Genomic DNA, 144,179 nt, shown 5'->3' with positions numbered 1-144,179 from the left:
ATGCTGAGATGCTGGAATAAGCGGCTCTGGACCACAGTATCTGGCCAGCTGGGCAAGACCATTTTCTCACGTATCAAGTCATGCATGTTTCGTGGGATTTATTAGTTATCAGAATGCTAGTATGAGACAATGGTGTAACCGCTGGTAACGGTGATCACCTCTAAAGCTGTTTTCAACCACACAATTCCTACTTTGTGCCGTTCATTGGATAAAGGGCCTTCTAGGTTGCATTACCAGTGCAGTAGAGGTCCACGTAAGCGACTTCAGCGGTAAATCGTCAACGCAGCGAGAGTAATCTTGTCAAAACAAGTAGTAGCTGGCTATGTCACTATATGAAAGGAGCTAACGGCTGGCACAGTCGTGTTTGTTGGGTCACGCGGTGATTTGAGAGTTATTTGTGTCAGAGTCCTTTTGTGGTCGCGACAAAGTCCCTTGCCAGACTTAATCATGTTAAGTCATAAAACTGTCGGACACTAGCCTATTACAAGAGTTAGGGCAATGCCTGTTTCCTGAGGAAGTCATCTGAGATGTCGGACAACATGTGGTAGTCACTATCGTCCTTTTATGATACGATGTAGCCCCCTGGCAGATCTTAAGCTGGCTATTCAGAAAACTGTCAGAAAGTACCTGAGCTCTGGTTTGTCGCTCCAGTGTAAAAGACGTTGTCAAAAAGTAACGGATATGCGGTAGAGCTACTGTAAAAGTTTCCCCAACGGTTAGACAGCTAACACGGCGAGAGCAATCATACCATCATGAGTATGAATGTATTCATTGGATCAATTGGCTAAGATCTCTTGGGGGAACTTCGGTTTAATTGGGCTAAATCCTGTCGAGCCCATGGGAAAGTGGGTTCCACAATGGGCATGTCTGGTCCCCTATCTTCTGCAGCCTTCCATGGGCTACAGTTCGTCACGATGCTCACTGTATGGGTACAGAAGCTGAGATACATACATGCTATGGCACAATGAGGCTTGGACTTGGCTCTCCACGGTGGGTCCATTTGAGCGATGACCACTGGTGTACGATTGGCAGTAGATTCGAAAATGCGTTCGTATGATTAGAGCGTCCGTCCCTATTTTCTACATGCAGTTCTCCTTCGCACAAGTACCAGTTGGCGGGCGGTAAAGCTGGTAGCAGATTTTAGCATGGACCAAACATTCAGCCAGATAGCACTAAAATATAGACACATACATTTGCGAATACTGGGTTTGTTTATGAAACGGACACGGACTCATACGCGCAGTGACGCTACATATGTCCCCTAACGGATTCTTGTCTTGCTGCAATCAAGCCCAAGGTATGTGAAGTAGCTGTACGATGCTGCACGGCAGACCGAACAATATGTATGTCTGCTCGGGTGCTAGTCACGTAGAACGGCTGAATTCCTGTATGGCATTGATTACGAACCTGATGAAACAATATACTGCATATTCGCCCGACGAACGTGAGCAACACCGTTGCTGAATGGTAAGTCAGTCTTGGTACACCACGACCCTGCCGCTGCCGAATCCCGTCACGTGGTGACAGACGTTACTCTTCCTTAAACTAGACATAACCAGATATTCTCACAAACAACCAGCACTGAATGCGGTTTATGAGTTAGAACTCCGCTGCGTAATCTTTCCTCATTTACAGAATGTAGATTACGTTACTCTTACCTACTGTGTATAGTTGCGCTGAAATATTAATCGTTTGAATACAGAGTGAAAAGTATTTAAACCGACAAACTCTGGGAGATTGTAGGTGACATCAAAACAAATATTTTTCCCTAATGTCAATTTTTCCTGAGGATTATTTAAACCGATGGAGGCCGTATTACGATCTTCAGTTGTTAGAGGGCGTATTACGCTGTTCAGTTGTAGGCAACTGCTGTCCACCAGTGTAGTAGTGCACTGTCTCTGTTTACTAATGGAGCGATACACCTGGAATGAGTACACTGATATGGTTGGTGCGTACTACGTAGCGCACCACAATGGACGAGCTGCACAGCTGGTTTATCAACAACAATATCCTAATCGCCGTATCCCGCATCATACGACCTTTGCTGCTGTGTACAAACGTCTGCGTGAGACCGGGTCATTTAGCAGATTACCTGGACAGGGACGCCGTCACACGGTAAGAACGCTGCAATTTGAGAAAGCTGTCTTGCAGCATGTGGAGCGGGATCCTTCAATCTGCACTCGTGCAATTGCACGTAACATGGGGACGAATCAGACGAGTGTAAGAACAGTCCTTCGAGAGCAATTGTTACGTCCATTTCACTTACTGCGTGTCCACAACCTGGAACCTGTTGATTATCCACCCAGAACACAGTTTTCGCAGTGGTACCTGGAGCAGTGCAAAATGCATCATACATTTCCATCCTGTGTGTTCTTTACCGATGAAGCAACGTTCGGGCTTGATGGAGTCTTCAACATGCACAATTCGCATGTTTGGAGTGAGGATAACCCACATGCCATAGTTACTAGCGCTCATCAAGTGCGGTTTTTCGCTAATGTCTGTGTCGATGTTGTTGGGGACTGTTTAACTGGGCCGTATCTGTTACCTAGGCCATTAAGTGGCAGGCACTATTACAATTTTCTCGCCAGAGCATTGTCAGAATTGCTGGAAGACGTCCCGCTCCCTACAAGACAACGCACATGGTTCCAACATGAAGAGGCGCCGGCACATTTCAGTCGTCGTGTGCGTCGATTCCTGCACCGACGGTTCCAAGAAATGTAGATTGGCAGACGTGGTCCTGTACCATGGCCTGCTCGATCCCCAGATATGTTCCCTCTTGACTTTTTTGCCGGCCGGAGTGGCCGAGTGGTTCTAGGCGCTACAATCTGAACCGCGCGACCGCTACGGCCGCAGGTTCGAATCCTGCCTCGGGCATGGATGTGGGTGATATCCTTAGGTTAGTTAGGTTTAAGTAGTTCTAAGTTCTAGGGAACTGATGACCTCAGATGTTAAGTCCCATAGTGCTCAGAGCCACTGACTTTTTTGTGTGGGGAGAGACGCGCAACCTTGTTTACGCAACTCCCGTTGCATCAGAAGAGGATCTGGTTGCCCGTATAGAAGCAGCAGCAGGAACAATTCAGGATACTCCTGGGGTTTTTGCCCGTGTCAGACAGAACATGATCTGACGGTGTAAACTTTGTTTACGTGTCAATGGAGGAATTTTTGAAAATCTACTGCAATTGAAATTGGATTGTGTTAATGTCTTGTCTCTTAGTCATAAAAAATGGGAAAGTATTTGCTGGTTTAATTAATTTGCCGCCAGAGAAATCTTCCTCTGCCGGTTTAAATACTCCTCATAGGAAAAAATGACATTAGGGAAAAATATTTGTTTTTATGTCACCTACAACCTCCCAGAGTTTGTCGATTTAAATACTTTTCACCCTGTATATGAATGTTGCATTCCTTATGTACTCGTTACTGAGTAACGAGTATTCTTACAGACACGACCTATCGTTTCGAGACTGTCTAAAACTTTTCGTTACTCGCATATTTTCTTTCCGGCATGCAGTTATTGCCCAAGTCGGTAGTTTCCGTATTCCCTCAGCTGACTTCGAATAAAGGAAGCGTCTCGTTACTCGCCTGGCTTCTTTCCCATAAGTCCATGTCGACTCGATAGCTATTCCATTCCTCAAATTTCTTGTTGTAAGATGAGCAAGACGTTAGTGACACGGAGTTCCGGATATATTTTGTCACTCACCATTTTCTCTTTCTCGCATGTAATTCGTACCCGACTTGGACGGAGGCGTAATATTCGTAATCCTCCAATCCATTCGTTTTACACATCACGATTCCCACAATACGGCAAATCGATGGCTTTTCAATAGCCCACAGCGTTAAAAGGGGGTTTTAACAGAGCTACTGCATGTGGCCGGTACAACTACTACCCACCGGCGAGCGGAGGTATGTGGCCGACCCTTGCCACTGCAGAGGCCAGCTGCTGCGTCTACCTACGTCAGGCACTCGCTTGGTCGTTCGATTTGCAATTATTTTGATGTGAGAACCAATTCAGCCCTTGCAATTTCGGAAGTTACCATTAATGTCGGTACAACCATGGTCTTGGTTCATCAATACGTAGAAAAGTCCGTTCAGGAAACAGAACTCACTCAAACGGTGTATTCATTAGCACGGTTATGACAACAGCTTGCGACCTGTAGGTGGCAAAAAATTAGCTACGTGTAATATCCACATCAGTAATGATGTTCGGTAACGAAAGTAGCGACTAAAGAATACTCCGTAAAGGATATATATAGTATGAAATTCAGTTTATACTTCTACACCTTTTTTTTTATCCAAGCTTGGAATATACTTGTGTAATAACACGCAAAAGACTGGATACTTCCCCGTGTCGAGTATTGTCAAGGTGATTCCAATGGTTTTTTTACTCGATCCGCCTCAATGCGTGCGTCTGCTTATATCAGCACTTTGTAGTAGGTACCGTATAGAATGATTCTAGTAATGATTTGTCACGTTTTTATTATTTATCCAAAATTTTGTCCACATGACTGAGTTCCAAAACAACAACTGAACCCACGAATAAAAAATGGTTCAAATGGCTCTGAGCACTATGGGACTCAACTTCTGAGGTCATTAGTCCCCTAGAACGTAGAACTAGTTAAACCTAACTAACCTAAGGACATCACGCACATCCATGCCCGAGGCAGGATTCGAACCTGCGACCGTAGCGGTCTTGCGGCTCTAGACTGCGGCGCCTAGAACCGCATGGCCACTTCGGCCGGCGAACCCACGAATAATAACAGGCTAATAACTGCACTATCAACGTGCGTGTGGGCGACAGTCAGTGTATGCAAACACTTACGATACTTCGCCAATCTTGACAACAATTGATTTGCACCTCAGTTACTTGGAAGCCCTTGTTTTCTCGATTCGACTTACTTGTCTGTCTCTACTGTTTTTAAAGCTGTTTAAGTGCAAGAATTAGTGAATCAGCAGACAGAATGGCGCGTACCAAAGGGAAACTCAGCAGTGTTTCAATGAACTGGATAATAATAAAATGAGCTGGAAAATCTTTTTCAAAAATTAGAAATCTCCGTGAAATATCTCAAACATAACAAAGCATTTATGTTAATACCCTACCACAACAGCAAGTTGCTATTTAGCTTCTTTCTGAAAATCCGTTCCGTAATTTCATATTTCATGTTCCATTTTTTAAAAAATCACACTATATAATGAAAATAAAAATTCTGCTTGATTCAATGTTTTCACTGTATTATTTAAAACATGTGAAAATTTTCCATATGTTCTTCTTCTTTGTTTTGGCCAACTGAGGACCGCCCTAACTCGGGTCAGCTTCATTTCTTCTGGTCTGTATCCTTTTCCTGTATTCTTTCATTTTCATACTTTTCAACCTTCTTCGCTCTCCTGTCCATGATTATTTTGCTCTGGATTTAGTTCCATCCTGGAAATCTATGACAGCCTGAAATTTTTATTTAAAATCACCCTATGGGAAATCTTTGTTCCTTTTATTCCCGTTTCTTCCATATGCCCTTCTACTTCTTGGGTCCAGCGTACTTCCGTTCTCTCGTTCATTAGTTCACTAGAAACTGTATTATTTTACCTGTCGAGGACGTGTCCGAAGAGAATCATCCTACTTTCCTTGATGCTGTCCGAGAGTCTGTTTGGGTAAACACTCTCTCTCTCTCTCTCTCTCTCTCTCTCTCTCTCTCTCCCTCTCTCCCTCTCTCCCTCTCTCTCTCTATTAACGCCAGTCTTTTTAAAAATAGATATGGAGATAGGGGAGACGATAGAGAGTACCTAATTTATCCTTTGTATCAATCTCACGTATCTATACAGTTCGTTAGCTACCACGTCCCTACACGAAATGTCAATTCGATGGTTGTTACATGCCGTTCATGATGTTGTAGTTCCAATGGTTAGCAATGTGGATGACAGTGTGACTGTGGAACTAAAATCCAATCAAAGTATAGAACAGATTTAAATGTTATCATTTTCAGTTGTACTTTAACTGACTGTGATATCGAATGAAACAACAGGTCTGCAGCGAAGTGTGCTCTGATATGAAACTTCCTCGTGGATCAAAACTGTGTGCTGGCCCGAGACTCGAACTCGGGACCTTTGCCTTTTGCGGGAAAGTGCACTACTAACTGAGCTACCCAAGCACGACTCATGACCCGTCTTCACAACCCCCAGGTTATGGCTAAGCCTTGCTCCTCAATACCCTTTCTTTCAGCAGTGCTAGTTCCACAAGTGAGCTTCTGTGAAGTTCGCATGGTAGGAGAAGAGGTACTGGCGGAGGTAAGGCTGTGAGGATGGGTTGTAACTCGTGCTTGGGTAACTCAGTTAGTAGAGCATTTGCCCGCGAAAGGCAAAGGTGCCGAGATCGAGTCCCGGTGCGGCACCCACTTTTGATCTACAAGGAAGTTTCAACAAATTTATTGTCACTAGTCTCAGTTTAATTATTTTCACGACGTGCTTCGAAGATCATGAGGTGGATTTATGTGGATACACCCCAATCTCCCAAACTCTTAGCACAACACAACACGTACACTGTCTGATGAAAACTATATGGACAGTTATTAGTGAACAAGGATGGATTTTTTCTTTAAAGGCTGTGTCTAGACAACTAGGGCCCACCGTCTGATAAGTTTTGCGCGGGCCGTAGTGCTCCAGTCAGTCCACTTATCCGGCCCCCATGGCCCCGACCGCGCAACAAAATTTCGCTACCCATCTGAGGCCGTGGGGACCGTTGCCCATGCAGCACCACGCGAAGGTGGGGCTGCGTGGAGGTCGTTTGTCCTTTTTCGTTGTGACATACAGCTATGATTACTTGCTGCATTTATAATACATCAAATTAGCAAGTGGAAAATGATAAAATATTAATTTTTAAGAGGAAAAAAAAAAAGACAGGGAAGATTAGTGTTGGAGAAATTTGTCCCTTCACCAGCACTGCTTAGGGAGGTGGTCTTGGAAAGTGTCCTCGAGCCCGACGTCCCTGGGCAGTGCGCCACGTTGTTGTATTGTTACACGAGATAATTCACGTAGCGGATGTCAGGATGCGATCCATCTCTCACATAACTGTTCCAATATGTTCCTTTTGTCAGTGTTTCTGTACTGTATGTGCCGGCCGCTGGTGGCCGAGCGGTTCTGGCGCTATAGTCTGGAACCGCGCGACCGCTACGGTCGCAGGTTCGAATCCTGCCTCGGGCATGGATGTGTGTGTTGTCCTTAGGTTAGTTAGGTTTAAGTAGTTCTAAGTTCTAGGGGACTTATGACCTCAGCAGTTGAGTCCCATAGTGCTCAGAGCCATTCTGTACTGTATGTGTGTTGATTAGCTAGATTACTTGCTTTACAATTTTTCTATGTTGATGTAGCCTAATTATAGGTTTAACATGGCACCTGGTACGATAACTGGCCACGAGCTATCCTACTTAATCTAGTGACAGATTTCGCTTCTACTTTATCTGTGTGTTACTATCTCTACATTTAGTGTCGTTAGTTTTTAGGGGACCCAGCGAGGTGAAGCAGCGGTTAGCACACTGGACTCGCATGCAGGAGGAAAAAGCTTTAAATCCGTTTCTGGCCATCCCAATTTAAATTTTCTGTGAACTGTTCAAAAAAATGGTTCAAATGGCTCTGAGCACTATGGGACTCAACTGCTGTGGTCATCAGTCCCCTAGAACTTAGAACTACTTAAACTTAACTAACCTAAGGACATCACACACATCCATGCCCGAGGCAGGATTCGAACCTGCGACCGTAGCAGTCGCACGGTTCCTGACTGCGCGCCTAGAACCGCGAGACCACCGCGGCCGGCTCTGTGAACTGTCTAAATCGCTCGGGACAAATGCCGGGATGGTTTCTTTGGAAGAGTAAGACTGATTTCCTTCCCCATCATTGAAGCAATCCGAGCTTGTGTTCCGTCCCTCATGACATCGATGTCGACGGGACGTTAAACACCAATCTTCCTTCCTTAGTTTCATGTGGGATGTGTCCACACTTCACATTTACGAAACCTTGAACTGTGCCGGAAACATCTTCAATTAGGTGCCTGAACGTATGCGTATGGACGGCAGCCCATTCTTCCTCAAGAGCAGAACAAGAGAAGATTATGTTGTTGGACGTTGGGGTCTGGAGCGAAGGCGAAGTTGTAATTCATCCCAATGGTCTTCCGTTGGATTCAGGTCGGACTCACGACAGGAAAGCCTGTTGCAAGAATGTTACTGCCCACGAACCATTGTCTCACAGGTGCTGCTTTACAGCTATGTGCATTGTCACGCTGATGCAGTCAGTCATCGTCTCCGAGCTGTTCCTCCAGTGTACGCAGTATACAAAGTTGCAAAATGTATTTATTTCCTTCCGAATTTAGCGTTTTCTTAAGCGCATTGAGGGGACCACGTCCTAACCACGAAAAACAGCCCCCTACCGTACCACCACCTCTTCCGTACTTCGCTGTCGGCACCACACATGATGGCAGGTAACGCTCTCCAGGCATTCGCCAAACACAGATTCTTCCTTCGAATTTTCACAGGGATATAGCGTTGTACATCACACTAAACGACTGACTTCCAGTCTCACACTGTGCAGTGGCTTAGCACGTTACGCCACCCAAAACGTCGCTCAGAACTGTAGAAATGTGTGGCTTGTTAGGAGCCTCTTCACCATTGTACGCCTTTTACTTCCTATGCACAGTCATTGTGCTGGTTGGCCTGCTGGTAGCATTCTGGAACTCACGAGTGATTCTTTAGCCGATTTCATGCGATTTTTTAATAAAAATACTCCACATTACTCGACGGTTCCTGTCCCTCAGCACATCACGTCTGCCTGGTCTGGTTTGGTTGTTCCTTTGCGAATCCATTTCACAGTCACATCATCAACAGTCGCCTTGGACGGCTTTAGGATTGAAATGTCCATGATGGATCTGTTAAATGGTTCAAATGGCTCTGAGCACTATGGGACTCAACTTCTGAGGTCATTAGTCCCCTAGAAATTAGAATTAGTCAAACCTGACTAACCTAAGGACATCACACACATCCATGCCCGAGGCAGGATTCGAACCTGCGACCGTAGTGGTCTCGCGGTTCCAGACTGCACCGCCTAGAACCGCACGGCCACTTCGGCCGGCGATGGATCTGTTACTCAGTTGACAACCAATGACTGGTCCATGGTCGAAGTCACCGAGCTCTCCTCATCTACCTATCCTGCTGTTGCTTTGGGGTACAAGGACCGTTCCGTAAGTAATGCAATATATTTTTTTCGGCCAGTTTCGGTAGAAGAAATGCGGAATTAGTTTTGGGACAGGGTGGAATCTTGCCTCTTCTGGTCATATACTTTCATTAAGTTCCGATAGGTGGTGACTCCATACGTAGCTTTCGAAGTGGCGTCTGTAACGGAGGTGTGTTCGAAGCGGAGAGCTTTCACGGAAGTTTTTTTTTTTTTTTTTTTTTTGCCTAAAAACCAGAGCATTGCAGATATTCATATGTGCTTTCAGTATATCTGTGAAGACGTGGTAGTGAACAAAAGCACGACAAGTCGTTGGTCGAGGCGTCTGTCATCATCGCAACAACTTTGCGCAAATCTCCCGGATCTCCCGCATTTCGGCCCGCTGGTCGCACAGCATCTGTGACTCCTGCGATGTTGGAACGTGCGGACATTCTAGGTGACCGATGGATCACATTCAGACACCTCGCTGCTCAACTGGACGTCTCTTTCGGTAATGCTGACACGCTCTACCACCAGTTGGGGTACTCAATGGTGTGTGCCAGCTGGGTTCCTCGCCGCATAACAGAAGACCATATAGAGAAACGGAGTGCCATCTGTGCCTTGCACGTTACGAGCCTGATAATGACAATTGTTTGTCAAACATCGCCATAGCCGACTGAACATGGGTTCGTCACTTCGAACCAGAAACAAAACGGCAATCCATGGAGTGATGCCACACGACCTCTCCTCCAAAGAAAAAGTTCACAGCTGCACCCTCAGACTCTAAAGTCATGGTGACGGTTTTCTGACTTCTGTGTGATGTCCTCCCTCGAAGTGCAATGAGCAACTCTGAAGTGTATTGTGCTATCATCAGGAAATTGAAGAAACGACTTCAGAGTGTTCGTCGTCACAAAGGTGCAAACGAGCTTCTCGTTCACCAGGACAATGTAAAGCGTCACACAAATCTGCGCTCGCGATAGCTCACAGAACTTCATTGGACTGTTCTTCTTCAGACATCCCACATCCCGGATTTCGCACGTTCCGACTTCCATCTGTTTGGCCCAATGAAGGATGCAGTTCGCGGGAAGCAGTGCGTGGATTGTGGGGAGGTTACTGAGCAGTCAAGACGTTGGCTCCAGCGTCGACCAGCAGAGTGGTACCATGCGGACATACAAGCCCTTCCAGTAAGCTGGCGTAAGACCATCGTATTCGACGGAGATTAGGTTGAAAAGTAGGATTTTGTAGCCAAAATGGTGGAGAATAGAATCCCGATTTAAGCCAACATGCTTCAGAAAGAAAAGTGTTACAAACCGCTCTCGTATATCGCAATGTCGTCACAGAACCCATATGTTGTTGTTGTCGTCTTCAGTCCAGAGACTGGTTTGATGTAGCTCTCCATGCTACTCTATCCTGTGCAAGGTTCATCGTCTCCCAGTACCTACTGCAACCTACATCCATCTGAATCTGTTTAGTGTATTCATCTCTTGGCATCCATCTGCGATTTTTACCCTCCACGCTGCCCTCCAGTACTAAATTGGTGATCCCTTGATGCCTCAGAATATGCCCTACCAACCGATCCCTTCTTCTAGTCAAGTTGTGCCACAAATTTCTCTTCTCTCCAATTCTATTCAATACCTCCTCATTAGTTACGTGATCTACCCACCTTATCTTCAGCATTCTTCTGTAGCACCACATTTCGAATGCTTCCATTCTCTTCTTGTCTAAACTATTTATCGCCCATGTTTCACTTCCACACATGGCTACACTCCATGCAACTACTTTCAGAAACGAATTCCTGACACTTAAATCTATACTCGATGTTAACAAATTTCTCTTCTTCAGAAACACTTTCCTTGCCATTGCCAGTCTACATTTTATATCCTCTCTACTTCGACCATCATCAGTTATTTTGCTCCCCAAATAGCAGAACTCATTTACTACTTTAAGCGTCTCATTTCCTGATCTAATTCCCTCAGCATCACCTGATTTAATTAGACTACATTCCATTATTATAATATTGCTTTTGTTGATGTTCATCTTATATCCTCCTTTCAAGACCATGTCCATTCCGTTCAGCTGCTCTTCCTGGTCCATTGCTGTCTCTGACAGAATTACAATGTCATCGGTGAACCTCAAAGTTTTTATTTCTTCTCCATGGATTTTAATTCCTATTCCAAATTTTTCATTTGTTTCCTTTACTGCTTGCTCAATATACAGACTGAATATCGGGGAGAGGCTACAACATTGTCTCAGTCCCTTCCCAACCGTTGCTTCCCTTTCATGCCCCTCGACTCTTATAACTGCCATCTGGTTTCAGTATAAATTGTAAATAGCCTTTCGCTCCCTGTATTTTACCCCTGCCACCTTCAGAATTTGAGAGAGAGTGTTCCGGTCAACATTGTCAAAAGCTTTCTCTAAGTCTACAAAAGCTAGAAATGTAGGTTTGCCTTTTCTTAATCTATTTTGTAAAATACGTCGTAGGGGCAGTATTGCCTCACGTGTTCCAACATTTCTACGGAATCCAAACTTATCTTCCCCGATGTCGGGTTCTACCAGTTCTTCATTCGTCTGTAAAGAATTCGCGTTAGTATTTTGCAGCCGTGACTTATTAAACTAATAGTTCGGTAATTTTCACATCTGTCAACACCTGCTTTCTTTGGGATTGGAATTATTATATTCTTCTTGAAGGCTGAGGGTATTTCGCCTGTCTCATACATCTTGCTCACCAGATGGTAGAGTTTTGTTAGGCCTGGCTCTCCCAAGGCTGTCAGTAGTTCTAATGGAATATTGTCTACTCCCGGGGCCTTGTTTCGACTTAGGTCTTTCAGTGCTCTGTGAAACTCTTCACGCAGTATCATATCTCCAATTTCATCTTCATCTACATCCTCTTCCATTTCTATAATATTGTTCTCAAGAACATATGTGCCACATTAATCCATATAAATCCACCTGATGCTGGACTTTTGAAACGCGTCGTGGAAATAATTAAGTTGTGACTATGGAGTATAAACTTGTCGTTTCATTCGATAAAGAGTAGGCGCCTTCGCGCGGTGATACAGCGAGACCGTCTAATGGGCGCGAGGCGGGCGGCCCGCCGGCCGTGTGGCAGCCCCACATACCAGCGCGCGGACAGCAGGAGTGCCGGCAAAAAGCGGCCGCGGCCAGTCGTGCGAGGCGCAACGGCCACCCCTCAAGACCGAATCAATAGCGTGCACCGCCGCACTCGCCGCGCTGCAGCCGCCCGCTGCCCTCCACGTCTTCGCGCCCAGCCGGCCCCACATTCCAGCCCCCTCCGGCCAGGCCCGCAAACCGGCCGGCGGCGGCACGGAAGGCGGCAGTACCTCCAGCGGGCATATCAGAACTGCGCTCACTCAAATTTGTGCGCGTACGAAAATGTGTAAAATTTGCGCTCAGTGTTTGTGGAAACTACCCGCTCACGAGGTTAAGGCACTGCACCCTAAAGGTCATCGTCCACCAGAAAAGCCGCGCGGGGTAGCATCTCGGTCTAGGGAGCCTTGCCACGGTTCGCGCGGCTCTCCACGTCGGAGGTTCGAGTCCTCCCTCGGGCATGTGTGTGTGTGTGTGTGTGTGTGTGTGTGTGTGTGTGTGTGTGTGTGTTGTCCTTGGCGTAAGTTACTTTAAGTTAGATTAAGTAGTGTGTAAGCCTAGGGACCGATGACCTTAGGAGTTTGGTCCCATAGGAAATCACCACAAATTTCCACGGGGAAACGCTCCGTATGTCCGCAGTCAGATGCTATGCCGCCCCGTGAGAATCGCGTCGACGCTGCCATGCAGATGACCAGCAATGTAAACACCCTGCTACGGCAGAAGAGCGCCACCTATGCTCCAAAAAAATGTGTTAATCTTGTGGGACTTAACTGCTAAGGTCATCAGTCCCTAAGCTTACACACTGCTTAACCTAAATTATCCTAAGGACAAACACACACACCCATGCCCGAGGGAGGACTCGAACCTGCGCCGGGACCAGCCGCACAGCCCATGACTGCAGCGCCTTAGACCACCTATGCTCCACACAAAGTTCTACGATATGCTCTGTTACATACTCTTACTGCACTGGTTCTAATTGGCTGGTTCAAATGGCTCTGAGCACTATGGGATTTAACATCTTAGGACATCAGTCCCCTAGACTTAGAACTACTTAAACCTAACTAACCTAAGGACATCACACACATACATGCCCGAGGCGGAATTCGAAACTGCGACCGCAGCGGTCGCGCTGTTCCAGACTGTAGCGCCTAGAACCGCTCGGCCACACCGGTCGGCACTGGTTCTAATTGTTTTAGCATTTAAATTCTACTTTTCCATATTTTGTGATGCATACAATGTGCTACTGATAAGAATAATCGTGTTGTGTATTACTTTTTTGTTATGTAAGTTATTCTGTGATGCATATTCTGTTCTTTTAACGTGTATCTTACTTGATATACAATTTTATAATGCTAACACTTGGCAATTACGGTAATGATGCGTAGAATTAAAATTGAAAGAAGAATATTTTTATGTTTCGAACTCATATATAAAGAGCGCGTTGCTGACTCCTGTTCATTTAGTTGGTATGACAACGCATCTTACGTACATTACACACACCATTTTCAGATCCACGGGTACGGATCATATTTTATTTTATATTTGTTTCAAAGTAGGCATAGTTGAGTGGAAGATATACAATTTTTAAGTTCCATGTATGTAATTTAGTTTCTATGTTTTCCCTTGAAATTGCGAGAGATCCGGTCACAAGTGAAAGTTTTGCGCGTGTGCCCGGTAGGAAGTAAAATAAATTATGGTTACTTCCGACTGTAAAAAAGAATTGGCATTACTGTTTTTGTTCGAGCATCTGTAGTCCTCTTCACCAGTTGTCCTTATAAAGTGAAACACAACACAAGAACCTTCGGTTCTTCTACCTGCCGGATAAATTGGAAATTTATGGCAAGGTCTTAAGGAACCAAGCTAGTGAAGTCATTGGTCGCTAACCTTACACACTACTTAATCTAACTTAAACTAACTTACGCTAAGGACGACACACACACACACACACACACACACACACACACACACACACACACACACACACACACACACACACACACACACACACGCGCGCGCGCCAGAGAGAGGACTCGAACCTCCGACGAGGAGGGGGGGGGGGGGGAGTAGCTGCGCGGACCGTAACAAGACGCCTTAGACCACGCGTCCCTGCCGGATAAGTTACAGAGTTCGGGAATAAGTGGACCAGGTTTACAGGACACCTCTCCACCAGTTGAGACATTGCGAAATGTCATTACAAGACAGTGTCTCTTAAAAACCGGTTTCTGTTCAGGTGGTAACTGCAAGGTTGGTTCTGTATTGGATAGAATTTCTGTTGGGTGTGATCAGTGACCGTTTGTTCTACTTGCTGTAAATGTAAGTTAATACAGATCACTTTGGGGAAAAATCATGTGATGTCCGAATATAGTATTAGTAGCGTGCTGCTTGAGTCACGTCGATTAAATATCAGCCGTAACGTTGCAAAGTGATATGAAATGGATAGAGCACTTAAGGACGGTAGTTGTGAAGTCGAATGATCGACTTCGGTTTAATGGGAGACTTCTAGAAAAGTGTTGCTCATCTGTAAATAACACGGTGTACAGAGCACTTGTGCGACCCATTCTTGAGTATTGTTCGAGTGTTGGGGATCCCCAACAGGTCGGATTAAACGAAAGCATCGAGAAATTAAGAGTTGTGCCGCTGGATTTATCCGTAAGTTCAATCGACATTTATTGTGGAATTGCTTGCTGAACTCAAAAGCGAATGCCTGGAGGAAAGACGATGCTCTTCTCCTGACGCACTATTGAGAAAAGTCATAAACCTGGCATCTGCGATAGACTACAGAGCGTTTCTACTATCACCATCGTACATCTTACTTAAGGACCACCAAGACAAAACACTCGTTTTTCCCTCACTACATTTTACAGTGAACAGGAAAGGGAATTACTAGCAGTGGTAAACGGTACCCTCCGACGTGCGCTATATGGTGGCTCGCGGCTAAGATATGCGGACGTAGATGCAGATTTTGGTAGTTTACCGCTGTGACTGTCTGGCTCTTACGAGCATAAGCTATTACAGTCACACTATGGCAATACGAAAAATAGACTCAGGCTCACCTTTCCGGTTGATGAATTCTTCACTAATGGCACATTTCAAACGCTTCTATTATCTTCTTATCTGAAATGTTTCTCGTCCATGTTTCACTTCACCCTCAGTACAATTTCTTTCAAAAAATCCTTCCGAACAGTTCTATTCGGTCCGCAGCTCGTGGTCGTGCGGTAGCGTTCTCGCTTCCCGCGCCCGGGTTCCTGGGTTCGATTCCCGGCGGGGTCAGGGATTTTCTCTGACTGGGCGTTGTGTGATGTCCTTTAGGTTAGTTAGGTTTAAGTAGTTCAAAGGTCTAGGGGACTGATGACCATAGATGTTAAGTCCCATAGTGCTCAGAGCCATTTGAACTACTTTGAAGTTCTATTCCATTCATGTTAACATATTTATCTGTTTCAGAAAACATTTCATCAATGTTTGAAATCCGTATGTCCTAATCTCTAATTCTGCCTTCATCAGCTTTTTACTGTCCATATAGCAAAACTCACCTGCTTTTTAGCGTCTGTTTTCATAATCTGATTCCCACAGTATCACCTGAATTAATGCGATTACACTCCATTCTCGCGTTTTTCTTTTCTTGATGTTCGTCTTGTAATATGTTCTCAAGACACTGTCTATACCGTTCACCTGCTCTTTCAAATCCTTATTTGTCTCTGACAGAACCGGGATGATCGTCGCCGTAAAAGGTAAAGCTTCCATCCACCCGAAGACTGGTTCGAAGAACACACTGCTTTAATAGCCACGGTGCTGTTGCATGTGGGATTCTCTTGTTTTCCTTAGATGTCTGAAATGACCAACCAGTTAAAAAATGTGTGAAATCTTGTGGGACTTAACTGCTAAGGTCATCAGTCCCTAAGCTACACACTACTTAACCTAAATTATCCTAAGGACAAACACACACACACACACACACACACACACACACACACACACACACACACATGCCCGAGGGAGAACTCGAACCTCCGCCGGGACCAGCCGCACAGTCCATGACTGAAGCGCCTCTGACCGCCCGGCTAATCCCGCGCGGCCCAACCAGTTACAGGGGATCCTACAGTTTGACGTAGGATCAGGATTACTGTCCATCTCGGCATTTTTCACATCAACAAACACTGCCGGATGTTAAAGGAGTTATAAAATTTTGATTTCTCCTTCCTTTTCCTAATTTATTCTTAGTTTCCATTTCGATTTGCTCTAGACACACATTGGATGTCATAGGAAATGGGCCGGCCGCTGTGACCGAGCGGTTCAAGGCGCTTCAGTCCGGAACCACAAGGCTGCTACGGTCGCAGGTTCGAATCCTGCCTCGGGCATGGATGTGTGTGATGTCTTTAGGTTAGTTACGTTTAATTAGTTCTTAGTCTAGGGGACTGACGACCTCTGCTGTTAAGTCCCATAGTGCTTAGAGCCATTTGAACCATCATAGGGAATTGTGTGTTATCCTGTTTCACTTCCTTCTCCACCATTGCTTTCCTTTCCTGCCCTTCGTCTCCTATAACCGCAGTCTGTTTCTGTACAAGTTGTAGATAACTTTTCGTTCCCTGTATTCTACCCCTGCTAGTTTCTGAAAATCAAATAGTGTATTCCATTTGACTTTGTCAAAAGTCTTTTCTAGATCTGCATATGTTATAATATCAATTTATCTTTCTTAAACCTGTCATCTAAGATACGTCAAAGAGTCAGCATTGCCTCGCATGTTCCTGTATTTCTCCTGAACCCTTGCTGATCCTTTCCCACATGGGTTTCTAGCCACCCTTTCGCTTATGACTTAATAAACTGATGATTCGGTGGTAATGGTACTGTCAGCACCTACCTTCGGTAGCACTGGAATTAATAAATGCATCTTGATATCTTAAAATATTTCGTATGTCGTCTCAAATATCCAGCTAACCAGGTGTATCTTTTTTGTCATGATTGGTCGTTGAAAGTATCTTCATAATTCTTAGAGAATGTCCTTCTGCTCGCAGTATCGCACTATACATTCAGTATGGCCTGTACACGCTTCCGTCTGAAATAAATGATAACAGCCATTCTTGGAATTGGGTCTTGTGAGCACGACATGCCAGTTTTAGCCTTGCGGTTGCAGGTTTCCGTCCGAAGGCATCGGTGCTTCGATCTGGCACGCACTGCTAACCTGCGACCTTTAGATCCACGACGAAGCGGCAGCTCCCCCCTCTCACGCCGTCTGCGCATTTCCATTTGCGCGACACTCAGACGCCTCAAGCGCTCCTGCCAAACCGAGATATTTGTTGTCGAAGGACTGCGCTACTTTTCAGACGTAAGAAAGCACAGCGACAGCAAGTTAAATGAGATCACTCGGGAGCAAAGGAAGAGCAGCTTACGAATAATACTCAAACAAGTTAAAGTCTCTCACTACAATAATGGAATCATTGCGTCGAAACGATTTGATCGTGTGAGAGAAAAGCACTTACAAGCCCCATTCGACCATCCTAATCGATTTTGGCAAATGCCGGAACGGTGCGTTTGGATGAGAAACGGACAAGTTCCTTAGTTATTCTTGTCCCGTCCGAACTTGCGTCCCATCCACAGAGACATCATCTTGCTAAGGTTGTAAGGTCCTGCTCTCTTTCTTTCGTCTTTACGAATTAAATTTGGTTTTTAGAAAATTTCCTCTGCAAACCGCAACTTTTTATATATTTTTTTTTTCAGCCATACATTCTCAACACCTACGTTCCATCTTCCGTGAGACCTGGTTCCATTTCTGTAAAATATAACAGAAATTTTTGCAAGTTTTCTATATCAGATTTAAAACTACAAGATATGTGCTTACTTCGTCGAGATAACTCACCTTTAGTAAAAATAATTTAAAGGTACGATAATACAGGATTATTCATAAATATATCCAGGGTGTAATATTTCTACAGGAATATTGGTATGCTGAGATCGGGTGCTAATAGTAGAATAAAAGCGGGTTAAAAGCCGTGCGCTGTCTGGGGAGGTTAACCGTGCGTTTACTGGGCACACTGTTTCAGCAGGTAACTAGTCTAGGTTTACCACATTACCAATCAGACTAACATTGATTATAATCTTTTACAGTCATACAACAACCGGTAATATATATTTATAAAAGGGAGAATTTAAATAAAAAGAAAGAATTCAGTTTATATTTGCAAATTTATTTTAAAGATTGTTCATTGAAATTTCAGCATATTATACGTGAGTTATAACTGAGCAGGTGCCTTATTTACGATTGTGAAAATGTGAGATTGGAATCTTACTGAACACATAAAATATGGAGTCAAGATTGGGAGACTGGATACAACAATGCATTCATAAAACAACACACAAAGAACATTGAAACACATGCAAGAGAAAGTTAACCACAACCAACAGATTCAAATTTTCAGTCAAAGAAATAATGTTCGTAGCACAATCCTGTCCGTCATGTAATTACCACACACTGGTATACTAAATTCATATTAACTCTTTGTGAAATCTTCCCAAGAAGAATAGCTGAGGGCTACTTTGATGATTACACCACATGCTTCACGTGGTCAACTTGGTTTACAGAAAGCGTATAACTCCACAATAATTTAGATAATAAAAATAAATTAGATCGAAAAGCAAATTACAAAAGAAAAACCTCGAACTGGTTACTAACGTCTTACTGTTAACCTGACGGGTCAAACAGTTATATAAGCACGTGGTACTGGTCTCACAAAGTACACGCCACGTGGGTTGAACATAAAGAAAAGTTGCTATATTCAAAATATTCTCAAGACGAGACGTTATAATCACACAAGCATTCGCATTTAAGATTGATCTTAGTTAGAGTTACTGACCAACACGTGGTTCCACTTTACTCATAAAGTAGTGACAAAGCAACTACCGGAAAATAATATGAACCTCACACGAGAATTACACTACGCTGCAATTTAAGATAACCTTAGATATCTTAGAGCTAAACCCGAAATAAAAGTGATTAAATCCTCAGTTAGGCTGAACTTAACAAATCCATTGTCCTACGGACTCAGCAGACACGCGCTTAGCCGGAGATCTTACCACTTCAGACGCTCGCTACCGCCAGACTGCAACTGCCTACCGCCAGACTGCTACTCTCCAACTGAACTACCACAGAGCGTGCTTCCCTGAGGGTCGCTCACAAAGACAAACGGAAGGGACCAGAGGGGCAGCTTCCTATACCAACCTGACAAGGGACGGACCGGACCATACTAAGATTAGAAACCTCTTTGCTTTTAGGAACCGTAGCTACCTGTTCCAACGTTGGTCCTACTGTTCTCTAGCAGACAGCCTTGTCTGTTACCCTCAAGCATGCAACTACAAAGACATTTGATCATTCATCCTCTCACACAGAAGGGAAGGGGGATGACAGTATCTTATCATATGCAGTATATAAAAGAAAGCGGATGTAGGTTCCGTATGAGACTGTGTGACATGAATTACATATAAGAATTACGTATAAACTGTGCTTTAAAGTGTAGTAGTGTGACAGATCGTTCTTGTTTACGTGTAAAAGTAACACGTTCCACTACTCAGTCTCCTCCCAGATAGTCAGAAACGCCACAGTAATTTTGGAGAGGAATTTATTCCATAAAAGACAACAAATTTGAGAAATTAAACATGAAAGGAATCCAACAGAGACCTTTCAAGGGTTTCAGAATAAGCGTATAGATGAATTGCAAGACGTAAATAAAAATGACACATGTCAGTAGATAGTGCATCTTTCAAGGTTCGATTCGTAATAAACAGCGTGGAGTAGTAGCACTATCGGGCAGACGTGTCAGAATACGTACACAAATAATCCGCTCCGTATTGTCGCATCGAATTGGTCCGCACCTGAAGATACGCAAGCCAGTGAACGTATTTCCAAAGGGGGCCGCTGTCACGACTTTCCAGGAAGCAAGCAGCAGTGACTACAGTGGACTGCACGCACGTACCGTCTGGCTGCAGTTAAACTTTCGCTACTTGCGAGAAGCCCCTCATCAAAACCAAATGATCTTGGAAGAATGAAACCTGTTAGACACGTTTTTAAGGACATGCGGAAGATAAATAACGAAAAGCCATTGGATGCTGTCAACCAACTTTAGGCTCAATCTTTAGTGCTGTCAGTCATCTTTAAACGTAAGGCACCATACTGGAGATAGAATACGTAATTTACATAATATCAGTATCTCCGTATTATCTCACTTTGTATCTTTTAAAGCGTACTTTCTGATGAAGCTCTTCTTCATTTGAAGAGAGAATTCGATAAGTAAAAAAAAAAAAAGAAAACTAAGTGTGACTTGTGGCTGTTTCCAAAGTTTAGGTTAACATTTGTAAATTGCGTACCATGTTTACGTTCTAGGCTATAAAGGTTGTTTAATGTGACGGCCATCTACATCCACGACAGCCTAAAACCGCATTTCACAATTGTTCCCAGCACTTTTTCAACGGAGAATCATGGGCAGTTTAGCTGTCGTGATAAAGCTCGTGCACTGCTTGAAGTTTGCAGATAGCGTTCAGTATTCTCAAACATGGCTTCAACAATTTGTGGCGCAATTGGCCGTCGTCGGCCTGTCCCAGGAGCAATTCCAAAATAACCAGTTAATCCGAACTTTCGAATCATGTTGTTCAACCCCGGTGCGGAAATAGGAGCTCTCTGTATTCATTTAATGCTTCGACACTCGCGAAGGGCACCAGTTCTGCTGCTGTTAATTCGTTAAAACAGCTTCACCTGTTCTAGACTCGTGTTGACTTTCTTCAGCTGTAATACACACAGATGCTTGCGTTTCAACCCTACGTCTTGTAACAGTACTGGTGCCTAATGGCAAGTCATCACACTAACACTGCTAACAGCGCTAATCCTGCAGTGCACAGTCTGAAAATCATTCCCATAAACGTGGATACTCATATAGTAAATAGTTTTCCGTCTATACCGCCTCAAGTAGTGAAAGTTCAATTATAACCACGCTGTATTTTCTTTTGCCGCTTCACAATCGGTGCCTATATTGAGTACATGTAATGTGAATTAATAACTTGGAGAGGTACTCTGTCCACTGATGTGTGTCGTTTTTGTGAATATCTTGAAGTTTCCTCGCAACTGTCTTCTGAAACAACAGAAATATTTATGAATAACACTATATGTTGTCAAGTGTCTGCTTCCATCCATGATGATGATATCTGGTTTGTGCGGCGCTCAAATGCGTGTTTATCAGCCCCCTTACAAATTCCCAATCTTTTCACTGTCCAGTCTCGCCACTTTGCCGAATGATTATGAATTGAGGACAACACAAACTCCCAGTCCCTGGACGGAGAAAATCCCCGATCCGTCCAGGAATCGAACCCAGGCAGCTACTCTAACCACTAGACCACGAGCTGCGGACCCAGCAGCGTTGAGCTGAAAGCTAAACGTCACTGCCCTTCCTAATATGGCTAGCAAGAACAGGGCCTTACGTCACTTTGCTCCTTCCTAGGGGGTGGAAACTACTCTCTCGCTATCGGGGACGCCTGTTTCAGCATTTTTACTCATTTCTCGTAATACTCTAACATGCGTGAATCCACTGAATTTGCTGTTCTCAGGAGCAAGTTTCATGCTTGTTGCATATGGTAGCTGCTGAGGCATCTCCACATGCTTCATTTTTGCCAGAAGAGTCTCCAGGTTGTAACATCTTTGCGTACACAACGAACAGTGAACGCTACGTACAGATGTCCCAACCCCATCCCTGAAGACCTACTACAGCACAAATAATGCTATGGCTCATTCAGTCAACAACATCACGACTTTTTGAGATCAGTGTTTTCATGGACGCGTGAATGAGAAATTATTGAGGTCCCCTCTATCTTGGGTTCAGCGCCTTCCCACCTTTATCTTGTGATGATACCTTAAATATGCTGCTTTCAAGTGTCATCACTCTCACTATTTTCTATGAAATCGAACGATATGTTGCTGCAACTTGTCAACAAATGTTACAATATGTGTCAGTTTCAATTTCTGTGAATCATTTAATTGAGGCCACTTTTAACAGCTTTTGTAATTTTATGATTTTTACCACAGGCTTGTGTTACGTTTTGAACACCCGATTTACTTTCACTGTATGAGACTCTGTAAAGAACAACCTACAAGCATTGCCGCATGATTCGGAAATCAGAAACGTTATACCATTACCTCTACTGGCCGTCTCGACCATATACTTTCCTATAGGTTGCCCATGGTTTCGCCAAATGCCATAAAGTTATTACGGGAATGGTTCACCTGAAAATGCCTCTCTCGATTCAACGTCCATCCTTATCCAAACCGAAATAGTGCTATGTCTCTGATGGACTGATCGTTACCTGGACTCTGTGCCCTAATCCTCTCCCGCTTCTTCCTTCCCTCAAAAAAAGTAAGCTGACCAGACGAAAAATTGCTCACCCCGGTATACACGCACAGATGAAACGTTAAGCCTATACGAATGGCCCAGTGATAGTCACGTGATCAACCGCACGCGCACTGCTCTACGTGAGCGTAAGGCAGTAGTGAGATATTTATGTTTCAAGCGGACATTTATGTTTCAAGCGGACATTTTACGTGAATACTGGTAAATGTAAGGACGTGACAGAGTGGCCAAAAGGGACACTCGTGTTTGGCCATGCCTATGGCTGTACGGAGTGTTAAGTTTTTGGTATTGTCGGTTTTTCACGGCGGATTGTTGAATGTGTCTACAGTCAGTGGTGTAACACACGTGGGCACGAAACACGACGTCAGAATTATGGTCGGAAAGAGATCCTGACAGAGAGGGACCTGAGACACGTTGCACGGCTTGTGAATTAAAATCTGCTCCAAACCCGACAGGAATTGCTGCAGGTAGTGAATGAAGGTCTATCTCAACCAGCAGGCGAGAGAACATCGCAATGTGAATTGCGTGCAAGGAACGTTCAGAGTCGGTCAACACTCAAGATGCTATTGCTCACACACACACACACGCTCACGCTCACACGCGATCGCGCGCGCGCTCACACTTTCACACACACACACACACACACACACACACATATCAAGATGACGACAGCAAAGATCATGCTGCATGAATATGTGACTGGTTTCTGAAAACTCCCTACCCTATTACATCTCGAATGGCCTGTAAAATCACTTCACCTGAAGCACACAGAAAATCTGTGGAACGTGGTGGAATAGCGCGCAAAACGGTGACATCAGCATCCCCGCAATTTTGTGGAATTGCGCGATCAAATCCTCAGTTAGTAGCTTAATCTGGGTGTGACGCATCTGCGTACACTTCCTAATTGTTTCCAGGCAGTTACCAAGTCCAGAGGCGGAATTACACGGTATTAAATGATGCTTGTCATGATTTCTCTAGGGCTGTCTAATTTTTGGTCCGGTAAGCTTAAACTGTGTGGCGCAAGTCCGTGCCCGGGCTAATGGCCTGACAGCAGGTAGAGTACAGCCCGGTCACTTCTCACCCCCTAGAAAGAATCCCGGTACTCTTACATATCAGAGTGAGTACATCTGTGGCAGTCTTGGAGGGCCGGAAACAACGACAATCCCTGCTCCTACACACGACTGAACGCGAGTCCTCCAGGACTGGATCCTAGCGCTCTGCCCGCTATACCATCAAGTACACATTCTCCTCCTCCGCCGGATGGATGCGAAACAATAAAGAAAAATTATTAACTATGTAGAGAATATTTTATTAGAGAGTAAACAGCGCGTGTTAAGGACAATCAAGGCGTACTGTAAATTAGTTCTGCCGAAGCAAAAAAAATGGTTCAAATGCCTCTGAGCACTATGGGACTTAACATCTTAGGTCATCAGTTCCCTAGAACTTAGAACTAATTAAACCTAACTAACCTAAGGACATCACACACATCCATGCCCGAGGCAGGATTCGAACCTGCGACCGTAGCAGTCGCGCTACCGAAGCAGCCAGTAACGTAATAATTAATATAATCAGTGTTATAAGAAGACTTCGCGTACCCGTAACAGATTGCAAACGTCAATTAAATTTATAAATGACAAAAACGTATTGAAAAGTGCGAAATAAGAATCCCGATGCTGTACCTAATTAATTCAAGGCATAATTTGGGGGATGGAAACTGTAGAGACGCAACTTCTCAACATCAAGCGCACTGGAGAACGCGTATCCTGTCTCTTTATAAAAGTACATTGAATCACCTAATTATGTGGCATGAGTTACGGCATTAGCTACCTTAATAAGCTATTAATAAAGGACTGCTGCGTTATTTGATATTGATTTACAGGATTGCATTTTGATTGCATCTCGTCTGGCGTCATTTAATTTTGAAATGCAGAACAGTTTCAGATAGAAAAACCGCTGAAAAATGAATATATCGAGACGCGCTCATGCACCGCACGTGATTAACGTACTAACGAAACTAAATATACAGGAGGTCGCCGTCAGTAGTGGACACCCACGGTTCCAGTAATACCGCGTGTCAGTTTGTATGCATTCTAGGCATTTTTCCATCCTCATTTACGGGCAAGAAAAATGCGTAGCATCTTTTTATTATGTAATATGTGTGTTTTTGTGTGAGAGAGAATAATTTTTGCGAAAATGTTGTGGTGTTCAAAAAACGTACCGTTTGTCATGAATATGACAATCAGCGAAGATCACGAGTTAGGTAGTGCGTAGTTACTAAATAATTGCATTAATGCAATCCTCTGGCTGAATTTAAAAAAAGGTAGTGTAGCAGATAACGACATTCGTCCCATGTTTTTTATTGGCGGAAGGGATACAGAATACGAAAGAAAAATATGTAACTACACAGAATTTTACAGAAACAAACGTAAGTGAAAATATGTCAGTGGTATTTGAATTCCAGTGCTAAATATTTTTCAGAAGCTAAATCCAGCTTATGTGAGGATTGCTTGGAGTGCATTTGTGTCTGTGTGTTCAGTTACCTATTTCCAGACCGTCCAGCAGTGTCACGAACACTCGACTCTCACTTACTTCTCACTGAATGCTTCACTGGCAATGACAACGCTACTTACAACCAAAGATCAAATTGCTTGTACTCAGAACCTCTGTGGCGTAACATATCGACTATTGAAACTTCCGTAAAAAAATTATCCATTGTACAGATATGAAGTATGACACATCAAATAAAAAGAGAGCTCACAGTAGTTTCATTTAATACAAAAAGTAAGCTAGGAACTTTACAACCTACAGAGCCCGAGCCTTTACGAAACTGTGTCGGAGATATTCCTGGAAATTAAATAATACTCTGTGGAAGGACGAGATGATGATCGCACGAAACGCTGCTGGTAAAAGTTTGAAAACCGACATTCGAGAAAGACTGCGATAATTCTACTTCCACCGTCGTGTATCTCACGTAGAGATCACACGCAAAGAGAATGGAGATTAAAGTGCGTCCAGAAGCGCATACACAATAATTTCCCTCCCACTCCGTACACCAATGGACTAGGATTGAAAGTGCTATAATATTGGTAAGATTCTATCATTCACTTGGCTTCGGAGTTCTTATGTCGATGTATCAGGGCCGTTTAATAAATAATAAAGCACTCCGTCTTCAGGCCACAAGTGGCCCATCGGGACCATACGACCGCCGTGTCATCCTCAGCTGAGGATGAGGATAGGAGGGGCGTGTGGTTAGCACACCGCTCTCCCGGTCGTTATGATGGTTTTCCTTGACCGGAGCCGCTACTATTCGGTCGAGTAGCTCCTCAATTGGCATCACGAGGCTGAATGCACCCCGAAAAATGGGAACAGCGCATGGCGGCCGGGATGGTCACTCATCCAAGTGCCGGCCACGCCCGACAGCGCTTAACTTCGGTGATCTCATGGGATCCGGTGTATCCATTGCAGGAAGACCCTTACCTCGTTTAATAAATAATTCTACAGTTTACTTTTTTATACTTTGTATTTTTACAGACGTTAATGTATATAGGACAACACCCTTACAGATTCTTCAAAATTGCTGTTGCTTCCCACGTCTGTGAAGTTTGGAACAATTCCGACACATCGTAGAGTAGTAGCGAACCATCAAAATGGCATCTACGTAAGACACGCGTTGCAGACAACGGGCTGTATTTGAATACTTGGCTGCGTAAGAACAAACCCTAGTGAACATCGCCGGCCGTGGTGGCCGAGCAGTTCTAGGCGCTTCAGTCCGCAACCACGAGGCTGCTACGGTCGCAGGTTCGAATCCTGCCTCGGGTATGGATGTGTGTGATGTCCTTAGGTTAGTTAGGTTTAAGTAGTTCTAAGTTCTAGGGGACTTATGACCACAGCAGTTCAGTCCCATAGTGCTCAGAGCCATTTGAACCATTTTTTTTTACGTCGTTTGAAACCTGCCTACTATATTCATCTCTTGGTTCGACATACAATTTTTACCCCAACACTTCCCTCCAATACTATACCGCTGATGCCTTGATGTGTCATAATGCGTCCTGTCAACTGATCATTTCTTTTGGCCAAGCTCTGCCACAAATTTCTTTTCTCCCCAATTCTATTCAGTACTTCCTCATTAGTTACATGACATGCCTTCTTCTATAGCACCATATTTCAGAAGGTCCATTCTACCCTTGTCTGAACTGTTTGTCAACGTTTCACTTCCATGCAAGACAACTCTCCAGACAATTACCTAGAAAAAAAAAATCCTAAAACGTAACTCTAAATTCGATGTTAACAGATATCTCTTATTCAGTATAACTTTTCTTGTGTTTGCCAGTCTACATCTTTTATCCTCTCTACTTCAGCTATCATGATTTTTGCTATAAACCCAGGTTTGCCCTACCTTAACCTGTCTTCTAAGAGATAAATGTTAGGGTCAATATTGCCTCACGTGTTCTTACATTTCTTCGGAATCCAAAAAACTGATCTTCCGCGTAGTCAGCTTCTGTCAGTTTTTCCCTACTTCTGTAAAGAATTCGTATTAATATTTTGCAGCCATGACTTATTAAGCTAGTAGTTCCGCAATATTCGCGCCTGTCAACATCTGCTTTCTTTTGGACAGCTAAAATTACATTTTTCTTGATGTCCGACGGTATTTCGCCTGTCTCATACATCTTGCACACCAGATGGAACAGTGTTGTCATTGCTGGCTCTAGTAAGGATGTTAGTAGCTCTGGCGGAATGTCTTCGACTCCAGGTGGATTGTTTAGACTTAAGTCTTACACTACTCTGTCAAATTCTTTTGGAAAAATTATATTTCCTACCTCATCTTCATCTATATCCTCTTCCATTTGTACAATATTGTCTTCAAAAGCATGTCCCTTATAGGCTATAGTCTTTCTACATACTTTTTCGACTGATGACCACGCAGTTCAATCCCTTTAATCTCCAAACAACCAACCATACTCCTTCTACCTTTCTACTGTTTTTCCATCAGAGCTTATATATAGACTATTCCCTTGTTATCTATACTTCTATATCCTTAAATTTGTCCTCTAGCATTCCTGCTTAACCATTCCCCACTTTCTGTCACACTCATTTTTAGACGTTTTTATTCCCTTTCCCTTGCTTCTCTTGCTGGATCATTCCTTCTTTCATCAGTTAAATTCAATATCTTCAGTGATATCAGGGAGTTTCTCCTAGGCCTTGACTTTTTATTTACCTGATTCTCTGCTGCCTTCACTATTTCAGCTCTTAAAGTTGGTCATTTGTCTTGCACTGTATTTTCCCCCGTTTCAGTCAGTTGCTGCGTAATGCTCCATTTGAAACTCAACAGTTTCTGTTTCTTTCAACTTATCCAGGTCCCATCTCCTTTATTTCTTAGCTTTCTTTAATTTTACAGTTCATAACCAATAAATAATGGTCCTAGTCCATGTCTGTACCAGGAAATATCTTAAAGTTTAAAGTCTGGTTCCGAAATATCTGCCTTACTATCAAATAATCAATATGAAACCTTCCGGTATCGCCAGGTCTCTTCCACACATACAACGTTCTTTCATGATATTTAAACCAAGTGTTAGCAATTATTAAATTATGCTCTGTGTAAAATTCTAGCAGGCGGCTTCCTCTTTCATTCCCATTCCCCAGTCCATATTCACGTAGTATTTTCCTTTCTCTTCCTTTCGCTAGTATCGAATTCTAGTTCCCCACCACAAGTAAATTTTCCTCTCCCTTAACTATCTGAGTAATTACTTTTATCTCACCACATACTTTTTTTTTCATTTTCTTCATCATCCGCGCTGCTAGCTGGCATATAAACTTGTACTATCGAGGCGGGTGTTGGCTTTGTGTGTGTCTTGGCTACGATGATGTGTTCACTATGATGTTCACAGTAGCTTACACAAGTTACTGTTTTATTATTCATTATTAGGCCTACTCCCGTAATACCCCTGTTTCATTTTGAATTTATAACCATGCACCCAGCTGACCAGAAGTCCTGTTCCTCCTGCCACCGAACTTGACTTATTCCCACTACACATAATTACAGCCTATCCATTTCCTTTCTTTAAATTTTTTATCTTATATGCCCGATTAAAGGAACTAACATTCCACTCTTGGACCCGTATAATGTCGGTTTTGTCTGTTCTGATGACGACATCCTTCTGAGTAGGCCACTCCCGGAGACCAGAATGGGGAACTATTTTACCTTCATAATATTTTACTCAAGAGGATGCCATCATCGTTTAACCGAATAGTACACACGCATGCGCTCGGGAAAAATAACGGCTGTGGTTTCCCCTTGCTTTTAGCCGTTCGCAGTACCACCATAGTAAGGCCAAGATGGCTGCTGTTAAAAAGGCCAGTTCAGTCAATCATGCACACTGATGCCCCAGCAAAATCAGAAAAGGCTACTGCCCCTCCCCAGGAAACACAAGTTTGTCAGATCTCTCAACAGGTAACCCTACGTTGTGGTTGCATCTGCGGTACGGGTATCTGTCACTGAGACACAAGAGCACTCCACCACACCATGGATCATGATTCATGGGGCGATGGATACTATGTACAACAATAAATAATTAATGTTCTGAGAAAAAAGTGGCGGGGCATTATTTAGTAAGCGACTCTTTTAGATATATCTGACTACGATAAAATTTATAAAGCAGTTACAAAATTTGCCGCAGTGATGACAGGCAGTTCTAGTTGGAGCAACTTTCTATCATTGTATTTCCTCCCCCCAATGACTTTTCTTTTTTACACTTCCTCTTGTCAACCGCTGTTTGTCGGATCCTCCTCCTCCTCCTCGGCTCTACAGCCCTTGGAGGGCCTTGAGCTGCATCACAATATCCTGCCAGTCTATCCGGTCCATGACTTTCCGTCTCCATCCTCTGACGCCGGCCGTGGTGGCCGAACGGTTCTAGGCGCTTCAGTCCGGAACCGCGCGACTGCTACGGTAAGTTCGAATCCTGCCTCGGGCATGGATGTGTGTGATGTCATTAGGTTACTTAGGTTTAAGTAGTTCGAAGTTCTAGGGGACTGATGACCTCAGATGTTAAGTCCCATAGTGCTCAGAGCCATTTGAACCATCTGATATAAAATCTTGCACACTAATTAATAGCGCTACTAATTAATAAATTAACAATAATATTAACACTTTGTAATCTCGCATACTTGACAATCAACATCTGAAACTCGACTTTACATAAGTAGTATACAAATTTTGCTCACAGTATGAACAGTCATAATGAGTATTACTCTCACAGTATTTATTAAGTTTCAAATTATTTTCAGAAACCTTACTGTGGTTACAGGGCGCCAATCCTTCAAATTGCATCCGCTCACTAGGACATTTTAATTAAGCGCGTTTCAATGACGTAGTCCCATTAAACGGAAACATAGGAATAAGGGTTAAACAAACGGAAGATTACACGAAGTACAAAGCCACAACGGGAGGTACGCTAATATTCGTTTTCTAAACAAAGGAAACGGGACTAAATAGGTATCCGAATGAGATGCAGGAAGATAGCTTTTAACATGGCGCGCGCTCACCCCTCGCAGCAGAACAATCCATTCATCGATTATTATAGTCTGTTAATAACAGTGTCGGCGAACTGTGCCGGTAATTGTGGCAATTGATGTTGTAAAGCGGCGGGGATCCCCCAGCGTTTGACGCGCCAGCGACAGTCGGCTACCGGCAGCGGCGCGCGCCCAGCCGCCGGCGTTACGGCGCGTCGCATCCATCCCGTCCGCCCGCATTAAATAGCCCTCTACACGCCAGCCATCAGTCCGCAGTGGCCGACTTAACATCCTCCTCGTCCTCTCTCTCTCTCTCTCTCTCTCTCTCTCTCTGTACTGTGTATCCCTCTCTCTGTTCCTCCTCCGCAGCCTTCTCTCTCTCTCTCTCTCTCTCTCTCTAGCGCGCGCGCGCGGTGGGTGTCATCCACACCACTTTTTCAAAAAGAAAAAAAAAAAAAAAACGGATCTGAGCACTATGGAAATTAACTGCTAAGGTCATCAGTCCCCTAGAACTTAGAACTACTTAAACCTAACTAACGTAACGACATCACACACATCCATGCCCGAGGCAGGATTCGAACCTGCGACCGTAGCGGTCGCGCGGTTCCAGACTGTAGCGCCTAGAACCGCTCGGCCACACCGGCCGGAACCACTTTTTCCTCAGTACCTGTAAGAGGAGGCAGGATAAAAAGGGAAAGCTTTCATCAGCCCGAAGTTTGATTTGACTTCACTAGCCATGGTATTACTAGAGGTGATAAGCCGCTGCCTTGCTCGGACTTTCGAACTAATTTAAACATCCAGTTATTGAGTAACCTGCTGTCCGAAGTGGACCCCGAACCACGATGTAGCTCGCCATTTTTCACATTAACAAACATTTCCAGTGGTGAAAATAACAATATGCGACCAGTAAAAATGTTCGCACTGACCGGTGTTGTAGTACACTACTGGCCATTAAAATTGCTACACCACGAAGATGACGTGCTACAGACGCGAAATTTAACCGACAGGAAGAAGATGCTGTGATATGCAAATGATTAGCTTTTCAGAGCATTCACACAAGGTTGGCGCCGGTGGCGACACCTACAACGTGCTGACATGAGGAAAGTTTCCAACCGATTTCTGATACACAAACAGCAGTTGACCGGCGTTGCCTGGTGAAACGTTGTTGTGATGCCTCGTGTAAGGAGGAGAAATGCGTACCATCACGTTTCCGACTTTGATAAATGTCGGATTGTAGCCTATCGCGTTGCGGTTTATCGTATTGCGACATTGCTGCTCGAGTTGGTTGTGATCTAATGACTGTTAGCAGAATGTGGAATCTGTGGGTTCAGGAGGGCAATACGGAACGCCGTGCTGGATCCCAACGGCCTCGTATCACTAGCAGTCGAGATGACAGGCATCTTATCCGCATGGCTGTAACGGCTCGTGCAGCCACGTCTCGCTCCCTGAGTCAACAGATGGGGACGTTTGCAAGACAACAACCATCTCCACGAACAGTTCGACGTCGTTTGCAGCAGCATGGACTATCAGCTCGGAGACCATGCTGACGCTGCCTCACAGACACGAGCGCCTGCGATGGTGTACTCAACGACGAACTTGGGTGCACGAATAGCAAAACGTCATTTTTTCGGATGAATCCAGGTTCTGTTCACGGCATCATGATGGTCGCATCCGTGTTTGGCGACATCGCGGTGAACGCACATTGGAAGCGTGTATTCGTCATCGCCATAAAGGCGTATCACCCGGTGTGATGGTATGGGGTGCCATTGGTTACACGTCTCGGTCACCTCTCGTTCGCATTGACGGCACTTTGAACAGTGGACGTTACATTTCAGACGTGTTACGACCGGTGGTTCAAATGGTTCAAATGGCTCTGAGCACTATGGGACTTAACATCTTAGGTCATCAGTCCCCTAGAACTTAGAACTACTTAAACCTAACTAACCTAAGGACATCACACACATCCATGCCCGAGGCAGGATTCGAACCTGCGACCGTAGCAGTCTCACGGTTCCGGACTGCAGCGCCTAGAACCGCACGGCCACAGCGGCCGGCGACGACCGGTGGCTCTACCTTTCATTCGATCCCTGCGAAACCCTACATTTCAGCAGGATAATGCACGACCGCATGTTGCAGGTCCTGTACGGGCCTTTCTGGTTACAGAAAATATTCGACTACTGCCCTGGCCAGCACATTCTCCAGATCTCTCACCAACTGAAAACGTCTGGTCAATGGTGGCCGAGCAACTGGCTCGTCACTATACGCCAGTCACTACTCTTGATGAACTGTGGTATCGTGTTGAAGCTACATGGGCAGCTGTACCTGTACACGCCATCCAAGCTCTGTTTGACTCAATGCCCAGGCGTATCAAGGCCGTTTTTATGGCCAGAGGTGGTTGCTCTGGGTACTGACTACTCAAGATCTGTGCACCCAAACTGCGTGGAAATGTAATCACATGTTAGTTGTAGTATAATATGTTTGTCCAATGAATACCCGCGTATCATCTGCATTTCGTCTTGGTGTAGCAATTTTAATGGCCAGTAGTGCACAATACCTTTAGATCCGTAGTCCTTAACTTCACCACTCTTATATCATCGCTTTGTCGTCCGTCTGCTGTCCGATTTTTTAAAACACTTATTCTCAGGAACGGTTAGACGTATCAAGCAAAATTTTGTCACATTCTGAGGTCTATAATCCCTTGGCTGTATAAAACGTTGAAGCCTCTAAATCAGTGCAGTCAAAAATACGGCCATTTACGTCACATATTTTGGTACTCGCAAACCCACACATCAAAACTTATAGAGTACGTCCCGCTGACCTTGAATCATGAAAGTTGGCAAGAAAAAAGATTTCACAGTACAAGTAAAGGAAAAAATCCAAAACTTGGTAATTTGTAACAATATCACACGAAAGGGAAGGGCAGCAGTGGTTGGGAAAGGAGTGAGACAATGTTGTAGCCTATCCCCGATGTTATTCAATCTGTATATTAAGCAAGCAGTAAAGGAAACAAAAGAAAAATTCCGAGTAGCATTTAAAATCCATGAAGAAGAAATAAAAACTTAGCGATTCGCCGATGACATTGTAATTCTGTCAGAGACAGCAAAGGACGTGGAAGAGCAGCTGAACGGAATGGACAGTGTCTTGAAAGGAGGATATAAGGTGAACATCAACAAAAGCAAAACGAGGATAATGGAATGTAGTCGAATTAAATCGGGTGATGCCGCGGGAATTAGGTAATGATACGCTTAAAGTAGTAAAGGAGTTTTGCTATTTGGGGAGCAAAATAACTGATGATGGTCGAAGTAGAGAGAGTATAAAATGTAGACTGCCAATGGCAAGGAAAACGTTCCTGAAGAAGAGAAATTTGTTAACATCGAGTATAGATTTGTGTCAGGAAGTCGCTTCTGAAAGTATTTTTATGGAGTGTAGCCATGTATGGAAGTGAAACGTGGACGATAAATAGTTATACAAGAAGAGAATAGAAGCTTTCGAAATGTGGTGCTACAGAAGAATGCTAAAGATTAGATGGGTAGATCACGTAACTAATGAGGACGTATTGAATTCGATTAAGGAGAAGATAAATTTTTGGCACAACTGGACTAGAAGAAGGGACCGGTTGGTAGGACATATTCTGAGGCATCAAGGGATCACCAATTCAGTATTGGAGGGAAGCGCGGAGGGTAAAAATCGTAGAGGGAGACCAAGAGATGAATACACTAAACAGATTCAGAAGGATGTAGGTTGCAGTAGGTACTGGGAGATGAAGAAGCTTGCACAGGATAGAATAGCATGGAGAGCTACATCAAACCAGTCTCTGGACTGAAGACCACAACAACAACAACAATAACAATATCACACGAAAAAATATTTCGTTTGTCATTTGTTATCCGACGTCACACTTTAAATTAAAACGGCCAGTAGCTCTGCGTTCATGCTGAATGGGTCGCAGTAGTAAGAGTCAAGCATCATGCAAGGAATGACTTTATTGGTCGTATGACGGGTTTGGGAATTTGTCCATTATCCGATCTACAGAAGCGATTACTATAACTAGATATGGAGCTTCAAGTTGTGTGTGAAACAAACATTTGCAGTCTGATCTGTCAATACATGTCTCATGTACCACTTGAAACGCCGTATCTACGTGCAGTAATCGCTCCTGGATATCTGATGAATAAATCCCGAAACACGTCATATGAACAGTAAAGTCATTCCTTGCCTGATTTTGGACTTTTACCATTGCGATCCATTCAGCCAGAATGAAGAGCTATTGATTTTTATAATAATGGTCGCCTGCCTCCTACATCAGTTTAATGTCACATTTACATTGTTCAAGTTAAAACATTACCGAAAGTGGTGATTAAAATTCTTCTGGGTATCATGCCGCGTCATTGCTAAAAACTGACAACAATAATAAACCAAAACCGACGTTTCAGCCGAATTGCAACGGCCTTCCTCAGGTCACGTGCAATTCGGCCGAAACGTCGGTTTCAGTTTATTATTGTTGTCAGTTTTTAATTGGTTCAATTGGTTCAAATGGTTCTGAGCACAAGCGGTCGCGCGGTTCCAGACTGAAGCGCCTAGAACCGCTCGGCCACTCCGGCCGGCGTCAGATTTTAGCAATGACACGGCATAATAACCAGAAGAATTTTAAACACCAGCCGCGGAAGCATACGTTCTTATATTCTCGAAAATCTTTGAATCGCTAGGACCGATATCTTGCTAGTACCAGGTCGACAACAGACAAAACTAGAAGAGATTCTCGATTCCCGGAATGGACGAACTGTATGTCTGCATAATTGTGTACGGAACCCTCAGTGTGGGAGTCCTACGCGCACGTGGCTATGTTTTTTTCCTTTTCCTTATCCTTCATTCTTCCTACCAGTTTCTTCATTGTTTTGCGTCATCAGTTCTGTGCGTATCGGGCTGTGATGGCCACCGTGTCATCCTCCGGCCTTGAGGCGTCATGTGGACACTTTATGAAGGGCAGCTACGTGAATAACGGCTAGCTCGTTGTTTGTGCACATGATCATCGCAACTTCGACACGATACAGCACACGACAAAAAATGCAGCGGCACATAGCAAAACAGAACGTAGAACACCACTCCTGTATGAATCCAAACCGGTCCGGTGATAGACGTTAATATTTTTTAGTAGTAGTTGATATTAACGCCAAATCACTCTAAATCTTGTAACACAGCACTTCAGTTATGTCTATACAACTACGTGCCCACTGAACGGACTTTCGTCGTTATTCTGAAGGAAGTGTCATTGAAGGGTACAATCATTTTACTAAAAAATTACTTTTTATTTAGCTGATTGTCCTGAAGTGCGCCACGTTATCTTCTTATCAGGAGTATGACTGCGCCCACGACTCTTGATTTTGCAAAGAATGTAAACTCTTTCCAGGATTGTGAATGTTGATTACGAAGTGGAATAAAATGTCTACACTTATAACTTGTATTTTCAACTCGTCATATATCAAGTTGACAAAATTTAACATCCATTCGCTTCCTTGAATTAAAAATTCCAACAAACTTGTCTTCTTCCTGTAACATCACAAACAAAATTTGACTCCATAACAGAATAACTTCCCGCCAAGAGCGAACAAGTAATAGTGCAAAGATAACACTTGAGGCATAGAGATTAATTTATTTACATCAATGTCAAAGACATTGCTTCAATTAACACATACATAATTTAGCCAAAGTTAGTAAAAATAAATTTACAAGTTTTCGTGTTAACACATCAAAAGTCATTCTAATTACGTACAATATGAATAGTTATGCATGAAACAACGATTTTAAGTTAATATAACTTCATATAAACTTTTCTACCTTTGAATGAAATTATCGATACCCATCGGCGTCGAAGGCTCCAAAATGTGATCAGGTTTAAGTACATCACAGTCTACATCTACAAATATACATATTGGGTTCAGGAAGAATAGTAGCCGACCGGGGTGGCCGAGCGGTTCTAGGCGCTACAGTCTGGAACCGCGCGACCGCTACGGTGGCAGGTTCGAATCCTGCCTAGGGCATGGGTGTGTGTGATGTCCTTAGGTTAGTTAGGTTTAAGTAGTTCTAAGATCTAGGGGACTGATGACCTCAGATGTTAAGTCCCATAGTGCTCAGAGCCATTTGAACCATTTTTGAAGAATAGTAAATAGTTTAGGACGTGCTAGTATACACTAACTCGAATAAAGCATTTCATATAACATATGTCCAATTTTTACTGGTCAGAGTTCCAGCTGGTACAAAGATTAATTTTCATTTTGATTCCAAAAATGGCAAAGGTCCCGAGTTCAAGTCTCGGTGCCGCACACAGTTTTAATCTGCCAGGAAGTTTCATTTTGCTTACTGATATTCCAGTTGTTACGGGTTTATTTATCGATTGTCGGCTAAGTTTTGAAGATAAAGTTATGAAGTTGTACTTGAGTTTACATAACTGAATTTTTCAATTGTAATTACGAATCACTGGTCAATTCTACAGTATATCTGGCGTATTCACAAATCCTAAGTGTGCTGATATGTTACTTTTGTAGAGGATTTGTCACGGAAACGGTGCTGTTGCTTTTACAGAATACGGTAGGCGATTTCCCGACCACAGGGTACTACACTGGAGAGTGTTTAATCCTGTTTTCACTAAACTGCGTGGGACTGGTGCGGCTCCCAACAGTCATTTCATCTCAACATGCAAATCAACAGCGTGTGTATGAAGTAAAAGACATTATTCAGTTGATAAACGTAGTCCTCAGACAAGCGTGAGCTTGACTACAACAACAACGACGACGACAACAAAGTAGTTCCAGTGGCAATGAGCCGAACATCGAAATTAAGCAAGCAAGAGAGAACATTAATTGCAGAATACAAGTTCAGGTAGAGTACGATCAGATGCTATGTCATCCTATAATGACGTACCTGCCCCAGTGTAAGTGGAGCCTTGTCGTAGCACGGCTGAAACACAAGACAGCGAAGCCGCGCTGCCGGCTTACAGACAAGAACTTTCGTCCGGCTGTGGCGCTGCCATCGGGTGAAGCAGGCGCTTCTGTCTTTTCGCAGGCGACGCCGAATACGAACATTCCTGTCGTGGTGGCGGCGTATGTGGGCGTCCCGCCACATATCGGTGTTCCACATACAATAACATGACGGACATTACGTACACACGATCTCTAGCATTATTTACAGATGATTCAACGACTTCGAGGAGAAGAAAGTAGAAGATTGGAATTTTGTCGTTAGCTAATTGCACATATCTGAGTAATCCCTTAAATACTGTTTACTGATAAAGGTAGTTTCACTAGTGACTGTAGCAGTAACACTCGTAACTCACTCGTGGACCGACGAAGACCCACATACCTTTGCGGAGACACATTTTCAAGGACTCTTCTCTGTAAATGTGTTGTGTGGTATTACAGACAACCAGCTGACTGGGCCTGGTGTGTTGCCGTATAGTCTTACAGTGCCCTGTTATCTAGACTTTTCTTGAAGACCAGCTTCCAACGTTATTAGAAGAAGTTCTTTGGCTAAACGAAGTTCTTCCAGCATGATGGGACCCTTGCACATTCTAGTCGTCAGCTGACACGTAACGTAAATCTGACATTCCCCGGAAGATGGATCGGCATAAATGGTCACCGTTTTAGTGACCAAAGTCTCTAGACCTTACCCCTTTTTTTCCTGTGAGGATGGTTGAAAGGCGAAGTTTATAAAGGAAAAGTAAACACAAAAGATCAGTTGGTCGTTTAGATTTGAATACTACTGACACTTTAAGAGAACGCCAGGATGACCTTAGGAAAGCTACAGGTTGTTAGCTCAAGAGAATTAGGTGCATTGAAGTCAGAGGTGGAATTTGTGAAAACCAACTTTGAACTTAACCGTTTGTCTTTGCTAAACGCTTTCTAGGAGTATCTGTTGGGTTCACATTGTAACAGCTCAATGACTGTAACTAATAAATATTCGACACACGTTGACTTGAATGTTTTATTTGAATTAGTCTATACTCCTCACCCCCGGGTATTCGCTGCTCCTCCTGGAACACCAACATACTTCGCAAGCCACGACACAGTGTATGATGAAAGGTTATCAGTATTAGATACAGTTTTTATACCCTATGCCATTAGTGCACTGAGGAAGGGAAAAATGACTATATGCTTCTACACTCTCTTGCATTACTTCAAATGGTTCAAATGGCTCTGAGCACTATGGGACTCAACTGCTGAGGTCATTAGTCCCCTAGAACTTAGAACTAGTTAAACCTAACTAACCTAAGGACATCACAAACATCCATGCCCGAGGCAGGATTCGAACCTGCGACCGTAGCGGTCTTGCGGTTCCAGACTGCAGCGCCTTTAACCGCACGGCCACTTCGGCCGGCTCTTGCATTACTCTGATCATCCACATGCGGGATATAAGACAGTGGCAGCAAAATTATTGTTCACTATTACTCGAATATCGGTTCTCTGAATTTACCCGAGAAGGTTAGGCGATAGGAATGCCGTCTATCTACCAAGGATACACATTAAGGTTTCTCTCGGCATCTGTGTTACACCATCGTACGAGATATTCCAACATGTTACGATACTAGCACTTTGTCGACGAATTCGTTACATTTCTGCCGTCATAGCCACTTCCTACAGCCTCTAAACGCTGCAACAGTACGCACTAGCGTCTAGTTTTGTGATAGATAAAATTTGAAGAAATAAAATAAAACATTAGAAGAATTCAAATCACTAATGCATTTATTTTAATTTTACAAATAACGTGTTGCAAGTAAATGCCATGTTTGTTAGGAAACTGCAAGAAAACGAAAGTAATGTAAAAGCTAACAGATGTTAGTTATACTTAAATCAAGTACAATACTTCCCAAAAACAGTATTAAAATAAAAATTTCAATTAATATTTTTGAATAATTGCTTCCCACATATACTACATACTAATGGAGCAACATTTAATATCTTCATAAATTAGTTGACTTAAATTACCAGTTTCAGTACCGAGCGAAGCCAAAGCGTTGTACCTGTCTTCTGACATGGAAGTTCGAAGCCTCTTTTTGTTCAACCTCAGTTTTAAAACTGGCGTTTCACCGCTACCGTCTGTGATAAGTGACAAGTACATTCTTAGATCGTCTCAATATTAAGAAAACAGAATTTGACATTTTTCACCATGGAGGAGTTACTCATCCGGCTCTCTTGGCCGATCATTTTAAAATCAGTGAAAAACAGTCTAGATCGCTTTGGTATTTTATTAAAATGACTGGTTTCGGTCTATACAACAGCCAGGTGATCTCAGTCGTCAAAAGTGTTTTAGCGACTGAGGCCAACTGGCAGTTGTACGCATCGTCATCTTCAGGCGATGGTGCTATCTGAAGATGGCCTAAGCATAGGCCGAAACTGGTCATTTTAATAAAGTACCATTGTCATCTGCACTGTTTTTTCACTGAATTTGAATAGATTACAAGGCTGCTGCTCCTCGAAAATGTTATCAAAAATTTTGAAATTTCATTTTCCTCATTCTTTCTGAAGCTCGTGATAAAAAGTCTTGAACTGATGGTTCAGTTTCCTAGTGGTGGTTTAAATTATTATTAGTTGTTTGAGGCAAAGTTTGAGCTACTGGAATTAATGTTCCATCTAAATTAATTTTTTGTATTACCGGCCCGTAAACTACACCTACATAGCGCGCGTGTTAATGCGACCCCGGTAAGCAGATACAAATGAATGTAGCAAGCAGTAGATACGCACATACAAAAACGATTTACGCCAGACATGCAATAGTAAAGAACGAGTCTTCGCACTGTTTACCATTGTTAAAATATCAACTTTAAACCTCGTGATGCCGATTTTTTCCCCATCCTTACCCGACCCCAGCTTGTGCTCCCTCCGTAGTGACCACCACGTTGGGCGAGACGTTAAACCAATACCCATCTATTAATGTAAAGCTGTCATCAACCGAAGTCTGGTTTCAACACTAGAGTGCTTGACTAGGGCATCATCCTAGTGGAGGTGGTATGCCGGTGCCTTCCTGCTCTCATTAAACTGACGTATCCCGCCAGTTACAGGGGAGTGAGTACACATTAAAGTGGATGCAGATAGAACCACGGTGCAAGGATTGATAAGGGACAGATAAAAAGCCTATAGCGATCGAAACCGATACCTGTGGATTAGCCGGGCGTTTAACACAAAGCAACCGGAAGCTATAAACTTCTACGCTTACGTTAAACTCTTAAATTCCCTTCCGTCCTACGACTTGCCATTCTTCTGTCTGCTGATGTGTAGCCTTTCCCCCCTCCATTCCAATTCACCCACTCGCCCCCCCCCCCCCCCCGCTCCCTCCGACCCCCGGTAGAAAAGACATGTATGTGTAACAGTAAATTGTGTGTGTGTGTGTGTGCGAGTTCAGTCTTTAGCACGACTCGTTTGAAAGTGTTGTGTTAACAGTTGATGACAGGAAAATATTAGCTGCCAATGACTCACCATGTCCATCAGGAGGGAGACAGAAAATGAGCATCTGGGAGGTGCAGAAAATAACCTTCTGTGAGATGTATGTATTACACTTGATAGATTGCACAACGTGGACATTCATGAAATCTTCAGAATTAAGCATTGAAATTAACCATTAACTGCCCCATCAACACCGTATGTAAAATGGTGCGCCACAGTGATCACAAATTTTTGCCCTCATCAAGACCGAAGGCGAACTCCTTGGAGGTACAAACCGTCCAAGAGGTTCCACTAGGTATCCACTCTCAAAGAATGCATTTAGAATCATATTGATGTAACGTGGTGATGAGAACTGATGGAATGCGATGGAATGGAACCAAATGGGAAATAGTCTATCGAACTTCTTATAGAGGAATTGGTTATCCTCTAAGGCGTAGCTGCAGATAGCACGATAATAGGTTTTATAGGCACTGAAAAAACAAAAGTCCAGTGGTTGAATTTCTCAAGTGGTTCAAGATAGTATGAATCGCAACGTCACACACTTTCCAGGAGGGACAGTTTGTTCTAAAGGAGGGACAGTTTGTTCTAAAGGAGTATGATTTTTATACGCAGACCGGAAATCAAGGAAAAGCAAATTATTTTGACCAGATATTGAGAAAAGCAGGGCTCATACCGTAGTTGTAATTCTTAGTTCTCTTATACCAATTTTTGCCCTCTTGCTTGCTGTGACGTCAATATTCTCTACTGCCCTTGAAAGATCACTCAAACGTGAAAGAATGCTAGGGGGCAGAGCACCTCCAACGTGACGCAGCAGAGTAAATAACTTTACAACCAACTTAACACCCAAATTAACAGCCAGCATAATTGTACACCAATTCGTGAAGGCATTGATGTTAGCTGATCTTGATACAACTCTGCCGGTAGCTCTAATTTCCAGGGTTTCTTTCATGTGCATTTCCTCTTCAAATCCATATTGGTTGCAGCTGAAAAATCTTGCAATACGGTAGCATTGTTTGAAGTTATGCGACCATCCACTGCTTCCTCTGAAATCACTGTAATCTATGTTGCGCGCAATTTGGTGTGCATAACATAGTAGGTCACTATAATGCAAATCCTGTAAAGTGTACTGAGCATCCTTGAAAAGCGCAAACACCAGTTTTTGTAACAAGTGCCCCTTGCCCTCCGTTGAACATCCGTATTTTTTATTATACACTGCACTTACTGGACTACTTTATTTTACTACGCAGTGGATGATCTTCCATGTACGTAAGAATGTTTAGTTCCCGCTTTTTGGGAAATAATTGTCGTTTGCTACTTTTCACTGGAGATAGGTTTTGTGTCTCCCTCTCCGACAAGGATGATGAACTCTGACTTTCACTTGTGATGCATGTGTCATCATCATTGTACTCCTAATGTAAATTGTCCGAAAAGTCGAGGTATACGACACCACACATACCACTGACTCGTCTTGCAGAAACGCAGTATTTCATTTGCCACCTGTTTTTCATTCTGTGAAAATCCTTTGGTTCCTTTCTGACGAAATGTCAAATTCGGAAACTGTTGTTGCAGATATAATGCTATGTTTGGTTTGTTTATCTTTGCCATTGCTCTGCTCCGTATCAGCACCACTTGCACTGTAGCACTGTTGCGTGTAACTCGTCGACTAAGCAGTGCAACCAAGCTCCGTAGCCTCGTGCTGTGCTCACGATTAGATACCTCCAATCCCGCGCACTACTGCCATTAGCAGCCAATGTTGTGATTGCATGGTAGAAAATATGTGGGGCGTCGAATGCCGTGAACATCATTGACCTTTTGCGACATCACACTCAAGGGGTCCCACAAGATATAGCCACACTTGCCACATATTTTGACAGTCGCAAACTTATTCTTCAAAACCTATAAATGAACTATGTATGGACGGCCAGGTTATCTAACGGAAGAGCGTGTGCCTGTAAGCCGAGAATTCGCTGAATCGGATCACGGTGAGATCATGTTGTAACCTAGTCTTCACCTCTCAACAGTGTGAGGAGTCGCCAGAAACACGTGGTTCGGATTCCCCGGTTGGATAACTGAGCTAGGTAGGGACACGAAAGCCGTCGGACCTGCACCAGGCAATTGACCCACATGTCTGTACATATAATTAAGTTTGTACGGAACTCATAGTCCGAGCCCTACTTACTTCTTTTTTTTTAATTGAACCGGCGCGCACGCGTGACGGAGTAAGTAAGCATCTAAACCAGTTGGATTTGAGCAACAGATTGTGATCCATGAAATGCTGGAGTTCTCGTCTGGCTAATTAAGAAGTTTTGTCTCATCTGTGCACGGTTGTCTGTTACCAATTGTGCGTGTAATGCACAGTATTTATGAGAATTCCTCGGCTCTCTTTTTGTTTCTCGTTTTTGTTAACGGAGAGAAAGGAAGTGCTGTCGATGGCATACTGAGCTGCGCCGTAGGTGGCGGTCGCATTAGCATTCGGACCACGGGGCGCCCCACGCTCCCCAGTCAACGGCGACGCAGGAAGTAGCGGCGCGCCGAGCTGCGCTGGCGAGCTTGAGGGAGTGCGTTATTAACGATGCCCGTTGGTCACACGTGCACTCATTGTCGCGCCAGCCGGCTCACTCGTTAGCGGCTTCGTCCCGCTGTGGACCCATTCATGTCGCAGGCCTCGAATTCATTCTTACCATCTCACGTCTCTAGAATGTGCTACAAGAGGATGCAGCTTCCCAGATACGCGGTAAGGTAAGCACAAAGGACAAAGCATTAGTCACCCCTGACAGGCGCGGATCGAAGTGGGGTGTTCGTGGGGAACATGCCCTCCGCCCCCCCCCCCCAGCCTCCCGCCCAAGAATAAATTTTACTAAGAGCGTTTATCATTTTAAGTATATCAACACCGAAGTTTCTTAGCTAATTTCTCAGATACACGGTCCAGTCACATTAACCCGACCACCACCTATCTTCGACGTCAGCGTACGAGGGCCATTCGGAAAGTAAGGTCCGATCGATCGCGAAATGGAAATGACAGTGGAAATCCGATGAAATATGGCACAGATGTGTTTGGACAGTGTCTCTAGTATGCCTGTCGATCTCGTGAAGTCACTCTTTTCAGTTTTGAGAGTACAATGAGCACGTAAAGATGTCTAGAAAAATGTGTCTCCCATCAAGCGTGAGGGTCTGCTGAGGGATTTCGCCTGAAGCTATTCAACCCACATAACGTGACTGTCATGCGTTCCCTTCTTCATGACAATTCTCGCCCAAACTCTACAACGTTTTCGATGGGAAGTGTTCGATTACCAACAATACCGCCCATAATTGGCTCCCAATGAGTTTCGTTTCTGCTCACATGAACCGCTGGCTATGGAGACAACATTTTTTCACAGACAACGAGCTGTAGACCAGCGTAGAAATTTGGCGGAAAGCACAGGCTGCTGCCTTACATGACACAGGCATTTGAAAGCTGGTACAACGCTACAAAAAATGTCTGAGTGGCGACTTTGTAGAGAAATAGATAGATGGTATAGCTAACTGCAAATCACATTTAAGTACCTGGCAGAGGGTTCATCGAACCACCTTCACACTTTTCTATTATTCTAGTCTCGTATAGCGCGGAAAGAACTAACACATATATCTCTCAGTACCAGCTCTGATTTCCCTTACTTTATAGTGGTAATCGTTTCTCTCTACGTAGGTCGGCGTCAACAAAATATTTTCGCATTCGGAGGAGAAAGTTGGTGATTGCAATTTCGTGAGAAGATTGCATCGCAACGAAAAACGCCTTTGGTTTAATGATGTACAGCCCAAATCCTGTATCATTTCAGTGACACCCTCTCCCACATTTCGCGATAATACAAATCATGCTGCCCTTCTTTGAACTTTTTAGATGTACTGCGTCAATCCTATCTGGTAAGGATCCCACACCGCGCAGCGTTATTCTAAAAGAGGACAGACAAGCAAAGTATAGGCAGTCTCCTTAGTAGATCTGTTACATTTTCTAAGTGTCCTCCTAATAAAACGCAGTCTTTGGTTAGCCTTCCCCAAAACACTTTCTATGTGTTCCTTCCATTTTAAGTTGTTCGTAATTATAATTCCTAGGTATTTAGTTGAATTTACGACCTTTAGGTTTGACTGATTTATCGTGTAACCGAAGTTTAACGGATTCCTTTTAGCACCCATGTGGATGACCTCACACTTTTCTTTATTTAGGGTCAACTGCCAATTTTGTCACCATTCAGATATTTGTCCTAAATCGTTTTGCAATTTGTTTTGATCTTCTGATGACTTTATTAGTCGATAAACGACAGCGTCATCTGCAAACAACCTAAGACGGCTGCTCAGAATGTCTCCCAAATCATTTATATAGATAAGGAACAGCAAAGGACCCATAACACTACCTTGGGGAACGCCAGAAACCACTTCTGTTTAACTCGGTGACTTTCCATCAGTTACTACGAACTGTGACTTCTCTGACAGGAAATTACAAATCCAGTCACATAACTGAGACGATATTCCATAAGCACGCAATTTCAGTCGTACCGTGGCAAAAGCCTTCCGGAAATCCAGAAATACGGAATCAATCTGAAAACCCTTGTCAATAGCACTCAACACTTCGTGCGAGTAAAGACCTAGTTATGTTTCACAAGAACGATGTTTTCTAAATCCATGTTGACTGTGTGTCAATAAACCGTTTTCTTCGAGGTAATTCATAACGTTCGAACACAATATATGTTCCAAAAACCTGCTACATATCGACATTAACGATATGGGCCTGTAATTTAGTGGATTACTCCTACTACCTTCCTTGGATATTGGTGTGACCTGTGCAACTTTCCAGTCTTTGGGTAAGGATCATTCGTTGAGCGAATATGATTAAGTATGGGGCTTATGCATTAGCACGCTCAGAAAGGAACCTAATTGGTATACAGTCTGGACCAGAAGCCTTGCATTTATTAAGTGATTTAAGTTGCTTCACTACTCCGAGGATATTTACTTCTACGTTACTCATGTTGGCAGCTGTTCTTGACTCGAATTCTGGAACATTTGCTCCGTCTTCTTTTGTCAAGGCATTTCGAAAGGCTGTGTTTAGTAACTCTGCTTTGGCAGCACTGTCTTCGATAGTATCTCCATTGCTATCGCGCAGAGAAGGCATTATTTTTTTCAAATAAAACATTTTTGAATTTTACAGTGGTTTCCATTTCGCGACCGATCGAAACTTACTTTCCCAATAGCCCTCATACAATAACCACTCAACACAGTAAGTGGCAGCACTAACAATGGGGTGTATAAACAGCGTGCCGGCGGGGGAGAGGGGGCGGGGGGGATGCGCAAAATCGAGCAAGTGTTGTCGTAATGCGGAAACCGAGCGATTTACCTGACATCCAAAAGGCATGATCATTGGCTTTCGGGTCAAGGGTGGAAGCATTTATGAAACAGTTAAGATATTAAATCCTTCGCTTGCCGCCGTGGCTGAAGTATGCTGTGCATGGCACAGTAGCGCTATCCAAAACCAGCGCCGAGGCAAATATGGTGCACCACGAGCCATGCATGGCAGGGGTGAACGACGGCTGCAGAGATGTGTAACGACGAATAGACCTGCAGCTGTATAGCAACTGACCGCTCTGATGAACCGAGAGGCCGCAGACGCCAACGGCCGTATGTCCGATGGGGCATAAAACGAGATTCCTCTCAAAAGGCCACCTGACGCCACTGAGTAGACGTTCAGGTACGGTATTGGCGAGCGAATTCCAGCCCACGTTGCCGATGAACAGCAATCGGCATGGGTGCATGAAACAGACGCCCATACGCAGCAACGTTCGCTGAACGGTCGTTGAAGAGACACTGTTGGTAGCCGATTGGTCCATCTGGACGGTCAGTTGCTCAATAGCTGCGCCTCAGTTCGCCCGTACACATCACCCCAGCCGTCGTTTACCACTGTCAATTATGGCCCTTGGTGTACCATAGTTGCCTCGGCGTCGGTTTTCGATACCGCCATTTTGGCATGCACGGCCTACTTCCACCACGGCAGCATGCTAACAGTTCACTAACTTAACCATTTCACCCGAAGGCCAATGATCAGGCCCTTTTGGATGTCAGATAAATCGCTCGGTTTCCGCATTACGACCACGACTGTACTGCTTTGCGCGGCCCTCCAACACGTTTCATATACCTTCCACTGCTAGTGCTGCCACCTGCCATCTGTAAGTTATCATTGCCTGTTGTCGGCGACAAAGATGGTAGTAACGTTAATGTAACGGGGACGTGAATTTTTTTTATTGTTATTTTAATTAAAACTAGAGCAGCAATGGTATGCGAGACTGACAGCCAACTGTAATTGGGTTGGGTTGTTTGGAGAAGGAGACCAGACAGCGAAGTCATCGGTCTCATCGGATTAGGGAAGGATGGGAAGGAAGTCGGCCGTGCCCTTTCAGAGGAACCATCCCGGCATTTGCCTCGAGTGATTGAGGGAAATCACAGAAAACCTAAATCAGGATGGCCGGACGCGGGATTGAACCATCGTCCTCCCGAATGCGAGTCCAGTGTCTAACCACTGCGCCACCTCGCTCGGTCCAACTGTAATTGGTTCATGGTGGTAATGGTGGTGGGGGTGGGGGGTGGGGGGTGGGAAGAAACTGTGATGAACACCCCCCCCCCCCCCAACCTCCGTACTCCAACCACGGAATTCTATCCTGAATCATGCGCGGTCCCAGCTCCCAGGAAACTTCACGTCAAAACCGAGTAACACAGCATTTAGCTTTGATAATGTCTTCAGCACCTCGAAGAAGGGAGCCCTCAGGATACTTCAGTTGCGTCAACCTACCTGAAATCACTCATTAGTGATTGGGTCAAGTAGAACTTCGTAGAACTAGAGATTGTAAATTACGTGAGTGTTGGCTGCTACGTTCCATCTGCTGTTGCACATAGTCCTAGAAATTTTCTGTGGGATTAAAATCGGGCCAGTTGAGGCGCTGTAGGGTGCCCCACTGTTGTCAAACCAGTAACGTATGCGTGGAACTCGGTCCAGATGGATGTTACCTTGTAAGACGGAAGTGTCCATAACATTTGTATCGTCAATGTTTAGAAGTAAGACCAATACTTGATCACCGACAATCCTGAAATAGACACCTTTTTTCATGTTTCTTGTAACGTAAGTGACTGGGCCAGTGTCTTCAAACGAAAAAATACAGTCATGCTGTAAACATAACAGAACAATCTCCATCCTGAACTACAACCTGCAGACGCTACAGTTTCAAAGTCTCATAAGGCCGTCGGTGCAGTTGCCACCTTGCGTCGTTTCAAAAGAGACAAAATAGCCACTCGTCGGACCACACCGTACGCGTCGAGTCAGTTACTGTCCAGTTTGTGTATTGCTTTTCTCATCGAAGACTTGCAGATCTGCGTGCCGCTGTGAACAGTGATCTTTTGCGGGCTACGCGACTCCAAATGCCTACTGCATCCAGTACCGTTAGTAGTGTTCGCTGGGAAACCGGTTGAGATAGACCTGACTTCACGTATGACAGCAGTTGTTCTGGGGTGCCGGCCGCTGTGGCCGAGCGGTTCTAGGGACTTCAAATCGGAACCTAGCGGTTGCTACGGTCGCAGGTTCGAATCCTGCCTCGGGCATGTGTGTGTGTGATGTCCTTGGGTTAGTTAGGTTTACCCAGTTCTAAGTCTAGGGGATTGATGACCTCAGATGTTAAGTCCCATAGTGCTCAGAGCAATTTGAACCATTTGTTGTGGTGTTTTCAGCCGATCGCCATTTGCAACGCGTGACACTCGTCTCTAGTCCCTGTCGTTAGGATCTTTTTATGATCATTGTTCGTACGTTATGTTACATACACTTAGTTCCGAGTGGTACACCGTTTCTTGTAGGTGCTAGGAATCGTCATTGCCGATGCATCAACAAATCTGGCAATTTGATTCACGGTGTAGTCATGGGTCCATCCAAACACGATACATCTTTCATGTCATTCTTTCGCGTGTCCATGTCACTTTATCTTACTGTGAAAATCGCATACAACCCAATGCCCATTTCACTGCCTTCACTTTCGTCAGCGGTGGATCGTCACACGACCGCTTGGTAACAGTATCACATTATCTGCAACGCTTGAAGGGGACCAATGTGCTCTTTTAAGGGGGGTGACAAATATTTTGTCCGGTAAGTTTGCTAAAAACACGTTACTCCGGAAGACACCTCGCGTAGAGGTGATCACGGTCCATGTTGCCAGTTGCCGGTCCTTGAAAGATGCCGCTGCTAACAGCAAGGAATAAAAAAGTTTCGCTACCGAAGTAAAGCCACGTCACAGTCTAGGGAAAAAAATATAGTCTTCCAGTACTTCACCGTTACTTGTGGGGAGGATTGTGGAAGAAAACGCATTGTAACTGGCTGCCGGCAGTTACTGGCAGCCAGTGAGCAGAACGTTTCAAAATTCGGTCTATTTTCGACATAACGCGTACCATACACCTCGTGGATTGTTCTCCTGCTGTCAAAGTACCGAAAAATCTTCATCAAATTTGAATATTAGTGTTCAACTCTTCTCTCTAAAAAAAAAAAAGCATAGTTTTTGCATCTCGTGTTGCCCACAAATTAAATAATTTCATTCTGACCTTATTTATGTACCAGATTTGAGGGATATACAGATCTGAATCACATCTGAGCACTGAATTAAATTCAATAGCGACAAGTGAAAATTTGTTCCAGACCGGGACTCGAACCCGGATTTCCCGTTTTACACGAGCAGTCACCTTAACCGCTTCGGTTATCCGGACATGCTTCTCTTCCCACCCCTATTCTCAGCTTGTAGCACATTACATATGCAGCGTCTACCTTCCATTATCCTCACTGCTCGCAGCTTTACCAGATTCCTGCAAGAGTTCGGATACAGTATGCATCCGCAATGAAGTTATCATTACCGCAAGGCACATATATATTATTATATTTGTGGTGTTCGTCCTGTCGGACAGAAAGATCACCATTCACTTTTAAAACATACATTCATCTGTCTATGGACCTTCTTCTAAAATATGCGAGTACAATACAAAACATAACGTCTTTTATTCTTTCTCTTTGTTCTTGGTTGTATGTTTGTCAGGATTATCTGTTGGAAGAAGGTATGTGAATTTAAATGTCACTGCACCAACAGAGACTCCTTCAGCTGCATATTAAGTGTTCGCTTATTTAGTATGGTTACACACGCCTCTAATGCATTCAGAAGCTTCATTGGTACATTCCTAGCCTCTTACCCTCCCGTCGGGAAAATGAAAGAAGATTTTGATCAGTGATGTGCAAATGAATATGAAGCTTCCTCGGACGATACTTTCTTTCTTAACGTGAGGGACGCAGATAGAGAAACACAATAGGCTGCCTGGGTGGCCGTGTTATCTCGTTGACAGGTGCGATGCTTCGTGTCCTCAGTACAAAATTTGGGGGTGTCGCCCCGTTTGCTAGGAATTCTGTCTTATAATGTTGGAACATATTGGTGAAAGAAACTGTTTCACATTTATTATTTTGAAGTGTTCAACAGCACAGATGATATTGTCTGGTGCACAGCAATTGGCCTCACTGTTCCATCGCCTGAAGGTTCGTGATACGTTTCGTGTATCATGCCCTTCAGTGAAGAGTTTTTCGTAAACTTGAACAAGAAAATTAATACAAATAGGTTAACTGTTACGGGCTAAAGACTAATAATGCATGCGCGGGACGCTATGACATAATTTCGTTCATATGAAAGTTACCTTCCCAACAGTTGAAGTTACTGCTCAGAAATTATTAGTGAGTACACCAAAGAACCAAAATTTCGTCTTCGGGAGAAAAAGGGGTAAACTTTGAGTGGATTAACACAAAAAGAAACTCATGAGCAACGGTTTCTTTAAACCGAGATGCTGCAGTGGTCGAGACGGTGGACTTCGATTCGGTTGACATGCCTATTCGACTAACCTGGTTTACGTTTTTTGTTGCCCTAAATCGAAGCCCACACAATGTTATTTAGATTTTACTAACAACGGTCCTGCAAGCGAAACAAAGGTCTCGATCCTCAGACCCGCATGGCCGCACTGTGGGGGTAATAGTAATAGAATGTAAACAACCAACCACTCTCTGTATTCTAGGGCCAAAACTCACAGTCGCTGCAACGAGGACGTAACGCATATTTCTTTCTCTTATTAGCTTTTAGTTAAATATCTCCCTTTCCTACATGATTTGTATTTTCGAGATTAGCTTGTAACAGGCTGCATAAGTCATTAGCAGCGTTCTTGTAATTCAAATAGTTATTGTACTTTCGAAGCACATAGTATATTCGAATTATAATCGTTTGTCATCGACACATGCAGTCATTATTGCAACTAGGACTGTTTGTTGTATCGTATTAATTGAACACACGATGTGTCATATTATACAGGTGGTTGACTGTAATGTTCTTACAGGATAATAATAATAATAATAGTAGTTGTAGCAGTAGTAGTAACATACTAAAGTGGTCTAAGAGGAATGACCGAGCGAGGTGGCGCAGTGGTTGGCACACTGGACTCGCATTCGGGAGGACAACGGTTAAATCCCGCGTCCGGCCATCCTGATGTAGGTTCTCCGTGACTTCCCTAAATCGATCCAGGCAAATGCTGGGATGGTTCCTTTGAAAGGGCACGGCCGACTTCCTTCCCCGTCCTTCGCTAATCCAATGACCTCGCTGTTTGGTCTCTTTCCCCAGACAAACCAACCCAACCCTCTAAGGTGAATGATGGGATGGTTCCTTTGAAACGGACATGTCCGATTTCCTTCCCTATCCAGGTCCTCTTCGATCTACATCTGCGTCTCGCATGATTTCGTCATGGATGGGACGTTGAACCCCAAGCCTACTTTCACTCCTCTCCCATTCATTCATAAAGAGGCAAAACATAAACGTTTGAAGCATTCCAGTTTAAGGAAGACCATAATACGGACAGATGTATAAGTAAACGAGCGTCGAGGGTCGTCAGAACTCATTTAGCAGTGTCCATCCACCGCTCTGGAGTCTGAAGATGACTCTTTCATAGAGTCGAAACCGGTCACTCACTCCAATAAAAAAATATTTTAACAACATTGCGATCAAGACAGTTTTAAATTTTAATTTTAACTACTTTTAAGATCGCTGACTGTTTTCAAAAATTTCAAAAATCTCATTAGTAAACAGCTGTTCGCACACTGTAACACGAAGCTGTAAGGTTTACGGAACAGGGAGGTAAGCTAGATCTGATTGGAGCGGCTGTTGGTCTTGTACACAGGCAATCACTGACCTGGTTTTCTCACGCACACTGCCTCTGCACTACCTCTCCAGATTTGCAATATGCACATTGTTAAAATACGAAACAAACAGATCAGACAAAATATGATTCACAGAAGAATAGCTCGCAGGCGTCCAGTTAATTTCATAAGCCACTATGTGACAGCAAGAAGTGCATGCGGACACAGGAATAAATTTCAGCAGTACTCTTTTAGTATACGTCCACTACTCGTGGTTCAAGCCAAGCGAAAATAATCGCAGCAAAGCGCGCGCGTCGGTGTGTGTGTGTGTGTGTGTGTGTGTGTGTGTGTGTGTGTGTGAGAGAGAGAGAGAGAGAGAGAGAGAGAGAGAGAGAGAGAGAGAGGTGGATCAAATGGGATAAAATGGACTATAAGATCGTCTTTCACCCTATGATGGTGGTCGAATAACAAAATCTGCGTAGACCAGTAAACGGTAATTCTTTAGGTCTCCCTGTATTCCGCAGGCAGGCAATCCCTGTTAAAAAGAGTGCGAAGAGAAGTTTGCCACGATATGCAGATACATAGCCGGTTCTGCAGCCACAAAGAAGCGAACGTTACTAACAGATTCCCGCTCGCCCTTGTCCCCCACCCCCCAAAAAAAAACAGGTGTCGGAGGAAAAAGGGGCACAAAGAGTGCGGAGCGCTAGGGCAAGGGGGCGAGAAATGGAGTTAGCAGGTGTGTTTCGCAGGTGTGTTCCGCAGGTGCTGGAGCAGGAAATCAACTAGCCCGCACCAATCCCCGGCCCATTAGTGGCCTTAGCATCGATCTCGCCACGGACGCAGTTTTAATACGGCCAGCAACCCCTGACAGGTCTTCCAGTTTCGCGTCTAACCGCTGCAAATGAAGTGGCAGAGAGAGAGAGACAACACGACGCTGCACAGCACAGGCCGATCAAAAAGGCTGCTGTCGCCTGTCGCGACAGACGACAGCCACTTTACCGCGGCAAGCGACTTTTTGCTCGCACAGCTCAGGGCGTCGTGTTGCGCTATATAGGACAAAACGGTTGGCGGAAGAGAGGAATATGCACTTAACGATGGTGTTCCACAGCATATAGTAGGTTGACAACTGGTTTCTTTTAAATAATCTGCAGAAGTGAATTGCTCCGATTTTTTCGACAATACCAAAGATGTAAGAAAGGACAGTGGCTGAGCCGCGTTGTTTAGCGCTCCTTGCGGTGGCACTTGGTACTATTCGTCGCCATGTTTTACGCACTCATTCTGCAGCTGCTTCCAATGTCATAGAATTTGATTTCGTGCATAAGTTAATAAGGAAGTTTTTTTTTGCTAAATATTATATAATTTTTGGTCGATATCATGCCATCTGTGTTCTTGCTATATAGTTGCACGCATGAAAGCGAAGAAAACATACTAATATGTGTGAATTTTTAGCGAGTTAATTTTGAAAATCTCATCGTTAGGTGGTCTTCTACGTTTTGTATTCAGTTGCCGTATAGAAAGAGCTTTTGGGCACAGTCACGAAAGTTAAGTTTTTCAGTTTTCTGCTAATTCCTAAAGTGAAGTTTGTATACATATTACAAAATATGGATTGCAGACAATATAGTACGTAATTTCTTAGATCGTCTTTCAATGAGTGTGACCGTCGATAATCTGACGAGTTGCTGCATATGCAGAAACAAGAGGTGTCTTTTTGAACATTTCTTCGAGTGTGTCATTGTACAATGTTCTGTCAATAATAACCCGCACACGAACATATGTTTGCGTTTCGTAAGTTCGTCCATGTATCTTTCATTCGTAGTTTAATATGGTACTATGTTGTGTGTGAATCATGTTGTAAAGATTCACACAAAACGAAAGCTTATTTCTTGTTGTTTCTTTTGCAGGTAATTGGAAGTCCTAACAACATCATCACAGACGACTAAATCGCAACTCCGACAAGATACAGGGGATGAAATTGGTTACTTCTTTGCAGCGCTAGAAAAGGTAGAAAATAATCCACTACTCTAAAACTATAACAGTAAGTCCATAAGAACAAGACTTGTTTTCGCGATGTGCAGAGGGTGTCAGCAGGCAGCACGATACATTTATAAGGAACGTTAAAACGTCCAGTTGTCGGATATTCATAGAATATGCACTCTAACAGTCTATACAAATAAGTGAAATTCTGTATTTTTATCCCATGAACCCCACTTTAGATTAGTAACGTTTTCGCAAGAATTGTCACAGCTGAGTGGAACTGCCAAAAAATTACACTGTGATGAAATGACTGCTTCTGAACTGTTTGTAGCATCAATGTATCACTTTCCATGTTGGTTGTTTCCTCCGTAGATCTACCACCTCGATTGAGATATCGCCGATCTAGGTGTTACTGTTGCAATAAATCAGCCATATTCGCACTTTTAGGTGATAACGTAACGTTGAATGATGTCGCCGAACGTTGATGTTTTGTAAGTACTACCGGGCAAAATTACTGGTGAAAGCTTTTAGAAACGCCTCGGGGCTTTGTTTTTATTGCACGTTTCTCCCTTCACTACAAACGGTTGCCTTTGAATTCAAACCCACCTGGCAAACAACACACGTGTCAATTGAAGCCAACTGTGTGGTTTGCAGGAGGCCCAAGGATCTTCATTGCCTTTTACATGGTGGCAAAAAAGTACTTTTCCAAACGTTTTAGGTCAGTTCATCGTACCAAGGAAAAAAATCTAATATATGTAGGAAAAACTTTCTGTTTGAACTTAATTAGCTTCTACATATTGATTCATGGAAGGATTGGTGGGTGGATGACAGTACTGATCGGATAAAATTTCTCATGGAACAATTCTGGCTAGATACCACCACCAGCTTAATCTGTGGGGTGGAAACGCCTGCAAGTCCATATGATCTCCCAGAAAATGTTAAATGTGCTGTCTACAAAGAATTCATGCAGAACACTATTCCAAACTTCCTATATGTGGTGCCTCTGCAAGTAAGAGGAACCGTGTGGTTCATGCGTGAAGGAATTCCAGCACATTTCAGTCATATTGTACGAGTTGCACTTCTTATCTTCCATTATCGATGCATAAGTAGAGGAAATCCAGTTCCATGGCCTGTAATTTCCCTGGAGCACAATTCTTTGGATGATTATCTATTGGGATACCTAAAATAGCTAGTTTTATACAGCAGCCATTCCTAATGCAGAAACTTTTCATTAATGTGGTGTAACCGTGGAGATGACGCATGGTAAGACAACGGCCTAACATTCGGGATACAGTAGTTCAGATCCCCATCCTGCCAATCAGATTTAGGTTTTCTGTTGTTTCCCTAGGTCTCGACACGCAAATACTGAGATCACTGCTTTGAAAAGGATATGGCCGATTTTATCCTCCATCCTTCCCTAACCGGTGTCATTGATCCTACTACAAGGAGCTCTCCTTCGATGGAAAGTTAAACCATTATCTTCCTTTCTTTCTTCCTTCCTTCTTTCCTTCAATGTGGTACAGAGGCTTACGCGAGCATCCGACACTGCCAGGAGATGTTTGAAATGGTACTAAAGTCCATGATACATGGAATGCCTATGCGTGTAGATGAGCGAAGGACATTTTAGACATTTGTTAATGGTTCTGACTTGGGAACTTTCATTAATAACTAAAAAATGATTTTCAGTCATATGTGCTTATGGCCTATTCAGTTGCGTGGTGTGGGGAACACCAGTTCCCCTCCACCATTAATGGGAGAAGTATGTATTCTGCCTGTATACGGTTAGACCTAATAAGCATTCTAAACTATTCTTTCACATCTCCGTTCAGATGCGCGATACTTTAATCGTTATTCACCGTGACTTCGATGGTTTTGGATCTTGTAATGAATATTTTGTAGCGATAAAATTAGAGTGGCAGTATTTATGGGGGTTTCGAATTTTGAGCATCTTTGTACTCGTACCGTTCTAGAAACATCTGGAACCTGCCTATCAACAGAAATGGCGTGGCTCTTTAGTTTCATAGCCATCTCCTGTGTAGATTTTGTCATATCTGTTTTTACAATAAGGTCCTATTAAATCCTTTTGTTTGGCCGGTCGTATTCTACCATGTTGTGTTGACTACTATGTTATGACGAGATGTTCTACACTTAATGGTTTACATTCAGATTTGACACGGAGATTGAAAGTGATCAGAAGAAAAAGTAACTTTTCAACAGCTGTATTTTTGTCTCATTACGGAGTGACCTGAACTTTTTTTGCCTGTTTATCGAATCACGATGTTCCATCGTAGTTGGCATATGTGATTCTTATACAAAATTCCAGTTATCAGTTCATTAGAAATAACATGTTGTATCCGGTATTTGTCTCGATCCACATTCATAAAAGTTATACACAGATGTAGGAGTATATATGTGCAGTAATCACAAGGGCGTTAACTGTTCGCTGCTGAAACTCTTTCTCCTATCTTGCTATGTACAGTGTCACACACTTCGATTTCCATTATGAGAATTCAGCTGCATAGTTACCATAGCCAGTAATAGTGTAAATACTTCATCAAAATATGATTCAATACAGTAATCCACGCCACTTTTATGCCGAGAAGATCTTTTTTTCTGTTCGCTAGGCTACCTTTTACTTAAATTATAATTCTACACTGTCCAGTCATATTTTGTGAGCACTTGTCAAAAGCCTGAATAAGGTATCGACTGGGATGTGAAGCCATGCCGAGATCAGATGCGCTAGGTTTTGTCGGCTGAGGATCCATGGCACGAACAGCCCCATCGAGGTGGTCCCACAGATACTCAACCGGGTTCAAAACCGGGACGTTTGGTGGCTAGGGGAGTACGGCAAAGTCATCCTAGTGTTCTTCCAACCACGCACTTACAGTGATAACTGTATGACACGTTGTATTGTCCTATTGGTAGATGCCATCGTGCCGAGGATGTTGGGGTGGACATGGTCCCCAAAGATACATGCATGTTTTTCTTGATCGAGTGTGCCTTACAGAATGATTCGATCACCCAGTGAATACCACAAATACATTCGTCAGACCATAACGCTACCTCCATTGTTGCAGGTTGTTCGCTTTCAGACGTTTCACACCGTACAAGACACCGGCCGTATGTCCGATGGAGCATGAAACGTGATTCATCTCAAAAGGCCCCCTATCGCCACTCAGTGAACATCCAGTTGCGATATTCGCATGCAGATTCCAGCCTTTGTCGCCGATGAACATTTGTCAGCATGGGTGCATAAGCAAGGTGCCTGTTACGGGCGCCCATGCACAGCAACGTTCGTTGAACGGTCATTCAGGAGACATTGTTGGTTGCCCCTTGGTTTAGCTGGGTGGTCAGTTGCTCAGTAGTTCCATGTCTGTTGGCCAGTATATATCTCCGCAGCCGTCGTTCAGCCCTGCCATGTATGGCCCGTGGTGTACCACAGTTGCCTCGGTGTTTGTTTTGGTTCAAAAATGGCTCTGAGCACTATGGGACTTAACTTCTAAGGTCATCAGTCCCCTAGAACTTAGAACCACTTAAACCTAACTAACCTAAGGACGTCACACACATCCATGCCCGAAGCAGGATTCGAACCTGCGACCGTAGCTGTCTCTCGGCTCCAGACTGTAGCGCCTAGAACCGCTCGGCCACCCCGGCCGGCGTTGGTTTTGGATAGCGCCATTTTGCCATGCACGGTATACTTTAACCATGGCGGCATGCGAACGATTTACAGTCTTAATAGTTTCGGAGATGTTTCCACCCTTGGCCCGAAACTCAATGATCTTGCCGTTTTGGATGTTGGATAAGTCGCTCGGTTTCCGCATTACGACAACGACTGCACTCTTCCCCGCGTCCCCCGACGTATTTCATATACGTTCCACTACTGGAGGTGTCACCTGCCGAGTGTGAGTGGTTATTGCTCGTTAACGTCGAATATAGGCGGTGTTCACGTTAAAATGACTGTATCATGCAGGTGTCATGCCCTGGATTGTATATCGTGCTATAGGGACTCAGGTCTGTAGGAACTGTCGCAGCTCCCTGTTTCGCTTTGATGTGTTGTTTGACGTAACAGGCGGATGCACAGCGTCAAATTGACCCTTGGATGCGTAATGATGTAAATTTTGTAAGGACAGATTTCTTCGGATTGATGGCTATTTGAAGCACTTAAAGAGATTAAATGTGCGTTGCTAAGTACATACATTGCTCTCGATGGTTAACAACATTCCGTACACAGTACTTACATAATTTTTTTCTTTAGATGATGTCATAATCCTTGATTCTGCCGGTTGCTTTACGACCATGACTGTCGCTGAAAGTGATTGCTTACATTGTACAACCCGTAACGATTATCTTTTTGGTGATTCTCAACATTTAATTTGTAATCACACATCGCCTTTGAAGACCGACGTCTCATGCTAAGGCGTTTCATTAGCATACATATTCCGGTTAAGCTAATTTTGTATGCTAATGTAACGCATCATGATGAGACACGGGTCTGTGTGATTAAAAATTAAATGCTGAAACGCAGCGAAAGTGACTGGTAGCTGATTATAATATGTATGAACTGTGCATGGAAATAAGGAAATAATTTTTACAAGAGCTTTAAAAGTTTCAAGGTTTAAGTTACGATACTTAACGAAAGAATCTCCACTTCTTGTTGTCCTTAAATCAGCATCATTTATTGCGTAATTTTTTGTGTCCAGTGTAAGGTTTATAAGTATCATATTACGCGGGTGTTTTCTTGATGCTATCAAATGCAGGATACACTCTGAAATACAGACGAGAGAGAATTTCTTCCGTAAGAACTTTCTCTGCACCAGAGATCTCTTTAATTGAGGCAGAATTGTTCTTTAGTTTCATTTTTATCGCGAGACGCTTGGAACTGTAATTAAAAACTCGTAAGACTGGCGCCCATTAACGGTTTAAATTAAATCCACTGGTCATGGAAAAATTCCTCGAAGTCCTGCCGGATGCTTCATGGGCCCTATATTAAGCAAAGGGTGTTTCCAGCACCACAAGCGTGGTGTGCGATGGAAATTGCTACGTTCAGTCCTTTGAGACTGAATGCCAAGTGCGGCCGAATTCTATGCGCAGCGGATAAACCCGTTGCAGTAATACTAGCTTCACTTATTAACTGTTCCAAGAACCCACGTTATAGCCGACGTTCAAGTATTACAGTAGAACATAATAACGCTCAGTTTCTTTATGAAGTTGCCGTTTGTGCTACAAAAGCTGCAATAGGAACACTCGAAGATTACAGAAACTCCTATTTTCCATTCCTTAGAAGCGAAATTAAAATATTCGTACACAGGGCGAGGTTCCTAGATTTTTCATCAAGATCTGTTGTCCAGAATTGACAGTTCCATTAAAAAAATAGTTGATACCTGTATCTCAAATGGTTCAAATGGCTCTGAGCACTATGGGACTCAACTGCTAAGGTCATAAGTCCCCTAGAACTTAGAACTACTTAAACCTAACTAACCTAAGGACAACACACACATCCATGCCCGAGGCAGGATTCGAACCTGCGACCGTAGCGGTCGCGCGGTTCCAGACTGTAGCGCCAGAACCGCTCGGCCACCAGCGGCCGGCACCTGTATCTCAGTTATTAAGAAGTTGCGAGAACATATTGCTGTTTCTTTCACGAGCCCATTTGTCTACTTGAAAACAGATTACAAATGCCCTTAGCAGGTCAAAAGTAATATGAATCAAAATATTTAACTGCCTCACCCCGTATCAGTGGTTATTGTTGTGATTTCCAGAATTCTATTTACAGCGATTCTAACGGCAATGCAGGCGCGGAAAGACGTTCTCTTTGTGGAGGAACATAAAGTCTTTGGAAACGGCGCCTGTGTTAGACACATTTAGTTCATTGCCGATGCACTTTATACAGAATCTGTGGGCAGGTATATTGACTAACACGCTATTATGTTAATCGAGATACAGTAGGAGTTCTAAGCTTTTACTTCGAATATTGATACAGTAGCGAAGTGAATTTGTTGATTAAGAAATTAAGAACTCGCGAATCCGAGAGAATTGATGTGGAGATCAAACTCGTGTACATCTGCCAATGTTAGTACCGTCAACATTCCAACCATCATTATTTTTTATATTCCATATTGAAAATTTCAATCGCATAGTATTCCGAACTACTAGTGTCAGAAGCACGAGTATACAGACAGTACGGGATCATAAATTGACTGTTTTGAAATACTCAGGTTGGCTCAAATGGCTCTGAGCACTATGGGACTTAACTGCTGTGGTCATCAGTCCCCTAGAACTTAGAACTACTTAAACCTACCTAACCTAAGGACATCACACACATCCATGCCCGAGGCAGGATTCGAACCTGCGACCGTAGCGGTCACGCGGTTCCAGACTGCAGCGCCTAGAACCGCACGGCCACTCCGGCCGGCATACTCAGGTTGTACTAATGGGGCAAACAATTATTACTTTTGAATTGTCATAAACGATTTACACCTTATTGTAACAACGTAAGCTCATAGCAAATTTAAAAAGCGACGACTGCCAGTCACAATGCGGGCTTTAAAACGTTGCATAAAATTTTGCCACATCTAAAAATGGTGAAATGTGTGTGAAATCTTACGGGACGTATCTGCTAAGGTCATCAGTCCCTAAGCTTACACACTACTTAACCTAAATTACCCAAAGGACAAACACACACACACACAACCATGCCTGAGGGAGGACTCGAACCTCCGTCAGGACCAGCCGCCGGCCGGTGTGGCCAAACGGTTCTAGCCGCTTTAGTCTGGAGCCGCGCGACCGCTACGGTCGCAGGTTCGAATCATGCCTTGGGCATGGACGTGTGTGATGTCCTTAGGTTAGTTAGGTTTAAGTAGTTCTAAGTTCTAGGGGACTGATGACCTCATATGCTAAGTCCCATAGTGCTCAGAGCCATTTGAACCATTTTTCGGGACCAGCCGCACAGTCCACGACTGCAGCGCCATAGACCGCTCGGCTCAACCCGCGCGGCTTTGCCACATCCGCTCAGCTATAGTTGCTCTTTATGTACAAAGAGACTGCTAGCCAGCACACTAAAAACCACTTCCTCTACAGTGTCTGCCAGGGTATTGAGAGATGTTAGCCTTGCAGCTCTACTTGCAGTTTTTCTTGTGGAATCGGTACTATGTCAATCACGCATACATACAGGCAGTATCTCGTAAATATTTCATTGGATTAAGATGAATGATGGGGGAGGTGTTCGTCAAGCCATCTGCGTGCAGCTAAAGAAAGGTGACATGTGACAGTGCCCTGTCGAAATATGGTATCTCCATCAGAGTATTCTAATGCCAAAAAGGGATGTAGACTGTCTGCACGAATGTCCACATAGCGTGCAACTGACTTTGGTCCCTGCAGGCGGAGAGTGGAACCTAGTTGCGACCATGTAAATACAGCTTAGACTGTCATTGAGACATCTCTTGAGTGGGCACGACCTTGTCGCAGGATCTATAGATTCATGGCATATACGGCTCACTCTCATCCACCCATCAGGTCGATACAGCTAGAACTGGGAGTCATCGGGCAGTGCTACACGCCAAAACTGTTCCACGGTTCAGTCACTATGTTCGCTGGCCCACGTCAGGCATTGAGCTGTGGACATGAATCATCGTATGCTACCGAAGTGTATGCGGTGCATTTGTCTCCGTACAGCCGTGGTAGAAATGGGTTCCTTACGCTCACATTCAAATCTGCGGTCATCTAACCTGAAGCAGGGGGCATAAAGCGGCCGTTCGTCCAAATGAAATGACATATGCGTATGGGATATTGGGCCGGGAATCATCTTTCGGGGAGTTGGGCCGCCTGGCGCATATCTTTTTACTTGAAGCCACTTCGGCGACTGGCGCTTCCATGACGATGGAATGATGATAACAAGGACAACAACAACAACAACAAAAAGCACACACACACACACATACACATACACATACACACACACACACACACACACACACACACACACACACACACACACACACACACACACACACACACACAGAGAGAGAGAGAGAGAGAGAGAGAGAGAGAGAGAGAGAGAGAGAGTGTAGAAAATTCCCGACCCGGCCGGGAATCGAACCCCGAATCCTGTGATCGAGAGTGAGCAACGCTAACCACGAGGCCACCGAGCTGCTGACCTTTCGTTCAAAATTTGTAGTCTTACTGTGTGGTGGTTTACACCTGTGGGAACCTGGCCTCTGCAATATTGAAGAACTACCCTAGACATCACTGGCCTAGTAAGCTGGTCTCAGATATGCTACGACGCAATTTCAGATTTTGTTGACCCGCTAAGTGCTGCCGTATTCACTGCACACCAGGCTGTAACAGATTGTTTAGATATCATGCCTAAAAACACGCCAAACGCGCCGGCCGAAGTGGCCGTGCGGTCAAAGGCGCTGCAGTCTGGAACCGCAAGGCCGCTACGGTCGCAGGTTCGAATCCTGCCTCGGGCATGGATGTTTGTGATGTCCTTAGGTTAGTTAGGTTTAACTAGTTCTAAGTTCTGGGGGACTAATGACCTCAGAAGTTGAGTCCCATAGTGCTCAGAGCCATTTGAACCATTTGAACGCCAAACGCCGGATTCAGGTTTCAGTTCTGAGGACGGGGTTGGTGGTCACAGTATGTTAATGCTCTGTCCCGCTCCCTACCATTATAACTTGTTGTCACGCCAACTTAACGTGCCATAGATGTGTAAGATTTTAGTAACAATAACATTAACAAATGTTTACATACTAGAGCTGCTGAAAAGTAATGCCTCCGAATTTTATATATGAAAACTCTCAAAGCCCTTTAAGTAAAACAAACGCTATCAACATCTACATCCTTACCTTCCTTTTTAATCTTTTTTTGAGTCATCAGTCTTCTGACTGGTTTGATGCGGCCCACCACGAATTCCTCCGCTGTGCCAATCTCTTCATCTCAGAGCAGCACTTACAACCTACGCCCTCAGTTATTTGCTGGATATATCCCAATCACTGTCTTTCTCTACGGTTTCTACCCCCAACACCTCCCTCTAGTACCATAGATGTCATTTCCCTTATGGCTTAATAGATGTCCTATCATCCAGTCCCTCCTTCTATTCAGTGTTTTCCGTATTTTTCTTTCCTCTCCGATTCTGCGCACAACCTCCTCATTCTTTACCTTATCAGTCCATCTAATTTTCAACATTCGTCTGTAGCACCAGATCTTAAATGCTTCGATTCTCTACTGTTCCGATTTTCCCACAGTCAGTGTTTCACTGTGCTCCATACGTACCTTGAAACTTTTTTCTCAAATTAAGACCTGTGTTTGATACTAGTGGACTTCCATTGGCCAGGAACGGCCTTTTCCTAGTGCTAGTCTGCTTTTGGTCCGGCCTCGTAAGCTGACATACGGCCGAGAGAGCGGTGTGCTGACAACATGCCGCTTCATCTCCGCATCCAGGGACGCCTGTGGGCAGAGGATGACACGGCAGCCGGCGGGCAGTGTTTAGTTTTTGTCGGCTTTTGGTGTCCTCCTTGCTCCGTCCGTCATGGGTTATTTAGCTGCCTAAATATTAATTAATTTAATCCCACTCTTGAACCTTTCTTTTAACTCCGTCATTGCTACTTCGATATATAGACTGAGCAGTAGGGGCGAAAGACAATATCCCTAACTTACACCCTTTTTGATCCGAACACCTCGTACTTGGCCCTCGTACATCTTATATATTGCCCGTTTCTTCCTGTAGCTTACTTCTATTTTCCACAGAATTTCAAACATCTCGCACCATTTGAAATTGTCGAACGCTTTTTCCAGGTCGACTGATCCCTTGTACGGTGTCTTGAAGTTTCTTTTAGTCTTACTTCTATCATGAGCCGCAACGTCAGAACTGGTCTCAGGTGCTTTTACCTTTCCTCATCTAACATATCCTCAATTTCCTGTTCCACTCTTCTGTATATTATTCATATCAGCAGCTTCGATGCATGAGTTGTTAAGCTGATTGTGCGATAATTCTCGTACTGGTCAGCTCATTTAGTCTCCGGAATTGTGTGGATGATATTTTTCCGAAAGTCAGATGGTATATCGCCAGGCTCATACATTCTCACATCAGCATGAATAGTCTTTTTTTTTTTCACTTCCCCCAGTGATTTTAGAAATTCTTTATTCATAATGTCTACATATTTATGTATTTCTCAACATAGTCTCCCTGGCGAAGAAACACATTTATTCTAACGAGAGACCAGTTTGTTGATAAGCCACTGTAGAACGTTTGACTTCGTTGACAGAGCCACAATCTCATCTATGCTTGCACCGCGTCGTCACTATGAAAGTTCTTAAATTTTGGGAAAAGATGAAAATCGGATGAGGCCAAATCTGGACTGTGTGGAGGATGATCGATGACAGCGAACCCAAGGCATCGGATTGTTGCAGAGGTCGCAGCGCTCGTGTATTGTTTGGCATGGTCATACCGAAAGACAGGGTACTCAGTCTTTCGGGGGAACTTTTCGAATTCGAAGCTCCACTACATCGCGCTGTTTCTGACGCACGGATGTAGTTACGTTACACACCTCCTTGATGCATGCTACAATTCGGAGCCCTGTAGTGGCAAAGGACTGCATTTATGTAGACATGAAGAATAAAAATGTAGTTTCGCAGGAGAGCTTCTGTGAAGTAGGGAAGGTAGGAGGCGAGGTACTGGCGGAATTAAAGCTGTGAGGACGGAGCGTGAGTCGTGATTGGGTAGCTCAGTTGGCAGAGCACTTGGCCGCGAAAGGCAAAGATCCGGAGTTCGAGTCTCGGTCCGGCACACAGTTTTAATCTGCCAGGAAGTTTCATATCAGCGCACACTCCGCTGCAGAGTGAAAATTTCGTTCTATGTAGAATGTTAATAACATTTGTTTTATTTAAAAAGCTTTAAGAGTTTTCGCATAAAAAATCTGAGACGTTACTTTTCAGCACGCCTTCGTATAATAATAATAATAATAATAATAATAGTATTTTTTACATTAGTGAATAGTATGTTGCTGTTGCATAATGCTTGTCAGTTCTGGAGTTCCTTGGCATTCTCAGATTTGATGTGCTATTTTTTTCTCCAAAAATTAGCTGTGTACTTTGGAAATTGTTACATAAACGCTTCCATTTTTTTACGACGTCCATAAACACTCCCTACCCGCCCCCTCTTTTGAAAACGCGCTTGGCCACTAGTAACATTTGAGTGTAATACACGGCATGTCTTCAAATGGCACAATTTTTCCCGCGACTTCAGCCATACATTTTATAAAGTTCGTGGTCGCAGTTTTTACACAAGCCGTCCGCTGAAAGGCTACGATAGCGCGTAAGCGAGCTGTGGCAGGCAGGTTGCCGGCTAGGCAGTAAAAGCTGCGGCGGTGCGTCAGCTGTGCGCTGGCAGCCGCAGCTGCTCACAGAAAATACGCCGCCGTGAGTCACGCGCCGGCGCCTCCCAGCCTCCCTGCCTTCCCTCCTTGCCCCGCTTTGTCGCCCATGCCTAAGAGGTCACGAGCCGAGCCGCGCTAACATTGTCTACATCAGGTTCAGCAGTTCTCGCAGAAGCTTACTGTGACGTCGTATAGAGGATCAACACTCCCGCTTAAGCTCTACGAAGTGTCAACCTGGAAAAGTAGGCCACTAACACCAGTAAGTTCCCTGTCTGTCACTTCGTAAGTTAGGCTCTAACAAAACGCCAAAGGAAAGAAAAGGACGAAAATAAAATGAGTAGCAGCTGCTTCTCAACTAGTTTACAAAAAGGAGAAAAAGTCGCCATGTTCTCGTAGGACTGGCGCCTATGTACACGGAGCAGTGAATTGAAAACGAGATGAAGAAGTAGTAACTGAAGTGTTTATTATTTCAAAAGTTTCCGGTAATCGCCGTAACTGTTAATAAATTTATACCACTGTGAGGCAAGACGGTCAATGTCTTCGTGGTAAAATGTTTTCGGTTATCAAACAATGGCTCTGAGCACTATGGGACTTAACTTCTAAGGTCATCAGTCCCCTAGAACTTAGAACTACCGAAACCTAACTAACCTAAGGACATCACACACATCCATGCCCAAGGCAGGATTCGAACCTGCGACCGTAGCAGCCGCGCGGTTCCAGACTGTAGCGCCTTTAACCGCTTGGCCACCACGGCCGGCTGTGTTCGGTTATCAACGGGACAGTGATTGTACCCAGGCATGCACCTCTTTGACCGAAGCGAATTGACGGTCACGAACGTTTTTCTTCGGGGCTCCAAAAACATGGAAGAGATGGATTGAAGTGTTCCTAGATAACAGAACGCAGCATGTCATTCTCAATGGAGAGAAGTCTTCCGAAGTAAGAGTGGTTTCAGGTGTGCCGCAGGGGAGTGTCGTAGGACCGTTGCTATTCACAATATACATAAATGTCCTTGTGGATGCCATCGGAAGTTCACTGAGGCTTTTTGCGGATGATGCTGTGGTATATCGAGAGGTTGTAACAATGGAAAATGGTACTGAAATGCAGGAGGATCTGCAGCGAATTGACGCATGGTGCAGGGAATGGCAATTGAATCTCAATGTAGGCAAGTGTAACGTGCTGCGAATACATAGAAAGATAGATCCCTTATCATTTAGCTACAAAATAGCAGGTAAGCAACTGGAAGCAGTTAATTCCATAAATTATCTGGGAGTACGCATTAGGAGTGATTTAAAATGGAATGATCATATAAAGTTGATCGTCGGTAAAGCAGATGCCAGACTGAGATTCATTGGAAGAATCCTAAGGAAATGCAATCCGAAAACAAAGGAAGTAGGTTACAGTACGCTTGTTCGCCCACTGCTTGAATACTGCTCAGCAGTGTGGAATCCGTACCAGATAGGGTTGATAGAAGAGAGAGAGAAGATCCAACAGCGAGCAGCGCGCTTCGTTACAGGATCATTTAGTAATCGCGAAAGCGTTACGGAGATGATAGATAAACTCCAGTGGAAGACTGCAGGAGAGATGCTCAGTAGCTCGGTACGGGCTTTTGTTGAAGTTTCGAGAACATACCTTCACTGAGGAGTCAAGCAGTATATTGCTCCCTCCTACGTATATCTCGCAAAGAGACCATGAGGATAAAAGCAGAGAGATTAGAGCCCACACAGAGACATACCGACAATCCTTCTTTCCACGAACAATACGAGACTGGGATAGAAGGGAGAACCTATAGAGGTACTCAAGGTACCCTCCGCTACACACCGTCAGGTGGCTTGCGGAGTATGGATGTAGATGTAGAGATAGGAAATGTATGGTGGATGTGTAATGATTTCCCAGCGAAACTTCTGCATCGTAGTCTAAACAACGTTGGTAATACGTGGGTGGGCATCATCCTGCAGCAGAATGATGCCGCCCGTCAACATTCCTGGGCGTTTGGACTACGCTGCAGAAGTTTCGCACGGAAGCCCGTACACATCCTCTATACAATCCCGATCACTCCCCATGCGATTTCCATATTTTTGGAGTTTCGGGAAAGACATTCGTGGCCGTCCATTTGCTTCGGACCAAGACGAGCACACCTGGGTAAATCATGTTCACGTGGGCAACCGCAAACATTTTTGCATGAAGGCATTGGCCTTCTTGTCTCAAAGTGGGATAAATGTGTTAATAGTTATGACGATTACTTTTGAAATAACGAACAATTTACTTCCTTTCTTCCACCTGCCTCGTTTCATTTGGCTGCCGCTTAAATGTCAACATTTTTCCGTATTTCTTGGTACTCAATAAAGTGATTGCGAAATGTATGAATAAACATGATCGTCGTCACTTACCTTCCCTACTAGTAAAATTTAATGAGTGTAATATTTATGTTGATATTTTGTGTGTCGATTGAGATTTGCTGCTCTCTAACACACATTCTTTGGAGAAAGATTTTTTTTAAGTATGGCAGTTATGGAAGACGAACTACAGCTGTGATTTAAACTGACTATTGAGATGAGAATAAATATGCAACCAGTTTCGTTCTTGGATTTATTGTATCATTAGAATGTTTTCGAGCCACTGCACGCTTATTATCAGATAGATGCGTTCCAGAAACATAATGTCGTGAACCACGTATAGCTCGATGCTGTGGTGATTGTGCTGGCGAAAATGACGGAAATTTAGTTATCGGTAACGAAACTTTTATGAAACGGAAAAGTTATGATTTCGGTAGTTAGTGCACTGTACCGTCAAATTCATAGCAACAGTATGGAAACGGATTTGCTACTGGTTTCACGATGCAGTGCGCTGCAAGTACCCAAAACATAACAACTTTTTCGTTTCATAAGCGTTTCGTTACCGATAACTATAAATTTCCGTGATTTTCACCAGCACCATCGCCACAGCATTTAGCTACATTTTGTCCAGAATATAATGTTCCTGTAAAGACGCGTAACACAAGGCCAATGAAGGCCAACGAACAACAGAGACTCGATCCGGCCGAACATTCGTTGCCAACGTACTGGCGTTCGGTTTCTCATCCACACCAAACGAAGGGCTTCGAGACAAGGGAATCGGTCATGTCGAAGTGCGGTTAGCTCTGATAATTTGCTGACGTTGCTCCCATTTAGTTATTGCTATAAAGTAGAGTTTTAATTACAATTTCACCGGCCGATATTGTGAGTCAAGAAGGGGTTTTAGCAATCATCGCATTGAACACCAGCATCCTGTACATATGACATCGTCTTACGCCGCTACAACAGTTCAGGCACCATCAGCTCCGCCAACCCCAGTCACATCTCAGAACCGGAAGACTACACCTGCCCCCTTGATGGTTGATGTTGGAGGCATTTCCCTCTCTGTTGCTCCCCCACCATCTACTTCAGGAGCAACACCCCCCCCCCCCAACCATCGGGGTCACCCATCCCCACTTCTAAGCTGGAGAAGCATAAGTCTTCTTCGGCTTCTCTCGCCAGAAAGGGGTCCCTTGGGTCACTCCCTCCACAGGTTTCTGCTAGTGGGAAAGAAGGCACCCGCCAGTGGCTGAAGAGCTCCAAAGCAACTTGTTGTAGGGCTTCACGCTCATCTTCAGTCCCGGAGACTGAGCCAGTGAAGTTCTCCTAGCCAGGGAAACCCAAGGAACAGCGAGAGAAATTCATAAAGAAGACCTCTAAGACCAAGGAAATTGCGGTGGCACCAACACCACCACTACCTACAAGCTCTGTGTCTGTGCCTGACGATGGGGTGGAGATAATGGCGTCCGCTGAGGTCATAGATCTCGCCAGACCCTCAGACACAATGAATATAGACTGCTCAGGCAATAAGTCAGTGGCAGCAGGTGACTCTGAGGCGTAAACTGCTACATTGAATGTTCCATGCCCTCCCAATTTCACGATGACGTCATCCTCCAGTGGGATTGCGGCGGTTTTTTCCACCTCCTGGCTGAGCTACAGCAACTGTTAAGCTTTACACCTGCTATCTGTATTGCCCTCCAGGGAACCTGGTTCCCGGCAAAGCGGACCCCTGCCCTCTGCGGCTATAAGGGATATTACAGGAACCGTAGCGGCTATAATAGAGCATCAGGTGGATTTTGCGTTTATGTCCTACACTCAGTCTGTAGTGAACGCAGGAAATAACTGTCTGCAATGTACATCTTCCTCCAGATGGTGCAGTACCCCTGAATGTACTAGCTGCACTGATTGATCAACTCCCTAAACCTTCCCTACTTTTGGAGATTTTAATTCCCATAACCCCTTGTGGGGTGGCACTGTGCTTACTGGCCTAGGCAGAGTTGTCGAAACTTTACTGTCTCAGTTCGACCTCTGCCTCTTAAATACTGGGGCCGCCACACATTTCAGTGTGGCTCATGGTAGTTTCTCGGCTATCGATTTAGCAATTTTCAGCCCAGGACTTCGCCCATCTATCCACTGGAGAGCACATAACGACCTGTGTGGTAGTGACCACTTCCCCATCTTCCTGTCACTGCCCCAGTGTCAGGTCCATGGACGCCTGCCCAGATGGGCTTTAAACAAGTTGGACTGGGAAACTTTCACCTCCCTGTCACCGTTGAATCTCCCACACACAGTAACATCGATGTCATGGTTGAGCAGGTGACTACAACAATTGTTTCTGCGGCAGAAAACGCGATCCCTCGCTCTTTAGGGTGACCAAGGCGTAAGGCAGTCCCTTGGTAGTCGCCGGAATTCGCTGAAGCAATTAAGGGACCTCGGCGAGCTCTACAGCAGCATAAGCGGCACCCTTCCCTGGAGTACATCATACCCTTTAAACGGCTCCGTAACCGCGTTCGCCAACTTATCAAACGACGGAAGCAGGAGTGTTGGGAGAGATACGTCTCAATCATTGGGTGCCATATGTCAGCTTCGCAAGTCTGGGCAAAAATCAAATGTGTTTTCGGGTACCAGACCCCAACAGGTGTTCCCGGTGTTACCATAAATGGCGTGTTATCTACCGACGCAAACGCGATTGCCGAGCAATTAGCTGAGCACTTTGCTCGAGACTCTGCGTCTGAGAATTACTTCCCAGCCTTTCGCACGCTCAAACGGTGGCTGGAAGGGAACGTACTCTAAATCACTACACGCCACACTGAATCCTATAACGCCCCATTTACAGAGTGGGAGCTCCTCAGTGGCCTTGAACATTGCCCCGACACAGCTTCTGGGCCTGATACGATCCACAGCTAGATGATTAAACATATGTCATGAGACTTAAGCGATATTTACTCGTCATCTTCAACCGCATCTGGTGCGGGAGAGCACCATCATTCCGGTGCTATAACCCCGTAAAAACCCGCTTGATGTGGATAGCAATCGGCCCATCAGCCTCACCAAACGTTCTTCGTAAGCTGCTGAAACGTATGGTATGTTGGCGGTTGGGTTGGGTCCTGGAGTCACGTGGCCTACTGGCTCCATGTCAGGGCGGCTTCCGCCAGGGTCGCTCTACCATTGATAATCTTGTGCCCCTCGAGTCTGCCATCCGAACAGCCTTTTCCAGACGGCAACACCTGGTTGCCGTGTTTTTTTGACTTACTTAAAGCATACGACACGACCTGGCGACGTAATATACTTGCCACATTGTATGAGTGGGGTATCCGAGGCCTGCTCCAGATTTTTATCCAAAATTTCCTGTCACTCCATACTTTCCGTGTCCAAGTTTGTGGCCCCGTAGTTCCATCCGTATCAAGGAGAATGGAGTTCTGCAGGGCTGTATTGAGTGTCTCTCTATTTTTAGTAGCCATTAACGGTCTAGCAGCAGCTGTCGGGTCCTCCGCCTCACCTTTTCTGTATGCAGACGACTTCTGCATTTCGTACTGCTGCTCCAGTACTGTTATTGCTGAGCGTCGCCTACAGGGAGCCATCCACAAGGTGCAGTCATGGGCTCTAGCCCACGGCTTCCTGTTTACAGCCGCAGAGTCATTTGTCATACACTTCTGTCACCGTCGTACCGTTCATCCGGACTCAGAACTTTACCTTCATGACGATCCACTCACTGTAGTGGAGACATATCCATTCTTAGGACTGGTTTTCGGCGCTCGATTCACTTGGCTTCCTCATCTTCGTCAGCTTAAGCAGAAGTGCTGGCAGCGCCTCAATGCCCCCCGTTGTCTAAGCAACACCAATTGGGCTGCAGATCGCTCTACGTTGCTGCGACTCTACAGAGTCCTTGTCCATTCCCGAATTGACTATATGAGTGTGGTTTATGGTTCGGCAGCGCCCTCAGCGTTGCATTTACTCGACCCTGTGCACCACTGCGGTGTTAGACTAGTGACAGGAGCTGTTAGGACGGTCCGGTGACCAGCGTACTGGTGGTGGCTGGCGTCCTTCCACTGCAGATCACACGTGCACAACTGCTCACCAGTTACGCAGCACACATTCCTAGTTCTCCTGAGCATCCGAATTAGCGTTTCGTTTTCCCGCCCCCGGTAGTCCATCTCCCGCATCGGCGGCCCAGGTCGGAGTTAACGATTGCTGTTCGCTTGCGGTCCCTTCTCTCCGAACTGGAGTCCTTCACTTTACCACCTCTACTTGCGGTCCGTTCACGTACGCCTCCATGGTGTACGGCTCGGCCGCAGCTTCGTCTGGACCTTCCACGTGGCCCTGAGGGCTCCGTTAACCCTGCGGGTCTCTGATGTCACTTTCCCTCGAGCCTTGACGTGTTCCGGGGCTCTGAAGTGGTTTACAGCGACGGCTCGATGGGTCTCCATGGCTGATGGTAGCATTGGCTTGGCCCACGTTCACGGCGGCCATATTGAACAGCATTCCTTACCCGATGGCTGCAGTGTATTCACTACAGAGCTGGTGGCCATTTCTCGTGCCCTTCAGTATCTCCGTTCATGCCCTGGGGAGTCTTTCCTTTTATGTACTGACTCCTTGAGCAGCCTGAAAATTATCGACCAGAGCTATCCTCGTCATCCTTTGGTGGCGTCCATCCAGGAGTCCGTCTACATCCTGGAACGGTCCAGTCGTTCAGTGGTGTTCGTCTGGACCCCTGGTCACGTCGTAATCCCAGGAAATGAACTTGCCGACAGGCTGGCCAAACAGGCTACACGGAAACCACTTTTGGAGATCGGCTTCCCCGCAACTGACCTGCGTTCGTTATTACGCCGCAAAGTTTTTCACCGTTGGGAGACGGAATGGCAAAATCTTAGTACGCACAACAAACTGCGATACATTAAGGGGGCCACGAATGTGTGGAAGTCCTCGATGAGAGCCTCTCGCAGGGACTCCGTGGTTCTCTGCCTGCAATGGCCATGCCTGGGCGACCCGCGGCTACCTCCTGCGCCGTGAAGACCCACCTCACTGTCGGTGCGGCGCCCGGTTGACAGTGGCACATATTCTTCTGCTCTGTCCTCCTTTGGCTGCCCTGCAACTTCATCTTCGGTTGCCAGAATGGTTATAATTTATTTTAGCAAACAACGCCTTATCGGCTGACTCGATTTTATGTTTCATCCATGAGAGTGGGTTTTATCATTCGATCTGGTTTTTAGCGCATGTCCTTTGTCCCTCTGTGTCCTCCACCCTAGTGCTTCTAGGGTGGAGGTTTTAATGTGTTGCAGGGTGGCTGGCCTTTTTATTTTCATGGTTGGCCAGCCACTGTAATCTGCTTCCTTGTTTTACTCTCTTCTAACTGCTTCTTGTATCTGTCTGTTGTTTTCTTGTCTTCTTTTGTTCCTTTTAGTTTTCGTTGCCTTTCCTTCGTTCTTGTGGTCTTTTCTTTCTTTCCATTTTGTGTTATACGTCTCGTCTGTTTTATTCTCACACTTGTGGTATTGTTTTATTAGGAACAAGGGACCGATGACCTTGTAGTTTGGTCCCTTCCTCCCTCTTTTAAACCAACCAACCAACCAGCCCTTTGGGTAAACTTCATTTATATACAGAATTTACAGGACGTTTACTTTTACCTACTTCGTGTAGTTGTACAGAAATACTAATTACTTGCATTTCAAATCTGTAGTACACTTCATTTCAGTTTGTTTATCTTCTGTTCCACTTTCCTGGGTTTGCAATTTTAGTGTTCACCAGTGTACATGTTTTACACTTTATGATCCGAGGTTTTTGGACTTTCTTTCATAGCTACTACACAAGTACATTGTGTTATGATGTTCTAGATCGATTGAAACTACTTACAAACTGTTCATGTTTTTCTAGTGCATATAGCGTGTAAGGATGCTCTAATCCATGTACGTGTAGTCCTTCAGTGCTCTCGTGTTACGACGCTGCTGTCAGATTACTGCCGCCAGATTAGTTGCACATATTTTACATTTTTTGAAATACGCCGTATTTGCGTTCTTTGTTATGTTAAACGTGCACTAGAGAATGGCGGACATGCCGAAACCGATCGGTAGTGCGGGAAAAAGTAAAAGTATTTTTTTCCCGCTGTACAACGTCTGCGCCAATCACCTTCTTGGAAGTTAGAAGATGATTATCCACTGGATCCAAATCAAATTTCAGGATTTCTGAAGCTGTTTCAGTTTTAATATGATAGTGGTTTCTGAACTGCTTACTGCAGTTCATGTTTATCTGTCGAAGTGACACTTTCCCGTAGCAAGAATTGCAACTGTCAACAGCGAAGAAATAGATCCTGCACAAAAAGGAATATAAAAAAAGTGAACAACATAGGATTAAAGAAAAGTGAAGGAACGTACCTAAAATATTTCCTTTCCGACAGCCTGTGATTGTTATCGTCAGAAACGCCTTTTCATGTGATCCAGCAGAATGAGGACAATAATCCGATATTCTATTTCTGTTCATAACATTTTACATAAGAGAAATTTTCTGATGGATTCGCCCGCTATGTTAATCAGCAATGGTGCCTAAATGGCTCTGAGCACTATGGGACTTAACATCTATGGTCATCAGTCCCCTAGAACTTAGAACTACTGAAACCTAACTAACTTAAGGACATCACACAATACCCAGCCATCACGAGGCAGAGAAAATCCCTGACCCCGCCGGGAATCGAACCCGGGAACCCGTGCGTGGGAAGCGAGAACGCTACCGCACGACCACGGGCTGCGGGCAACAACGGTGCCTAGGTTATGCGGTTAAGAAATGTTTCAGTGAAATATTATATTCGACACGGTTCTATGATCTCACACAATAGTTACGTCTTATGGCTGCCTAAAAAGTTGTTGCAGACACATGTGAAATACAGCCTTGCCAAATTTTTCGAAACGCAACAAATAAATGAGATGTTTGTCCAGTATTACGTCCCTGAACTGATGTCTAACAAATGTTCCTGTCTTTATTTTTGCCTCTCTGATTCTTCGCAACTCTGAGTTATTTAAAGCCATGTGATATTTTGTAAAAGCTTTTAGAAAGTTTTTGAGAACATTCAATTTAATGTGTGGTGGAGGTCAACTAGGAGTGTGCATCACATTATGCTGTCCAGGCAGTACTTCATTCTGAGCTGAGCATTTTTCTTCCTCACAGCAGTGTTTCTTTCTGTCTCTGCTGTCCCACTCACATAGAAAGCAACAGCTCTTTGTGTACCCGAGCTGCATGCCGAGCGGAACTGCAATTAGCCTACCTTGAGATCTCCACACATACAGTTTGCGCTTCTTTTATTCGATAAGTGTGAGTAGCAGTTTGTTTTCATATTCTTAAACAACGAAAGAACAGTGTAGATCGCACATGATTGTCACTCATCACAATTTAAATTACGCGTTTCGGCAGAAGGCCATAAGAGGTTCAAGAAGAAAGGACTAAATAATACAGAATATATCGTCAAAGTTCAAAATGGCATTGGTAAATTTTATTGTTTAGTACAAAATTTTACGACCGATTCTGAATCGATTATTTCTTTCTTCTTGAAGCTGATGATGGTAGTCTGTCGACACATGTAATTTACAGTTGATGTGGGACAATAAAGTGCGATCTAGATATCTTTCCTTGTATAAGTGCACCATGATCACTGATCTCTTTCAAGATAATACGGTGCAATGATGCAGAGGGCAGGTGGACGTATTGTTTTCTGCAGCCAATGCGGCATGTGGCGCAATATGCCGCGTATCTGGTTTTATAATTCTCTTCCTGGTTTTACCGCCTATACATGGTGTCCCAGGAACAATGGCCAGTATTCAGGGATATGACGGGAACCATCATTCTAAGCAAAAGAGTCCAGTTAACATGGGCTCTAAAATGCATACCTTAATAGCTATGAGTATATATTATCTGCAGTGAAGCACACCAATCTTCCGCTAAAGAGGTGCTTGTTGCTCTTACGGTATTTATAAACCCATGTTTACTAGACGTTTTTTGGTTCGAATCATCGTTCCTGTCATATCCCTATATATTTCCGATCCCTTCTGGATACCCTGTATAGCTGGAAGTCTGAAACCCATCCATTGGGGTGCGGTTATAATTGTCAGCGGTCAAGTGCTTGAACGTGGAGTGTTACACTTCCGACACCGGAAGGACATTGTGGCACAGGCAAATTTTATTTGGTGCCACTAACAAGTAAAAAAATGAATTATCCTACAACCTAGAAGAGGACAACACACGGAGTGTCTCACTCCCACTCCTCGTGAATACGAGCCGAGTATCGACCACAGCGCCAATATGCCCGGTATAAGGAAAACAGTAAAACTTACACTGGTGAGCCAAAATAATATCACCACCTGCTTTATAATGTGTTTGTCCAATCCTAGAAAGCAAAACAACAGCGATTCTGCTTTGTATGGATTCTAAAAGGCCTTAGTAGGTTTCCTGGTTTATGTGGCACCTATTGTATATGCATCTATCTCCGTAAATCGCGGGTAGTTCGTGGGCGTGGAGTTGGCGACCGATTGCATTCCATATGGTTTCCATCCGATTTACATCAGACGAATTTGGTGGCCAAAACATCAGCGTTAATTATCACGCTTCTCAAGGCACTTTAGCACGATTTTGGCCCTTTTGACATGGACAGTTATCCTGCTGGAAGATAACATCGCCGTCCGGGAAGACATCAAGCACGAGGGGGCTATATATTTTCGTAGTCCGCCGCTGGCATGGTATCACCGATTACTACCACAGAGCCCATGAAAGCCCACGTGAATGTCACGCATAGCATGAAACTGCCTCTAGCGGGCTCCGTCAGTGGCGAAGTGCATGTTTCGAGCAGCTGCTCTGGATGGGACCTGGTGTAACAATAAACGAGACTCATCCTACCAGGATGATCCACGGTCCAGTCTCTATGATCTCGTACCAATTGCAGTCGTAACTAACGATATCGTTGGGTCGAAATAGGTACACGTAGGGGTCGTCTGCAGTGGAGCCTCATGTGCAACACTGTGCCCTGAACAGTGTGTGCTCCGAAACACTGACGCCTGCACCACTACTGTAATCTCTCGTCAAATCCGCTGCAAATCCCTGCTTATCCAGCTTTATAGGGCGGGCAAGCCTATGATCTCCACGTTGAGAGTTAGAGCGCAGACATCCAGCGCCTTGTCTCCTACTCGTGGTTTTCCTGTCCTTCCTCAGATGCTCAATTCAACAGCACACGAACAAACGACCATCTCCGCAGTTTCTGAGATGCTCCCTCCGACGGGACGGGCTGTATCAATCTGCCCTTTGTCAATGTCGTCCTTATCAGTGGCTTTTTCCATTTGGGGCCCGTCACCATTTGTCTCCGCTCCGCTTATTTCCTTATCGCTCGACTTACCCTCAACCCCACCAGGAGGGATACAATATAGCGCTGCTAAGTGATCATAATTAGTTTATGCAAACAGATCATTCCTCTGTTTCTTATGGTAAAATGATGAACTTACAAGGATATGTTGCTCGTTTGATGCCTTCTACGTTTGTCTACCGCAATAGTATTTGGGTCGACAAGAGCTTATATGAAGGTCAGTTGCTGTGGATCGCCGGACGCGGTGGTCTAGCGGTTCTGGCGCTGCAGTCTGGAACTGCGGGACTGCTACGGTCGCAGGTTCGAATCCTGCCTCGGGCATGGGTGTGTGTGATGTCCTTAGGTTAGTTAGGTTTAAGTAGTTCTAAGTTCTAGGGGACTTAAGACCTAAGATGTTAATCCCATAGTGCTCAGAGCCATTTGAACCATTTTTTTGCTGTGGATCCCCTTCCACTGTGCTGCACTTCACTGATACAAGCGTCGCATTTTCCGTGTAACAGGTCGTGCGTGCTTCCTGAGCTAATGTTTTTGAACGGAACACGGACTTTGTAGTAAAATATGGCAATATTGATACACGGTGGGTGTTGTTTGTAAATTAGTAATATTCACAATTTGCACTTGAATGCGGGAACAGTGATTAAATATGAAATGCGGTTAGGTGCATTGGTTAAAAGGAGTGGGTATGCACAAATACGATAACAATTTTATTATCACACTGAATATGTACATTGGAAGGTAACTGGATGAAGTTTTAATTTTTATTTCGGTTACCAGATCTAACTAAAAATCAATGGGCCAGTTAACAACATTTAGGGATTGCATTTCTTGCATATGAGGACTGTCCCTGCGAAAAAATAAGACTTTTCGTTGCCTCCCATGTGCGTTTTGCTTCTCTATTTGTGAAGCATCAACAGTGGCGACTCTTTGTGGTCAACGCAGGAAACATATGGTTGCAGACATACAGATAAAATTTGCAGTGGCAAATTTAGAAAGGTACATGCAATTGATCGTTCTAGGAAGTACTATGCTCCAGATCTACAACACAGGTGCTTTCTCGTGAACGCTGGGTCCGACCTCTTCCAAGTGAAACGCGTTTTAGGCAAACCAATAAAAACGAATATAGTGGTGAACCTTATATTGCGTGGAATATGCTGTGAAACTTAGAAAACAAACTCCGCTTCCGAATTTGGACTGAACACACTGAAAATTTAGTACCACTGGAAAAAGCTTGTTATATTGTGATATATGTGCAGTTAGTAACGATAGTTGTAACACAACCTGCTGTAACATATAAACAGCAGCTAAAAAGGCAAATAAACAAAAATAAAAGTTAATGGCGGAAGTGACCATCTCTCCTTTCTATTGATATCCAGCACACTTCTTCCTTGCTTTGATTGACCAACCTGTGCCTTTCGTTGCACAAAAACATTGGCTGAACGTGTGTTTTATCAATGTAGTACATTAAATAGTGTTAGATTTTCTTAATCAGACATTTCTAGTTTCGTCAAAATATTTAACAACCGTCAGTGTAGCTTCTATCTATTTGAAAATAATTTTGTGGATTCACCCACCACATGCATTTCTTCCTACACCTCCTTTGTTTTACTTTCAAAATCTCAACAAGAATTGATACAGCAGATACCTCCCAGAGTCCAACTTTTTTCAGCTGAAAATCACGGTGAGAATTATGTGTCATGTCAGTTCGCGGATTCGTACAGGCCACAGTTTAAGTAATTCGGAATTCTTATTCTTCCAACCTTGTGCATTTACTCAGTAATGCGATTTGTAGTTAGCAACGTAACTTATTCAAATGAAACTCAGTAAATACCTAGCAAAAAAAGATTTGCACTCGATAAACTCTTTCTAAAATGTCGTACAGAATGGGTCATATTGGGTGCATACTGTTCTGCAAGTTCAGTGTTCATAAAGTTTCTTGCAGAATTAAGAAAAAATACATAAACTCAGAATTTTCAAATCTGGCTTGGAAAGGCTCGTTGTGACGCTCTCGTTTCATTCTGTACTTAATTTTTATAAACATTCTGTAAATTCCGTAGCATGTCGTTCTATGACGAAGTAGTTTTGTCTTAAATTTTCCCATTGAATTCGCGAACAATGATTACGTAATTCATCCATTAAGAGGGTGCATTGTTGCCCTCGATGTTCCAGTGGTTCAGAAGTGGTCGCAGAACCAGTGCGACCGTTACCGGTAATAATTTTGTTCACCCAATAACAGTGCCTCGCTTAGTTCTTAATCTGTGGACAGTATGTATTCATAAGATACACAGTAGGATTGCTTATAAGACGACAGTTCCCGAAAGCTTTTGAGACTGAGTAGGACGAAAACGACACTGTTCGAAGATACTAGCGAAATTTCTTCTGCAGCAGCGACGAAAGCCAAACAGCAGTTGAGACAAAGACTATTTCTTTCCTTGGCAACAAAAACTAAAGCACACTGCCGTTCTCGCCCTGTTAGTCCACGGGGAGCAATGAGAGAATCCTTTATCGCCGTCGTGGGCGGAGATGCAGGGCAGGTGATTTGCCGTCGCAGTCTCTCCACCTTCCGTGCGTCTCTTGGTTTCTGCTCTGCGTGTTAGCTTTAACGTTGTGCTTATATTGTTAGAAAATGGTACAGGAATTCAGGAAAGCGAGATAATGAAAGTAGATTTCAGCGCATAGCCTGTTAGTGACAGGAAGCATAAAGAGTTCTGCTGTCCTCCTGGCGACATACGAATAAGCACTCACAGTGTATTATACCTCAATTAATTTGGCAGTGTAGAAAAATATTTGCGAATAATCAGTACATAGGAGCGCCATGCAGCGATTGCAGACAGTACACCGCTCGCACCACTTTCTTCGACTGCACCCTTTAATATACAGCTTATTCCAGTCCACTAAAATCAAAATTATGCAGAACGTAAAGATTCCTAAACTTGAGGACACAATCTTAGACCGTGTGGAAGATGATTCACCAATAAGCACCCATCAACTTGTCCGTTAAATTCACACTTCGAAGAGCGGGGACCTAAACTACATAAGTGTTGCCATCTGCCACAATAGTAGTGGATGAAAATCTATACGCCATCATTTGCTCGGACCACTGGCAACGATTATCTGTAAACCTGGAATCGACGTTCCTCACAATGACCTCCTTGTATAGAACATTTTCAGTTTTCTTGCCGCGTCAAATCCGAGTAAAAGCTCGAGTAATCGACGAAATCCTCTATCGTCTTCGTCCGAACAACGGACAGCAGTGACTCCCGTTTGTAGCCAATTGAAGAAGACTTGTGACTGGCTGGCATAAGGTGACATTACGTAAGGTACCGAATTTTGAGTCTCTTTCTGCCCTGGTGTCACCACCGCTTTCGACGAAATGCCCTGACGGGTACGTTCGTCGCACGCCCCACATTAATTTCTGTGGTTATTTCGCGCAGTGTTGCTTGTCTCTTAGCACTAATAACTCTACGCAAACGCCGATGCTCTCGGTTGTTAAGTGGAGGCCGCCGGCCACTGCGTTGTCCGTGCTGAGAGGTAATGCCAGAAATTTGGTATTCTCGGCACACACTTGACATTGTGGATCTCGGAAAATTGAAATCCCTAACGATTTCCGAAATGGAGCTTCCCATGAGTGTAACTCCAACTACCATTCAACGTTCAGAGTGTGTTAATTTCCGTCGTGCGACCATAATCACGTCGGAAACCTTTTCACATGAATCGCCTGAGTAAAAATGACAGCTCCGCAAATGCAGTATCCTTTTATACTTTGTGTAAGCGATACTACCGCCATCTGTATATGTGAATATCGCTATCCCATGGCTTTTGTCACTTCAGTGTAATACGAGATGAGCACAGCTAAAATGGACATGCGGTGGCTTTAATACTTTACCACTACATGTAAGTAATAGGGAAATGATCATCAAACTGTTATGCTAACTCATACTCTTACTACACGTTTTGAAATGGAATAGACAGGTTTTTGCAATATATAAAGCACAGGTGAAATATAGTGACCCAGAATCTGTTATGGTCTTATTAAGTTGTAGTCACTTACATTTATACGAACACAATATCTCTAGAATTCTTACTACAATTAAGGAATACTTTAACTGTAAGAATTATTGAACTACTGGCTCAACATTGAGTAGGTGCCCAGAAACTGTACTGTCTGTTAACTGAGTTTACTATATATACTTGTTACCAGCCATAGCAAACATGCATACATAAATGGAAATATTAGAATAAAATCACTATTACAAACCTGCAAAGCTCAGAGTAGTTGAGTTGGCCCTTAATCTGTAATGACCTATAAATATTTCTAATAATCTCAATTCCATTCTGTTACTTTAATATTCAGCAAAACTTTTGATTAGAATGAAAATTGAATAATGTGGTAAGTACTTTTGCCCAGCAATTATTCTTTTACAGTACGTTTACTGAACATGAGAAGCATTTCGTACAGAGATTAATTAAGCACTTGAGAAAATTACACTGTTCGGCCAGAACAATATGACCAACGAACTGCTATCGACACAAATCCGTCCAGGCAACAGCAGCGTCACCTGGCGAGGAATGACTGCTAGTCAGACACACGCACGGCGCATGTAGTATCAGTGAGCATGCAGTTCGTGTGTAGAACGAGGTAAGTGCGCGATCTACCTGAGTTTGTCGGAGGGCAACTTGTGATAGCCCCGAGACTCGGTACGAGTATTTCGGAAACTGCACGACTTGTCGGGTGTTCGAGGAGTGCTGAGGTGAGTGTCCACAACACTTGGCGAAACCACGGTAAAACACGTCCACACATCGTGGGATTGGGCGGCCACCCGCCATTAAAGATGTCGGACCTCGTAGGCTGAGCAGACTGACAAAACAGGACAGGCGGCGAACTATGGCAGAACTAACATCAGACTTTAATGCTGGACAGAGTACAAATGTGCATGAACCCACAGTGCATCGAACATTCCTAACGATGGGCTTCCGCAGCCGATGACACGTGCATGTGCCAATGTTTATAGCACGACATCGGCAACTATGACTGAAGTCGCCAAGCGGTCATCGGCATTGGACATTGGCGTAGTGGCAGAGCGTTGCATGGTCTGATCAGTCCCGGTACCTACTTCATCATGCTGATGTGAGTGCGCGAATACCTGGCCTTCCAAGGGAATTACTGCTTGACATTTGTACGGCGGGACGGAGACAAGCTGGCGGCGGCTTCATTATGCTCTGGGCTACATTCACGTGGGGATCCATGGGTCGAGAAGAGCTTGTGCAAGGCACCACATGCCAAAGGAGTATCGTACCACGTACACCCCTTTATGACGATCATGCTTGCCGATGTCAGTGGCGTTTTTCAAAAAGATAATGCTCCAAGTCACAAGTTAAGGATGGAGTGGTTCGAGGAACAGAGTGGCGAGTTCTATTGGATGTTCTGACCCCCCCCTGCCCGCCAGATATGAAACCAGTGGAACACATCTGGGATGTGATTGAATGTGGCGTCAGAGCTCATCGCTCCTCTCCCCGGAATTTACGGGAATTAGGTGAGTTGTTTGTGCAAATGTGGTGCCATCTCCCTCCAGCGACCTATCAAGATCTTATGGCTTCTATGATAGGACGCGTCGCCGCGGTTATCCATGCCAAAGGTGGACATGCCGGCTATTAGGTATGTTGTCGTAATGCTGTGGCTGATCATTGTATAGCTGCACAAAATTAGATAACACTTTGCGACAATAATGTTTCTGCAGTTTATTGGAATGTGGAGTTCCGGAATTACAGCATCACTACGATAAGGAACCTATCCAGGTGAATGACTGAGGAATAAACCAGCGTTCTTAACACAAAGCAGAAATAGAGTTAATTACTATTTGCACTTCAAGCAACTTACTGGTCCAAGCAATTAAATACAATGCTAAACTTTACTTGCAGTGAAGCTGGTGGCTATGGCGATCTCCTGTGGCGCTGTCATCAAGCCGTCATACATGATCATGGCTGTTGACGTAAAACAGATCTATAAATTATATTCTCGGCGCCGGAATCTTATGATTCACAGCTAACCAATAAATTCCATGACGTAATATCTAACATATTCCAGTCTTGCTGCTATCCTGGATCCTGTAGCATTCAAGATGCTCACCGTTTGCAAGCTAGCCACTGATTATCTCTCGCGCAAAGACTTCTTGTGGTGTTTCGCCGCAAACCACCTTTTACCTTTGCGCCTACTGAGTTTAGTTACAGAGAGATTTCCCTGCAGGTTTTATATCTGTGTAAACCTACGTACCCTATGCATGAGCCAGTTTTATACACATCTTCTCATTGTAAACGAACATAGTTTTGAAAATTATATCTACAAATCAATTCTTGTTAAGTACTTTACAGAAAATAGGAACAGTTATTATATATGTGATGAACCGAAGAACATATTGACAGCGATATTGTATTATACATATGAAAACGTAGAAATTACATGTAGAAAACACAATCTGTATCGAACATAAGTGTTACAATCTTGCGCATTTTGTTTCAATTCGGCAATGGTTCTTGCAGGTCCTCGAGAACAAGTAAGATGCCGCTTCTACAAGTCTGGGATGGAATGTGTGTTGTGGGCAAATGAACTCTGGAATAGGCAGTTGACCATATCTGCGCCATACACATATATGTTCATCACTGGCATACAGACAGAACCCACTGTCATCACTGAAGACAACACAGTGCCATTCCACTCTCCAATCATTTTTTTTTTTCTGACGCCAGATTAACCATGTACGGCGGTGTCGTGGAGTCAGTGATAGTCTGGCCAGATGCAAGTGTAATCTTATTCCGCTACAAGTAACTGTTTCCCTGTGGTCCCTGATTACGCACGAGGTGAAGATGTGCCCGGATTTCATCCCTGGATGAAGTTCGGTTGGCCACCGCTGCTAGCACAATGCATCGATTTTGAAATGCGTCTGAACTACGCGGACGTCCAGAACTTGGTATACTGGTGTGGGAATTTTCCGCAGATCACTGCTGAAAGCAGTGACACACCATCGCTAAATTGTTCCCAACACGTATAGCAGTCCGTTGATACATCTATCCAACTTATTTCAAGCCCACAGTGCGACCCCATTCAGATGGCGGTAGAGGTTTAACGGGAGTACGAACTCGTCACTGTGGCATGGTTTTACTCTAAAAGGAATGTTTCAAACAATGTTCACCTGGAAAGTCAGCACAGTTACTGCCTGCAGTGTCAACACAGTGTGTGCTCAGACAGGCCTCCTGAGCGTCATCTGATCAGTGATGACCGTGATAAATGAATCAGTAACATGACAACCCCTGAGTATGCACGTATTATATCCCGATGCCACTGAATACAGTCCTTGAGAGTGTTGCATCTTTTCTGCTAGTGTATATACGCAAAATCAATATCGTTTTTGAAAATTGTGGTCGGAGTCGGCACAAGCAGATACTGCTCATCGTGTCTAACATGTGACGCCCACTGTCGACTGAAATCGTAGTCTTGATTCCCACTACGAACAAAATTATTTAAAATTTATTCGATAGGGTGGTCCGCCGGCCGAAGTGGCCGTGCGGTTAAAGGCGCTGCAGTCTGGAACCGCAAGACCGCTACGGTCGCAGGTTCGAATCCTGCCTCGGGCATGGATGTTTGTGATGTCCTTAGGTTAGTTAGGTTTAACTAGTTCTAAGTTCTAGGGGACTAATGACCTCAGCAGTTGAGTCCCATAGTGCTCAGAGCCATTTGATAGGGTGGTCCCAGTTTAGTCTAGTGTGATATTCCTTTAATCGATGTCTATTAACAAGGACGTTAAAACATGAAGAATAGTTAGTACACCAGCACACTCCATGAAGTCACCACACATCCGGCACCACTGATCTATCCCTGTCAGCTAAGTACCAAACGGTATCGGATACGTAACATATACTTCCGCCATTAACAGTATATCCTCCTGTCAGTAGTTTATCACGTAGCAACTTAAGTTTGTAATAATGTTACAGTGCTTAGTTTATTATCCACGTGGTACTGGGTTTTAACTGGAACAGAGTGCATCTCATTCCACCTGGGCATTGCACATGCGCGAACTTGTGACCCTTCAGTTCCTTGATAGAGCACTATGTGATCTACATAATGCACACGATATCTGATCAGAAGTATCTAGACACCTACTGGTGGACATCAGTACTGGTAGCGCCTTACAGTACAATTTAAAAGTAAAACTGCGATGTGACCTTCCATCTGCTACACACGGGTTGAAATAATGGCTCTGTGCACTATGGGGCTTAACTTCTGAGGTCATCAGTCCCCTAGAACTTAGAACTACTTAAACCTAACTAACCTAAGGACACCACAGACAGCCATGCCCGAGGCAGGATTCGAACCTGCGACCGTAGTGGTCGCGCGGGTCCAGACTATAGCGCCTAGAACCGCTCGGCCACTCCGGCCGGCACACACGGGTTGACCTGATAGCTTTTTTGACATACAGATAAGCGATTCCCAAGGCTTATTTCTCATGTTTCCGTTATAAATGCTGTTCTGTGGGTTACATAATAATCTCAGTGATTACGATCACGAAGCAAGAGTACCATTCCTCTATTTAAACACAGCCATCATATGGAGAGTGTTTTGTACCACTGCTCTCACTCCCGTTCATCCCACATTGGCTGTGTTCATGCTCGTGGTGGAAGATCTGATGACAGTACATTTGCATTATACAGTTGCTATGCTTCAAAAGCATGTGGAACCAGAGGATTACGTATATAGCTTGGATGTAACTGATACCACACAGTGAAGTCAGAATTTCTATAGCATATAAATTGCGGCACTTCGGAACTACATAATGTGTGTACTATAGCACTGCAAGTCAAGATGAGCAATACTCAAAAGTGCTCGAACAAGTATTTTGCAAGCCACTCTTACTTTCGTGGATGAATTGCATTTCCCTACAGCTTCTCTCAGCCTGGCATCAACTTCTACTTTATGTGGTCATTCTACTTCAGGTCGCTCCAGATGGTTACTCCTAAGCACTTTGTGGTAGCTACTGTTTCCACCAACAGTGTAACATTACGGTATAGGTTTTAATCTCCTATGTATGCAAATTGTTACATTTATTTACATCTAGTCTCTGTACCAGTCTTCAACTCTCTGCAATTCATTACAGTCTACCAGCACTGCTATCTTCCTCTTAGAGACAATCACGTCATCTGGGAGTAGCCGTCGCATATAGCAATACACAACGCACATAGCTTTGTAAATGTTCAGTTACTCTCTACTCAAAAACACCTAGGACATGGATCCACTGTCATTACGTTCAGAGTAGTGTCTGATTGTGGATCCTCCAGCTTTAGGTCCAGGGTAGTGTCTGGAGTTGGATCCATCTGTGATAGGTCCAGGACAGGATCTGCCCCCACTCCCCATGACAAACCAGCACATACACAAAATAATACGATTTGGCTACGTGTTTACAATTGGATGAAGGCAGTTCCTCGAACTTTTTCCTGTGTTTTACATATATCTTGGATCTTTAGAGTAGGTACAAACCTCCGACAGCTGCTGTTGATAGAAACTGGCTGTTTTTAACATGTGAGGAAGTGAGAATGGGTGTCGCCTTTATTAGGTAGTCATAGTATGAAATTTTGTAAGAATCAGTAAGCATAAAGCTGTATTTAAGGTAGCTAACGAACACTGTAATGCAATCCACCTTGACCACAGTTTAGTGTTGATGAGGGGGGGGGGAGGGAGGGGGGTGCGGCTTTCGCAGGTAGTATTGTGAGTTAATGGAAGTTTTTCTGGATAGACATTTGGAGAAAGAATATGAGCAATTGTTGTAGCAAGCACTTTGTATGGACAGCTGGCTCCAATTGGTCCCTGTGGCGGCTGGCCTGGAGAAATAGAACAAACCCCCACCCTTGCCGCTGTATTAAAATCATTCCACACATCACCTCGAATGCAGTGACTACTGGCCCTGTCCCTCAGATGTGAAGCACCAGTTACGGCGGCTGGTGCGCCTATTAGGTTGTCTCTTTTTCGACAGTAGCCAATCTGTGGCTGTGCCGACAGCAGGGCAGGCCCTTGCTTAGTGAGTTGCAGCAACCATTCACAGGCAATTCAGAGGTGCGAAAGCTGTCGACTGCAACTCTTAAGAGCAGGGGGAGGAGAGGGGGAGGTGACCTTTTTGGGTCATAAATTATAGCCTTTAATACTAGACTAAAGGTTTGTGTTCATAAATTAGACTTATGTAAGCATAACTTACGATCACGAGTGAGCAGTTTGTTTACATAAGTTTATGCCAAGTGGCCAGTTTCTTTACATAAGGAGAACAATGGATCCATTGCGCTCGTATGCCCACTGCTCTACTACTGGCGATCTGTGGCGTACCTGAGGACAGAGTACAGTGCTGTTGCAGGCAAGTGTTTCAGAGCTCACTGTTTTGGTGCACAATGTAGAACGCGAGGCTCTGCAGCAGACGACCCCTGCATCTTCCCATGCTATCCCAAATATATCGTAGGTTACGTTTCAGTGGGCATGGGATCACCAAGATTAGACCATGGATTAAAGGAAATGTGTCATTGGTTGGATGAATTATGTTTCTTGTCACACCAGGTCGATGGTCGTGACCAGAAAATCAGTCATTCAGTCGAACGGCTGCTCGAAATCTGCACCCTGACACAGGCGTAGGCTGGTGGGTACAGTATTACGCTACGGGTGGGTTCACCTGGGCTTCGATGGGACCTCTGGTAGTAATCGAAGGAACCACGCGTACTGTGGACTAGGTGAACCACATGCATTCATTTGTACTTTATGTCCTCCCCAATGACGGTGGCACCTTCCAACAGCATAACATTTTGTCAGAAGGCCAGAATCGTGTTGCCGGCCGCGGTGGTCTCGCGGTTCTAGGCGCGTAGTCCGGAACCGTGCGACTGCTACGGTCGCAGGTTCGAATCCTGCCTCGGGCATGGATGTGTGTGATGTCCTTAGGTTAGTTAGGTTTAAGTAGTTCTAAGTTATAGGGGACTTATGACCACAGCAGTTGAGTCCCATAGTGCTCAGAGCCATTTGAACCAGAATCGTGTTACACTAGTTTCAGTATCGTGATAGTAAACATCCTAACCTGATGACACACATTTGGGACGCACTATCATTTTCCCCATTTCCTACTCCATTCGCGAATGGTGTGTAGGAAGAAGTACTATCGGTAAGCCACCGTACGGACTAATTTTCTTGTGTTGATAATTTTACCAGATTTATTTCAGATGAAGTAATATGCTACCTTTAATCTACATGAAACGTACGCTCTCAGGATTGTAGTATTAATCCTCTTCTTTGTTGCACAATGTCTGACTTTCAACGCCTGCCACTGTCATTCGATGTTCATCTCTGTAACGCTCTCCAGCTTGCTAAACGACCCAGTGACGAAACTCGCGGCTGTTCCATGGATCTTCTCTATCTCCACTATTAATTATAAGAGCTAAGTGGTCTAGACCGACGAATTGGCCGGACTAGTGTTTTGTAAGCGAGTAGCGCGTCAAAGCAGGAAGGAAAATTGCAGTGTGACTTTTTTTTTTTCTTTTTCATTGTGCTTATATCACAGTGGCAGTGCAATGTAACTTCTGTCAAGGAAGAAAGTTTGTGCTGTCATCCAAACCTTCCTCAAGAGATGAAATAGACATTAATACCATTGCACAACATTTATCTACAGTCGTTAAAAAGCAAAAACTTACATCTTAAAAGTTTGACGTAAATGTCCCGATTTGTATTGAACAGTCCTCCAAGTAACTACTAAAAGAAAACTAGCTTTTCAGCGAGACTGTAGACCTGTGGATCAATATCAGTAAACAGCACGTGAGGGATGCAGTCTGTAACGCCGGAAATGCATATCCTCCTATTTCCATCTAGTGTACTATAATTTTTTTCCTTGTTTTGTTACCTCAAGATATGACATTTCTGTGTCTTTATATATTATAATTGTTTTACTATATATATATATATATATATATATATGCATTTATGTCGATGTATAATGGGTTGTTTTGTAAATATTATTTGTATTTTTACGCTGGATCTTGCCTAGGGAAAACTATGCTATTGAACGATTACATCGATAGGTCGTGTGGAGGACCAAAGTGTTTAGGATCTTTGGTAGGGTTAACTTTGCCGCGTGGAGCGCGGGCAGAGCAGAGTGAGTCTGGCTGGAGTAGTGCAGTGGAGCAGGTGTGTTGTGTGACGCTCCCGCGAGTTGCCGCGCTTTCGGGGTTGGGCAGCATGTAATTGCGCTCGACTTGCTATGATAGTTTCTGACATGGTGTCGCGGACGGGAAGCATTAGCTGGCGCACATCAAGAGCCCGTATCGTCTGGAGACCGTGTCGAGAAGAAGGCGCGCCAACATCCAGCTTCTGCAACAGCGACGGCCGACAATGAGTGACTGTCGCCACCTCCTCGATCGACGGCTTCAAACCTTCAATCAAGCAACAAGGAAGACTGGAAGCACGTAAAGTTTTAGAACTGTATGGCAGACCTCAGCTTTTCAAACTGTTCCATTTTCATAACTAAATTACAGCAACGTAGCATGAACCTTTGTTGCTCATTGTCCCAATTGCATTACCAAGCAGGGTCCCTTCCTTTTCCGGAATGAACCCGAGTGTCGTTGAAATTCAAACGCCAGCATCATTCGATTTCACTGCTTTAATTTCAAAGTTCAGTTAAGGTATTCATAGCTGGCTACAATATTTAGATTACACAAGCACAAATTAAGAGTGCGAGTTTTGTTACCGTATTTTACCTTACCTGTGACGGCAGCTCAGCATGGTACGTACTAAATTTTACTATTGTTAATTGTTCAGAATCATTTAATTCAAGTTCAAAGTTAAATCTCTTATTTCTAAATTGCGTGGATTCAAGTATCTTTTGAAATGATTGTTGAGGTTGCCCAAGACTAACCGTATTTTACTGAATTTCGATGTGCTTCAGAAACAAAGCTCACTATTAATTTCAGTCACTAAATTAACTTTCAATTTTCCGGTTTTATTAATTCTTTTGCTAAATTAAGTCAGGGTGTAGAGAAATTTATTACTTCTGACAAACTTTGTTTTCACACTACACGTGTCAACCTTCAATTGCCACGCTTCTAGTGCTAGTTATATGTGTAATAACCTTTCTTTTTCAGTTACTATAGTAATTGTCCATAAGACTGGCGACCGTAATTTCCCCCAAATCTCAAATATCTAATTACCGCTAGTTAATTGTTAACGTAACGGCCGCACATTTACTTTCTTTTTTAACTTTACCCCTTTTCAAAATTAATTTCCACCAGCTTCATTTGCTTTTTTCCTTCCATATAGATGTAACACTTTCCTCCCTCTTTACCGACAGATTAACTTCGGTGACGATTGCTTTTCCCAAATTTCCATTAGGTACACGCGGTTTAAATTTTTCACTGTCATTAAGGTCGATAAGTGAGGGGGAGGTTACAAGTCTTCTGCTGTTCGTGTCGCATCTACTGTCAATTACCGGAGACAGAGTTTCAGAGCTGACAAGCCACCATATCTAACTCTGCGACTGTCCGATCTTCAGTATGCCAAACAAGTAGCGAATCATGGTTCAGTGTTTCGAAAGCTACAAGCTACCAGCTACCCGCTGCCTGTGTAGCCTCAGTCGCTAACACACATCAGGCCCGTGGCGGTCGACACGGAAATAGCCGGCAATGTGTGAAATTTTCATTGCCAGTTGATGGACAACAAGGGGTGGAGAGACGGACCGTGCGCTAATGTCGTGGGCTGAATCTCATACCTCTTCCTCTTGTCCCTTTTGAAGTGAGGCGTATGCCACAGTTGGTAGTGATCCGTCTGTGGAATAGGAGGTTTAGATCGGCGAACCGTTCAGTGCTGTTTTAACGGAACTGGCTGCCTGCCATCACAAGGTTTCTCTCTCTTCCCTCCTCTCCATTCCTCTCGATTTCACATTCATTCGTGACAACACAAACACAGCACGCACTTGAAATAAACAAATGAAGACAAAAGTTTTATCTGGCGTTTCCCAAGGAAGTGTTAGATGCCCTCTATGTTCGTAATCTACGCCAACGATTTACGTGAAAATTTGTGCAGTTCCCTTAGATTATTTTCAGATGATGCTGTCGTTCACTGTCTTGTAAAATCATAATAAGATCAAAATCAATGGCAAAATGATTTGGACAAGAGATCTGTAAGATTCGAAAACTGGAAATTGACCCCAAATAATGAAACATGTGAGGCTATCCACATGAATACTGAAAGGAATCCGTTACATTTTGGTTACAGAATAAATCAAACAAATCTAAAGGCTGTCAATTCAAGTAAATACAATAATTATGAAAAACTTAAATTTGAACACAGATAACGTTGTGGGAAAACCAAACCAAAGACTCCATTTTATTGCCAGAACACTTAGAAGATGTTCCAGGTGTACTAAAGAGACGGCCTACACTACGCTTGTCTGTCCCCTCCCACTTACATATGGAGGATAGACCATCGTAACAAAAAAAGAGGAAGCCTAGCTACCACGGATATATTTAAATACTAGTTCTTCGCGCGCACTGTCAGAGTGCGGAGCGGTAGAGAAATAGTCTAAAGGTAATTCGATGAATTCTCTGCCAGGCACATAATTGTGGTATGCAGAGTAGCCATGTAGACTTAGATGCCAGCCGAAGTGGCCGAGCGGTTCTAGGCGCTACAGTCTGGAACCGCGCGACCGCTACGGTCGCTGGTTCGAATCCTGCCTCGGGCATGGATGTGTGTGATGTCCTTAGGTTAGTTAGGTTTAAGTAGTTCTAAGTTCTAGGGGACTGATGAGCTCAGCAGTTAATTCCCATAGTGCTCAGAGCCATTTGAACTATTTAGACTTAGATGTAGGGGAATATAAATAAGTACTTATCACTTACCTCTTGTCTACCAGAGCCCACATTTAGACCTTTTTTGAATACGTCGAGACTAACTCAAGTTTGTGCCAGACCAAGACCCGCAGTCGGGTTTCCCGCTGTTTGCCGACGCATTATCATAGGCAATCCAACCACGCCTACATGCCTAACTCAGATGTTGTCATTGGTTTTTGCACCTGTTTATTGTTACCAGAGATTCTCCCGCGGTGTACTTATAAATAATACGGTTTTGGTGGAGATCTGTACTCTCGCATACCTTCATTTGTGATGGAGGAGGCAACACGTCCTAAGCATTGTCAGCCTTTCTTCAAGGAGATGGGCGACGTGGTCCTATAGGGTACGATCTGATGTTCGATTGCATTGATCCTACAAGCATGGCCTGCTCGTAGAATTAACACGACCAAACACCTGATGGTGTCCTATAGACCAACTTCGCGGTTTTCACAGATCGTGAGGTGTAAATAAGCGGTCAGTCACATTTGTACGCACGCTAATTAGTTTCCAACTGGTCTTTCACTGAGAGGGTGCAAGCAGTCAATAACATTATCTCCATGACCGAACGTTGAACTTCGCAAGCAAGATAAACACACTTCAACACATCATAAACACATACGACGCGTTCGAATCCTTAGCTGCGTCTCCTTGGACTTCGTCCGTAATCCAGTGCCTCTAGACGTTCTGCAGATGTGACCCATTTGCATTGTATTGATATAAATCTTGTGAAATCCTGTTGAGTACACTACTGGCCATTAAAATTGCTACACCACGAAGATGACGTGCTACAGACGCGAAATTTAACCGACAGGAAAAAGATGCTGTGATATGCAAATGATTAGCTGTTCAGAGCATTCACACGATGTTGGCGCCAGTGGCGACACCTACAACGTGCTGACATGAGGAAAGTTTCCAACCGATTTCTCATACACAAACAGCAGTTGACCGGCGTTGCCTGGTGAAACGTTGTTGTGATGCCTCGTGTAAGGAGGAGACATGCGTACCATCACGTTTCCGACTTTGATAAGGGTCGGATTGTAGCCTATGGCGATTGCGTTTTATCATATCGCGACATTGCTGCTCGCGTTGGTCGAGATCCAATGACTGTTAGCAGAATATGGAATCGGTGGGTTCAGGAGGGTAATACGGAACGCCGTGCTGGATCCCAATGGCCTCGTATCACTACCAATCGAGATGACAGGCATCTTATCCGCATGGCTGTAACGGATCGTGCAGCCACGTCTCGATCCCTGAGTCAACAGATGGGGACGTTTGCAAGACAACAACCATCCGCACGAACAGTTCGACGACGTTTGCAGCAGCATGGACTATCAGCTCAGAGACCATGGCTGCGGTTACCCTTGACGTTGCATCACAGACAGGAGCGCCTACGATGGTGTACTGAACGACGAACCTGGGTGCACGAATGGCAAAACGTCATTTTTTCGAATGAATCCGGGTACTGTTTAGAGTATCATGATGGTCGCATCCGTGTTTGGCGACATCGCGGTGAACGCACATTGGAAGCGTGTGTTCGTCATCGCCATACTGGCATATCACCCGGCGTGATGTTATGGGGTGCGATTGGTTACACGTCTCGGTCACCTCTTCTTCGCATTGACCGTACCTTGAACAGTGGACGTTACATTTCAGATGTGTTACTACCCGTGGCTCTACCCTTCATTCGATCCCTGCGAAACCCTACATTTCAGCAGGATAATGCACGACCGCGTGTTGCAGGTCCTGTACGAGCCTTTCTGGATACAGGAAATGTTCGACTGCTGCCCTCGCCAGCACATTCTCCAGATCTCTCACCAATTGAAAACGTGTGGTCAATGGTGGCCGAGCAACTGGCTCGTCACAATACGCCAGTCATTACTCTTGATGAACTGTGGTGTCGTGTTGAAGGTGCGTGGGTAGCTGTACCTGTACACGCCATCCAAGCTCTGTTTGACTCAATGCCCGGGCGTATCAAGGCCGTTATTATGGCCGGAGTTGGTTGTTCTGGGTACTGATTTCTCAGGATCTATGCACCCAAATTGCGTGAAAATGTAATCACGTGTCAGTTCTAGTATAATATATTTGTCCAATGAATACACGTTTATCATCTGCATTTCTTCTTGGTGTAGCAATTTTAATGGCCAGTAGTGTATATTTAGAGAATAGGTACTAGAGTTAGACTGAAAGTAAATGAAATGCCTGCAGCGTACACCTCTCATGGCTGCCTTAAGCGGAATGAAGGAAGATCACTGTGCGCACGAAAGCAAACAGACTTCCATCTTTAGAAGCCTCATAGAAACGGAGAAGTAAAGCTTGGGTCTACCATTTACGCTATATGACCAAAAGTGTCTGGGCACTCCTACGTGGTACAGAATTGACCACTAGACATCATGACGGTTGGACCCACCAGAATAAAAGGAAGCGGTGAGTACATTGTTGTCAGTGGAGAAGCAGTAACAGCTCAGTGATTATGAATGTTGTCTAATCATTTGATTTTACTTGGGTAACAGATCCATCAGAGATATTTCAACCCTTCTAAGGCTGCCCTTGTCGACTGTTGGTGATGCGAGTATGAACTGGAAACGCGAAGGAAGAACCACAGCTAAACCAAGAAAACGCAGCCCTCATGTACTGACGGACAAATGTTCAAATGTGTGTGAAATCTTATGGGACTTAACTGCTAAGGTCATCAGTCCCTAAGCTTACACACTACTTAACCTAAATTATCCTAAGGACAAACACACACACCCACGCCCGAGGGAGGACTCGAACCTCCGCCGGCACCAACCGCACAGTCCATGACTGCATCCCCTCAGACCGCTCGGCTAATCCCGTGCGGCACGGACGGACAGGGACCGTCAAACATTGCAAGGGGTGGTTCTAAAAGCTCACATCAATTCAATGAAAGGACCAGCTTTTGAGTTCCAAAGTGCTACCAGAAGTTCAGGTAGCGCAGTGACTGTGGAGTACAATGGTCGAACTCACCTTTATAAACCCCTTGAAGTGGTGTAAAGAACGACGCCACTGGCCAGTGGATAACTGGGAACGTACTGTTTGGCTTGATGAATCATGCTACCCCTGCAGCAAACCGACGGAACGGTTTGGATTTGGTGACTTCCTGGAGAACGTAGCCAGCCATCGTGTATACTTCTAACAGTGAAGTGCGGAGGAAGTGATATTACGGTATGAAGGGGGGGGGGGGGGGAGTTCGTGCTCAGGATGTCCCTCCTTACTTCTTTTAAGAAAACGCTGACTGCAGAAGGATATGAACACATTTTATGCTGCATCGTAGGGCGTAGAAGAATAGTTCGGAAATGATTATTGTATCAGCAGGACTTTGCACCCTTATATAAAGCAGCATGTGTGAGGCAATAGCTTGTGGACATTAACATTTCTGAAACGGACTGGCCTGCACAGAGTTCAGAGTTGAACCGTGTGGGACACCTTTGAGATGAGTTAGAACGTCGACTTCGCTCCAGACATCACAACCTTCTCTGGTTTCGGCTCTTGAGGAAGTCTGGGCTGCCATTGCTTCACAGACATTCAGACGCCACGTTGAAAGTGTCCCCAGCAGAGTTCAAGCCGTCATGAAGGCGAAATTTGGACACATCCATTATTAATGTCGATTAATAAGTGTCCGGATGCTGCCAAGCAAACATGTGTTTCCATGTCCATTTGGAGATGTTCTGGACCCGATAAGTATGAAGCAGGCGCAAGATTTTAAAGCACAATATCAACGTAGCTCTTTATTGCATATCTCCAGAAAAAGGGAACGTGATCTCAACTCATATCAGCAACCGTCTGGTTACAGATGAAATGAATATTGTGCAGAGATGGTCGGGTATATTATTACTGAAACTTAGACCGTGATAACCTACGTCTTTAGTTTGTGCTTTGCTGAGGAGATCGACATGAAACGTTTGGCGGATTGAAGTACTGAGAGACTTTAAAGAGTTATGCGGCTGGAAGCTCGAAAATAAGTCAATAGTTGAAATCGTCGAGAGACCATGCATTCCAACGTTAGAGACGTTTGTCACTTCAGTTGCAGGCTCCATGTAGTTCGGGAATGAGGAATGGACTTGTCTACTTATCATGTGCCGTTTGTAAAGGAATTTATTCAAAAGAAAATATGACAAGTCCAACCTTCTTTGTTTTTATTTTCCACTTTACAACCACTAGAACACATGCCTCTGCCTTTTGCCGACTGCGTTTTCACTTACTGTGGTATCCGAGCGTGCTTCACGGGCAGACAGAAGCTTCCATCTGTTCCGTTACTGTATTCCACAGAGGCCTTCCCTGCTGGACTAGCACTTTTCGAGAACGGATATGGGGAAGGATGGCCTCGCCACAGAGTAGCGGATGTTTCCAAAATGAAGCTCGCACTCTGCAGTGCAGTGCATGCTGTGATGAAACTTCCTGTCATTAAAACTGTGTGTCGCATTGGGACCGGAACCCACACCTGCGGCTTTCGCGGCAATTCTCTGACTGATGGAGCCATTACAGGATTTGCTCACTGCAGACTGCAGACTGAAGGACACGTCATCGATACTGCGCATCAGCAAACTGGATCTAACAACGGTACTTTAAGACTCACGCTTTTCGATTTTCTTTACTTAGTGGATGTGAAGGTCAGTGCCCACACATCAATTTCCTTGGGCATTGTTACTCAATTCTAAATAAATTTCACAAAAAATAGCTTTTAAAAAGTAGAAGGTTTTTGAGCGTTGTGAAGTATAAAACATTTTCAACTTACAGAGTTTCTCGAGGTGAGTGCGTCTTGGAACCACGAAGTTGCTGGTTCGATTATCGGGAGGAACAACATTTTTCCTTTTATTTTATTTCTTTATTTATTGTGTAATGGGAATGTTAATTAAGAAGTACTGAAACATGACTTCCAGTAAAAAAATCTTTTATTTTTAATTACTAACAGCAAGAAAACGGGAGTATTGACAGCAAATAAAAATTTTGTGCAAAAAAACATGAAACATCAAATGGAAATAATGTGGTTCCTTTATTCCTAGAGACTTAATACTGCTATTGGTGTATTCTTTCATTTAAAAATAAGGCATTCAGCGTGTCTTTATAAAATTTAATTTATTTCTATGGGATTAGTAATTTAAAGTCAGCAGCTTCGCAACACTTTCGTTCTGCTCAAAGCGGCCGGTTTTGCTACTGAATTCTTGGTGAGCGGGTGGCGCACGTGCTCGGCGGGACTGAGGTTCATCCAGAGTTAGGTTTCCTGTCATTCCTCTGAATCACTTCAGGCGAATGACAGGGTGGTTTCCGTAACAAGTCATTTCATAATCCGTCTCTAAAGAGCTTGATGTGAACGAGACGTTAAACTTCACTATTCCTTCTCCTTGTTCGTCTGCAGCTGTAGCGTTATCCTGCGAGCAACCATTTGGTGTTTGGCAGAGGTCACATAGTGTGTGTTGTATTCACCTGTTAGACTTGTATCAAACGTTTATAGGTGGCAGAAAGAGAACCCCTTACCACCGAATGTAGTAGTTGTTACTATGAGGTGGCTTGATTTCACATAGCAACTTCACAGACTCATCACAGAGCCAGATAGTTAGACAACATCTATGGCAAATGATAGCAACAGAGACTTACAATAGTTTACAATAATTAATTATCAGAAACATTATAATCTTTAACTGTAGAGTAAGATATTGTGTGGCAATAGTGTAAAGTTCACTTGCACTGATACGTCTTTAGGTCTCACTCTCTCCTGGATTCGGTGAACGACAACTACGATCACTTGTAGAATGTCCAGTTAGCTCTTCTTGGCGACGACTGTCACTGTCCTGATGCTGTCTTGCGGTATTGTTGATACTCTGCGGGTACTGAGAGGAGCCATGTGTCCGCTTAAGTCCGCGTTTGGGGGGAGGGATGTCCGCGTGGGCACTATTTTAGTGACGTATGGGGCAAGCGTAAAACCGGCTTTGCCGATATAGCGGCCTCTCTTTATGCTAGGTTTAAATCAGTGCTGGATGACTTGGAGGCTCGGCGCTCTCCTGTATGTAACTGCGTTAGGTATCTTCCGAATGGTACATAGTGTGCTCTCTTCCTTCTCCATTCGTGGCCGGTACGTGGGAAGAAAGATTGTCGGTACCCTTCTCTATGAACCAGAATATCTCTATGTTTATCATCGTGGCCATTACGCGTGATATATGCTGGAAGAAAAACTATGATTCTTCAGTAATTTTTGAAGCAAGGTGGAGATTTTCTGATATCTGGCGTGGCATTATGTGGGGCCGACGTACGCCGCTGGTGGTCATGGATGGCGCCGTAACGGTTGTAAGATGCGTGAATGCCATCCTCCGACCGTTAGTCCAACCATATCGGCAGCATATTAACGAGGCATTTGTCTTCATGGAGGAAAATTTGCGCCCCCATTGTGCACACCTTGTGAATGACTTCCTCCAGGATAACGACATTGCTCGACTAGAGTGGCCAGCATGTTCTCCAGACGTGAACCCTATTGAACATGCCTGGGATAGATTGAAAAGGGCTGTTTATGGACGACGTGACCCACCAACCACTCTACGCCGAATCGCCGTTGAGGAGTGGAACAATATGGACCAACAGTACCTTGATGAACTTGTGGATAGTATGCCACGACGAATAGAGGCATGCATCAATTCAAGAGGACGTGCTGCTGGGTACTACAGGTACCGGTTTGTGTAGCAATATGGACCACCATCTCTGAAGGTCTCGCTGTATCGTGGTACAACATGCAATGCGTTGTTTTCATGAGCAATAAAAAGGGCGGAAATGATGTTTATGGTGATCTCTGTTCCAATTTTCTGTACAGGTTCTGGAACTGTCGGAACCGAGGTGATGCAAAACATTTTTGATGTGTGTAATAAATGAAAAGCACCAGTTTGCTTTCGTCGAACAGTGTTTAAGTTGCATGAAGTTTAGTAAAACCAGAGCCAATAATTTCCCAGTAGTGGCGGAGGAGCTAGTGCCCGCTGAACCCCCCCCCCCCCACCGTTCACTTCCTTAGTGCTCTCCCAATAAATCTGAGTCTGCGACGATCTACCCCCCCCCCCCCCCCCAACTTCGAGATTCAGCTAGTCGTTCCAATTTAAACCAATCAGGACAGAAAACGTAGGTGTCTGAAAGTTGTGACTGTTTCCCGTTACTGACCACGAAGCATATAGCCAGACGATACCGGATATTTTCATTTATTTACCGCAACTCATTACATGGTTAGACGATAGATTGAAGGCTGTTGAAGTATAGATGACGATGGGAAGGGTATATGCCGTCTTCAGGAAAATTAGGGTCGCTTGGAGAAATCAGAAGCACTTGTTTGAAAATTCGGAGCTCAGACGACAAGCCCGTACTAAGCCAAGAAGGGGAAGCTGGAAGGTAGAAGGAATGCATAGAGGGGCTGTGTAAGGGAATTAAACTTGAAGACAGTATTATAGAAAGGTGAGAGGATTTACGAACTTCCAGCATGCTGGAATAATTGCAGGTTAGCAACTTCTGTTAATTAGTACAATGGAAAACCAGCCAGAGTTGCAGATTTCATTTTTTTATTTACTTAATGACTAGTTTCGGGTCTGGACGCGCTTCAAAGTCATCCATATAATAAAAATGGTACTTCCAAAAGTACAAAAATCATGTCAAAAACATGTACCTATTACGAAGTGCAAATGAAATTGCTGCGCAGAGCCCTACAGATAACTGTATCTGTATGCGCTGTACCATGAAAACCGATAGTTTTGGCTAAATTTTGGAACATTATTATGTCTTTCTTAATTTCGACTTCATCCGGTTGAAAATACCTCGACAATTTTGTTGGCATTCTGCTTACGGTAATAAAGACAAAACAACGATTCCATTCGTATTTTCTGCACTAAGAGATAAGTCGTACCTAATTTCCACATCGACATATAGAATTATTCATATCATCCAAACATTAAGTGAAATTTAAAATTTCGCGTTCCCCATTTCTATCAATAATTTATTTTCTCTTTTTAATTAGGTTCTTTTGTGTATACGATTAATAGACTTCCACACTTTTATTCTTTGGTCAACATTATATCTTCGCACACTTCCCGTCAAACATGCACAAACCAAATGTCAAAACTGCCATAATATCAAGAATAGTTGCATTTTGTAAACCAGTAACCATGAAGAGACAGACTGTGCTACACTATCAATTTAGTCATTTGGCAAATTTAAAGGTATTTTCCGCAAATTTACCTTCTCACCATTGTGTTCCCATTTCGTATCAATAACATACCATGCTTTTCCATAGTAATAATCAATAGACAGTGGCATCAAAATCTGAAGTCGATTGTGAAGACAAACATAGATTAAATAAAGAGTAGTCCAAGTAAAAGAAATGTGGCTTCCATTCAATAAATATTTCTTTGTGGTATCCTCCATGAAAAAGAAGCACTATTTAGTGCTTTGACGTCCATATAATATTTCATGGAACCATTACTATATTATTTGACTTGGAAATTACATTCTCGTATTTTTATCGATTTTGTCGGGTGATTTAAACACATATATTACGCAATTAGAAGCTCATATTGTTGTCTGGATCCTGTATAACTTATACTCATGGACTGGTCGATATGAAAAGCACTGTGTAGCTTAACTATCCAATAGTGGATTAAATAAATTTGGTAGATATAATGGCGTCTGAAAAGACATTTCAAACAACAAGAAACAAATATGCAAAATCTAATCTCCATGGTTGTTTGTTTGTTTGTATGAATGTATGCATCAGGTGCTCAACATCGACGTCAACAATACCCCAATTTTCTTTCTTATTTTTGAATCCGTCTTTCTACATTCTAAATCTAACATTTCTTCTGAACAGCTCAGTGTTTAAAATATGTAGTTCGCAGTCAGTAGCCGGATTGTCATTTGGCCCCAATGTATTCCCATACTATATCGTTGCGTTATATCTCGTTATCGTTACGTGTCTGACCTTTACTAAACTGTGCCTATAAATGATCCAACAGAAAGTTAAGAAGTGAGACTGCTATGTTTTTTAGGAACTGTTTGTATTGGCGACTATTTTTCGACCTGTATTATGACACGTTTCATCAAAATTTATCAAGTCATTGTTAATGGATGAGCAGTTTACTGCAGTCGCCACGAAATTTAGTTCGTTAATAGTGTGACCTTTGTTTTATATTTGTTTTGTCAGACTACTTATTAACGTACAGCTTCCTGCAGCCTAAATTTAGAACTGCGGCCAAATACAGGGTGTTACGACAAGGTACGGCCAAACTTTCAGGAAACATTCCTCACACAAAAAGAAAGAAAATATGTTATGTGAACATGTGTCCGGAAACGCTTACTTTCCATGTTAGAGCTCATTTTATTACGTCTCTTCAAATCACATTAATCATGGAACGGAAACACACAGCAACAGAACGTACCGGCGTGACTTCAAACACTTTGTTACAGGAAATGTTCAAAATGTCCTCCGTTAGCGAGGATACATGCATCCACCCTCCGTCGCATGGAAACCCTGATGCCATGATGCAGCCCTGGAGAATGGCGTATTGTATCACAGCCGTCCACAATACGAGCACGAAGAGTCTCTACATTTGGTACCGGGGTTGCGTAGACAAGAGCTTTCAAATGCCCCCATAAATGAAAGTCAAGAGGGTTGAGGTCAGGAGAGCGTGGAGGCCATGGAATTGGTCGGCCTCTACCAATCCACCGGTCACCGAATCTGTTGTTGAGAAGCGTACGAACACTTCGACTGAAATGTGCAGGAGCTCCATCGTGCATGAACCACATGTTGTGTCGTACTTGTAAAGGCACATGTTCTAGCAGCACAGGTAGAATATCCCGTATGAAATCATGATAACGTGCTCCACTGAGCGTAGGTGGAAGAACATGGGGCCCAATCAAGACATCACCAACAATGTCTGCCCAAACGTTCACAGAAAATCTGTGTTGATGACGTGATTGCACAATTGCGTGCGGATTCTCGTCAGCCCACACATGTTGATTGTGAAAATTTACAATTTGATCACGTTGGAATGAAGCCTCATCCGTAAAGAGAACATTCGCACTGAAATGAGGATTGACACATTGTTGGATGAACCATTCGCAGAAGTATACTCGTGGAGGCCAATCAGCTGCTGATAGTGCCTGTACACGCTGTACATGGTACGGAAACAACTGGTTCTCCCGTAGCACTCTCCATACAGTGACGTGGTCAACGTCACCTTGTACAGCAGCAACTTCTCTGACGCTGGCATTAGGGTTATCGTCAACTGCACGAAGAATTGCCTCGTCCATTGCAGGTGTCGTCGTCGTTCTAGGTCTTCCCCAGTCGCGAGTCATAGGCGGGAATGTTCCGTGCTCCCTAAGACGCCGATCAATTGCTTCGAACGTCTTCCTGTCGGGACACCTTGGTTCTGGAAATCTGTCTCGATACAAACGTACCGCGCCACGGCTATTGCCCCGTGCTAATCCATACATCAAATGGGCATCTGCCAACTCCGCATTTGTAAACATTGCACTGACTGTAAAACCACGTTCGTGATGAACACTAACCTGTTGATGCTACGTACTGATGTGCTTGATGCTAGTACTGTAGAGCAATGAGTCGCATGTCAACACAAGCACCGAAGTCAACATTACCTTCCTTCAATTTGATCAACTGGCGGTGAATCGAGGAAGTACAGTACATACTGACGAAACTAAAATGAGCTCTAACATGGAAATTAAGCGTTTCCGGACACATGTCCACATAACATCTTTTCTTTATTTGTGTGTGAGGAATGTTTCCTGAAAGTTTGGCCGTACCTTTTTGTAACACCTTGTATACACAAACTGCGGTTGAATTATCTTACACTCCACTCAAAGGTGGATATGTTATGTAGTCAGTATGTAGCGTGGTTAAATAGTTGTTACGGATACAGTCCTGAGAAGCCGGTTTTAGAATTTTATCGCAACATTCTAGCTCCCCTCTTTCCACCGCATTTGGTAGATATTTTCGTCGGCTGTTAGAATGTCGCCTTCATTTCGGTGCGCCCTGACCGGCCTAAGAAAAATAAATAAAATTTGCTAGTGGAAAAGACCTCCAAACTCCGTACAAGTTGCGCGATGCAATTATTTCAGCGTAAATCTGAGTAGCGTAACGAACACTAAATTGCTACCGGAAACTCTAGCACCGCTTCCGGACAATAATTCACCTTGCATAACTTTTTAATGCCACAAGACAGCTTTCTGCCTTATCACTCCTACTTTGCTGTAAACCCAATTACTGGCTTTCTGTCTCATTACCCAAGTGCGGTCGTGTTTCCAGCGCCGTTAGTCAAGAAAAGTGGACTTCCATCAATAAAGAAATAATTATCAAGTTCGACATCCTTTGATAATTTCACAGAACAGAAAGATAGCTGATTATGATGGAAAGGTCGTATCAGCAGTTTGTAATAAGCGCATAAAACACAAAAATTAAATTTTAAAGTGTAAAATCCGTTATTAATGCTTAACGACATGTATAAAACCACTCATAGGTTTTTAATTGTTATACACGTCCGATTCTAACGTCTTTCTCTCTCTCTCTCTCTCTCTCTCTCTCTCTCTCTCTCTCTCTCTCTCTGTCTCTGTCTCTCTCTATCTACCTGCCTATCTATCTAGCTCTTGTCTCGCGTGCGTGCACGGACATTCGTGTGTGTGTGTGTGTGTGTGTGATCGTTAAACATGTTTAATGAGGATATTATGAAACATGCGAAAGACATTTTCAGTGTGTTATTACGGCACCTTTGTACAAACGGCAAGTGCACAAATCAGGTTTCGTCCTGTAGTCGTGGTCAGTGAACACATGTTGACTGTTTATCAGCGCTAATTTGTCCTCCAAGTAAATATGGCACTTTGATCGTTCAAAAATGCATGAACGTTTCAGTATTGTTTGGAAATGATATCAGCTGTATAAATCGTTTTTGTCGTCTTTTTCCTTCAACCACATCGTTCTTCTTTTTAATGGGATATGACTTCACTTGCTCGCTAAACTTAGAAAGTAATTCTGACACAGTGGCTCAATAAGGGCTGGATTTTTGTGTAAAATAACTGTGGAATTTTTATTGCAAATAATAATTGTAGCTGTGTGATTATGACGAGGAAATACAAAATAGAGGGATTTTGTGTGATTATGGAAGTAGCAAGACTTTACGTGAAATATTCTCAGATACAGTGAAAGCAGAACCATTTCTATAACCTTTGGTAGCACTTAAAAGCATATGTATAATTCCATATTATCTCAGAGATGTTATTTAAATTCTGAAAAGGAGTAACACGCTCCTTCACTTTTTGTTTTTTAACACCTGTCAGATACAAAAGCAGCAGTTTTCCTGTCCGGCAGCGTTGGAATGTACTTTTATAATCGAGGAAGGTTGTTGCCTTTAACACTGTATTTTCAAATTCTCTTTACTCACCTACAGGGACTGTAAAGAGAACCGAATATTTAATAGGAACGTACGTCCAGAGGCATACCCTTCTCTTACCACGGCAACAGACGCATAACATTACATGGACCTCAGATGTTAAGTCCCATAGTGCTTAGAGCCATTAGAACCATTTTTTCGCCTCAAACTAATGTGGTGCAAACTTCAGTTAAAGAATATTTCTTAGTGGTACTACAACGGTGCTACTAGCCTGGTGTCCGCTGTAATCCTGATTTATTCATTCGTCAGAATCCAAGCATTGTGTCTGGTAGTAAATAAATCTGATCGCACAGTGTGAGATTTTTTCCATGACTGTAACTGTTTTCTTCATGTGCTTGCCATACCTGCATTTCAAAGTTTTATTTTTGGTTTTGCAAATCGGAAGGGTGTTACGTCTTGTCTTGCACATGCTGGAATGGCTTACTGTTACTTACAAGGTTTATAACCTTCTCTGAATCCGTAATAAGTGATCAGATATGGAACACAAGGAGCAACAGGCGGCTGCTTCGACCGATGACATGGGACCAACCCCATATCACTGGATTCCAACCGTCAGCCCGCCGTATTCGGCAGAGTTCGTCGTGCGGAGGAGTCGCTTGCCAATGGCTTTACCTGTCTTATGATTAGTCTGTGGTTTTCGGTTGATAACTCACGAATATTATTCCAGTGAACGACTAGCCTATACTTGTGTTCCAAAATTAGATCGTAATCATATGACTTTTTCTCGGACAACACTATACGCTGGTATATATCTACCGGACGATTATAATTAAACTTTCGCTACATGAGAGTGCGCCCATGAAAAGCGAGTGATCATAGGATAGTGAATCTTCATGGACACATTTTTTAAGCACACGCAGAAGAAAAACTACGAATAGACCGCTGAAAGAAATACATTTCAATTTCTACATGAGGGGGTCACATTTGTTAATTGCGTACCGTTTGTAAGTTCCAAGTTACAGATACTGCTCAGTGTGATAACCATCTGCATCCACGACAGCTTGGAACCGCACTACAGATTAGCTCTTTTCGAACGATGGATCATGAAATGTTCAGCTGTCTACAAGATCGCACATTGCGTCCAGTATTCTTAGTCATGCCATCAGTAATTTCTTCAACAATTTGTGGCCGGCCGAAGTGGCCGTGCGGTTAAAGGCGCTGCAGTCTGGAACCGCAAGACCGCTACGGTCGCAGGTTCGAATCCTGCCTCGGGCATGGTTGTTTGTGATGTCCTTAGGTTAGTTAGGTTTAACTAGTTCTAAGTTCTAGGGGACTAATGACCTCAGCAGTTGAGTCCCATAGTGCTCAGAGCCATTTGAACAATTTGTGACGCAATTGTCTGTCGGCTTCTCCCAGGTGCAGTCCCCGAGTCGCCAGTTAATTCAAACTTCCGAATCATGTTCTTCAACCCCAGTGCGGAATGAGGACCTCTCCGTATTCCTTTAATACGTCGATGTTCGCCAAGAGCAGCAGCACTGTTGCTGTTCTTTTGATAAAACAGCGTTAAGAGTAAGGTCCTGCTCACCTTGTCCAGAACCATGTTGCCTGTCTCAACTGTAATTCACACTCACGCTTGTGATTTCCCTAAATCACTCCAGGCAAATGCCGGGATGGTTCCTCTGAAAGGGCACGGCCGACTTCCTTCGCAATCCTTCCCTAATCCGATGAGACCGATGACCACGCTGTCTGGTCTCCTTCCCCAAAACCAACCAACCACACTCACGCTTGTGTTTCAATCCTACTTCGGCGTACCAGTACCGGCGCCTAACAGCAAGTCATGCCGGCCGCTGTGGCCGAGCGGTTCTAGGCGCTTCAGTCCGGAACCGCGCTGCTGCTACGGTCGCAGGTTCTAATACTGCCTCGGGCATGGATGTGTGTGATGTCCTTAGGTTAGTTAGGTTTAAGTGGTTCTAAGTCTAGGGGACTGATGACCTCAGAAGTTTAGTCCCATAGTGTTTAGAGCCATTTGAACCATCAGCAAGTCATGACACTAACATTACTATCAACGAAAATCCTGCAGCGCACAGTCCGAAAATCATTCAAATACAGTTGGGTACCGTATGGTACGTCTCAAAAATGAGATCGACAGGAAGTGCAAAATGGCTAAGCAGGGATGGCTTGAGGACAAATGTAAGGATGTAGAGGCTTGTCTCACTAGGGGTAAGATAGATACTGCCTACAGGAAAATTAAAGAGACCTTTGGAGAAAAGAGAACCACTTGTATGAACATCAAGAGCTCAGATGGAAACCCAGTTCTAAGCAAAGAAGGGAAAGCAGAAAGGTGGAAGGAGTATATAGGTCTATACAAGGGCGATGTACTTGAGGACAATATTATGGAAATGGAAGAGGATGTAGATGAAGATGAAATGGGAGATAAGATACTGCGTGAAGAGTTTGACAGAGCACTGAAAGACCTGAGTCGAAAAAAGGCCCCGGGAGTAGACAACATTCCATTAGAACTACTGATGGCCTTGGGAGAGCCCGTCATGACAAAACTCTACCATCTGGTGAGGAAGATGTATGAGACAGGCGAAATACCCTCAGACTTCAAGAAGAATATAATAATTCCAATCCCAAAGAAAGCAGGTGTTGACAGATGTGAAAATTACCGAACTATCAATTTAATAAGTCACAGCTGCAAAATACTAACGCGAATTCTTTACAGACGAATGGAAAAACTGGTAGAAGCGGACCTCGGGGAAGATCAGTTTGGATTCCGTACAAATGTTGGAACACGTGAGGCAATACTAACCTTAAGACTTATCTTAGAAGAAAGATTAAGAAAAGGCAAACCTACGTTTCTAGCATTTGTAGACTTAGAGAAAGCTTTTGACAACGTTAACTGGAATACTCTCTTTCAAATTCTGAAGGTGGCAGGGGTAAAATACAAGGAGCGAAAGGCTATTTACAATTTGTACAGAAACCAGATGGCAGTTATAAGAGTCGAGGGACATGAAAGGGGAGCAGTGGTTGGGAAAGGAGTGAGACAGGGTTGTAGCCTCTCCCCGATATTATTCAATCTGTATATTGAGCAAGCAGTAAAGGAAACAAAAGAAAAATTCGGTATAGGTATTAAAATTCATGGAGAAGAAGTAAAAACTTTGAGGTGCGCCGATGACATTGTAATTCTGTCAGAAACAGCAAAGGACTTGGAAGAGCAGTTGAACGGAATGGACAGTGTCTTGAAAGGTGGATATAAGAGGAACATCAACAAAAGCAAAACGAGTATAATGTAATGTAGTCAAATTAAATCGGGTGATGCTGAGGGAATTAGATTAGGAAATGAGACACTTAAAGTAGTAAAGGAGTTTTGCTATTTAGGAAGTAAAATAACTGATGATGGTCGAAGTAGAGAGGATATAAAATGTAGACTGGCAATGGCAAGAAAATCGTTTCTGAAGAAGAGAAATTTGTTAACATCGAGTATAGATTTAAGTGTCAGGAAGTCGTTTCTGAAAGATTTGTATGGAGTGTAGCCATGTATGGAAGTGAAACTTGGACGATAAATAGTTTGGACAAGAAGAGAATAGAAGCTTTCGAAATGTGGTGCTACAGAAGAATGCTGAAGATAAGATGGGTAGATCACGTAACTAATGAGGAGGTATTGAATAGGATTGGGGAGAAGAGAAGTTTGTGGCACAACTTGACTAGAAGAAGGGATCGGTTGGTAGTACATGTTTTGAGGCATCAAGGGATCACAAATTTAGCATTGGAGGGCAGCGTGGAGGGTAAAAATCGTAGAGGGAGACCAAGAGATCAATACACTAAGCATATTCAGAATGATGTAGGTTGCAGTAGGTACTGGGAAGCTTGCACAGAATAGAGTAGCATGGAGAGCTGCATCAAACCAGTCTCAGGACTGAAGACCACAACAAAAACAACAACAACAACCGTATGGTAGACAGTTTCCCGTCTACACTAGCTCAAGTAGTGAAAGTTAAGTTATAACCACCCGGTACATCAGCATCCATACAACGGAAGCCATCTTACGGTGTGTGGCAGAGTGTACTCTTGCTTCCACCGTCTTTTCCCGCTTCATTGTTACACTCGCCAATTGCACGTGAGGAGAACGATTACTGGTAAATTTACGTGTTAGTTCTAATTTCTCGGATTTTCTCGTCGTAGTCACTTCGCGAGACGTTTGCGCGAGATACATACTCGACTGTTCCCGAACGATACTCTTTCATTTTTTCAATAGTAAACCTCTCCATGAGTCGCAACAGCTCTCTTGTAGCATCTGTCACGAGATTTTCTGGAGCATCTCCGTAGTGCTCTCGCGCCGACTAAACGATCCCGTGACGAAACGCGCCGCACTTTGTTGAATCTGATGTGTCTCCTACATTAAGAGAACGTAGTAAACGAATGTGCCATACGGAAGTTGTTCTGTAAGGCATATCTTTCGTGGATGAATTGCTTTTCCTTAAGGTTCTTCGAATGAATTTCCTCCTGTTTTCGACTTTTCTTACAGTCGGTTTCATGTGATCGCTATAGACGGTTACTCCTAGGTATTTGATGATTGTAATAATTCCCATGAATATTACGCCAATAGCGCAATTGAACAGAAATTTATCTCATCGCCTATTTATGCGAAATAAGTTACATTTATTTACGTTCAGGGTCAGTTGCCAGTCCCTGCACCAGTTACCGATCCCCTGCAGATGTTCCTGCAATTATCCAGTCTTCTTGCGTTGCTTCCATCTTATTGACAACCACGACACCTGCGAATGACCTAATGCCGCTCCTAATGATGTCCAGTAGATTATTTATGTATATTTCAAATAATGACGGTCCTATCACATTTCCTTTTGTTGTTACTAAAATTGTCTTTACATTTATCCATTTTGCTCCGTTAGGAGCGACGTGTTGAGTTCTGTTTGCAAGGAAGTCTCGAATAAAGTCACAAATCTTGCCCGATGCTCGGTAAGCTCGTATTTTGCTCGCTACACAGCAGTGTGGAATTGTATCAAATGTCTACCTGAAGTCAAGGTACAAGGCATCAATGAGGGCGTCATTGTTTACGGCGCTCTGGATTATATTAGCTTTTTCTGACACGTGCTGTCGCTGGTCCTCCGCGACACAGACGAAACAGCCGACGATGAAGCAATCGATTTGGCGGTGTGTCTGTGTGTTCGCCGCGGCGCGATGCCGATCGACCGCTCCGGACGGTCTGTAGCCACGCCACCTCGGCTGCGCTCTATTTTTAGAGGAACTCGGGGCATGTGATGGAAACACGTGGCCCGCTGCTTTTACGATTAAAGTCCCGTAAATTTTCTGCTCCGTGTAAGCTATATCCAGGGGCAGTGTGTGTTCTGCGAGTATAAATCATTGGGGGGCAAACTATCATAACGTTTTCTTAAAGAGCTTTGTCTCGGTCGAGTAACGTTCGCACGATAACACATTTAGTGAGGTGTATGGAACAGTTGTCAGAACGTACCCTGTAGTTTACGTTTTACTCGAAAGTGTAATCTAAACGATCGCGTCTTCTTGGTTGCTTGGTCTGTTTCACCTGATATAGTCAGAAGGAAAGTCCATAAATTTCTAGTACTGACGTAGCTGATGTTCGACTGCGTACCCGTTCTTAGTCATTTACAAGTAACACAGGCTCCAGTGTGAAAAGTTATACATGAGATATGTCTGCTTTATTATGAGTTACTTGAACCCAGCGTTCCCCAGGTACGTATTTTTTCCAATCTTCTATTAGTATATTGATTGGTTATTTGGGGAAGGAGACCAGACAGTGAGGTCATCGGTCTCATCGGATTAAGGAAGGACGAGGAAGGAAGTCGGCCGTGCCCTTTCACAGGTACCATCCCGGCACTTGCCTGGAGCGATGTAGGGGAAATCACGGAAAACCTAAATCAGGATGGCCGTATTAGTATATTGCCTTCTTCCCTTTCTCTCTGTCCATCTCCTACTGTTCCCTGTCTCTGGCCATCTTGTCCTCTCCCATGCCTCCGTCCATCTCCTCCTCTCCTTGCAACTCTCCATCTGCTCCTCCACCCTTTGTCCATCTGATCCTTCCCGTCTGTCCATTCCTCCCCATTTCCTCCTCACCCCGTCTCTGTCCATTTCCTCCTCTCCCTTGCCGGCCGCGGTGGTCTGGCGGTTCTAGGCGCGCAGTCCGGAACCGTGGGACTGCTACGGTCGCAGGTTCGAATCCTGCCTCGGGCATGGATGTGTGTGATGTCCTTAGGTTAGTTAGGTTGAAGTAGTTCTAAGTTCTAGGGGACCGATAACCACAGCAGTGCTCAGAGCCATTTGAACCATTTTGAACCTCCTCTCCCTCTCTCTCTCTCTCCAACACCTCCTTCCCCTCACTGCCCATTTCCTCATTCCCCTCTCTCTATTAGTTTCCTCTTTCCCCTCACTGTCTGTCCACATCTTCCTTCCCCGCTCTGTATGTCCATATCATTCTCTGCCATTCCCTCTCCACGTTATCATCTCCACCCCAGTAGAGGCTACTGGTTCTTATTCCCACAGTACTTCTTTCCAGAAAGTAATTATATGTATACTAAGTTTGATTGAAATCGTCTCAGTGGTTTAGGAACATACAAAAGAACGTACATATACAGGGTTTTACAAAAAGGTACGGCCAAACTTTCAAGAAACATTCCTCACACACGAATAAAGAAAAGATGTTATGTGGACATGTGTATGGAAACGCTTAATTTCCATGTTAGAGCTCATTTTAGTTTCGTCAGTATGTACTGTACTTCCTCGATTCATCGCCATGATTTCATACGGGATACTCTACATGTGCTGCTAGAACATGTGCCTATACAAGTACGACACAACATGTGGTTCATGCACGCTGGAGCTCCTGCACATTTCAGTCGAAGTGTTCGTACGCTTCTCAACAACAGATTCGGTGACCGGTGGATTGGTAGAGGCTGACCAATTCCATGGTCTCCACTCTGTCCTGACGTCAACCCTCTTGACTTTCATTTATGGGGGCATTTGAAAGCTCTTGTCTACGCAACCCCGGTACCAAATGTAGAGACTCTTCGTGCTCGTATTGTGGACGGCTGTGATACAATACGCCATTCTCCAGGGCTGCATCAGCGCATCAGGGATTCCATGCGACGGAGGGTGGATGCATGTATCCTCGCTAACGGAGGACATTTTGAACATTTCCTGTAACAAAGTGTTTGAAGTCACGCTGGTACGTTATGTTGCTGTGTGTTCCCATTCCATGATTAATGTGATTTGAAGAGAAGTAATAAAATGAGCTCTAACATGGAAAGTAAGCGTTTCCGGACACATGTCCACATAACATATTTTCTTTCTTTGTGTGTGAGGAATGTTTCCAGAAAGTTTGGCCGTACCTTTTTGTAACACCCTGTATACATACATACCTCTACTACTATAAAAGTAAGGATTCGTTACCTTATGACCTTACGAAATAAGGGAATGTATTACAAGTATAATTTCCCAACATTTAAACAACATCCTTCACTGAAATTAATAGACTGATAAGACCTCGAAACAATAGCTCATACAGTGTTGATAGAATTTCAGACAGTACCCTAAAGAGTTAGATTTGCTTTCGCCCACAGTCCTGCTGTGTTCTATAAATAACCGTATATTTCACTTAAATTGTCAGTTAATGTATTTTTTTAAATTAAGATCGCAATTTTGGATACTGAGCCACTCGCAAGTAACAGCTGTAACAACATAAATTGCTCACATTCAAGTACGTCAATAAATATAGTGTGTCGCACTTTTATTGGGGATAATTTATGTTGTCATATCTGTTACTTTGTCTTCCACACGCACGAAAAATTGTGGAATTGTAGTACAGACGGGGAAGAGCCAATTTGAGATGAAACATACTTTTATGTAGAGAAAGTACTCATTGAGGTTATTTTCCAGACTTTGTTGAGTGTAAAATAGCAGTGGTTTGCAGCAACTCTTGGCAGATAGTTAAATCGCAGTCAGATGCTGTGCGCATTTGCAGTGTCCCTCTTCGTGATGCCGTGCATGAGGTGTCACCAGTGGATGACATGAACGGCAACTGTTGTCTAGCAGATATATCTCTTTCCGTTTGTTTCGAGCCTTTGGGACACGAGACTTGACCCTGTCTGACAACCGAACAACGTTCGCTGAGTTTAGAAGAAGGTGCGTTATTTGACTGCGTGAATGGAGCCGATCGCATTACTGGATGTGTCCAGTCACTAGGCTGTTGACACGAAACCGTTAATGCGATTTGGTTTTGCGGATGCGACAAACCTAAACACACGTTAACTGGCCGCCAGACAACGAAAGACCATCCTAATAGCTGAAAGCGATCCCACTGCTTCGTTCATCGCCCTCGAGGGGCAGCTGATGAGAGTGGCTCATTGTTAAAATCAATGATTCCCAGACACGTGAAAAAAAGACATTAGGAGTCTCCTTCTGTATTAGGTGATGCGTTTTGAAGTTATACACGATAGGGTAGGCTGGAGCCTTCATTTGGAATCGGAGAAGATTGTTGGTACCAAGTTTTTTTCTAATACTTACAGCACCTTTTGCCACTAACAATGATCTGTTAATGTGAAAAGCATCAATATCACCGTAGCGTGGGGTAAAGTTAAACTTTAAGCCTCCCCATAACTGATTGTGTTAGTCAGTTCAAAGGTCAGATAAAGGAATAAGGGCATACCATCTCCAACAAAACCATGCCTAAGGAAGTTCTGTGGTGTTGACAAACTTACGTGTTGAAGACAGCTCTGCATTTTAGGGCAAAGTTACCATTTGTAGTAGGATGGGTAAATACAATGTAAGATTCCACGGCCTGGGGAAGAGAGGCAATTGATTCGGCGTAATGAATGCAGAGTGTTAGTGTGTGTGTGTGTTAGTGTGTGTGTGTGTTAGTGTGTGTGTGTGTTAGTGTGTGTGTGTGTGTTAGTGTGTGTGTGTGTGTTAGTGTGTGTGTGTGTGTTAGTGTGTGTTTGTGTGTGTGTGTTAGTGTGTGTGTGTGTGTGTGTGTGTCTGTGTGTGTGTGTGTGTGTGTCTGTGTGAGAGAGAGAGAGAGAGAGAGAGAGAGAGAGAGAGAGAGAGAGAGCACACGCAGATGGCGCAGGTGAATGAAAGTTAGGGCCTGTTGTTACAGTCTTCAGAGTATGCAAAACGTCTTAAAAGATACGGATTCAGTAGGGGTTCTGATCCAACTTCCAAGTTTACTGAAAGAGTGGGTCAAGTAAAGGCATTTTAGGTATCTAACTATCTGCGGAAAATTTTTTTCAGGACATAAGAGTCGAGGAGTGTAATCGCACACGGGAAGCGATGCGGAACACATGTCGATCAAAGTTTTGAAGGGAGTACTTTACTGGAACAGTGCAAGGTGATGGAACGTTGTACACGTTACGATACATCGGACAAATGCCTTGTGTTTGTTAGTCATCGTTATGACATCTAGTCTCCATGCTCTCTTGGATAGTAGTTTTAGTATATTTTGAATTCTCTTTGGAATATTTATTGGATAGGTATTCCAAGTTAGTTTTGGGTTTATGATCACCGCTAGGTATTTTAGTGATTTACTTAGTTGAAGTGTTCGTTCTTGGATGTTAGAGGTCTCAGGGGAGGAAACATCGGTTACTATTTCCCCATAATTACTTTCTGGGCTTTGGAAGAGTTGATATAGACTGTACGTTAGTCTTGAATGATACAGGAAAATCACTGGGAAGTTAAAAGCAAGGTTGGAAGTTCAGTAAGTGAGCAAATTCCACGTAGCTGCTCGTACCTTGGAATCGCTAGTTGAAACGAATAATTACGCATTTAGACGACCGCTGGGCGCGCGCATGTTGACCTAATTAAGTGACCCCCGTGCAAACAGCATGACAAAGTTTATTTAACGCGCAAACGCAAATACTGCGGCGCGCACTCTGCCGCTTACCGCCAGCAGCGCGATGCGCGCTTCCGCCGCTGCGTGGCTGCCGCCGCCGCCACCTTCCGGTAATCCGTCGCCCAAATAATAACATCCAACACCTCAAATGCTGCTATCTAGGAAGCCATCCTGGGACCCCTGTGACTGGAAAAAAACGCGGGTCACAGAAGGTCGTAGAACTGATCCACTAAATTACAGTCCTATATCACATCCATTTGCTTCAGATTATTAGTACACATACGGGGTTCTAGCTTTATAACCTACCTGTAATGTAACAAGATTCCGAATGAAAATCAGTTTGGTTTCCAGAAACATCGATCATCGAAAATCAACTCACGCTTTTCACACGTACACGGAACTTAAACAAATGTAACATATTGCGCATACATATTAAAAGAAACCCCTTACTGTACGATTACATTATTGATGTCAAATTGCTACGAACATTGTCTACCGTGAAATATATTGTAGTAACTATCCAGGGCGACCGTAATTGGAACATCACATAAAAAATAGTAGGAGAAGCAGGTGCTAGGCTGAGATTCACTAGGAGAATATTGAGGAAATGTAACTCACCCGCGAAAGAAGTGGCATTCAAGGCGCTTGTTCGACCGATTCTTGAGTGTTGCTCACCAATATGGAATCCTCACCGGCCAAGGCTGATAGAAGATACAGAAATGGTCCAACGAAGAGCGGCGAGCTTTGTAGCGGGATCGTTTAAACGGCACGAGGGCGTTAGTGAGATTCTCAACAAACACCAGTGGCAGGTGCTACAAGAGAGACGTTGTGCATCACGGACAGGTTTACTATTGAAATTTCGAGAGGGTACTTGCAGGGAGAGTCGGATAACATAATACTTTCTTCAACACACACCTCGCGAAATGACCACGACGAGAAAATTTGGTTCAAAATGGTTCAAATGGATCTAAGCACTATGGGACTTAACATCTGAGGTCATCAGTCCCCTAGACTTAGAACTACTAAAACCTGACTAACCTAAGGACAACACACACATCCATGCCGGAGGCAGGATTCGAACTTGCGACCGTAGCAGCAGCGCAGTTCCGGACTGCAGCGCCTACAACCGCTCGGTTACAGCAGCCGGCAGAAAATGTGGGACCAGATGCCTGCTCAGAGGTCGTGCAATTCCCGTAAATCAAGAGACAGTGAAGTGTCGGCGCCGATCTGGCGCCTGCTAACGTCCCAGGTGGGCTCCATCAGGTTCTAATCAGGTGAATTTGGTGGAGAAAGCCGGCCGGGGTCGCCGAGCGGTTCTAGGCGCTACAGTCTGGAATCGCGCGACCACTACGGTCGCAGTTTCGAATCCTGCCTCGGGCATGGATGTGTGTGACGTCCTTACGTTAGTTAGGTTGAAGTAGTTCTAAGTTCTAGGGGACTGATGACCTCAGAAGTTGAGTCCCATAGTGCACAGAGCCATTTTAACCAATGTTTTCTTGTGGAGAAGACATCGACGTGAGTTCACTATCAAGCTCCGCAAACCACTGTAGCTCGATTTTGGCCTTGTGACACTGACAGTTATCCTGCTGGTAGATGCCATCCCCGTCGCGGGAGACATGAAGCATGAAGGAATACAGATAGTCCACACTAATGTTAATGTAGTTCACAGCTATCATGGTGCCTTCGTTTACAACCAAAGGTTCCCTGGTAACAATAGACGAAAAATGACTAGAGGATATAACGGACACAATTCAAGCTAAAAGTAAGAGTTCTAGAATGAAAATCAATACAAAGAAAACAAAAGCAATAGTGCCAGGAGGAAAGGAAAGGGTAAAGATAATGCTGAATGGGAGCATATTGGAATGTGTACAGAGCTTTAAGTACTTATGATGCAGGACAGAAAATGCCTGGAAGAGTAGCACAGAGGTTAAAACCAGGATAGTAAAAGCTAAAGAGGCATTTCCTAGAAAAGGATAGTTTTCTGTAGAAATGTGCACGAAGATCTGAGGAAAATATTGTTGGTGGTAAGTTCCTATGGGAACAAACTGCTAAGGTCATCGGTCCCCAGGCTTACACAGTACTTAATCTAACTTAAACTAACTTACGCTAACGGCAACACACACACCGACGCCAGAGGGAGGACTCGAACCTCCGACGGGCGGAGAAGATATTGTTAATGTGTGTTGTACGGAGTGTCCCCCTGTATGGTGCTGAAGTGCGGATGCAGAGGAATAAAAATAGAACAAGGCTGAGGAAATGCGAGATGTGGAGATGGCGGTTTGAGGGAAGAATAAATAGGGTGAACAGAGTGGAAAATGAAGAGGTTCTAAGAAGAGTGGGAGAGCAGTGACAATTACTGGGAGTAATACAGGAAGAAACTAGATGGGATATATATTAAGAAAGGACGAAGGGCTTTCATAAACGGTCTTACAAGGAACCCCTTGAGTGCGAGGTCGCAAAAGGCCAATGATGTTTACAGCATTCGTCGCCCCCCCCCCCCCCATATTGCCTGCCATCCAACCACAATATTGCCTTATAATGGCAACAGGGGGCGGGACTGGAGATATCCAATAGTGAGCACAGCACGAGGCAAAGAGTTTAGTTGAACTGCTTAGTAACTCACAGCAGTGCTACAGTGCTAGTGGCGTTGACACGAAGCAGAGCACTGGCAACGCTAAAGAAAGCAAACATGGAATTACAGCTGCAACAACAGTTGCCGAAGTTAACATTTCGTCAGAAATGAAAGCAAGGAGTTTCGTAGAGTGAGAAAGAAGTAGCAGATGAAATATTAGCCTTTCTGCAAGATGAGTCAGTGGAATGTATGGTGACGTATACGCTCGACTGTGCGGACAATGTACATGAGGAGTACAACGATGACGACACGTGTTTAACAAGTGAAAGTGAATGTGAAACAGGTGTTGAGCCATTATCTTTGCAGGACAGGTAACCGCAATCTCGTCTGAAGTGAAACGTAGTAAAGGACAATCGTTGTCCAAGAAGCGGGTGGTGAACGTAATTACGTACATAAAAGATCTTCGCGGCACAGCGAAAAAGATTCATGAACAGATATCGAAGAAAGTCCGCAACAATATGGCCGTGTAATGCATAAGAAACACTACGGATATTCAAGGAAGGACAAGGCGCACTTGTTACAAAAACTGGTGTTTGCACGTTTCAAGAATAGTTGATACAATTTACAGGATGTACATGATTGTGATGTATTACGTCATGCTCACCAAACTGGGCGCGACATAGATTACAGTGATTTCAAGGGAGGCAGTGGATAGTTGTATAACTTCAAACGGTGCTACAAGATGCGAGAACGCAAGATACCCAAATTTCAAATAAAGCGTCAACTGCGGAATCGGCCTGAAATCTGTGGATGAGATAAATAAACATATTCCATCGTTCAGTGAAGGATTTCCTTTCAACTTCCACCAATATGAATTTGAAGAGGAAATGTGTATGAAAGGAACCTTGGCAATTAGAGGTATCAAGAGAGATGTACCAAGATCAACTAACATCAGTGGCAAGCAAGGGTGGGTAAACGGGTGTAAGGGAACTAAAACTATGGTATCAGCTCTGCTTTTGGCCAATAGCTGGTCAAAATAACTTGTTTTTCGCCTGCGTATAAAAATCATAACGCTTTAGGGCAAACTATCCGTACATAATAGTGTGTGACATTGCGGTTCATACCACCTGGAACCAATGGACAAATTCAGACTCCGGATGTTTGTTTTTTTCGTGCCTATAAAACATGTTATCGCACTGTCTGCAGCTACGCCTTAAAGGATAGTCAGTTTCACGATAAGTTCCAAGACAGACTGCTTCGCATTCTGTTGCATGCCATCACACTCCATCAGTTCTCATCACTCCGTTATACCAATATCATTTATATGCATTCTTTAAGAATGGAAACCTAGCTGGCTGGCCTGCACGGTTTGTAACTCCCGACGATTTCGCCTTCGATCTTGATGGTGCGAACCTTTGTGGTTAGTGTGGCGTGCCATTTTTCGTTCGGTGTTCATGATTCAAGTTAATGGTTTGCTTTGAACATTCCTTGAGTATCGACGATTCATATTCTGTCGCTCTCCAGATGACCCTAGTGAGTCATTAGCAGCTAATATTTTTCGTGTCATAAATGTTAACACAACACTTTAAAATGAGTCTTATTAAAGACTGAACTTGTGACCTCGCACTCACGGGGTTCTATGTTAGTGGGGTATGTGGAAGGGGAGCCGGGTGAGGAACATTTCACATGCCAGATGATGATCTCGACGACAGCACATACAGTAACATTGACAAGGAAGCAATAGACAGCAGGAAATGTAGATCATAGGACCTTTTAAAATATCGGAAAACTGATGACGATGGCCATTAGAGCCCCTGGTGCCTTCGCAGATCTGCTCCATGGGGCGGTATATATTTCCAAAAACTGTTCACCTACAGTGAAGAGCCAAATAAACTGGTACACTTGCCTAATATCGTGTAGGGCCCCTGCGTGCACGCAGAAATGCCGCAACACGATGTGGCATGAGTTCGGTGGCCAGAGGAAGTGTTTAAATTCAGAAGTGTCTTCCTGGAGCCACCATGTAGCGGTTTTGGACGTGTGGAGTGTCGCATTGTCCTGCTAGAATTGGCCAACTCCGTCGGAACGCAAAGTGGACATGAATGGATGCAGGTGATCTGACAGGATGCTTACGTACGTGTCACCTGTCAGAGTCGTATTTAGACGTGTCAGGAGTCCCATATCACTCCAACTACACACGCCTCACACCATTACAGAGCCTCCACCAGCTTGAACAGTCCCCTGCTGACATGTAGGGTCCTTGGATTCATGAGGTTGTCTCCATACCCTTACACATCCATCCGCTCTATACGATTTGAAGAGAGACTCGTCCGACTTGGTAACATGTTTCCAGTAATCAACAGTCCAATGTCGGTGTTGACGGGCCCAGGCGACGCGTAAAGCTTTGTGTCGTGCAGTCATCAAGGGAACACGTGTGGGTCTTCGACTCCGAAAGCCCATATCGATGATGTTTCGTCGAATGGTTCACGCGCCGACACTTTTTGACAGCCCAGCATTGAAATTTGCAACAATTTGTGGAAGGGTTGTACGTCTGTCACGTTGAACGATTCTCTTCAGTCGTCATTGGTCCCGTTCATACAGGATTTTTTTCCGGCAGCAGCGGTGTCCGTGATTTGATGTTTCAACCGGATTCCTGATATTCACGGTACATTCGTGAAATGGTCGTACGGGAAAATCGTCACTTCATCGCTACCTCGGAGATGCTGTGTCCCATCGCTAGTGCGCCGACTGTAACACCACGTTGAAACTCAACTACATCTTGATAACCTGACACTGTAGCAGCAGTAACCGATCTAACAACTGTGCCAGACACTTGTTGTCTTATCTAGGCGGTGCCGACCCTAGCTTATTCGGCCTGTTTACATATCACTGTATTTTGATACACATGCCTGTACCAGTTTCTTTGGCGCTTCGGTGTATTTGACAATGTGTTCGGACACGACGATCGACCTGGTATAGAAAGGAACGTGATTCATTCGATCAGGCGAAACATTTCGACTGATTCACAGTCCAGTCTTGATAATCCCATGCCCACTGCAAATGACGATGTCGTTGGGGCAACATTGGAACAAGTAGCGTTCGTCTGTCGTCCATGGTGAACATTGTCCACCGAACGGTGTGCTTCGAAACACTTGTGCCTACAGCAGCACTGTACTCTGTCGTCAGATCTGTCACAAATCACCTCCTGTCCTGCTTCCTGCTTCCGAAAGTGAGCTAACCTCCTACCTCCACCTCCTGTTATTGGGCGGGGACATCCAACACGTTGTCGCCTACCTGTGATTTCACCGTCATTCAAAGACTTCCCATAGGTGTTCACGACAGTAGTGCGCTAACAGCCAACCATGTTCAGTATTTCCGAGAATCTCGTTACCTTGTGCCGAGCCATAACTACCTGATTTTTGTCACAGTCGCTTATTTCAGTGGAAGGAACCAATTAGCCGCCCGTATCGTCGTTCGAATGACTCCCCATTCGTCTTTGTCCCAGTTATATACTTTCCCTACCGCACCATGTGTAGGCAACGCGAAAATGGGGTATTAAATCTCGATTTGAGCAGTAGGCATGATTTTTCGGCTCATCACTGCAGCATCCTCACGGCTATGGACAGGTTGATTCTGTGTTTCTAGATTTCCGAAAACCACATGTAGGGCCTACGATTTCTAAAGGAAATTCTCATACTTTTCTATGGAATACGTACCCAGGTTTGCCAATGTATTGAAAATTTTCTGACAGACAGTGGGCAGCACGTTATCCTTGGGAAGAGTCGCCCACGAAGGGTGAATCAATATATTGTGTACTACATTGGACAGTAAAAAGACAGTTTCTTTTCTTGTTATGGATTAGTTTCTCAGGGCATTGTATTAGTTGCAATACCAAGCTTACTGCAGACGATAAAGTTATCTAGGGCTAAATTGTGTCTGGGAGAAATTGCATGCATATATATCTAGCTCTTCACAAAATGTGAGCAGGTTGTTCTTAATCTAGAGGAATGGTAAGATGTGCACTACACGACTACCGGATTAATGATTCACAGATGTAGTCAAGTAATGTCATACAAATTCCTGGCTATTACACTATGTAGAAGTACGAAGAGGCCCTGTTGGAATCACAGCAAATGGCACGATGCGATTCGTTGGTAGGATACTGTGAAATTTCAGTTTGCTGCAAAATAGACTGCATGCAAAACATTTCTACAATTCTTACTTCATTATTCAAGTATATTGGCTCCAAATCTGAACGGACTAACAGGGGACCTCGAATGAAAACAAAAACGGGCAGTGCAATGAGTCACCACTACGAAAACATCCGAGAAATTTGAGCTGATATGGCGGTTTACAATCAATCAATCTTCCCACGTGCCATTTGCGAATGAAGCAGGAAAGGGGGAACAGATAGTGGTACAAGAAATAACCGTCACCCATCGTAATGTGGCTTGTGGAGTGTAGATGTAGATCTAAATGAACGACTGGACTTCAAAAAGTATCTTACACATGTCGTCCCACCCTTAGGCCATTAGGCAACATGAGTGGCTCATTGTTAGAAGAGACCACACGTTCCGTGTTTCCTGTGGAAAGTTCTGGTACGGTACAGTTAATAAGTGCAGTTACAGTGTACGAACGAAATGGAGCGGCAGTTCCAAACGTTCTCCAAAGCTGAAGTACGCAATATAGTACGATTCTTGTGGGCAAAACGTCTAAATTGCACAGATTCACCGTGCAGTTCTGATGGTGTGTGGACCAAATATAATGTCTCGTACAGCCGAAGTGGAACGGTGGAGAAGATCTGGAAGCAAGGCCATCGACGTCAGCACAGAGGCAATGTCCAGGCAATCGAGGAACTAATTGGCAGCAATCGCACATTTTCCACGACGAGAACGTTTACACAGCGATTTTCGAATGGCTCTTAGGCCAAGAAGTGTATTTCTTTTGTCTAGCAACTGAACGATTGGTAGAACGTTCCGGCAGTTGTTACAGAGACTTGGTGACAGTGTTGAAAAATCTCATGAACCTGTGTCACTTTGAAGTGTAGTACAGCATTCAACAGAAGTTCCGTGGCCTACCATAACAACGTGTAACTTTCTTTTGAAAGTTCCCTCGCCGATCAGTCATTTCGTCATTGGCATAACTAGAATAACTGGCGTCCAGACAAGCTTCAAATTTGCGTTCCCCCTCCCAGTCAACAACTTATCATTTTTTATTGACTTCTCATCGTTGTTTATCCCGTTTATTCGTGTACTAGAATGGAAACGACGGTACAATTAAGTAAAACGTACAACTTTCAGTAATTCTCTTTGTATCATACAGGCAAAATATGTAACATCACGGAGTCCCAAGCTGAATTGCTTGGACCAATAATGTGTTTACTTACGCGTTATTTCACTGCAGATTTGGGTAAAGCCGCAGCAGAAAAAACTACGGACGCAAACGTGAGTAGCTCCGCCAAGTACCCGAAAACAAGAAACAAGCATTACCGTGCTAGTTTTAATTCCGGCCTTACTCAACACAGTAAAATATCGAAGCTCCTCATGGCTCCCTTTCCTCTTCCCAGTTCAGTACGCTCCAATTCATTCACTAAGCCTCCTTCTGTTTCTTATTTTCACTTGTACTTCGGCCCAGTTCTCCTTTTCTTCTGCTCTTCCTCATCTCTTCGTCTGTCACAAAACTGCCTCCTGCACCCCCTCCCCTCCTCCCACGCCGGAGACGGCGACCAGGGTATGTGCCGCGGCTACCATACTCCAGTTACGCCACCGTTTCTCGTATAGAATAACGCGCAGGATGATACTTTTCGAGGCAGGGAACAAGATTTCTAACTTGGTTTGTGTGGTGCACCGACCATCAAGAGAGAGTTTTCTTTCCACTTTTCAACAATTATTTGGCAAATCAGTTCGCAGGCCAATCGTCTAGTTTTTCGCGAAATAAATATCGGCTACAATTAAGTTTAACAGTTGTTTCACATTACACTAGAAAAAAAATTAGTTTCTTCTGCACCTTTGTTTTTAAATAATAGTGATGTATTAGTTTCCTAATAATGATCTGTTTGTTGTTGGGTCTTAGTAACAATCCGCTTACCCTCCACTTAATAGCGCTATGTCATGAAAGCACGTCCATGTCGCGATCCGCGCGTTCCAGGCAATTGTGACGCGCGCAATCCCGCTACGTGACTTACTAATTGCACCACTGTCGGTTAATCGGTGGACACGCATCAGATCTCTGCACTGCTATATTGGCTAAACGGTTTCTGGGAAGAGACACGTTTACAGAATTGCAGTTGTGAGGCGATTGATCAACGTCATGTAGCAATCCGATCGCACTCGGAGAAATTCCAAGACCCGACCACTCGATTGGAAACACGCAAAGTAAACAATGTTTATTTAATCATGGAATGTATTCGAAAACTGCGAATACGGTAACACAACAGCTACACAATGAAAAAGTACCAAAATTCGTTTTGGTCTGGGACACGAACACGGATTTCCCGTCTGTCGTGAGCAGTTGCCTTAACCATCTAGGTTATCAGTGCAGGATTCCAGGACAGACCCAATCTCCATAATTAGGTCCAAGTGTCTGCCTCCCATAGTTCTCGGACAAGGGAGGGACCTACTTATTTTTCTCGTCGGGTTGCCCTAGCTTTTGCATCAAATGCATTAATGCTGTGTGTGTATGGTTCGACGCAATGTTGCTACTGACAAGCACTGCTCTAGAATAGTCTTTATTTACCCTCCAGCCGACTGCGTACGAAATCCTCCGATTTGTCAACAAAGCAACCTCGGCGTGTGAGTTCAAAGATATGAAGGCCAGAAAGTACAGAATAACAAAAATTTCAGTTTCCAAGGTAACAAAGTTTTTCTCACTTTCATAAAGCTCCCCAAGCCTGTATTTTCAAAAAACACTTCCCTCAGCAAATTATTAGCACCCTCAAATTGTACAAAACTTCGGCTGAGTAATAACACCAGCTTGGACTAAATTAATGTAATTCTCCTCTGGAAGCCACAACTGCGTTATCAGTTATTACTATAAAAATTGGTACCATTACGCTAAAACGATTAAAAAACGGAAAAATGCGATAGGGATTCGCGCGTTGAGGGTTCCGTACGAACTTAATGACCGTATGTATACAGATAGTTTCGATGAATGGGTTTGCGAGCGTCAAAATATGTGACATAAATGGTCGTATCGTTCAGCTGTACTGATATAGATGATTAATTTTTTACATCAAGGGACCGTAGACCTTAGTATTTGATATAAATTGCAACTTTATACCTCTACTCGTTCCTAAGAAAGAGGGGTATCAACAATCTGAGAAAAACGTGTCTTAACAGACGTACAACTGAGATACAGAATCCTAAAAAAGTGCATACAACCAAGAACATGCTAGTAACAACAGGCGTCGCTGGGATTGCCCTCCACAAGTGCGTGCTACCGACACCGCAATCTATGCGAATGGAGAGCAACTCTTAAAATTTGTTAAACAATTTCGTTTTCTTGGCAATAAGCGCTGTAGCTGCAGGCTGCTTTCCTCGTTCCTCCACCATAAACATTGTCATTGATTTAGCCCCCTCTACAGCGAATAACTGACACCTATAGAATGCTTCCATCTGGAAGAAGCAACTGGTAACCGAATTTGGTAAACAAATGACAACACACGCTTTCACAGGGAGCTCATCGAATACTCTGCACAACGGTAGTTTTCTCAGGTGTCACACTACTCTTGGATTTTGGGAGAAAACTTAAGGCTGCCGCTAAAACTCGACTAAAGTTTGGAAAGTCTCCAGAAATCCCATCGCGTGCTTGCCCTCTTTAGAGTAACTAGCAAGATCTCTCTCCCCGCACCGAGCGAGATGGCGAAGTGGTTAGCGTAATACAAACGACGGTTCAGATCTGCGTCTCACCACCTTGGGATAAGTTTTCCGTGATTTCCGTGAATTGCCCCAGGCAAAAGTCGGAACGGTTCCTATAAAAGGGCATGGCCGATTCCGTTCCCCATCCTTCAAACAATCCGACTTTGCGCTCTATCTTTAATGACCTTGCCGGCTGGGGTGGCCGAGCGGTTCTAGGCGCTGCAGTCTGTCATAGTGCTCAGAGCCATTTTTGAATGACCTTGATGTCGACGTGACATTAAATACTGGTCTTCCTTCCCTCCTTCCCTCTCCTCACCCTTACAGTAAGTTACATTATTCCCTGAACTGTAATAGAGATCCATAATAACTCCTCAAATAATCCGTCCCTACCGGCTTCGAAAAGATAGATAGCAAACGAATCATTACGAGAATTAAAATCAAAGGAAATCATTTCTCAGTGAATCCGCATATCTCACACTTTCCGCATATGATTGTAGCTGCAGGGCAACAGGGGTCTTATACACCGCCTGACTAAAAAACTGAAGCACCCAGAAGATGAGGAGACAACGAAATAAAACTTCACGGGTCGAGAATTTGTGATGTTGCGTCACGGACTTCGAAATCAAGCCATATTTACAGAGGAATTGACAGTATGAGCCCAGTTATCAGTATGACATCGACCTCTATGGCAGTGATGCATGTACTAATTCGGTTGAGAAAGGTAATATAAAACTGATGCATACTCTACTGTGAACCAAGCTGGCCCACAGCTGTTGTAACTGATTGTTGATATCCCCGATACTGGCCCTGGGGCGGCGCTGACATGTTCTATCGAGGACAGATCTGGGAATATACATCTATACTCCACAAGCCACCTTGCGGTGTGTGGTGGAGAGAACTTCGTGTGCCACTGTCACTTTCCACCTTACCTGTGACAGTCTGGAATAGTTTGCGGGAAAAACGATTGCTGGTAAGTTTCCGTGTGGGCTCGAATCTGTCTAATTTTATCTTCTAGGTATTTTAGAAAGATACACGTAGGATGAAGCAATATATTTGATCGCCCTTGTAGGCAAGAACGGCCTCGGAACTTTACCAATAAACCCTACCGAGATGTAGAGCCTTCCAACGTCTGCCACTGGAATTCTTTGATTAGCTCTGTGACGCCTTCGTGCTTATTAATTGAAGCTGTTACGAAAAGCGCTGCTCTTCTTTGGATCTTTTCTATTTCTCCTATCAGTCCTACCTTGAACGGATCCCATACTGACGAGCAATATTCAGGTGTTGGTCTAACGAGAGTTTTGTAAGCTGCTTTGTTGATGGACCACCTTTCCTGAGGATTCTTCCAGTGAATCTGTCTGTCATCCTAAATTAATTTTATGTGATCATTCCACTTCAAATCTCTCCGTATGCATACCTCTAGATATTTTATAGAGGTAAATGCTTCTAATGACTGTTCTGCAATCACGTAATCATACAATAAAAGCTCTTTCTGTCTATGTATTCGCAATTCGTTACATTTATTTATGTTGAAGGTCAATTGCTACTCCATGCACCAAGCATTAGTCCTCTGCAGCTCTTCCTGCATTTCGCTACAATTTTCCATGCTAGCGACTCCTCTGTGTACAACAGCATCATCTGCGAAAAACCTCATGGAACTTACCTACTAGATCATTTATATACATATACACTGTGGAAAGTATTGGTCTTGTAACATTCTTCTAGGGCACACCCAAAGTTGCTTTTACGTCTGAAGACTTCTCTGTGTTTAGAATGACATGTTGTGTTCTGTTTGCTAGAAACTCAACACATTCACACAGTTGGTGTGATATTCCTTACGCTCGTATTTTGTTTGTTAGGCGGCATTGCGGAACTATATCGCATGGAAATCAAGGAACACGGTATCGCCGGCCGGTGTGGCCGTGCGGTTCTAGGCGCTTCAGTCTGGAACCGTGTGACTGCTACGGTCGCAGGTTCGAATCCTGCCTCGGGCATGGATGTGTGTGATGTCCTTAGATTAGTTAGGTTCAAGTAGTTCTAAGTTCTAGGGGACTGATGACCACAGATGTTAAGTCCCATAGTGTTCAGAGCCATTTTGAACCATTTTTGAACACCGTATCTATCTGGGCGCCTGTATTTACTGATTTCTGGGTATCGTGGACGAACAGAGAGAGCTGGGTTTCACACGATCGTTGTTTTCGCAATCCATGTCGGTTCCTACAGAGGAGATTTTTCTACCTCCAGAAACGTCGTAATATCTGAGCATAAAAACCGCTCCAAAATTATACAACTGACCGCCGTGAGAGATAGAAGCCTATAGTTTTGTGCGTTTGTTCGACAACCCTTCCTGAAATCTAGAGTGATCTGTGCTTTTTTCCAATCGTCGGAAACGTTTCGCTCCTCCGAAGACCCATGTACACCCCTGCTAGAAGAGGGGCAACTTCTTTTGCATATTTTATCTGGAATCGTATTAGTATCCTGTCAGATATAGCGGCCTTTTCCTCTGTTGAGCGATTTCACCTGTACTATTCCATGGTCACTTATTTCAATATCAGCAATTTCGTCTTTCGTGTGACGATTTAAAGTAGCCATTACAGTGTGACCTCCCTCCGTGAAGCAGTTTTAGAAAAAGACGTTTAGTATTTCGGCCTTTTCTGTGTCGTCCTCTGTTTGCCATTATGGTCATAGACTGTCTGTACAGTTGGCTTCGATCCGTTTACTGATTTAACATAAGACGATAACTTCGAAGGGTTTTCTTTCTAGTCGCTATACAGACTTTTACTTTCGAATTCGTTGAACGCTCCCCTCAACGCTCTCCTTACGCTAATTTTGGCTTCGTTTGGTTTTTGTTTGTCTATGAGGCATTTCAAATTTGCAGTGAAGCTCTCTTTGTTTACGTATCAGTTTAATAACATGGTTGTCGAACCACGGCGGGTCTTTCCCATCCCTCGCAACTTTGGTCGGCACAGACCTGTGTAAAGCGTATAGTACAATGCTCTTCAACTTTTTCCGTTGATTCTCAGCCGTGTTAATGCTGGAGATGAAATTTTCGTGCTGACCACTCAGGGCATCCGTCATCTGTTTCTTGTTGCTCTTACTAAGCAGAAAGATATTCCAGCCTTTCTTTGTTTTTCTATTTACAGCCGTATCCAGTGATGCTGTAACGGCCTTATGATATCCCATTAGTTAACATAAGCACACTGAACAAATTTGCGTGGCTGATTAGGACGTTAGGACAGGAGTATAGCCATCATTCACTCATATCATACGTTTTATTTGACATGTATATAAAGTGGCTTATTCATTTAAAAACAGATACCCCTCCAAATTAGCATAAATCTATACAGCCTTGATAACAGAAAATCGTCACTCACAGAAATTCAAGCCACTAAGTTTTTTTTAATATCTTGGCCAAAGTGAGAAAAATTCCCACACTGCCTCAACAAATTGTTTCCCCAGATGTATGTAATTACAGAACACTGTCAACACAAATTTTAAAACGAGAAGCATGAAAATAATACGTGAAAATGCAACAACATTAGATAACGACTGTTCAGTCCTGTTAACAAAAAATTGAAAACCATTCAGTTGAACTATAATAAGTTTACAAAAAAGAGATGTTGGCTGGAAGGTAATTTGATCCATCGAATACGCAGCACTCTTCACGACATACGTTCCACATATGCTGAACATCTCTTAAGCTCAGTGCTGATGTCGACTTTAATTACAACATAAACCTGCTTCATAGTATGCCTTTGAACATAATGCTGTCTGCTTCCAGAAACATGCATACCCTAGATGCAGGCTAACGGTACATTACACACTAGCAAGAACTAACAGCAGTGCTTACTGTGCAACAGTAACTTCTAGATCTCGTCAAGAAAAGTAATAATGTTACTCTTTTAAAGTGAGATGCAATAGCCGAAATAAATCAAAGTGATGTCCAGCGAGACATGCAGCTCTGCTAATCTCGCCTCAAATTATCTGTAGTGAAACCTCAGCTCTTATCGCAAGTCTTACGTTTACTTAATAAGCCTTACATTAGCCGTGACAGTAAAAATCATAGACCACAATTTTGCCTGATCTCACAAACAGGAAACAACAATTCAGTAATATTGAACAAGACAAGCAGCCCAATTTTTATAGTATCATCTTGGACGAACCACCATAATTCTCGAGTGTCTCTAAGCAAGCAGAAATAATTACTATTCGGCTTACAGTATATCGGCGGCATTACTCCTTAGACTAAGATGTACTAATAAGAGCGTTCACAGCAAAAAGTCAGTGATAGGTAACCACAACGTACCGTGAAACAGCCTCCAAACCCTGGTTCCAACATAATATCATGCAGTTCAAAAATACCCCTACAAGCATCAAACGAGAGATCCCCCAGCGCAGCAGTATTTATCGGACGTGGTTGTTACGACCTTGTCAACACACAAATGCACCGGCAGATTCAGCCGTATGCTGTAATATGTTTTTGGAAAGGCTTGCTCCCGCCCGGGTAGCACTCGAACATCAATGCAACAGCAGCAGATATTAGTTAGGAGCCCGTTACCACACTTCAGTTCGGTGCTTGTCCGTCACTTCATACTGCTGACACTGCTTCAAAGAGGTCATCTACCCTCATTATACATCTTTGACACAGCCGCTGAGGATTGTAATAGTGCCAACCATTGACACCACACACACACACACACACACACACACACACACACACACACACACACACAGGCCGGCCGAAGTGGCCGAGCGGTTCTAGGGGCTACAGTCTGGAGCCGCGTGACCGCTACGGTCGCAGGTTCGAATCCTGCCTCGGGCATGGATGTGTGTGATGTCCTTAGGTTAGTTAGGTTTAAGTAGTTCTAAGTTCTAGGGGACTCATGACCAGAGCAGTTAAGTCCCATAGTGCTCAGAGCCATTTTTGAACACACATACACACTAGCACAGTTGAGTTAGATGTTTACAATTTAATTGCATCTGTGTCCTGGAATTTCATTGACTAAAATATAATTCTCTTTAATGAGGAGTCCCGCTTCGAATTGAACCCAATGCCCAGCGAAAATGCATCCGAAGACGTCCCGGACTGTGGTAGGATATCTACTTCACTGTTGCCCGCCATACGAACAGACAACCAGGAGTGATTGTCTGGGGTGCCATTTCTTTTCATAGCAGGACTCTTTTGGTTGTTATCTGCGGCACCGTCACAGCACAGCAGTAGGTCGATGATATTCTATGCACCGTTTTGTTGCCCATCATGGCACGCCGTCCTCGGCCAACATTGCAGCAATATAACGCCCGCCCGCAGACAGCGAGAGTTTCTAACGCGCCAGTTGGGTGAAATTTGGCAGAATATCCCCCAGGAGGACATCCAGCAACTCTGTCAATCAATGTCACGCCGAGTAACTGCTCGAATAAGGGCCAGAAGTGGATCAAAACGTTACTGACTTGCTCAATTTGTTAAGCTCTTTCTTTTCAATAAAACATCCAATTTTTCTGATATTTTTTGTCTGTACATGCACATCACACCTACCGGTTTCTGTCCCATTCAGATAATTCCTTCGTGGTACGTGGTTATTTATTCTTTTTTTTTCTCAAAGTATGTCTGCTTTTCGAACCATCTCCCAGTGCGCAAACCGACAACGATCCTTCTGATAGCGATAATGACGTAAGAGAAGAACGTGACTGCGATGTTTATGGAAAAACATAAAATATCGAACAAAACAATAAGGCAATTCCAAATTCTAATTCATTATGAGCGATCTCAATCCGATAAATTTATAATTTTGATGATCAATTTTCAATTTTGTAATTCCGACATCAGATTTGTAATCAGCGGCCCCATAAATCTAAAAGGAACATACTTTTGTAGGATTTTATATCCATTTTTCTATTATTTCCAGATTTTGAAGCGAGTTGGCCCACTGTGTGCCTCCCAGATTGAATATGGGTCTGGTTCACCTCCCTATCTTGCAAACTAACACACGCTATACGGGCAGGCTGCTCTTCATTTTATTATACTGCGTTCGATTTTGCGGCTTCTAGCTTATCATCAGCTATATGTCTCAAAATCTATCGTGATATAATAAAATAAAGAGAGTTTGTTGCAGTCAGAGAATTTTTTCCTGATTAATTCATATGACGGCATTTCCCATAGCCCCATCAACGGGTATAGTTCAAACATTACATTTACTTTTGAGAGAACAGAGGTAGACGTACACAGCTCTGGAAAGTCAGTCTTGTAATCAATACATACTATACGAGGTGGTTAGGAACAACCTGGAAAGCTTGTAAGAACGTTGCAGGGTTGGCTGTTCTGAGAAAGAACTGTCAAGAAAAAATTTAGATACGTTGCACCGTTTCCAAGTTAATCAGCATTAAAGTCAGGCAGTCATGCACAAATTCTAGCGGCCCGCCAGATATAATTAGTGATAGTTGCTCTCATAGCTTAGATGAATGCTCACAAGGCTGCTCAGTCTTTCGCTCGGGTGCGATCCTTGCTACAATCCCATGTTCAACTTTTTATGCCGGCCGCGGTGGCCGTGCGGTTCTAGGCGCTGCAATCCGGAACCGCGGGACTGCTACGGTCGCAGGTTCGAATCCTGCCTCGGGCATGGATGTGTGTGATGTCCTTAGGTTAGTTAGGTTTAAGTAGTTCTAAGTTCTAGGGGACTTATGACCTCAGCAGTTGAGTCCCATAGTGCTCAGAGCCATTTGAATCATTTGAACCAACTTTTTATCGCTCTTTTGTTCTCTTTTAGGACACAAAACGAATGACACGTTTCACCACACCATCTCTGGCGGGCCGCTTGAATTTGCACTCGCAAAGGTCTGACTGGCTAAGTTCAATGCTAAATAACTCGGAAACGGCGCAACGTATCGAATTTTTTGTTTACTATTATTTCTCAGCACAGCCTACCCTGAAGCTCCTTTACCAGCAATCCGGACTGTTTTCCAGCTCTCTGTATGCCTGTTTCCAAGTGGATTATCAAGTGGAGCAAGACAGTAACTCACGACTGTCAGAAAACGCGAAGCTACAATAAAATAAATCTCTCTTCATACTTTAACTGTGCGATTGCCACGATAATGAAATGCTTTGAGTCATTCGTTGACTGATCGGTCCTTTGCCTTGCCATATAGCGTAAAGCAGTAGGCCTAGCATTTTAATTTCCAGAGTAGCGCGAGTAACTGCTTTGCGTGCCAGTGCTCGGCCAACCGGGAAGCCAGAACTTAATGTCGTTGGCCGCATCCAGAATCCTATTACACGGACCTGGAACGTTGTTACACTCCGCTAACGACACTTGTAATCGCAGCAGTTGCACAGGTCGTAGATTCTCTCATGCCGGTTACCTCGAGGACGATCGACCTCTCTGGCTTGAAGGCGGTTAAGCCGTCGTCACAAGTAATTCGACTTTATTGAATTACGAGTGGTGACCGACAATGTAGAAATAGCCTTTATTCTTCGGAGGAGAAAAGAAAATAGACCTAATGCTAGTTTCAGTGGAATGATTCTGGAAGAATCTTCTAATCTCTTTATTCGAGAGACGATAACATTTTTGGTAGAAGTGGGACATTGTCGAATCCTTCAAGTGATCTCGTACAAAATCGCGAATGAGGTAGTGCCGCCGCTGTTAAGATCATTGACTTGCATTTGGGAGAATCTGGGCTCAAATTCTCATTCGGCCATACCGATTTAGGTTTTCGGCAGTTCCCTAAAGTCGCTTATAGCAAATACCAAAATGAGAAAGTGATAACTTACGCGGCTGGAAGTAGCACCAAAATCCTTCTCTGAAATTAGCACAGTTATCAAAATAAAAAAATAAAAAAACGGAAGCTTACATGGTGTCCATGGAGTTTCAACAGAACTTTGAAAAGTTGTTTTATATGTGATGTCCTTAGTAATACGTGTAATGCATCACTGGCACAGGGAATTTTTCCAAGCATATTAAAATATAAAAATGGCCCTGAGCGCTATGGGACTTAACTTCTGAGGTCATCACTCCCCTAGAACCTAGAACTACTTAAACCTAACTAACCTAAGGACATCACACACATCCATGCCCGAGGCAGGATTCGAACCTGCGACCGTAGCGGTCGCGCGGTTCCAGACAGAAGTGCCTAGAACCGCTCGGCATCATCAGTGGTCTGCAATTAAGTTATTTGCATTTCGATTTGCTTTGAGGTCGAAAACCAGTTCCTTAACAATACGTTGATTCGTACTTACGGTGATTTCCGCTTGATTTCTCGCGTGCATCAGGAAATGCCGTCTGCGAGCAAATCGTTTCAGTTTTTCCTCTTTAGACACTGGTATTCGTGGACTAATTTTTAGTTATTCTGCAGCAAAGAGAACAACAGTTTGCTGTGTGGAAAAAGCGCTGCCAGAGCTTACACTGGGGCTGTCGCTGTATGGATCAGTAGGTTTATACTTGGACGTTTATATCCAGTAGCTGGCGTACATCGTAAATGGACTCATCGGTTGGTCCAGCGGGGAGAGAAACACAATACACAGGCTGGTTTACGAGTTTGCTGGTCATCTCTTCTCCCGTTGTGAACTACGGCTTGCTGGAAATACAGTTTTTGGTCTATCTCTTCAGCCATGATTTCCGCTGGCAGGCACTTTACAGCTACTTCGAGCGGCTTCTCAGAGGGCGGCTGGACCGTAAAAAAACGATATTTTCGCTGCTTTCCGCCGGTCAGCCAACGAGGTGAAGCGATGTTTAATAGTCTTGCCTTTATATATTGCCTGAGCGAGCCCAGAGACAAGTTTAAGTTCGGCGTTGAGCGACAAGTTCTGCTTGTAATACTGGATTGTGATTGGCGCTATTTTTGCTGGCGGCATCGTGGGTGGTGGTACTGGGTCAGGGTCGGCTGAAGTGCTACGTCCTGCTGCATCTGACTGCAGCGTCACACCCGTGTGGTCTCCTTCACGTTCGTACTTGTTGGCAGTTAGTATCGGAGTTCGTTGTTCTTGGAGATCTTCCACGTGCTGCGAGTTTTTCCGTCCCACTTGTTTGCGTCTGGCAAACTGAGTCTTGGTCCATATCGTAATTGTATCGTTGATTATCTCCAGAAAGTTGCGACACTTCTAAGTCCGACACAGAGGTTGAGTGTGCTTCCTTTTCTCATCAGGTGAGTGTTCGATGTCGGCGTCATGTTTTGCAGTTTTCAGTTCGCGTGATGCGACTCTGCCCCTGGCAGGTCGGTTTCGATGTTTTCGATCTTCGTCAGTGATACCCAGTCCTCGGTCGTTCTCCAGTGGTTTGATGTTACTCGGAGGCGGTGTGTGTTGACAAAAGATCGATCCTACCCGTGCCGTCCAGTCTGGTCCCCGATCGATCTCGACCTTTACTTTGGAGGACGCGGGGTTACCGTCGTTTCTTACTTTAGTCATGCCTACATAAACAGTGTCCTTGCCGTCGCCATCGCTGGTCGTCCTGCCGTAGGCAACTTCGTCGGAAGTGAAGCGGCCGACGTTGTCGCCGGCGGGGCAAGCTGCGCCGGACGGCGATCGACCAACTCTAGTACGGCCACGGCGGCTGCCTCGGTCACGCGCTCACTGCGGTCCTCTTTCTTCGACATCGCGCCCTCGACTGGAGGCAATTACATCACTACCATTTCGAAGTGTCCATCACTCGCAGTACTGAGGTGGTGGTAACGAACAATGAAATTTCCATCACATCCTCTAATGTCACTGCGGAAATAGATTCAGATGTCACACAGATCGCCGATTCAAGTTCGTTCAGCGTGGTGAGATGATTCCAGTAGACAGTGTCTTTGAATTTGCCCCACAAAAAATTAGTCACAAGGCGTCAGATCGGGTGAATATGGACTCCCTCCTTGCGGCAGTATATTTTCAATAATCAAACGCAATGAATTCACTCCCGAAGTATTCACGAAGAAAGCGGAAAACCTGTTGGGTGCGACGTGGTCAGGCCCCATCTTATATGAACCACTCGGTGCCCGACCGATCCTCGAATGGTAGCTGTGTGGTGACAAATTGTTCCAAAATCGCAACGTAACCTTCACTAGTGATCGCTTTTTGCATTAAAAAAGGGCCAATAATGCCTCTTCTGAGTACCGCAGCCCAAAAAATATCTTCTGGAGAATACAATGGTTTCCATTCACACACATATATAGGAATTTTCGAAACACCAGACTTGTCAGTTTTGTTTATTCACAACTCCATTCAGGTGGAAGTTGCGTCATTTGTGAACTAAATGTAACCAACATCAAAGCTTCATTATCAGTCATTACAAGAATCTGGTTCGCAATGTCAGACCTCACGGGTCATACACATATAGCCTGGTTGCTATGGATATTGAATTGAAACATGTGAAGGTGCTGTTTCGTTATTTTCAAAAAATGGTTCAAATGGCTCTAAGCACTATGGACCCTAACGTCTGACGTCATCAGTCCCCTAGACTTAGAACTAATTAAACCTAGCTAACCTAAGGACATCACACACATCCATGCCCGAGGCAGGATTCGAACCTGCGACCATAGCAGCAGCGCGGTTCCGGACTGAAGCGCCTAGAACCGCTCGGCCACCCCTGCCGGCAAAGACGTAGTAGTATCCTGTAATGCCGTATCAGCTAGTCACAGTTGGAACTCGTACAAATACCTGGGTGTAATACTTAGTAGGAACATGAAATGGAACGATGATACAGACTCGGTCGCGAGTAAAGCAGGTAGCAGACTCTGGTTTATTGGTAGAAAACTAGGGAAATTCAATCAGTCTACAAAGGAGACTGCTTACAAATCACTCGGGGAACCCATCCTAAATTATTGCTCAAGTATGTGGACACTTGCCAAATAGGTCTAGCAGAGGATACTGAACGTACACAGAGAAGGGCGGCACGAATGGCCACGGGTTTGTTTGACTCGCTGGAGAATATCCCAGAGGTGATGACAGAAGTGAACTGGCGGACTCTTGAAAATACACGAAAACTATGCCGACTACTAATAAAGCTGCAAGAACCAGTTTTAAGTGATGACTGTAGGAATATACTACAATTCCCCACACAACGCTCCCATAAGGTTCGTGAGGAGAAGATTAGATTAATTCCACCACGCACACAGGCATTTAAACAATCATTGTTCCCGCGCTCCGTAAGTGAATGTAACGGGAAAAAGCCCTAATAACTGGTACTGTGGGACGTACCCTCCGCCATGGATTTCAGAGTGGTTCGCACAGTATAGATGTAGACAGACAGATCACCTCGAATTTGTTGCTGACAGTAGGCACGATCAGCGTGTGAATAGGCTACTTTACCTGTCTTGAATGTCATCGGCAGACAGTCAGGCCACAAGCCCATCCACATGGTCAGGCCCCCACGGGAACAACTGAAAAGTATCCTGAGTTATATACAGCATATAATTTACTGAATTTCTCGGCATTTTAGAGGCTTCAAGTTTCAATTCTAATTCCTTCTTCGAAAGTTAGCTGAGATATTTGAAAATTTGTATAAGTAAATATATAAATGCCTTTAGTAAAAAAGTTTTATTTTGTGGGGGGGGGGTTATTCCCCCGCGTGGTTTGCTTGAATGCTGCTGTTCACGATACACATAAATAACACGCTGTACGACGAAGTTTAGTGCAGGGAACTGACATCGCTAAAAACTGTTATGACATACAAAGAGTGTTCCAGATGATCAGCCCCTGGTACAAGGCTAGCCGCTGCCTCTAAACGTTAGTTAATGTGATTTAAGGCGTACTGCTCGGCTACTCGATCGACGATCAGTCGCAAGTATCAAGGCAGATGCCATTCGCAGAGTTTCTGGAAGAACTATAAGTAATTAAACTCGCACACTAAAGAGGCCGCTCAGAAAACCTTCATTGGATAAGTTCTTGAGTATTGTTCGTCAATCTAGAACTCTTACACATTTACCTCGTCTGAAAAGAGAGGAAATAATGAAAAAAGAGCCGCACCACGCGTCACAAGTTTGTTTAATCAGCTAGAGCAGGGGCGGGCAAACGTTGCACGCGGCTCATGAGCGCACAGCGCTGCACGTGTGCTGCTCGCGTGCAGGCGTCGACCGGGGCTGTGGCGACAGCCGGCAGGTTGCGGCAGTGTAGTGCCAGGCTAAGCTGCGGACGTTGATGCGAAGCGATCACTATGTAGTGAACGTTGTATTTCAAGAAACGGAGAAGTGGAGATTTGCTATCTTTTAAAAAGTAATGGGAGAATCATTTTTTTCTCTGTGCAAAAACGTGAAAATTCGAAATGTTTAATATGTGGCAGTTTTCTCGCTGGTCAACGGAAGTTTAGTATTGAAGGCCATTATAATAAATTTCACAAGGACGAGTACAATTTATTGTCGGATTCTGAGCGGATGGGGAATTGACTGAGCTTAGATCTGACGATACCAGATGAATCTGTCGTAGTTGGCCGGCCGGAGTGGCCGAGCGGTTCTAGGCACTACAGTCTGGAACCGCGCGACGGCTATGGTCGCAGGTTCGAATCCTGCCTCGGGCATGGATGTGTGTAATGTCCTTAGGTTATTTAGGTTTAAAAAATGGTTCAAATGGCTCTGAGCACTATGGGACTCAACTGCTGAGGTCATAAGTCCCCTAGAACTTAGAACTACTTAAACCTAACTAACCTAAGGACAACACACACATCCATGCCCGAGGCAGGATTCGAACCTGCGACCGTAGCGGTCGCGCGGTTCCAGACTGTAGCGCCAGAACCGCTCGGCCACCAGCGGCCGGCTTATTTAGGTTTAAGTAGTTCTAAGTTCTAGGGGACTGATGACCACAGCAGTTAAGTCCCATAGTGCTCAGAGCCATTTGAATTTGTCGTAGTTGCTGTTGTCACGAGAGATCTGCGACTTTCTCTCGTCATGTTGAGAGGCACCCACATGCCTTGCTCATACTGTGGCATCAAGCAGTCAGGCCTGCAAGATGAGTGGTCTGCCAAGCGAGTGGATTCTTTCTTATTTGACGAGTAACATGAACTCTAGTACTCACACTTAGATACAAGTTATCCTCCTATATGATTACCACGCAACGGAAACGCATATCTGACTATCAGTGATTTACAGAACTCTGACTGTACACTACGCATTGGCAATACCACATTTTCTTTTTGTCTTTTATTTAACGGCTTTTATTAACACGTGGCCATCCCACTGAATATGAATGGCGCACACATTATAAATTCGGGACATTATGGCAACATACAATTTGAAGGAAAAGTCTACCAATCTTTTTTTTTTTTACTATCTTATTTATTCCTAAACACACAAATTCTATAACCTACAACAATATCACATGAGAAATTCCGCCCAGTGGGCATGGCTTTACACTAGTGAATCTCTATATTATGGTCTCGTAATTTATTTAACGCTACAGTGCACTTTCTGGATAGGATGGTGGATCTTTTATTATACCTCACACTTCGACTCTCACAATCATCATCACGAAACTTTCCTCCAGACCGAGCGGTACCGAAAGAACATGCATAACCCGCCAATCTTTTGAAACTACCTTGCTACTCTCCCATGCAAACCACACATACCCAAATTACATGACATACACCACACAACAATATGAAATACTACACAAAGAATGGTTACAACATTATCACTTTCAGCTTTCCCACTTCAATCAATATTTATCCCAGTTTCACACGACACTGCCCCACTTTGTAATTCTACTTTCCTACTGTGAACTCCGGAGATAAATGCATGTCTTCCTGTGCAATGCAAGCCAAGTGGCGTTGCTGGATAGACGGCAGACTCACCTTGATTCTCTCTCAGAGTTTAAATCTAGCGTCACACGGAATCATATCATGCTGTTTAATATTAAGCACACACGCGAGTCCTCAACTGATACCATGGACGAGTACTTCTCTTTGTCCTTTGTCTCATACACAGATTGAGGCTCATACAGTACTCACCACGTGGAAGTACTCGTCTCTAATTTCAAGTCCTGCACACGCCATTTCTTAAATATTTCAACTTATGATACACACGCTATTTCTTAAATATTTCAACTTATTGTACACGCGCTAGTAATTCAGCTTAACTTAAGCACACGGAAGTATTTCAACTTATTGCTACACGTGGTTTCATTGTGACCGTTGGTCACTTCCGAAGATTACTACAATCCCATTAATGTTACCTGCCTGACATTTAATTCTCCCCACAAAAGTTCCTGAGATAGAGAAATTATTAGTTCAAACTACTCTTAAATATTCTACATGCATACCATGTCTCCACTCTTTCGTCATTACGGAGCACAACTAAAACAGGTCTTAACAGCACAAGATCCAGCGGCAGAGTGCTGAAACATGGCCGTTCTGTAGGTCATCTCGCACCTCTGTTGAGGTGGGGGAAGCACCTTGCCACCGTATTGGTCAACCACATTTCAGGCGCTCAAAGCTCTGGTAAATTTCATGTCTTTGGTCCCACCAAAGGTGGCCAAAGGATCGACTCAAAGATGATCATATATTCCCATTCACTATCTGTGGTTAGCAGACGACCATACATTCATTCATTTCACAGATCTCACCAAACTGGATGTAGGGATTTACTTTGTGGGAGTGCACATGTGAACAATTAAATAAATAGTCATTCTTTCCGACACTGGTATCCGGCTTCGCTGCATTAATTGAAATTGAGTTATTTTTACACAAAAAATGTGTTGTTCTGACAAGAATAATGAAGTATTTCGTACCTATTTTCAATGTCGGGCGGTACTGTACCCTTTCAATGTCTCTCATCTAACTGATCGAACATTTTATGGAGCACTGTTTTCAAGTTTTCAGGACGACAACAATAATAGCCCAGTGGTATGTGCAAGTTATAAGACTGCGCTTAATATGGCGAGAGCTGGAAAACCATTTGCTGAATTAATAAGTCTCGATTAAGAGCAAACATCAGTGATGAAAATTTACGTAACTATTTGTGTTTGTCTGTATGTAGAAATTTTGTTCCAGATATTAAAGGTATTGTAAACTCCACCTGCAATAATTAAATAAAACTTATCGTAGGTAATAGGTACTCTTTCAAACCATGTTTTCTTTCAAGCACTCCTACTAACCTTATTGATTCACTCAATAAAGCGAGATGAGAAACAAAACGCTTTACAGAGGAAGGAGCGGACAGAAGGTATGGTGGCGATGGGAGATAAGCGGGTGGCCAGCTTGCCCCTGTGTGCACGCGGAACACCTGTTAACTGCACGCGTGCAAGTGCACCGCACATGTGCAGGATTCCTGCCCGCCCCTGAGCTAGAGCGTTACAAAGATGCTCGACTGATGGGAGGCACTACGCGAAACATGTTGTGGATCGGGAAGAGTCTAAAAAATGCCGGGAGCTCAAGATCCAAAAAATCTACATTTGCCTCTGTGCCCAGCAAGCCAACTTAAGGTGTGTGCTGGAGGGTACCTCCGGTACCACTATCTTTTCCTCCTTTGCTTTTTCCATTTGTGAATAGCGCACAGGAAGAATGAGTACTGCTAATCTTCATAATTAGCTCTTAATTTCTCGGATTTTATGCTCGTGGTCATTTTGAGTGATGTATGTGGGGGTAAGCAGTATTTTTTCCGATTCTTTCTAGTACTACACTCTCGGTGTTTCAGTAGTAAACCTCTCCGTGATGCACAACGCCTCACTTGTAGCGTCTGTCACTGGAGATTGTTGAGCATCTCTCACCAGGTATAAGCTTCCGTGACAAAACATGCCGTTTTTCATTGTATTTGTCTCTCTCCTCCATTAATTCAACCTGGTATGGGTCCCAGACGGATGGGCAACACTCAAAATCTGGTAGAACAAGGGTTTTGCAAAAAAAAAAAAAAAAAAAAAAAACAACTTTACGTGCTTCAGTATCTATGTCATTACAAAAGTTAGGTGGATTAACGTGCAACAGAATCAAATTTTCCTCTGTGTAGTAAGTGAAGTCCACTAGTATCAAACATAGGCCTCAGTTTGAGGAAGAAGTTCCTGAGAAAGTACGTTTTGAGCACAACGTTGTATGGTAGTGAAACATGGACTGTGGGAAAACCACAGCATTTGAGATGTGGTGGTACAGAATAATGTTCAAAATTTGGTGGACTGAAAAGGCAAGGAATGAGGATGTTCTCCGCAAAATCGGCGATGAAAGTAATATATGGAAAAAAGCTGACAAGAAGAGGGACAGTATAATAGAATCGTCCGCTAAGACATTAGGGAATAACTTCCATGATAATAGAGGAAACCATAGACGGTGAAAACTGTAGAGGAAGACAGAGACTGGAATACGCCCAACAAAGAATTGAGTACGTAGGTTGTAAGTGCTAGTCTGAGATGAAAAGATTGCCACAACAGAGGAATTTGCCGCATCAAACCAGTCGAGAAGACTGAAGACTCAAAAAACTAAGACATTCCGAAATCCTCGTTTAGATCACTTCAGTATTTTACGAAGTAAAAATGGTGATTCATCCTGCATATGTTTGTTGTGTTGCAACAATAATGCTAAAAAGATTAAGTTTTTGGCGATGTAGCACTAGTTCATCATGTAGGAAACCAGGAAAAGTGTGAAGGAGCTTTAACCACAGAATTACACATGATATTTACCTCAACAGCAGGTTCAAATGGTTCAAATGGCTCTGAGCACTATGGGACTCAACTGCTGAGGTCATAAGTCCCCTATAACTTAGAACTACTTAAACCTAACTAACCTAAGGACAACACACACATCCATGCCCGAGGCAGGATTCGAACCTGCGACCGTAGCGGTCGCGCGGTTCCAGACTGTAGCGCCAGAACCGCTCGGCCACCAGCGGCCGGCTCAACAGCAGGAGGCCGACGCTAAATCCATCTAGGGGTAACTGCTTACCATCTTAATAACCGTGGGAAAAAACATAGAAAATATAGCAGAAAAAGTGAATGCCAGAATTGTTGTTATTGACTACTAGCTGGGTCACGACGAGGTGCAAACGTACTCCTCGCACTCCTTCATTGGCTCTGATACATTCTGCGGCGGAGTATGGTGCTCCAGTATCGAAAGAGAGTCCACGTCCGCACAAAGCAGAGGCTAAACTAAATCAGGCAATGAGAATCATTAGTGACACAATTAAATTAACACAACTTTCTTGGCGGCCTGTATTCTACATATAATAATGCACCACCAGCAATTGGACGAGAAACAGAGGTATTCTACTTATAATAATGCATCACCATCAATTGGACGAGAAACAGAGGCTGTAAGGAGTTCCAGAATTGTAGTACTCATCTAAACTCGTTTCTTCCTGTATACAATGTGCGCCAAGAATGGAAAGAGGTTAGGCAAAATTCTCCACCAGCAAAATGTCACTTCATAACTGATCGTACTAAACAGGTGAATGGGTTTGGTCCTCCCGGGAAACTACGGACTACTCCGAATCGATTCTGTACAGGTAAAGAGCATGGAAATTGTGGTGCCTGTTTGTTTGACTGAGTATTCAAAAACACCCCCACGTGTTACAATGGGGTTTCTGTGCAAACTACACAGCACCTGCCTGAAGAGAGTTTATTACGAAAATCTGCAGATGGACGCAGTTACCTGCATTTGGGATGCCCAAAATTTGTCGACTGATCAAGAAACCGAAATATTCAGTTACAACATTTTTGCGTATTTCTGTACATTATGCATTTTATATCGTTATTTAACCATTTATATACGAAGTCTTTGAATAAGAATGTAAAATGACCATGTAAGCAACACGAAAAATAATAATACCGTGTATATTATTATTTCTTTCTTTTCTCGGACGTTATGTCTGGTCAAAAATGGAAAGTGACGCGGACCTTGATCAAGCGTGACTTCCTTTTAACTGTACGGTATATGTTACATTGCGTTTAGGAACTTTCGGGTAATTGAACATGTATCAATAACTACGGATTTCTGTAGTTGTATATATATGTTTGGATGTAGCTGTATTGCGTTGATGTACTGGTGGATATCGTGTGGTATGACTCCTGTAGTTGATAGTATAATTGGTATAATGTCAACTTTATCCTGATGCCACATGTCCTTGACTTCCTCAGCCAGTTGGATGTATTTTTCAATTTTTTCTCCTGTTTTCTTTTGTATATTTGTTGTATTGGGTATGGATATTTCGATTAGTTGTGTTAATTTCGTCTTTTTATTGGTGAGTATGATGTCAGGTTTGTCATGTGGTGTTGTTTTATCTGCTATAATGGTTCTGTTCCAGTATAATTTGTATTCATCATTCTCCAGTACATTTTGTGGTGCATACTTGTATGTGGGAACGTGTTGTTTTATAAGTTTATGTTGTAAGGCAAGCTGTTGATGTATTATTTTTGCTACATTGTCTTCTGGGGTATTCTGTATTTGCTAGTATTGTACACCCGCTTGTGATGTGATCTACCGTTTCTATTTGTTGTTGGCAATGTCTGCATTTATCTGTTGTGGTATTGGGATCTTTAATAATATGCTTGCTGTAATATCTGGTGTTTATTGTTTGATCCTGTATTGCAATCATGAATCCTTCTGTCTCACTGTATATATTGCCTTTTCTTAGCCATGTGTTGGATGCGTCTTGATCGATGTGTGGCTGTGTTAGATGATACGGGTGCTTGCCATGAAGTGTTTTCTTTTTCCAATTTACTTTCTTCGTATCTGTTGATGTTATGTGATCTAAAGGGTTGTAGAAGTGGTTATGAAATTGCAGTGGTGTAGCCGATGTATTTATATGAGTGATTGCTTTGTGTATTTTGCTAGTTTCTGCTCGTTCTAGAAAGAATTTTCTTAAATTGTCTACCTGTCCATAATGTAGGTTTTTTATGTCGATAAATCCCCTTCCTCCTTCCTTTCCGCTTAATGTGAATCTTTCTGTTGCTGAATGTATGTGATGTATTCTATATTTGTGGCATTGTGATCGTGTAAGTGTATTGAGTGCTTCTAGGTCTGTGTTACTCCATTTCACTACTCCAAATGAGTAGGTCAATATTGGTATAGCATAAGTATTTATGGCTTTTGTCTTGTTTCTTGCTGTCAATTCTGTTTTCAGTATTTTTGTTAGTCTTTGTCTATATTTTTCTTTTAGTTCTTCTTTAATATTTGTATTATCTATTCCTATTTTTTGTCTGTATCCTAGATATTTATAGGCATCCGTTTTTTCCATCGCTTCTATGCAGTCGCTGTGGTTATCCAATATGTAATCTTCTTGTTTAGTGTGTTTTCCCTTGACTATGCTATTTTTCTTACATTTGTCTGTTCCAAAAGCCATATTTATATCATTGCTGAATACTTCTGTTATCTTTAGTAATTGGTTGAGTTGTTGAGTTGTTGCTGCCAGTAGTTTTAGATCATCCATGTATAGCAAAGGTGTGATTTTGTGTGGGTATGTTCCAGTAATATTGTATCCATAATTTGTATTATTTAGCATGTTGGATAGTGGGTTCAGAGCAAGGCAGAACCAGAAAGGACTTAAGGAGTCTCCTTGGTATATTCCACGCTTAAACTGTATTGGCTGTGATGTGATATTATTTGAATTTGTTTGGATATTATGTGCGGTTTTCCAATTTTTCATTACTATGTTTAGGAACTGTATCAATTTAGGATCTACTTTGTATATTTCCAATATTTGTAGTAACCATGAGTGGGGTACACTATCAAAAGCTTTTTGGTAAGCAATGCATGCGTAGTGTAGTGACCTTTGTTTGTGTTTAGCTTGATACGTCACCTCTGTATCTATTATCAGTTGCTCTTTACATCCTCGTGCTCCTTTGCAACAGCGTTTTTGTTCTTCATTTATAATTTTGTTCTGTGTTGTATGTGTCATTAATTTCTGTGTAATGACT

The sequence above is a fragment of the Schistocerca nitens genome, chromosome 3 (assembly GCF_023898315.1).
Source record: "Schistocerca nitens isolate TAMUIC-IGC-003100 chromosome 3, iqSchNite1.1, whole genome shotgun sequence".
NCBI classification, from domain to species: domain Eukaryota; kingdom Metazoa; phylum Arthropoda; class Insecta; order Orthoptera; family Acrididae; genus Schistocerca; species Schistocerca nitens.
The sequence above is the reverse complement of the archived record's forward strand: the minus strand, read 5'-3'. Positions refer to the sequence as shown.